The 144,179-nt window shown below is 41.6% G+C and overlaps 4 protein-coding genes across 4 annotated transcripts in view; all 4 read left to right on the top strand.

Moving 5' to 3' along the window:
* Positions 1-5,732, top strand: part of LOC119896429 — a 6,348-nt gene extending 616 nt beyond the window's left edge. Inside the window, exons 3-7 of the mRNA XM_038709862.1 lie at positions 89-394; positions 2,978-3,280; positions 4,334-4,546; positions 4,645-4,806; positions 4,905-5,732. Of these exons, the coding sequence (XP_038565790.1) occupies positions 89-394; positions 2,978-3,280; positions 4,334-4,546; positions 4,645-4,806; positions 4,905-5,209 (1,289 nt within the window). The 3' untranslated portion in view covers positions 5,210-5,732. The remainder of the gene's footprint in view (positions 1-88; positions 395-2,977; positions 3,281-4,333; positions 4,547-4,644; positions 4,807-4,904) is intronic.
* Positions 5,733-28,054: 22,322 nt separating this feature from the next.
* LOC119896420 (deleted in malignant brain tumors 1 protein-like) lies at positions 28,055-40,688 on the top strand. The gene is made up of 9 exons (XM_038709848.1): positions 28,055-28,660; positions 28,768-28,803; positions 30,056-30,370; positions 30,574-30,873; positions 33,212-33,508; positions 34,495-34,779; positions 35,641-35,964; positions 38,332-38,466; positions 38,572-40,688. The coding sequence occupies exons 1-9, from the start codon at positions 28,618-28,620 to the stop codon at positions 38,883-38,885; spliced, it is 2,049 nt and encodes a 682-aa protein (XP_038565776.1). The 5' UTR covers positions 28,055-28,617; the 3' UTR covers positions 38,886-40,688.
* A 17,721-nt stretch (positions 40,689-58,409) lies between these two features.
* On the top strand, positions 58,410-130,203 carry LOC119896419 (immunoglobulin superfamily member 1-like). Its single transcript, XM_038709847.1, has 10 exons — positions 58,410-58,501; positions 58,749-58,784; positions 74,702-74,995; positions 75,371-75,530; positions 75,953-76,086; positions 123,946-124,239; positions 124,601-124,894; positions 125,769-126,071; positions 129,140-129,271; positions 129,420-130,203. Exons 1-10 carry the CDS (start codon positions 58,450-58,452, stop codon positions 129,788-129,790), a joined length of 2,070 nt encoding a protein of 689 aa, XP_038565775.1. The 5' UTR covers positions 58,410-58,449; the 3' UTR covers positions 129,791-130,203.
* Positions 116,827-120,502, top strand: LOC119896443 (putative DMBT1-like protein). The gene is made up of 4 exons (XM_038709880.1): positions 116,827-116,926; positions 117,166-117,201; positions 117,286-117,597; positions 118,014-120,502. Exons 1-4 carry the CDS (start codon positions 116,875-116,877, stop codon positions 118,331-118,333), a joined length of 720 nt encoding a protein of 239 aa, XP_038565808.1. The 5' UTR covers positions 116,827-116,874; the 3' UTR covers positions 118,334-120,502.
* Positions 130,204-144,179: the final 13,976 nt, after the last annotated feature.

Raw genomic sequence — 144,179 nt, 5'->3', positions numbered from 1 at the left:
ACATGAACATTTTATTTCACAAACTAATGACAAACACTAAATCCACTCTTAATACAAAAATTGTATATTCTCTGTGTTATGTACCTAGTCATGCAGGTCAGATTATCTGGCTCTACCTTTTGCTCTGGAAGAGTTGAAATCTATTACAGCAACACCTGGGGAACAGTCTGTAATCGCACCTGGGACTTAAATGACACTAAGGTGGTGTGCAGCGAGCTGGGCTGTGGGACAGAAAATGCAAATCTAAGTTCAGCTTTTGGTGAAGGAGTGGGTCAAATCTGGCTTGTTGATATGAACTGTTCTGGAAGTGAAACATCTCTAACTGGGTGTCCGCACGGAGGATTTGGGACCAACAACTGTTCACACAGTGAGGATGTTGGTGTGGTCTGTCCAGGTGAGAAAAACGCTGGATAAATGCTCATTGTCAAGAGTGTATTCTAATGACCTTTTGTGTTTAATGACTGCAAAGCAAATTTCCTAGAAGAACTAGCAAGAGACAGCTAGATAGTAGAACGTATCAACTGAAAAAATCCCACTCTCATCTTTTAAGCTTCATTCCAAAGCCACTCCCCCAGAACACATTTTCATGTGCAATGAGTGCACTGGCAGGTGCATTTTAATGTCCATGTCTTCTAAGCATTATGAAGCTGCGACCACATTTAATGTGTACAGTTAACATGTTTCAGGTATTGTTTTCATGTATTGTGATAAAAGGCATTGTAATACTGCAAGCAGCTAAATTACCTTCTGAAGATGAGATGTTTTCAGGTGGCTGAGGATACAGTTTGATCACTTTCACGTTATCATTTCACTTTTATTTATTGACATTGTGATATATTTCATCACACATTCTGTTAACAAAGATATGAACTGGTCTCTTGTGAAGTACACTTTGCATAAAATGGGGCGGAGAGGAGATAATCACACTTGTGGACACGGGTTCACACTGTCTAGCTGGTGTGTTTTGTTTACCGGTTCTATGTCTCATGCTCTGTTTCTTTATCTGCTCTGCTATCTTTTTACTATTTTTGTTGGGGTAGTTCACATCTCTGAGGTGTGAAATTCTGCATGAGAGTACATTAATGCCTGTATTTACCGGCAGTTGACTTAAAATTAAATTTGAATGATGCCCTTTATTTGTTTCTGACACAAACACTGTAAAACTAGTGAGTAAGAGAGAGGGAATGAGAAAAGATATTTTAAACTTAAAACTTTAAACTTGGAAATGCAAGTTGCCTCTGTTTCAACTCACAAACTATAGTTCAGTATTCCAGTTGTCTCAACATAATTTTTTTAACTGATTGAAGTTTTTATAATTTGTTTCAACTTCATACTATGAGTTAAAACAAATAAACTTTGAAAAGAAGAACTTCTGCACTCTAGAAGTTGTGTTACAACAATAACAGTTTAGCTAGCATTAGCTATCAACCATCCATAAGATTAAACAAATGAATGAAAAATATTTATGAACTATGAGTGAGACAGGTAATTTCAGCTGCCACTATCGCAGATACAGAGGGTACTTCTACAGACCTCTCTGGCGCAGTTAAACTGTCTTCATCTACATGTCAAGCATCCCAGCCGTTTTCCCAGTCTTTCCCTGTGTTGGATTTCTGCCTGGTATTTGTTAGACTTATTTTTAATTATTTGGACTTTGATTATTGCCAATTCCCTATCTCGACTTGTGTTGGACCTCTCGCCTGTTTCTGACCCTTGCCTGCCCATAAGCTTGTTCACCTTTTTGCTTAATTATTGATAAACACCAACAAACTGAACTGGGGTGTTCTGCACTTGGGTTCTTGGGTTCCTTGATTTTCCTGCTCCCTGCTTGACTTGCTATGACATGGCTAGAATCGCTCTGATTTAAGTTTGTCTAGAATTATTCTTGAAAGCATTTCCACTTGGCTTTTTGGAGTTAGGACACCTGTTCAAGTATTCAAGGATTTGGATCCTTGATATGTGCCAATGTTGTTTGAGGCATTAACAACTAAGAGACTAGTCAAACAGCAGAACTTTTCATACGGCACATGTATGCACCTCTGAAGCTCACTTACCGTAAAACTTAGCCCGGGGTTTTATTTGCTGAAATCACTGAATTGACCCTGCCTTTATTTGGGACAGGCGTCCATATGGGACAGGCCATTAATTCTTTTTACACAAAACTGAAACTATTTATTTCAAACTGAATAATACATACACATCATTCATTTGATCTAGCTCCAACAGACGGCTTATGCGCTTTTATTTTGAAGGCAGCAACCTAACAAAAACAACAACACGGTGCAGAATGAGAGAAGTTAGCAGACAGAGAGCGATGGATTTCACATGACAGGATTCACAACTTGGATTAATTTTTGTGAAAAGTTGTTTTGATTCTTTTGATCGGTGGACGCTTACAGATTAAAAGGAATATAAATAATCAAGGAACGGACACATTCTGGCTTAACAAGCAGACTTAACAAGCGCTTCAAAGTGTATGTGTGTAATGTGTGACAGCACTTTTTTCCCCGTTTTCCTCTCTTGTAGCCATGCAGGTTACACCGGTAAAATCTAGAAGAATTAGACTTTGGGTCTTGTTGTTTCCGTTAAATGAACTTAACAGTGGTATTGTGGAGAATCTAACCGATCTAACAATGTTCAGCATGTCCATATTGACATTGATCATACGTTTAAACATTAATATTTGTAGCCTATTCACGATCTAAGCAGCTCGGGAAGCAGCTAAAGCGGGCGACTCCGCAGCATTTAAGAGGTTTTATACATCCAAAGAACTTCTATAAAAACCAGACCAGGCGTTTAATTGAAGCAGGCGTTTATTTGTCAAAATGTGTTCCCACACCAGGCCAGTAAAGGAGGTAGGCGGCTATTTGGGACTCGTCTATCAATTGAAGTTTTAGGGTAATTACATGTTGGCATCATCATCGGTGAGGGGGCTGCAAAAGACACTTAACATGTTATTATTGTGTTTGTTTTTCAGTGACTCCCCCACAGCCCAATATCTCCATGCATCCTGTTGGTGAGGTCACATGGGGTGAGGACGTTACCATCACTTGTTTGATCTCACCTAAGACTCAACAACTTTTGAAAGGAACATTCATTCTGGAACAGAACCCAGCTTCATTTACAAGCACTCAAACATCAAGTAACAACTCTGCTTACTTCAAAATCCTTAATGTGGACTTCGGTAACACAGGGTCCTACCGCTGTCAGTATCAGATATTGGTCGACAGTCAAAACTACAACTCGACCCAGAGTGACTCCGTCAGACTGTTGGTTACCGGTAAGAAAAATAAATAAATAAATAAAACAACACAAGAAACACACACCAGTACAGTAGAACCACAACATCAAGCCTGAATCTGCTGACAGACACACATATGCTAACATGATTATATTGAAATTGTTCATTTTAGTTTGCAGTGAAAAAATTTCACTTTTTAATGAGCTGACTTATAATCATTATATAATTACTTAAGTAAAGCATCAAGTCACAGGACGTTTCCAGCTTTGTTGGTTTGTCAGTGAGGGTGTGTGTCGCTGAGTGGGGAGAATCTGTGGGAAGATGCTGCCATTGTAAGAGAGAAATGACTTGTGGCTATATTTTGATACCTATGTGCCTGTGGAGATGAATATGCGTGACTGGGAGCAGTTTAGATAAAGTGTACAAAAAGCTGTAAAACCATCACTTTGTAAATAAATATGTTCTAAACATTTAAAACTAAAATATCTTCTAAACTAAACATTGTAGAAGCAGCAGGTGGTAGCTCCTTCAAACTTCAAATACAGTCATTGGAAAATGAAGATTTTTGGATTAAAGAGCAAAGGAACAAAAACCCAAAAAACTGGACAAGGCACCACGAGTGGTGCGGTGATCGCTCAGAGAGGAAAGAGAGCCAGAATAGGAGCCTAGTTGGCCCAGCTTGGACTTAATTCTGCTGCTAAAGGTCCAGTCTGGACATAATGGGACTCATGTTGACCAAGCAATGGATGTCAGAGACTGCTGTGTCCACATCGTTCCAGAGACCTGCCCCATCAACAACCCAGATCAGACACTCGGCAGGCGGTCCATGTTCCGAGCTGTCAGCGCAAGACTCGACGAGACAAGATGAGGCGAGGTGGACTGTGTTTTACATCGATGATGCTTGGTGCTCAAATGCGGTCAAGATGAACTCTGTTTCCCAAATGTCAGATTGTTTAGTGTGAAGATGCTAATAAGTCATGTATCGTAATGCTCACTCATCTGCTCCATGGCACTTCACTCTATACCACAGCCAAAGACTGATGACATGATGGGTTTTTTTGTGATAAACTATTAAATGTTTTTCTCTCCTAGTGCCTTTGTGGATGCTGGTCTCTTCAGCAGCAGGTGGAGGTCTGTTGTTGCTGTTACTGCTGGTCTTGGCCGTGGTCGTTCTGGTTGTCAGGAGAAGAAGACGAGCCAAGGAGCCAGGAATCATCATCCAGATGCGGACAGACCAAGTAGGAGCAGTGGAGGACGGGGACAGTGATGATCATGATTATGAGGAAGAGTTCGTCCAAACTCAATGTGTGTGCTCGCCAGGACACATAGTACATGTCATTATTAGACTAACTGTGCCTGGTTGAAGTACTTGTGACAAATTTGTTTTGATGCTTGTGTTTCAGTGAGGGTCAGGAACAGTTATGAAGATGAGGAGGAGGTGGATGAGGACTATGTTAACGTTGATCCAATGGATACCACGAGGACACGGACAGACCAAGTAGGAGCGGTGGAGGACGGGGACAGTGATGATCATGATTATGAGGAAGAGTTCGTCCAAACTCAATGTGTGTGCTCACCAGGACACATAGTACATGTCATTAGAAGACTAGCTGCTGCTGATTTGAGTTCTCAGGACAAATTTGTTCTGATGTTTGTGTTTCAGTGAGGGGCAGGAACAGTTATGAAGAGGAGGAGGAGGAGGAGGAGGAGGAGGACGAGGACGAGGAGGACGAGGACGCCGACGACTATGTGAACGTTGAGCCAGTGGACACCATGAGGAAACAGACAAAGCAAGTGGAGGATGAGGACATTGCTGATAATGATTATGTGGAAGAAGAGATTGCAGACATTTATGTAGTTCCTACGGAGGTTTTTGTTGATGTAGAGGACAACAGCGAGGAACAAGGAGATGAAGGAGAATCCAGTGCTGATGAAGATGACTATGTAAATGTAACCCAGACATACTGAACTGTAGAGTACATTATCTGATATTTAATATATTTAAGTTTCCACTGGTCAACAGTGTCACAGATCATCACGGATAAAGGACACAACCAACTATTTACTGCCAACATTTTTTTTTTTGTAAACTGTAATATTGTCAACTTTTCACTTTCAACAACATCCATGACTTTGAAGAATTTCAGCCTAAAGACAGAACTCAGAGGCTCCATCCTTATTCACAATTATTCCTTTAATGTACATACTGGTCAAATATTCTTCTATAACATGTAAATCAGGCAATATTACCAAGTAAATATATAGTTTTGTATGTATATGTTTAGTACATGTGAAAATCTTAAAGTAACATGTGTCAAACCAACACATCCTCATACCTAAATGACCAAATAGGTTTATTGTCAATGACCAGTCGAGGTACAAATGTACCAGACTAGACTTTTTGTAAGTCACGTGAAGGAAGTAAAGTCAATTGGTTGTAATAAGCTGCTGCACAATCAATTAAAAAAACAACAACTGGAAAACAACCTGACATATAACAAAAGTTGGATGGCAATTTGTGTGTGTGTGCGTGTGTGTTCAGGAGATATAACATAGGGGGTGGTGTGGGGGTAACTGATTCGGGAAATGGGGAAATGAGTAAATGCTTTGTATTAAGCACAAAATAAATAAATAAATGAACAAAAGATGATAGAGAGGGAGAAAAGAAAAACAACAGCAAGAAAATCAATAAATGAAGCAGTGCTAAAAATAGAAAAACATTCTTCCTTTCTCCTCCGTCCCCTCCAATTTTCCACCATATCATAGTGTTGACTCACTAATTCAATTGGCTCCCTTTTCCTTCAATCCTCGTCTCCCCACACTCACATACACCTTCACCTCTGCTCTAAGCACAGCGGCGTGTCCAGCCTCTTCCTGTCTCTCTCTCCCTCTATGTGTCTGCTCTGCTGACTTTCTCCATCAGTGTCTCAGCCCCTTATTGCTTAAGCAGACGAGGTAGAAGACGCACACATTCCTCAGTGGCTCTGGCTTTCTGCCCTGAAAACTTTATCATTTTCTCTGGCTTGTAATTACCTTTTATGGATTTACTGGCTTCCGATTGTGTCTTCATGGATAAGCTGATTTACTCTATGTTTTGGATTACTGGATTTTAATACTATTCACCTAATCTTTGTAGGTGACTTCCCTGTTTTCCATGCTAGCCCTGTAGCGGTAGGCTGTGAGGCTAAAAACAAAAATCAGCCGGGTGGACTAGATACTGGCTGCAACATCCACTTTCACATCCACTTTTCCACATCAGCCCGATGTCAGTTTCAAAGAAATCTGTCTTGGACCAAACCTACCAGAGCTGAATCAGCAACAGACCCAGCTCGGGCCCTTTGTGTTACACCGATGGCTCCGCTAACAGAGGTTTCTTGGCGGAGCGAGCTCCGGTCCATCGCACGGCTCATCGAGGAGCTTCTCCAGCGGCAGACAGTGCTATGTTCCCGGCTGTCGTGTCTCAAGCCTGTGGGTAGCCAGCAGCCTTTCTCTTCGGATCGAGTTCCACCTCGTTCCCCCGCCTGGTCGTCCGTGGGCAAGGGTCACAAAATTATTTACCTTCCCCTCAATCCCCACAATCAGTCTGCAGTTGGTAGTGGTGACATCCCTCTCAACAACTGATTCTCTCCTCTGGCCAAGTGTCCCCAGAGCTTCACCGCTCTTCACCGATTTGTCTTTTGAATAGTAAATCTGTGTTCATTGTAGGTCTGTCATGGAGACAGTGAAAGTCAGAGAGAGTTGCAAAGTCTGTCTGTGAGCAAGACACACATTTTACATCATTTACCATCATTTGCATTCAGTGACATGAGGCTAGGCATATGCTCTGGGCAGGTGTGTCTGTGCTTGGTGGTACTGTATGGACCCAGTGAGGCTCATCCTGCTTCGCCTCCAACCCACTAGTGATGGCATTAGAGGGCGAAACATACACGAAATTGAATGTTAGTTACGTACCATAACACCAGATCCTATGAGTATAGGCACAGCCCTCTAAGCTATGGGCCTCACGGGCTTTCAGTGGCTGAAGCAAAAGTTATCTGGGAACAGACTGTCCGGTCTCACAGCTATTTATTCACAAGTTGAGACCGTGATTGAGGCTTACACCACGGTGGGCGTAGACAAAGCTCTTCAGTGCTGTGCTTGTGCACAGGGGATATACCCAATAGCAAAGGCCTTAGAGGGCTGCGCCTATACTCATACTCGTACTTACATTACGTAACTATCGGCCTAAAGTCAACGCCGCAGCTTTTCATTGCTTTTTCTTGTTTTAGGGGCACAATATTCCGACAGCAGCGTAACTTCATTCATTATTAAAATCTCCCGACATGCTGACAGGATCAGCATCAGAGTCAGAGTCTAATGTTGATTCATGTTCTGTGTACACATCCAAAGCTCTCACGCACAGTCCAGGTTTGGAGTACTGCAGCAATCTCAATTATTTCAGAAGCTAAAAGTTGGATTCTGTTTCCACTAGGGAGTTTTCTCTGTCCTGTCATGTCAACAGGCATGTGATTGGCAAAGGACAAAAAAGCAGGAAAATATACTGAGACCAAAGGCAGTTGCCTGCTTAAGACCTGGTGGCCTAAATGTTAAAGAAACTTAGATCAAACAGCCAGATCAGGCTCTGTCTATTGATAAACTGTAAGAAAAAGACAAACAAGAAAAACATCCTTGTTGATACTTGGAAAGGGAAAAGTCTTTACACACATCAGCCTGTAGATGCCCTCAAATCCTATCCATTTCACACAGGCAGCTCCTGTCGACCCCCCCCCCCCCCCCCTTTTTTTTTCTTTACAGATCTGCATGATTCACGTGGGTCATATTTTCAGTTCGTTCAAATCTCGTTCATTAAAATGAACTAATCTTTTTTTGAGTCATTTCGTTCATTTGAACTAGGCTGGTTATTGCGGCGCTGCAGTCCTCTAGTGGGCGATTAAAAAACAGTGCCATTCTCAAACACGGAAGGCTGCCTGGCTTGCTTTATTTGAAGTATAATGCACAAATTTACCTCTTGATTACTGTATATCATCATTATATAAACCCCCCTGGGCCCACAAAAAAATTCAAACCATGTGAAAACCACAGAAATATGTAGTATGTTATAATATGTTGTCAATATGTAATCACCACTACTCCGGCTAAATCCTTCCATTTTCACAATCTTTCCCGAGTATACAACCAGACCAGCCATTTAAAGGCTTACGTATAGAATTACTCATTATCTCTAAAGTGCTCATTCATACAGCAGCCTAACGTCCCTATCCATGAGTAAAATATTAATATCAGATTTGCAGTAAATATATTGAAGTAATAAGCTTGATCCACTATATGAATAAACACACTAATTAAAATTCAACCAATTTAATAATAATCTGGATCAAGCCACCAAGTTCTTAAAGAACTCCAGCACAGAGAGAGGAACAGAGAAATAAACACAAACGCAGCAGTTTGGCAGGTCTGGACACAGAATGGGCCACATGAGGTCCGGATTCTGCAGACAGAGAAACACACATGAGCACATCGCTCTGAAACACTGCAGGTTGTTCACCAGTCAGGAGCTGTGAAACAACAGCACGGCTCTGTTGGTAAATAAAAAGGAAAAGTTACGTTGCGTTCTCTGGCGGACCTGGATCAACTGTTAGCCCTCTAACGCTAACGTTGCTATGTGGCTGTGTTTTAATGTTTTAATGTTTTAATGTCCGGGTCTTTTTGTTATGGAGAGGAGACGACCTCGGAGGTAATTCAGCTCCAGGTAGAACCCTGTCAGGGCTCTGAAGTGGATGGACCCAGAACAACTCTCATCAGCTGTTAGCTGTAATGTCAAACTCTAACATGACTAAAGATATTGTCCAGCTGTGTTAAAACTATAACTTAGCACAACATAACTGTGCTGTAATAACGTTATGCTTTATTAAATGTCCTAAAATAGATATTAGATATAATGTCAGTCCAGTGACTGTGACCTGACAGCCGACCTGCCTCTAATTCTCCGGCACTGGCAGTCACTCAGCCTGCAGAGTGAACGAAAGACTGAGGAGGACCCATGTGAGTGCTGAACGAGTAGTTATTTCCTGCTCCACAGTAGCTGTCACGTGACAAATGAACGACTCAGACCCAGAGACCCACAGTTGAGAGTCGTGAACTAATCAATTCTGTTTCCTGTGCTGACGGAGCCCGTGCAGCTGCCGTATGACGAGTGAACGTAAGAGTCCAAGATCCTTCTCGCATGCGTGAAAATGAATAAATCACTCACTGAGACAACCCGTTCCTCCCGAATCATACACATGATTAGATCTTATGAACGAAACGTTCTTTGAACGACACAACACTAAGCCAAACCCCTTTTTCTGTTGGTCGATCCGTTCTGCACATGCACATAATTCTTCCCGCCCAATTTGTACTGCGCATGTGTAAACCTTGCAGTTGACCGACGTCAACGATTCAAAACAGACCTTTATTAGCAACGCTAGGAGTCATAGCACTAGCATAAAGACTGAAATTAAGTCTCACTTGCTCAATTTGTTTTTGTTTTTTTACAAGCTACTTGTTCAACAATTCAAACATACTATTGGCATGAAGAAATATTGCAAATTTTAGCCATTAATACTCTAAATGTCACGAAAGTCTGTAAACACTTAAACTTCAACTCCTATCTTCATTAATATGAATTGGTATACATGTTTCCACAAGTAGGCTCAAATAAAACCAAAAATGACACAACCAGTATGATTGGTGCATTTGGTTATTGAGGATGTTGCCCCTCACAAAAATATAATGCAGCGTATGCAAAACTTTGTTTTTTACTAAATTTATCTGAGGGTTCTGCATACATCATCATCAGTTGATGACTACAGGTTAATTGTATGCAGATTTTGGATCAGACCATGTGAAGTACACTACAGTTTAGTGCATTTGGTTTATTAATCTGTCTAATCTAAAAATTAAAGCATACCAACAAAATGTAAGTGAATTTACAGTGCGTAAGAAATTGCACAAAATGTTGAGATGATTTGTGTATGTCAAATCTATTAGTGAGTTATTCTAAAACTGAGTTTGATATTTTGTAACTTTTATTGCTCCCTTTCATTAAAACTGGATCATATCACATCCTCTGCACAGGTTGGACTGTCTCTAATATGTATGAAAAGAAAATACATAAATCTTGATTTCAAAATTAATATTTTATAAGTGAGAATAGTGCAGTATAATAACTTTTTCCACTGTCAGAGGGACACAATACACATTGTATAGCACCTTAAAAATCATGTTAAAGTGCTTAACAAAAACTATGAAAACACATCTGCCATCAAAGAGCTCCATCATATAAAAGTACAGTGAATAAAAAAGAAAATACCCACAACACAATAAACAGTGAAATAAAGACTAAACTAAAACTTACTTCATGTTGCCAGTGGGTGGAGCTATCACAGCATTAATATTGACATGTAGAAGTCTTCAGAGCAGGGTAACCACTATAGGTATACAATATAGCATTATCAGTGTCTATAAGACTGAAGTGGATACCAAAAACAAAAATCAACTTGGTATGATACAGGCACTGCATCTGTCTAGTCCACCATTGCCCCCTAATCTTTCACAGCCACAGAGAGAAAAAAATGAGAGGAAAGGAAAGGAGAGAAAGAGAAGGAAACACAATTCTTTTGCCCCCGGTACCACTCATGTGGTACTGTAAACTCTTTTGATACCATATTATTTTTGTCAATACTAAAAATGTAATTTTGTGTGCATTTCAGGAGGAGAAAGACACATCCACAGAGACCCGGTCTGAATCCCTCCTCTTGGTTGCCCATGTAAACTTAATTTGTGCAAGCACCAACGCTGGCGTCTGGTTGGGCAGGCCTAAATAGATTGGGCTCACTGGCCAGGTGCTCCCAATCTCCTTAATTGCCTGCAGAGAGAAATACAGACACCACACAGGTCCAACACCAAGAGCTCTTGGGGCCATCACACCTTAGGCTCTGTGAAAGTACTTGTACTCTTTAGTCCACTCACTCCAATTATTTGACAGTTACTAGTTACCTGAAAAGAAGATTTGGACTCAAAATATATAAATTAACCAAACTTCTCTCAGTTTAGAACTGAGGACAAAATGTCAGAAACACAGTATAAGATAATAAAACAATAACATATATTAAAATTCAATAGCACTACAAATTACAGTCTCGTAATGACTTTACAACTGAATAAATACCAAAGTATAGTTAAAACATAAGTTATTTAAGATTACCATTAAATATAAAATTACATAAAACTATTAACATGAATAAAGTCTCCTGGGCCTATGCCTCTGGTAGTAGGGTAAATAATCAGTTTCATGGGAAATTGCCTCTACAGAGGGGCAGTAAACCACGCCCTTGTATTGGCTGTGTCCAGTCTCCGCCGTCCTGAAGTGTCCGCATTTTTTGCACATGTTGAGCAGCACCTTTCGGGTCAGTTTTCGGGGGACAAGAGCAGGAGGGACAAAGGAAAGGCTGAACCCAGACGGGAAGCTCTGATTGCAAAAACAAGTCCTGCTCCATTACAAATAATGGGAAAATGACCCTACTTCTCAGCTGAATAATTACCCTAGTAAACACTTTCCTGATGAGTTTATGGTCTCAGTCGCTAGTTCCAAGTCTTCTTCAACACAAAATGATGTTCATTTAGTAAATTATGATCCCTCTTATTTTAATTTTAATAGACCACAAAGCAGAGTATGTTTCATGGCGGGGTTATCTATGATTGACAAGTCGTTACCATAGCGACCTGTCAATCAGGCTAGAGTCGACTTGTACCCTCTGCACTGTGTAAATTTAACCAGCACCATTGAAAAAGCTTATTAGGAGTCGGCTGTTCGATTTCTCTGGTGAGTACATTTAGTTTTAAGACTGTTGTTCGCTAGACAAAGTTATCAGCCCTGCTAAAATGACAGTTAACGTGAGTTAGAGTTACACCTAGCTAAGCAAGCTAGCTAGCTCCACACACGGCCATTAGCTCCACCAGGCACTTCCTGGTTGCAAAAACTCGACTGAGCTCTATCGGCCAAACTCAGGGCTTCAAAACAGCAGTCCACAAACCAATGGGTGACGATGTCACGATGACCATGTATTTCTTATATAAGAAATGGACATGGTCATCGCGACATCGTCATATATATATTTATATATATATAATTTCTTATATATATATAATTTCTTATATGGTTGAACCCCAGGGCCTGTGGAGCAGCACCTGGGGTCAGTGGAGCCAGCATCAGGAACTGAGGGTTGGGTGGAGCACGGAAGAGCTGCCGCTGAGTATGCAGCTTAGGGTGGAGCAGGGAAGAGGTGCTGCTGGGGACGGAGCTTGACCGGTGATATTTTCCTCTTCGTCCTTGGCCTGGCACACAGTGCTGCTCGGCAGGTGGTACTGGTGAGCTGGGCCTGGCTGGTGGGGGGGCAGACAGGGGGGGCACATTAGGAGAGGGAAGAGGGTCAGCTGCCACAGACAAGCGGCTAGGCAAGTTCAGCCCCTGCATCACCACCATATTATCTTTCCTTTTCACCCTCTTATTGGCTCACATCCACCAGCTGCAAGGTGGTCTGCTGCAATATAGCCCCATTGCACAGAATGAGCTGTCTGATCTTCCGTTAGTCAGAAAGGATGAGATCGCATCTTGATACTGTGCCAGTCCCCTTCTTCTTGTCACAGAGCCTGACAAAGATAGTTTCAATCAGGCGGCAGCAGTCTGGCAACTGGGCAAGCGGAGCAGTGGTGGTGAGTGCGTGCCTCTTCACACTCTCCTCTTCCTCTCTTCTTCCCTCCTCTGTTTTGGAGACCTAAATCTCCCTGTGTCCAGCCTGCTCTGGTGTCTGGCAGCAAACACCACCCTCTGCCTAACGTGGTCCAGCAGGTTCTGCCACAGAGCAACAATGGTGCTCACCTAAGCAGAGAGAGAGCACAACAGCACGTGAGAAGACAAGTTAAATGTTAAGTATGAACATGTATGACAAGGTTGGAAAAGTAGCAAGATAATGAATGTTCCTGAGCTGCTGGTTGTTTAGGTACAGAGTGGTCTGGTTCCTCTGCCCCACCAGATACTCTGCCAAGCTGTCAACTCTTTCAAAGCCTGGCAAAACACACATAAAACAGATATGAGCAACAATATTTGAGGACAGTGAAGTGGGACAAAATGCAGATATGGTTTGTATTTATTTACATATAATTATGGCTTTACATACCCCGGACGCAGCAGCCATGGAAGGAGCAGCAGCCAGGAAGATCAGTGAAAAGGCAGCATCCAGAGAGGAGGCAGCTGGCTGGGAGGGCTGTCTTACTGCTGGGCGGTTGGTGTTGGGCTGCTCTGCTGTAGAGATCCCTATACATACAATATAAGTTTACTTTCAATTAAAAATTGTACATATTAACCAAGAATAAAACGTTTTAGAACAATCAAACAAGAAAAAAATACTTCTATTCTTGCTCTTACCCTTAGTTAAAATATATTCGTAAGCCCTCTGCATCTGTTACCTACTTATTTGATGCCCTTTTTTGTTTTTGGCCAATAAACAAAATAGGCTTGTAACCTACAGCCTCAAGTTTGTGCACCTGAAATGAAATAAGGAGTGCCACTGCATTACTGGACACATCAGTACTTTAGAAAATAATTTCATTTTAAGGGCAATTACTGGAGTACAATGTAAGAACCTGCTTCATTTTGATTATTATCTTTCAAGCAACATTACTTTATCTTGTACTGTATACAATCAATGGTCATTTTTATGTAAGGCCAAAGGTGCTCCTGCAGTTTCTGCCATTTTTGTGACTTCATAATTCTGACAAACTTAAAATCAAAGTTAAAATGTAGACAAAGTTTACACCAGTAGTAAATAACCCTGCTATCTGCTATGATTTTTTCATTGTCGATATAGTGTGGTCTGGCCCCATATGCGTCAGCAGACCGCAGCCACTGGCGTCTATTTCAGACGTTATGGGAGTTTTATAGAAGTCTATTGAATTACTCTGCATGTTGGAAAGTGACAAAAAAGGGGTGTCTGGCGCGTTTAACAAAAGGGTCTTGAGCAAGCGTCAATATGTGAGAGTGAGAACGTGTTGCCGAATGGCAGTGTGGTTCTATGGGCCCTCAGAGGGGATAATACAAAAATCTTAAAAATAAATATTGCAAAAAATGTCTGATGGGAGGTATCCTATGCGAAGAGTCAACCACATAGCTTAAACAAAACCAGAGACTATGAAGATGTTTACTTCATCAAGTAGTGAGATTTGGGTCAAAGAGAGGAACAGTCCCTGGACATTAGGCACAGAATGTCTCGTATGGTATCAAGTGTCTGGGCAAGTCTTCCATTCTTTGCGCTTCACAAACATGGGAGTTTTTTATTCAGCTGTTTTTTATGTGCTGTACAAGTTGAAGAAGCAGATTACCTTCAGGTGGGAATAGAACTTGAGATTGTTGCTCATCACAAGAGTCAGCCTCTCTGGGGAGGGTGTCAAATGTGTTGTTTTCAGTTGTCTTCTTTAATAGTTTGTGATGCATTTGCAACAAATGCCATTTTGCTATCGTCTTATGTAAACAGGATGTTGTTGCAACAAGCACAGTGCCAGGTGTTTAATTTTTTGTTCTAGTGGACCATCACTCTTCCCAACCGGGAGCTGAAGGAGATCTGTGGTTCAAAGACTGATATATAGACCTGTGATGGTTCTTCTCCTAAACAAACTCTTTACTTAAAGGGGACCCCGCTTTCTCTCTTTTTTCATGGTACCCTCACCAAACCATGTAGTTTTTACCGTGTCTCTTAGGACATCCTCACGTATGTCTGCAGTTGTACTTGGAGAGAATGCCAAGGACCTCAAATGGGAGCACTCAAAACCCATGATCCCACTCCTTAGAGAAAATTCAATTTTTTTTGCTACAGTGAAAACGCCCTTTGCATCAATACACATTGAAGGTAGACAGTTATGTTCATTGATATCAATGAACTAGCTACCTAGCCAGCCACCTAGCTGGCAGTATCAAAGTAACGGGGGTTACGTACTGTAACCCAGATTCTATGAGTATAGGCGCAGCCCTCTAAGGCTGTAATCTGCACTCTGCGCATGTGTTGGCGTCTGTAGCCGCCTGTCGGAAGCTCCGTCTTAAACCGAACTCTTATCCAGTTTTAATCCATTCTTTTTCGTTACATTTTTTCTATCCTTTTTATTTAACTTAAGTTTTTAACTTAAGTTTTACGTGGGTTAAGGATTTTAGTCATCCGACATGGATTTTAAGCTAGATGACCGTAAAAACGCGATCAACGCTACTGATCGCAACAAAACTCAGGTGACTATGATAGCCGAAATAACTCTGCCCCATGAGGACTGCACACTCCTTAAGAAAGCGAACAAGAAGATTGCTGACCTTATGGAAGACATCCGACGACTTTCAGAGGAACTCAAAGCGCAAGATTCCCTGCTGACTGGCTTTATGGATGCAGCTTCAGTACAAGCCAAACAGATTGTTTCTCTTAGCGCAACCGCTAACATCCAGGACACCGTGTTTTGGGACCCCTCTAGCCCTCCCAGGCTTTCATCCTGTTCGACTCCGAAGCATCAGTCAACCTGGGCTGAAGTGGTGGTCCGTGGCTGCAAGAGAGGCTCGGATGGGGCTGCCTCTCCTCCGCACATCGGCCTCTCCAACCGCTATGCAGCCTTGTCTAACGACACTCCGGTCCATCCAGCGGATGCACCTGCGGCTTCGAGTCTCCCTGATACGGATCTCTTTCGGCGCACAGTGCCTGCCGACACTGTTAAAACCAGAACGCTCAAACGGGAGCACTCTGAGTTGAACGCTACCACTCACTGCTTCCCCGGTGCCACCACAGCTGACATTTTAAAAAAACTCCAGGACCTGATGCCGTCGCTCCCGTCCTCCATCACGAGAGTGATAGTCCATGTCGGAACAAATGACACAGCTCTTCAGCAGTCTGAGCTGACAAAATCAGTTTTTAACCGTCTTCTTAACTTTTTAAAGCAGTGTGGAAAGTCTGTTTTTGTCTCTGGTCCCATTCCCACAGTTGGTCGCGGTGCTGGCCGCTTCAGTAGACTCCTTGGCCTCCACGACTGGCTCCAGTCCACCTGCAGGGCTCATCGGGTGTGTTATGTGGATAACTTTAATATTTTCTGGCAAAGAATGTCTCTTTTTAAGACAGACGGACTTCACCCAAACAAACGGGGCTCAGAAATGTTAGCTGCTCACATACAGCATGTGGTGCGGTCCACACATGACTTACGTGAATGACTAATCATTCATGCAGCACACCTGGACGCACCACCGCTCACTGAACAGATCTCTGGCTCACTGCCACAAACAACTGTCTCCACCTGCTGGCATGTAAAGCCGTCTGCTCCCAGCGCTGTTCCAAAGACTTCTATTGCTGTCATCATCACGCATAGACCAGTAAACCGAAATGTGCTCATCCCACACAGAAATATTAGTAATCTCTTAAGGATTAGGACAACTGCACCAACTCCAGCACCCAGAACAAACTCATTTAAAATGGCTCTCTTCAATGTGAGATCACTTTCAAGTAAGACTTTTATCTTAAATGATTTTATCTTGTCTGCAAATCTAGATTTTATGTTTTTAACTGAATCCTGGTTGCAAATGAATGACTATAGCCAGCTAGCTGAACTGTGTCCGCCTCAATATGATTGTTTTAGTCAACCGAGGGTCAGTGGTCGTGGTGGTGGGCTAGTGAGCGTGTATAAGAAAAATTTAAAATGTCATCAAGTACGCTGTGATGAATTTAACTCCTTTGAAGTTCTCACTCAGTTGGAGGGCTGCAACCTGTCATATTTGTTATAATTTATCGCCCCCCAAAACCGCCTGGAGGATTTTTATCAGAACTTCCTGAATTTTTATCTACTCTGGTTTTAAATTATGACAGAATTGTTCTTTGTGGCGATTTTAATATTCATGTTGATGACCCCAACAATGTTAATGCAACTAACTTTTTAAATATGGCCACTTCTTTTAACTTCAAACAACATGTCAAAGGGCAAACACATAACCGTGGTCATACACTGGACTTGGTTTTTACCCTGGGTGTCAGCATTTCCTCTGTGGAATTAGTGGACATGACCATATCTGACCACAGATGTATTGTTTTTAGCTGCGATTCGCCTGTTACTCATGCCGCCTCACCAAGCTCCGTGTGTTCTCGCATCTTTAATGAACAAAGTGTTTCAAAGTTTTGCGCATTCTATCAGAGCCAAAGCCAACACCTGTCTGATTCCAACACCAACAATCTGGTCGATCACTTCGACTGCTTGTCGTCACTAAATATTACTGCTCCTCTAAAGGTTAGGCCTAGGTCTAAAGCTAGTAAGCAACCCTGGATAAATGACAGCATTCGCAGCCTAAAAAGGGAATGCAGGAAAGCAGAGCGCAGATGGAAAAAATCCAGTCTCCAAGTCCATTACCTCAGTCTGAAGGATTTATTAATTAACTACAATAACATGGTTAAGGTTGCGAGCACACAGAACACACTATTTTTCTTAACTCATTACTACACATAAACACAATCCCAGGTTTCTGTTTAAGACAGTGGATCAGCTGGTAAACCCAACCCCTCCTTGTGCCTCAGCTGGAAGTAATGATGACTGTGAATTGTTTTTATCTTATTTTACCAATAAGGTGGTGTCAATCAGAGCCTCTATTACCCCCGCGGCCTCTTACTCAGAGGTCCCTCACCAGCAACAAGAGAGTTTTAACCAGTTTTATCCCATCGACTTGTCTGAGCTTTTAAAAACAGTACCACAAATGAGAGTGTCCTCCAGCCCACTTGATGTAATACCTACAAATTTTTTACTGAAAGTAATGGATTCTGTTGGGCCCCATTTGATCTCTGTTTTCAACAGCTCTTTTAAGGACACCGAGACCATTTTACACGCCTTCGTCTCATCACGCCTGGATTATTGCAACAGCCTTTTCACCTGTTTAACCCAAAAATCTATTGATCGACTCCAGACTGTCCAGAACTCAGCTGCCAGGCTTTTAACCAGAACAAAGAAATATGACCACATTACCCCTATTTTAGCTTCATTACACTGGCTCCCAGTATGTTTTAGAATTGACTTTAAAATTCTATTGATCACTTTTAAAGCTCTTCATGGCCTCTCGCCTTGTTATATTTCTGAACTTTTAGTCCCATACGCACCAGCACGTACCTTGAGATCCTCGGGCAGAGGTCTGTTGTCTGTTCCAGAGTCTCGACTGAAAACTAAAGGGGACAGAGCGTTTGCTGTCAGGGCCCCGAGGCTCTGGAACAGCCTGCCCGAGGAAATCAGGTCGGCTGAGTCAGTGAACTCTTTTAAGTCCCTTCTTAAAACATACTTTTATAGGAGAACCTTTCCCGATCTTATTTGACTTTATTTTATCCCTTTTATTTGATTGTATTTTACTCATTTTATATAAATTTTTCATGCTCTTATCTTGTTTTTTGTATTATTCTTTACACTTGTTAAAGCACTTTGTAACTTGTTTTTGAAAAGTGCTCTACAAATAAGGATTATTATTATTATTATTATTACCTGGGCTTCATGGTGAACTGGGAGAAGAGTGCTCCTCTTCCCTCCCAGAGACTTACCTACCTTACTGGACTCCTCTCTCCTGAGGGAGCGGCTCTCTCAGGAGAGGGTGGACGTCGTTCTGCTGACTAAACAGGAGCAGCAGTCTGGCCAGACCAAGTAGCTGCGCCGAGCGCACCCCGCCCTGGTGGTTTATGTAGGCAGCCGCAGAGGGGAGAAGTGTCAGATCACCTTCCACACCGTGAGAAGCTCCAGCGGGTTTATGTGGAGAGTTCTGCAGCTCCGCCACAGACCACCCACCACCCGAGAGAGGCAGGTCCCGCCCCAGCCCATCAGGGAGGCGTCCGTGAAGACCGAGATGTGGGACGTGAACCCCGACCGAGAGAGAGAGAGAGGGGGTCCCGCCAGTAGGCCAGATAGAGCCGACACTCACTCCACTGGGGCCCACCGCGCGCCGCCGTTTGGGGGGAGACCTTCACGCACAGACAGCGGCTCAGCCACTGTGCTGCCTGGCCGGCCAGTACGGGGCGCCGCCTGGCTTAACCCCGAAGAAGGTGGTGAAGGAAGGTTCCAGGGAGGCACTGGGGGAAACCCAAGATCCGACAACCCCTCCACCTTAGTGATGGGAACGTAGGTGGAGACCAGGGCTAGGAGAACCTTCGGGTCCAGCGCCCTCTTGGTACCGCTTAATCGGGGGGGAAGCGCAGCCAGACCGGATCTCGCTTAGCCGACTGGCTAAGGGCGAGAACACCGGCCATTTCTTCCGGTGGGGCGAACTCCTGGGCCGGGGGAACGAGCAGGTGGCATACTATTGGATTGGTGGATACTATTGAATGAAGTATCCTTACTTGCACTGATGAAGGCACCCGGCACTGGGAAAGGCACGGCGGGACAGCTCACTGCTGATCCAATGACCAATTTACATTTTTGCAGGTGTTGTCCCTCCTGACTAAACACCTCAAACAAAAGCAACAGTGGTGATGTCTACTTGTGGCACAACCTGTGTTGCATTTATACATGATGTAACCTGAAAAACAAATTGAAAATGTTTAGCTAGATCAAAATTTAAGAAAAATTAAAGAAGCATTTTTCAAAGTAAGTTTAATATATAAAACAATAAAAAGTATGTAAATATTCTTCACAATCTTCATCTTCACCACATGTTGCAATGTTTTGCATTGTGATTCTAAATACCAAAGTAACCATACCACAAACAGTGGTACAGCATTTATAACACACTTTTTCCAGGCCATTGGTTGCTTACAACCAAAACATTGTTTTTTGTGCCTTGTGGGTTTTGCATGCAACACATTCATATATTTTAAGAGCACACTTACCTGCATGTATAACCGTGTTCCTGTTGTGGCATTGTAGATGAGCAAGCAGGATGTGATGTGATGTGTCTGATACCAGCAAAAACGACAGTGGTACACAATTCTAGACAGTTTTACTAATTCTGGCTTCAAATCCTGCTGCAATACCGAGAGATGGGGCTGAGGAGAGGAAGGAGGACAACTATGTAACTTACCAAAATTTTGGTAGAAAATGCTTTACTTAAATTAAACGTTATCTAGCCATCCTAACACACGCACATAACTTATGCTAGCACATCATCATGATCACTTCTCATGATGGCAGCTCATCTAAACTAAGCTATTGTTAGCACAGCCTACCTTTGGTAGCGTTAGTAGTAATATTATCAATCCTACACAAAAAAGCTGCACTTTACTATTTGTGCTGTATAATAACATTACCTCTTTCTCTGTCTCACTCTCACACACACGCACACTATGCTGAAAGGCTTACTGTTGTCACTTGTTTAACGTTACGTCTAACCAAGCAAATGTGAAGCAGCTGCAATAAAAAAACTATTTTTCATTTAATTACTTATTTGTACAATAACATCATACGTTTAACTTTAAAGTTGGAGCAACTAACGTTACCATCACCAAACAAACAGTAATATAGACTGTAAAATCTGTCTGAAAAAAATTGGTTTAAATAAATAAACCTTATCCAGACACAATATTTTTGAGAGAGAGAGAGATAACAGTAATAACAGCTTTTTAGTTAAAAAAGGTGATGCAGTGTGGTAAATTTTTTTGGTCATGTTGACATTTTGTAAATAATTGTGATGGTTGCAATTAATTCAGTACATAGTAAACTTATTTCAAAAGTTGGAATGTACAGTAACAGCCATACACAATTACTGGCTAGTCCGTATCAGGGCCCAGGCTGGTCAGTGGCTGCTCCCTGCTGGGTCCCTGCCTTGCACTTGTCTGGTATGTGATCCCTGTTTAAAATGCTTTATCTATCCACCTGAAGGAGCAGTGAGAGCTGGACATTTTCAATAACCCAGTGCACTTGAAATTATTGGTTTCATCATATCAGTTATCAACTTTTATGCATATAAGGCAGGGTGCTTCCCACACAGAGAAACTTGGAGAGCAAGCAAGAGAGACAGCTGAAAGAGACACACCTCTCATTTCTTGGGGGAGGGAGAGAGAGTGCGCTTCCTCACGTAGAGAACCATTTAGATTTGGTTTAATTTAGTATCTTTAATCACATTTCCATTGAGCCCCATATGTTTGATCTTATACCACCCACAGACCTTCAGCCAGTTCCAGCGAAGTTTGTCTAAAGTGATGAACAAGAACATTTCCATTTGATGGAATGGTATGGTTATTAAAACATGGAGTATTGGTTTGAATATTTCATTAAGTTTTAACATCATATAGAGTGACTTCAATGAAGGGCAGGAAAAAGGTGATACGCAGTATAGGGTGGACCGTGGAATGGTCGTAACATTTTGGATATTTCTGTCTATATCTCGGAGCTCTTTTAAGCCAGCGCATTCAAGATCACAGAAGATTACAGGTCATACACCCAACCCAACCACCATGGCCCTGACCAACCAAGTTCTGTGACAGCAGGTAAATGCTCATTCAGATGTTAGCTAACAAGTTGAATTGCTTCAATGACGCTTGCTTGGTGTCATTCCAGGGACTCTGGTGCCGATGATGTGCAGTAGCTTCAAGGTAGAAGATGTGTTTGAGGTGGATATTTGCACGTGAAATCTACCAAACTGTGGTGTTTGCTCATCTTTTAATGTTCAGCCAGTGAAGTGCTCTGAAGAGAACAGGGGCCAATCATGTATCCCCACCCCCTGGATCCACCCATGTTTGTACTGATAACCATACCATCATCACTATACCCACTATTTCACTTTTCATCAAAATTCAGTTCTTGAGACTTTCTTACATTGGTGAGCTCATCATAGAAGTTGGTTGACGGGGTGTGCATGATGCAAATGTCATTTTATTAAGGTGAGAGGTTAAACCCATAGAGCTCTGTTAGAAAGAGAAGCCTGTGTGAAGTATGAAGAATATTATGTCAATTTTAATAATAATAATAAATTTATTTATAGAGCGCTTTCAATCAAAGTGCTTTACAAAAACAATACAATTAAAATACAAACAGTACTGTGACCCCAACAGTGTGGTTGGTCACCCAACAATGAATAGATTTTCAAAATCTGAACAGGAACTCCATTCCCTCCCGTCATTAGTGACCCAACTGTGACCCACATAGGAAGGAATTTCTTATTGTGGAATACAAACAGCAATTTTGTGGAGTGGAGACTGCTGGTCAAGGAATGAAAAAACACTTCAACTTCTCTGTAAATATAGCAACTAGTTGCCTTCTATGATAGACCCTCATGCTGTATAACCTAATGAGCATTTCCCAAAGTCACAAAAGTTCAGCACAAACTGACCAAAAGTCCAAGAGCCCTTTCTTTTTGATATGATGAATAATCCTCATGCATTTGGCCTTTAAACATACATTCCAATGCACATCTGTAAACCCATGTGGTTGCACAGAGATATGAACATCTGGCACCACAACCATCTTCTGTCTGTGGGTTGGGTGTTTACTTTTCTCTCCAATTATCTTCTCTGTTGTATATGTTTGTATAAACATGCATAGCAGATGTCCTTTGTGTCATTTTAAGAGAAAAATCCAAAGTAACCTATAAATTACTACAGACATGCACATGCCGTGCAGTTTTGAAGATAAACCAAATCCCTTCAAAGGCCTTTACTTTTTGTTAAATGATGGGGTTAAAATAAATGCATCAGGTCATTTTTAATGTTTGATCAGGAACCAGTTTTGGTTTCAGACATACTTTCCTTAAGTGTATAAAGTTAACCACGTCTGTCAGTGTCAAACACTCTGAGGTTTGAGGTGTGAATTGCATTCAACTTCCTCTTCCTTTGCTTCACATTACCTCCACAGTGTGTGCGCTTCTCTATATGCTGAATCTCCTGTGAGGGTTCATCTGCAGCACACCACTCTCAAGCATCCATCTTTCAACTGTCAGATTACATGCACCCTCTTCAGAATGATTAGTCAAAATCTTTCTTGATTTTGTCATAGCTGTGTTTACACATGCAAGCCTGAAGTTGCAAGCATTTTTAGTTGAGCACTCCCTGAGCTATGTGTTTTCACAACTGTTTTCAATTCCTGGTACCTCATTAAAACATTATCATATTGAATGGGCGAGCCGTTTATAAGCAAGTATGTGTACACATACAAGGAATTTGACTAAGTTGCTGTCAGTGTACTTTGGCCACCCCTGGACTAACACTGCTGCTATGCAGTGAAAACTGTGTTCTTTTATCAGCATCAGCACAGTGCACATGTGTGCAGACACAAACTCCATCAAAAGACTCTACAGGCTGCTGTCAGTTCATCCTGACCGATCCTGTCGGAGTGTCTGGAGATTCAAGTAATCAAAGACATTATGCTGCTGTACATCATGTGTAAATGCGCACAGTATCTTTCTAAATGGGGAGACGATTCATCCTATTTCACTCATCCCCCACCTATGCAGGACATCTCACTATCAGAACAATGCACCCATCATACACGTGCAGAGGGGGGTGTGATGGATTTTTGAGCACCTGCCCTTTTGCCCTTTGATGCCCAAAGGGCCCTTTTATCAATGAAAAATTTCATTAATTAATTTATTTGTAAATTTAAAAATAAGGCCCTTTTGTGAAGGCCTGCCCAATGGAACTATTAGTTAAATGAATGAATAATAATTTTGCAGTAAATAAAATGACACACATTATGACCTTTCACCTGATGACCTCATCCGTGACGAGCCCTCCCGTTCAGACACCGTTAGTAATTCAGCAGCTCTGATTACAGGACACCTGTGATTCCGCCCGTAAGTGGGGTTTGCCGCCATGTGCTTCTTCAAACCTCTCCCTTACTTACAGTACTGCGTCCTATTTAGATTATTTCCCACATTTTTTTGAACCTGGTATCTTATTTCCTCTACCTGCAGCTCTCTGTGAGCATCTCCCTCTCATTTTCTCATAGCAGTCAGCCTTGGCAGCGGCTGCAGCACTACAGCAGGTCAGTCATAGTGAGCCAGTCCCAACACTGTCAACAATGTTTACATCTTGTAATCAGCTAATATAGCTCCAATGTTTGTTATAATATCTCTAGTCACAGATCACAACTAGTAGTGTCAGCAGCAACATCCCCAGCAACCCCTCAACAGCAACTGTTCTGATATTTTGAGAACAGGCCGATTTAAATCCTTGTTCCATGTGCCCCTTTTATACTTTGAGCACCTGCCCTTCCAAAGGTCTCTGCACGGCCCATTAAACATAGCTGTGTTTACACATGCAAGCCTGAAGTTGCAAGCATTTTTAGTTGAGCACTCCCTGAGCTATGTGTTTTCACAACTGTTTTCAATTCCTGGTACCTCATTAAAACATTATCATATTGAATGGGCGAGCCGTTTATAAGCAAGTATGTGTACACATACAAGGAATTTGACTAAGTTGCTGTCAGTGTACTTTGGCCACCCCTGGACTAACACTGCTGCTATGCAGTGAAAACTGTGTTCTTTTATCAGCATCAGCACAGTGCACATTTGTGCAGACACAAACTCCATCAAAAGACTCTACAGGAAATTTTTGATGACCACCGATTTAAATCCTTGTTCCATGTGCCCCTTTTATACTTTGAGCACCTGCCCTTCCAAAGGTCTCTGCACGGCCCATTAAACAGCATGACAGTAACCCAAAAGTAATGCAAAAGTAGTGTAAAGCATTAAAATTCAGAGACAGCAATATTGTAATATAACTTATCAAATGACTAGTCATCGTGTTACATTTTGGAAGTAACTTGCCCAACACTGCTGCTAATGCAAACTGAACATTTCTGCTTGTAGCTTAACACTAAAAGCATTCAACTGGTGAAACACGAGTTGACATTTATAATGATGTTGTCACAGAAGTGCAATGTTTTTGTGAGCTTATCATTAATCAAAAATGCGTCTAAAAAAACAAGACAGGGTTCGTTTTCATTTTTGACAGCAGATCATTTTACAATGTTGCAGGAAGTAGCCTAATGGAAGTCAGGAGCAGCCACAGTGAGCTGTTGCATGAAGATCTGCAGGCAACAAGCTGCACACCTCCAACTCAGAGAGGCACCAACTGCTTTCACTTTTGGTGCTCGCACAGCGTAGGCCTAAAATCTTGATACAGACTTGATGCTGTTAACGACAATAATTTATTGACTATAAATTAAATATGTGATACATTGAGAGAGAATGTGAAAAGTCATTTGGTAGGGTATCTTAAGAAGGGGGTGGAGCTGCAGAGCATAGAACAACCCTCCGTGGAGTCCAGAGACTGGTGGTGGTAGGATGAAAGGGTGAAGAAAATGCTGGAGATGTGGATGAGAAGAGGGGAATCTTCTGCTGAGCTGAACTGGCATGGATCTGGAGAGCAGGAGGTGAATGGGGCGGAGGAGGGCTGCAGTGATTCGTACTGAATGACAGCTGTCAGCAGAAGAGAGAGTGTGACAGAGACTTCACAATTGGCTGAGCTGATTGTGGTGAAACTAGGTGAGAAAGCCCATAGACAGCTGTTAGGGGCAGGGAGAGAAGGAGTGTAAGAGCAAGAGATTCGTTAGAAGGTCTTCTTGGTTGATCTAACTCTGAGCTTCATTAAGCTGCGTTCTCTGCTGCAATTCTGCTGCTACTATTTATTCATTATTGCTGTTCACCATAACAGTTCCTTTAACTATATAAATATTGCACATATCTACACTCCTTTATATATTTCTTTTATATTTTTACTCTGATATTTATATACTTCTTTATTTACCATCTTTATATCTTATTTATGTTCCTTTTGTGCAATGTGTGAAACTGTGACAGAATTTCCCCTGGGGGATCTATAAAGTATTTCTGATTGTGATTCTGATAAGGACAGTGAGTGTGTGTGCGTGCATGTGCTTTGGTTCTGCCATCTGTGTGTCTTGCATGCACGAGCATGATGCATGTGGTCAAACAAATAAAGTATGTGTAAATTTTTGGGTTCAGTATCTCGCCCAGGATACTTTGACATGCAAACTAGGGGAGCCGAGGATTGAACCACCAACCTTCCACTCTACAAAGAAGAGCCAGTGAAAACAGCGATGTTGCATTGTGCTGCGTTTTTTATCTACAAGATGGCGTCAGAGGTCACAAGTCATTGATCATTCATAGCTACAAGCTGGGTCTCTGGGCTGAGCTCACACCTCAGTGTCCTCCTGGAGGACTGTGGACAGCTGATGTTCTACACACTGCCACCGGGGGAATATAGCAAAATTTCAAATACGGCCAGTGGGTTGGGGTTTTTTTTAACTGTAAAATACAGGAGTATCCAGGGAAAAAACGGTAGGGTTGACAGGTATGCCTTAACTACACTCTCCTCCTGCCTACTCTATTCCATGTTACACAGCTGCTCCTCACATGGACAGCCACCTCCTTCCACCTGTTGCTGCACCACAGATGTTTGGTTCTGAGTATGACACGAGATGCAGAGTGTTTCCGCTGGTGAAGTCTTTGACATAAAGCAAAATAATCACTAAAGAGTAAAAGTGCTCCTCTATGTGTGGCCCCCATTATTTTCCAGCACTGCCTTAACTCTCTTGGGCATGGAGTTCAGCAGAGCTTCACAGGTTGCCACTGGAGTCCTCTTCCACTCCTCCATGACGACATCACGGAGCTGGTGGATGTTAGAGACCTTGTGCTTCTCCACCTTCTGTTTGAGGAGCCCCACAGATTCTCAACAGGGTTTAGGTCTGGAGACATGCTCGGCCCCTCCATCACCTTTACCTTCAGCTTCTTTAGCGAGGCAGCGGTCGTCTTGGAGGTGTGTTTGGGGTCGTTATCATGCTGGAATACTGCCCTGCGGCCCGGTCTCTGAAGGGAGGGGATCATGCTTCAGTATGGTCACAGGACATGTTGGCATTCATGGTTCCCTCAAAGAACTGGAGCTCCCCAGTGGCGGCAGCACTCATGCAGCCCCAGACCAGGACACTCCAACCACCATGCTTGACTGTAGGAAAGACACACTTGTCTTTGAACTCCTCACCTGGTTGCCGCCACACACGTTTGACACCATCTGAACCAAATACGTTTATCTTGGTCTCATCAGACCACAGGACGTGGTTCCAGTGATCCATGTCCTTAGTCTGCCTGTCTTCAGCAAACTGTTTGCGGGCTTTCTTGTGCATCATCTTTAGAAGAGACTTCCTTCTGGGACGGCGGCCATGCAGACCAATTTGATGCAGTGCGCAGCGTATAGTCTGAGCACTGACAGGCTGACCCCCCAACCCTTCAACCTCTGCAGCAATGCTGGCAGCACTCATACGCGTATTTCCCAAAGAGAACCTCTGGATATGACGCTGAGCACGTCCCCTCAACTTCTTTGGTCGACCATAGCGAGGCCTGTTCTGAGTGGAACCTGTCCTGTTGAACCGCTGTATGGTCTTGGCCACCGTGCTGCAACTCAGTTTCAGGGTCTTGGCAATCTTCTTATAGCCTAGGCCATCTTCATGTAGAGCAACCATTCTTTTTTTCAGATCCTCAGAGAGTTCTTTGCCATGAGGTGCCATGTTGAACTTCCAGTGACCAGAATGAGGGAGTGTGAGAGCAATAACACCAAATTTAACACACCTGCTCCCCATCCACACCTGAGACTTTGTAACACTAACGAGTCACATGACACTGGGGAGGGAAAAGGGCTAATTGGGCCCAATTTGGCCATTTTCACATAGACTCACTTTTGTTGCCAGCAGTTTAGACATGGCTGTTTGATGTGTTATTATGTTAAAAGGAAGTTTTTCCTTGCCTCTGTCGCCTAGTGCTGCTCTTGGTGGGAACTGTTGGGCTTCTGTAAATAACATCACAGAGTACGGTCTAGACCTGCTCTTTTATGAGAAGCGCAGTGTGTATATAGCAGACATTTAAAAATGGTGTTACACATGGCAGTGTGTCGGAGCCATACTGAGTTCTTTAATTTAAATAAACCTGACTCCAGGTGGCTCCTCAGGAATGTTTGTCAGCCACTTCACAGTGTTTCCCATACATCCCTATCTATCTCTATCTAATGAGCAGTTGGCATTTTGCCTCTACGTCGCTACAACTTCTCGATCAGCACTGCTCATTACTAAAATGCTGTGTCGGCATGGAGATGAGAGTTGACAGAAGTCTCTGTTGATCTAAAACACTTATACCCTGTACCCTGAATGTGATGCAAGTGTTATTTAGCTGCTGCAGCTCATTTCCCTCTATAGTTTTAACGTACTGAGTATAATTTGAATAAACACTAAAAAGGAGGAAGTGTTTCATGGAAAAAACCCCCCCCCCAGCAGTATGAAGTGTAAATATATACGAAACCATTTGCCATTTGCCTCTGCTCTGCCTCTGCCGACTCATGCAGAGCTTCCTGTCTATCTAAGCCATGGAGAGCACACAACAGAGCCAACTGTTTCATTTGATCATAGGTGAGAAGCAGTTTCTGAAATTCAGCTATTCTTTCTTTCATTTACATCTTTTACCATGTTCTAGGTTATTGTATTTAATGAGCAATGCTATTTTTTTTCTCCTACAGTCTCCCTTCTTTTTACTTTATATGCATCTGCTTCAGGTAAGTCATATGTTCTGTTTGCTACAAAATATTTATAGCTTTACATTTTAATGATATGTGTAAATTAAATCGATTAATAAAATATATATAAAATGCATGCTTCGTTTAATCCATATAACTAAACAGAACACTGTTTTATACTATACAGAACACATTTATTACTGTCGCACATCGCGCTTACGCTGTGAATGCGTGATTATAATGGAGCCGTTTGCAAAGTGGAGGAAGAGATAGAAAATAGTGAGGGACAAAGAAGAAAGTGTCTAAAGTATGGTATTATTTCAAGCTAAAGAAAACAACTCTGTAATGTTACCGTCCGTCCACCATAAAACGAAACTTTTGTCGCCTCGGCAACAGCACGACGGCACCTTATTAGAAACCAGCCGGTGACCGGACAGACAAGGTAACAGTAACAGAAACTTTAGCATTTAACTGAAATCATGATTGATTGTTGAGTTGAAGCCAAAATAAGCCGCAGACCTCAGCTGAAAATGTGCACATGTGCGTTTGTTGTTCTCCTTTTTGGGCCTTGCAGTCAAGAGTTAACTGGGTGTCGGGGAGCTGCAACTTTTAACTCCCCTGCAGCTCTCTCTGTAGCCCAGACAATCCCTGCTACCTGCGTGTGCTAATCCATCCTTTCACCCAGATTCTTTGTCTTTACAATCGGCATCTTTACAATAACTAACAGCTGTTTCGTGTGCAGGATCGCTCATTTCCCATTTCACATTTCCCGTTCGTTTTCTAGACATAACCTGGTTTGGAGACCAGCGTCGGGTGACACAACCGCTGTCAGCTCGTGTGGAGTGTGACCCCCTGTCACCGATCAGTCACGTAGTGTAAACGCCAGAACGACTTCAAGACTCCCGTCCGTTACAAGACGGCAAGTTGTGTGAACTGAACGGCCATCAGCCGACGCTGAAAGTCGTGTAGTCTGCACGAGCCTTTAGTATAACTTGTATAGCACTCGGGTGATGTTTGTTTATGTTTGTAAAGCAGCTGTCTGGTTGTTGGTCTGATGTTTGCTGTATGACACACTATGAATTTCCGAAAGGACCATTAAATATCTATCACCTAGAAACGTGCACAGCTGATCCCGTTACGGGGGGTGGGGCAGGCAAAGTACTTCTTAAACGACGCATCGATGAATCGTTGAAATAATCTATAGAAGCTTCGAATACTAAAATCATCGTTAGCTGCAGCCGTAGTGTAAGTTATATTATGAAAATATTGTAACAGTTTTTTCTTTCTTTAGGCGGTCAGATCAGACTAGCTGGGTCCGGGTCTACTCAGTGCTCTGGAACAGTTGAATTCTATCACAACAACACCTGGGGAACAGTCTGTGATGATGACTGGGACTTATATGATGCTGAGGTGGTGTGCAGGGAGCTGGGCTGTGGAACGCCACTGGGAGCCCCCCAGTCGGCCCACTTTGGAAAAGGAACTGGACGAATCTGGCTTAATAAGGTGGTCTGTTCAGGAAGTGAAAGGTCTCTAACTGAGTGTCAGCACAAAGGATTTGGCCAACACAACTGTGACCATGATGAAGATGCTGGTGTCATTTGTTCAGGTGAGATACATTTTGGATCACAACAGAACGTGAATTGCTATGAATGGAATCTTTTCTCCCATTTGGTTTTACAGCAATATCATATATTGTCTGTTTACATGAAGTTAATTATATAAAGTCATGAAACATGTACCTAATGTGTAGAAATAGTTGCTGCCATGAACACATGCAAACAGAAAACACGCATGTTGTTCTGTGCCTAGGTTTGCCGATCAGATTATCTGGCTCTACTCGGTGCTCTGGAAGAGTTGAAATCTATCACAACAACACCTGGGGAACAGTCTGTGATGACAACTGGGACTTAAATGATATGAAGGTGGTGTGCAGGGAGCTGGGCTGTGGGAGTGCTTCTAAATCGGCGCCGTTTGGTGAAGGAGTGGGACAAATCTGGCTTGGTGATGTGGCCTGTTCAGGAAAGGAAACATCTCTAACTGAGTGTCAGCACAGGGGATTTGGCACTCACAGCTGTTCACACAGTAAGGATGCTGGTGTGGTCTGTTCAGGTGAGAAAAATGCTTGATCACTTACAGTTTCTCCAAATATTTGAACTTTTTTACTACATTTCTAACTTGTGATGGGTGTTGCATCTGCATGTGCTGTGGAGGTATTAATGTTCAGGTTTTTGAGACACAGTCACTGTGCGCTTTTAGGCCACAAGAGTGTAAGGCACTCTAGCAGGTTGATCTCAGGTTGAAGTAAAGCAAATTATATATGTAATTTTTTTATAAATGTGTATTAAAATGGTTCAGTGTATTCCTGTGGCTTGTGTGTTTAATGAATGAAAAGCAAATTTCCCTTGGAATAGTTGACTTTGAAACGTTTAAGTTGTAAGCCACATTTAACTAATGAAATATCTTTAAAATCATGTGTTTTATTTAAGCTCTTGTGACTGTTGATTTTACTTCTATTAATTTAGTAAAACACTAAGGACCCTATTTTAAACAATTATTGCACAAGTGCCAGTTGAACAGCACATAATCCGGGCACAAAGTAGGCACAAAAGGGTTGTACTTAGTGTACATGCAAGTGTGATGCAGACTCGCAGCAGAGAGAGAGCTCATGTAAACAAGAGAGAGTGTGAACAGGACAGGTAGTGCTGACTTGATGTAAAAACTTTCATTGAGCCTATGTTACTCTAAAATTCGTTGGTTTACCAGTAAATTGTATGAATTACACTGCAACCTGGAGTGTCTGTTACACTGTAAAAATTATCTACAGTAGGTGGTTCAACTTAAAAACTTAAGTTAATTGCTGCCTTAAAAATGTGAGTAACTCAACTTTAAGAAAAGCTTTGTTTCAACTCATGATGTTCCGTTATATAATTTGTTTAATTAATGATAATATGTTGTTTGTACTTAATACTGTGAGTTAAATCAACTATCTATATTACATTGTCCATTCAAGGAAACTTGCTTTCACTTGTCTAACAAACATAAAATTCTACACCCCTTCAACTCACATTTTTAAGTTCAGATAAATCACCTTGAAGATTGCCTTTGTTTCAACTCATAAATTTAAGTTCATAAAGTGGATATAACTACAGTGTTCTAGTTGTCCCAATGTTAGTTAAATGAACAAGTTTGAGTTAGTTACTCTAACTCATAGTTTCAAGTTAAAGCAACTTAACCAAATTAATACTACTTTCCATTTCAAGTTAAGGGATTTAAATTCCAAATTTGTTATAGTTTACATCTATAAAGGGCCTTGAAGACAGACCCCAACAACAGCGCCACTGTGCAATTATCTTCAATGACTTGGGCAGGGTAGCTTGCTGGTCAAAGTTCAAAATAGCAGCAGATGTCATTTCCTTTCTGAAAGGGCCTTAAGGCCGTTGTCTGGAACCCTTTCCACCGGTGGCACTAGTCTTGTTTACCACAGATTTTCTGTTGATATTCTATATAGTCTATATTTCGGTTGGAATTTGAATATATGACTTATCAGCAGTGTATAATTAGCAGGGGTGAGCAAGAGCACCAAATCTTCTGTATCTGTGCTCAGAATGGGCGGGGCGTAATCTATAAGTGGGTGGTATTAACTGGAAGTTATTTAAGCCTGAAATTTCTATCAGAACTTGCTATATTTATTAGAAAACCATTTACAGAACAGCCTCAGAATTGAGCTTCAGAGAATAGTAATTGATTTTTTTATATTCATATATTTATAGTTTATAACAAAACAGATACTGACACATTTTACTCTGATACTTATAGAAAGTATCTGTACCGGATTCTCGTTTTAACCGAGTACTTGCTAAACCCTAATAATTAGTTGATTATGTATGTGTTTTTGTCAAACTCAAAAGATGCAGCACCCTCGTAATCTCTCCTTTTTTTTTCAACTGATAACTTACATGTCATGATTCATACGGAAGTTCAATCAACACGACAAAAGTGTCAAATAGTCAACACAATGAATTAATGCAATGTTTAACTTTCTAAAATTCATACAGTTGAGTTCGAAATCCAAAACTTGTCAGAGCTATTTGAGTTAAAAAGAAGAAGTAAGTTGACATGATTAAATGGGTCTATGATTCTTTTCAGTGTAACAGTGACAGACAGGCAGAGCTGTGACCCGTTAAATACCTTGTCTCCTCTATGAAGCATCTGTATATATTATCGATTAAATAGTCAGTGCATCCTGACTGATCCGGGAGTGTTAAATAATCAATGAACGCACGTGTCAGTATTAATGGGGAGAATCTTACTATTTAAATAATGTATGCCCATATGGCGAAACAATTTATCAGTAACCACTCAGTAATTAGGCAAACCATAGTTTGCTACAGTGCTTGATTAAATATCTTTGTTTTAATGGCATACGTTCTTTTTATACTGTGCCCAGGTGTGCCGATCAGATTAGTTGGGCCTACTTTGTGCTCTGGAAGAGTTGAAATCTACTACAACAACAGCTGGGGAGCAGTCTGTGGTGACAGCTGGGACATAAATGATGCTAAGGTGGTTTGCAGAGAGTTGGACTGTGGGAGGGCACAGAGTGCCACTCAGTCATCCTACTCCAACCGAGTCTGGCTTAATGAGGTAAACTGTTCAGGAAGTGAAAGGTCTCTAACGGAGTGTCAGCACAGAGGATTTGGGAGTAGCAGCTGTTCAAACAGAAAGCACGCTGGTGTGGTCTGTAAAGGTGAGAAGACATTTTGATCACTTTTGTATTTTAATGTTTTTTATAATATATAAGGATAATAATAATAATTACAGGCAAATGACACAATTCTGAATGGAAAAGGAACTGGAATGAATCTGTATAGAGACACAAAGCTCCACAGCCTACAAAGTTTAAAATCTGGAATAGTATCACCAACAAGTCATTCTAAAGGTCTACATGGCTTTAGGCTGCCCTTGTTTGGGCCTGTCTAATTCGGCATGGGTGTGAGTGGTGTACTTCGGAAAGTTCACACACTTCCTCTCTAACTTAACTTATTTTTGTTCAAATTGTGCGGCTCACATTGGTTTCACCTACAGCAGTGGGCAGCAATTGGCAGCCCACGGGTCAAATTAATAAATACATAAATGAATACTTTGATAGCGACTGGTGCTGAAATAGATCTCAGTCATGTCAGCAACAGTACCTCTTAAGTGATTGTGCCAACAAAATAACACACAAGAAAGTTTTTTGCAGCAATTCTTTATTTCGAGTTGAATTGAGAGCTTTTACTTTGAAAGGTTCTGAAAGACATTCAGAAGAGTCTGTGGCTTGTGTAACACACCCCTTAAGTAGCCGTCACTAGCCGTACTACTGCGTTTTCAAATTAACTCATAAAAAAATAAATTCATATTGTAATGTTAGCTTTTGATTTTCATGGTAATTATATAATGAATAAAGTGCTTCCGTTGTATTAAACTGCATGTAGGTAGAGAGACAGTTTTTAAAGAACTAAAGAAGAAGTATAGAGAAATGTGATATGAATCCTAAAGAAGTTTTTAGCTGTGCGCCATATAAGGCTTGTCTCACCATTCAAACTGCCAGAGAACAACAGGAATGTCACTTGTATATAGATTTATTGTCATGATTCACTCAAAAAAAAGGGAGGGGGTGCTGGTATTATTGTGGTTGTACAAGTTAAATAAAATCACAACCTGTTTCACTGAATATTTTCTTATTTTTTCCAGCAATCCTCCCAAAGCCCAGCATCTACATAAATCCTGGTGGTGAGGTTGCCTGGGGTCAGAACACCGGCATCACTTGTTCAATATCAACTCAAACTCAACAGCTTTTACTTGGAACGTTCACTCTGAAGCAGACCTCAGGCTCATACAGTCAGAACCAAACAGTAAAAACCAACTCTGCCACCTTCACCCTTAAAGTGGACTTTGATAAAGAGGGATCATATCAGTGTCAGTATTATCAACACTCCAGCTCCCCCCTAAGTGATTCTGTCAATCTCTCTGTTGCTGGTAAGAAACGTAAATGAATAAAAAGACAGAACGCAACAGTAAAGGAACATCACTTGCATGCTTGAAAGGTTTTACATCTGTGGCCATGTGTTGACTTTAAGCAAGCTTAAAGCTAGCTTTAGTATAGCAGGTGTCCTTTGAATTATTACAATATTAAAGCATGTCCAAACTGCTCAAAACAACGTTTCAGTGTCAAAGCAGGAAGTGTAACATTTTTATTGCAAGGTGAGAAAATAACAGGAAGGTGGGGGGCGCAGTATAAGTGTCATACTTTCATATTGGAAACTGACCAATTGTGAATGTTTTTTCCCCTCATCTGCACTACTGGTAACTTTATGACTAAACTCAAATGTTTGTGCCGACTCCAGTGCATAATTATTCATGTAAGGTAAATTGAATAGGCATTTACATGAGGGAGACATCAGAAAACATATTGACAGAGTGGCTGGAATTGATCAACAGACCACTCGCTCAATAAGGGGATTGCTGTGAGTTCACGGTAATAGCTCAAGGTGACTTAGAAAAATCCACCTTAAACAAAAACATTTAGGGTAACAAAATAAACATTTGGAAAGTAAGGGGAACATCTGAGGCAGTTTGAATTTGTTTAAATGTTTTTTATATAATTATTATTTATAAAATATAAAATTAAATATTATACTTGTAAACCAGAATAAAGAAGAATTCATAGATAGTTTTAGATAGATAGATACTTTTAATAACCACTGAATAAGGTAAACAATGTTTTCATTGCTTAATGATAATTACCCATTGAAAAAGTCCACAGTTAATCTAACTTGTTAGGCACAGTTTTTCAGAACAGTATAGCTTCTTTATCTTCTTTACCCTTTTTTATCACAGTGCCTCTGCAGCAGCCCAGCATCTACCTGACATTTTCTAACAGAGAGCTGGTCTGGAGTCCTGAAGTTGCAGAGGTGACATGGGGTTACAGCTTTGCTTTCACCTGCTCCATTAACTCCAACAGTCCTGGAGGTGTTTTCTCTCTCATCTTCTCTGGCTCCAATATCACCAACACCAAGCCAGCAGTCAAGGGATCAGCATCCTTTAACTTCCCTGTAGCTCAGTATGAACACCAGGGAAACTACAGCTGTGTGTATGAACTCACACTCTCCTCAAGGAAATTCACCTCTACCGAAGCAACACCAATTAGTATTATCATTAAATGTAAGTAAACTGAACATTTAAAAGCATTGTTCTAATTTATGGACATTTAGGCCACTATGTCAACATGGTTAATGTCATATAAGCTACTGGCACAGTGAACTTTCACACTTCACCCAATGTTGGTGCAGATTTGTTTTCCAGACAAAATAAGAGGGGAATATTATGACTGCCTGACTGTTAACACTTATTACCTGCGGTCTGTGCAGGATCAACTAGTGGCCAGAATCTAAACCCGAATCAAAATGTAGTTCTATTTAGAATCTACTTTTTATACGATGGAGAGCCAAAGGGTTCATAATTTAATAGATGAATAGGAGATATTCATCCCAACTGGGCGCACTTTGATGTTCCCGCCTGTGTCTGCTTCTGCTGCGAGTTTGGCATATCGCAGCATCTTCTGCTCATGTGCCTTGTCATCAACATCCTCCCAAGTGACTGTTGATGAAGACCGTAGATCTGGGCTCGGTCTAGTGCAGGTGATTTGCTGGCAGATGTGTAGTTGAATCAGAACTAGATTCAGGTCTTCTATACAATTGAGGAGTATTAATTTTGCTGTATGAGATCCGGGCGGAAGAGGAACAGGACACAAGCCCGCGAGATGAGACAGCATGGCTGCTGGACAGTGTTGTGAGGTAGGTCTGTGGAAGGATGCCCACTCGCAAAAGGTCGGAACCACAAGGCTCTGCCAGGTGAGGCAACTGCAATACTACTTTGTCTTTAGATACTGTACGCTGCTCATAAAAAACTGTCAGAAACAGACTCCATCAGGGTGGCATGAGTACCGAAAGTCCTCTAGTGGGATCTGTGCTCACAGCCCAGCATCATGCAACTCAATTGGCATTTTCCAGAGAACACCAGTATTGGCAGGTCCGCCATTGGTGCTCCATTCTTTTCACAGATGAGAGTAGGTGCACGTCGTGGTGGACATAATGCTGCCTTGCAACATCATCCAGCATGACCGGTTTGGAGGTGGGTCAGTGTTCTTCTGGAGAGGCATATCTTGGAGGGCTGCACAGACCTCCACGTGCTAGCCAACGGTAACCTGACTGCTGTTAGGTACCAGGATAAAATCCTCACCATTGTTAGACCTTACAGTAGTGCAGTGGGGTCTGGGTTCTTCCTGGTACAGAACAATGCCTGGCCTCAGTGTGTAGGCAGTTCTTGGATGATGAAGGCATTGATGCCACTGACTGGCCCCCGTGTTCCCCAGACGTGAATCAAATTGAGAACCAATTGGATGTATTGTGCATCCAACACCAAGTGATACGACAGACTGTCCTGGAGTTTACTGATGTCCTGATCCAGATCTGGGAGGAGATCCTCCAGGACACCATCCGCCGTCTCATCAGGAGCATATCCAGGTGTGCATACTGGCATGTGGGGGCCAAACACACTGCTGAGTCACATCATGAGTTGCCTTCATGAAAGTTATACAAGTTGGATCAGCCTGTGAATACATTTTTTTTCCTTAAGTTGTGATTTTGAATCTACCCCTCAATCGGTTGTTGATTTTGATTTCCTTTGATCGTTGCTATGTCAGTTTGTTCTCAGTAAATTGTGAAAATGGACAGTAAAGATTTGGAACTTTCTATTTCATTCATCATTCATCATCTTCATTCATCGTCTTAAATCAGTGTTAGACGTGCGCAGTGTAGCTGAGCCAGTATGTTAGATCTAAAGAAGGCATTGGTTTCTGCTACCTATGGTGTTGTACTGTCCACACGTGTCCAACTATAAATGTTGTTAAAATGATGATGAAATCTGATGATGAACTTGTGATCAACAACCAAAGGTCTGCCTTGAGAACTGGCTCACTTAATCCCTGCTGTACAACATTGAGAGAGTCCCCAAGATCACATTTAAGCCCAAGTCTTGTTAAATGTCTTGGACCAGTCTGTCCTGAACTTAGTCATTAGCACCTGATTGACACACTGAGCATTATACCTAAATTATGGGATGTTGAATCATCCAATATGGACATAATAGATACTGGGCTGATTAAATTGTAATGCACAGCTACCATACACACTCTGTTGGAATCAGCGCAACTTGCTCTTTTCAATGATAGCAACACCAATCAAGTGGCCAGTCTGTATATAATTCATTACAGTTTTTAAAACTTAGCATCATCATCATATTTAGTGATCTGATAATAGTAGTAAAGAGTAGTAAGAAGTGTAAACAGGAAGTTCTAATAGGTCATGCAGCACGACTTTCCATTGTGCAGATTTACCAAAAATAGAAAGATGTGAAACACAAGGTTCAGTTGTTATTCATCTTCTATATCGCATTTCCTGTTTACACCGGCCAAAGCATTATGAAATTATGCATATTTTTAAGGATAAACATTTCAATGTTTTTCTCTAGTCCCTTTGTTGCTGCTGGTCTCCTCAGTAGCAGGTGGGGGTTTGCTGCTGCTCCTGCTGGTCTTGGTGGTGGTCTGTCTGGTCCTCAGGAGAAGACGACAAACAAGGCAGCCTGGAACCCTGGTCCAAACTAAATGTGTGTGCTCATCAGGACACAGTGCATACCATTATTAGACTAACTTTGCAGATTTTTAGAGATTTGAGTTCTTACGACAAATTTGTTCTGATGCTTGTGTTTCAGTGAGCGTCAGGAACACTCATCACGATGAGAAAGAGGGGGACTATGCGGAAGTTTATTCACTGGCCACCAAGAGGAAACAGAGAGAGCGAGATGAAGTGGAGGTTGAAGATGATTACAATTATGGGGAAGAGATTACAGACAATCAAATACATGCTGCAAAGGTTTTTGATATTACAGTGGACAACAGTGTGGGACAAGGAGACGAAGAAGAAACCTGGGATGATGAAGATTACTACGAAAATCTAACCCAGCCATTTACTGAACATGTTGCGGATATTTATGTAGAATGTGAGGGTATTTATCAAAACCTTTAAATTTTCACTGGTCAACCGAGGTTCTCCTCATTGGCACCAAATCCACTTTGACAAAATCTGTTTCCCCCTCCCCTCAGGTCAAGAGTCTGGGTGTGATCCTCGACAGCACACTTTCATTTCAAGCTCACATAAATAATGTAACTCGGTCTGCATACTTCCATTTACGTAACATTAATCGCCTCTGACCGTCTCTCTCACCCACCAGTACAGCTATTCTCATTCACACACTGGTCACATCCCGCACTGATTATCGTAATTCTCTTCTCGTTGGTCTTCCTCTCAAATCCATACATAAACTTCAACTGGTTCAGATCTCCGCTGCCCAGATCATCACCAGAACCCCTTCTATTAATCATATTACTCCTGTCCTTCAGCAGCTTTATTGGCTCCCAGTTAAATACCACATTGATATCAAGAATCTGCTCCTGACCTTCAAGGCCATTCACAACCTCCTTCATAACACACCCCCCCGTACTCTTACATCTTCTTCTTCTATTCAGCTCACTGTACCTCCTGCTCGTCTGACCACCATGGGATTCAGAGCCTTCAGCTGCTCTGCCCCTCGTCTCTGGAACTCTCTTCCACCAGACATACGTAACATTGACTCGCTTTCCATTTTTAAATCCCGCCTGAAAACATATCTTTTTAAACTGGCATATCCCACGTGATCATTCTTTCTCAATCTTTGTTTCCAGTTGTTACGTACCCTGATTTTATCAACACATTCTCATCTCAATGCGTCATAACTGACGCTTTCAGACAGCGTGACAAAGCGTAAGGATTTTACGCTAAAGGTACCCTTCAGCGTCCGTATGAAACGCCCGTTTCCTACGTTGCAGCGACACAAGGGAGGCTAACCCTACCTGTTAGCACATCGGCCATGAGGCCAAATACCTACGCTTTGTCACTCTTTCTCAAATCATTGGTAAATGACGCCCTGAGATGAGAACGGGCTCGATTTTATGCACGGTAATTATAGTTGTTAATTTTATTGATTTATTGTTGTACTGTTTTATTATATTTTGTGAGGTGACCTTGAGTGTTCAGGAAGGCGCCTATAAATAAAATGTATTATTATTATTATTATGGTTAATATTATTAAATGTGCCACACTGATTATCATGGACAAAGGACTCAACTAGTGACCAAGCTTGGAGACAGACCTTGGAGGTGCCATCCTTTCATATGAGTATCACTTTACTGTTCATGTGGTCAAATATTTTTGGGATACATTATAAGTTAGGTAAAGTAAATAAGTTGTGTAGTGTTTAGTGTAGTATAGTGTATTTTGTGAAACTGTTAAGTAACTGTCAAACAGCTGGGGCAGCGGTCTGTGTTTCAATGATGCTCAGGAAAAGGCAAAGAAATAGTACAAATGTAGCACATTTACACTTAAAATTTATACGCTTCACATTAACTTTACATTAAACTGCTTACAGCAACTAACAATTTGAGACGCATTGATGTATTGACCATTTTTAAGATCTATGTAATCCCTGGAGTCAGAGTGACTCAGAGGGCAATGTGGTATTTAGGATGTGGGAGCCAGCCAGCATTCACTTATCAAGCGCCTCTATTACAGAACCAGGTCCCAGTTCTGGAATCAGACATTACCACTTTTAAGGACTTAAGACTTTTCTGTTTGATAAAGTTCTAGTTATTTTATTTTGTTTATTTTATTCAGGCTGTATTTTATCCAATGTTTGTTGTGCTTTCTGTATTTTGTTTCTGTGTATTTTGTAAAGTGTATTGGGTCCATGTATTTTGGTGATTTTGCACTTTAAATAAAACTTGATTGATTGATGTGTGTGAGTTGCTGTGAGTCTATCATTAGATGCTGAATAAAGAAAATAACAAATTCAAAAACAGTTCAAATACGTTCTCATACGCTCACGTACACAAAACAGACCGATGCACTCCGGCACACACAGCTACTCACAAGTGGCAACCATTAAACATGAAAAAACTTAAATGTTTTAAGTTTGAGTTCTGTTTGGATTGTAGTCTGTTAGCTACAGATGAGCCAAAGCATTTTGTGAGACAGACTATTATTATAAGTTTGAAGTAGATTTACTGGGAGCCAGTGAAATTATGTGTCAGGACAACATCCGTCCTATAGTTTGTTTTTCGGTTAACCATCAAAGAGGGCCAGCATCCCCGCCCCTTGTGGGAGCCCCTCCCCCATGGTTCGTGTCTGGCCAGGCGGCTGCTCCTGTGGGCGCACACTCACCTGCTCTCTATCAAAGCAGAATACATCCCTGGCGTGCTGAACGGAGGGGCAGACATCATGTCGAGGGGGGGCCCTCGCCCAGACGAGTGGCTTTGGTTTTCACTGAGCCCACGGGACGTTCCCCCGCTGGGGGTGGACGCCTTCGCTCACCCCCTTTGGCCTCCCCGGCTGCTGTATGCTTGTCCGGCTTGTGCGGCTGATTCCGCGCCTGTTTCCAGCGGTTGCTGGCGGGGCAGCTGTGGAAACTCCTCTGGAGGGGGAATGCTCTCTCTCAGGCGGGGGGTGCTATCAGGTGTTACCCTCTCCTCGGCCAGCCTCTCTGGGTCTGGCCGCTGAGAGGCAATGTCTGTAGGGCTTAGGCCTCTCCCGTGAGGTGGTTCGCACCATCCAGGGGTCGAGAGCCCTCCTACTCCTCTAAGTGGTTGGCTTTCCAACACTGGTGTCTGGACCAGTGGATGGACCTGGTCGCCTGTCCACTGCCGGCGGTGCTTTTGTTCCTCCAGCTGGCGTTCAGTATGGTTAAAACCTACGCTGCCGCCATTAAGTCCTGTCACGAGGGCTTCGGGGACAGGACTGTGTTCTCCCACCCCCTGGTGAAGCATTTCCTTGGGGGGGTGCGGCGGTGCAGGTCAGTGACGCGACCTGTTGCCCCACAGTGAGCATTGGTACTGGTTTTACGCACCTCAACCCAAGCCCCGTTTGAGATTCATTTCAGCTAAGGTCGCCTTGCTCCTGGCTCTGACATCGGCCAAGAGGGTCAGCGATCTGGCTGCCCTCTCCATGGCTCCGTTGTGTGTCAAGATTCAGGGCGACGGCAGCTCGGCTGTTCTGTGCCCTAACCTGGCGTTCATGCCTAAAAGCATTACGAGCTCCTTTCGGTCGCGGGTCATCACCCTCTTGGGTTGTTTTCCTCCCCCCATGGGTCGGTGGAGGACGCCACGTCCCACCTCCTCTGCCCAGTGCGAGTGCTGTCCTGTTATGTGGCGCGCACTGTTACAGTAAGTGGTCTGGTGAGGCAGGGTTGAGCAGGTTGGAGGACCCAAACGCAGGACACAGAGCGGAGGAGGTATAGTTCAGTGCTTTAATTAAACAAACAAAAAGCGAGCACACTTACATACAGACAACAGGGGGTAACAGAGAGAACACTTAGACAAGCAGACATGGGTGAATAACCAAGAATGCACAAGTATGAGCTAAACAGAACCAGTAAATGAACAAGGGAATTTACAAGACTAAACAGGGAACACAAGACCAGGAGTAAACACAAAACATATTAACTAATGTACAGGACTAGGAACTAACTGAACAAGACTACACAGAGAAACACAAAACCAAAAACAGACTTAAACAGGAAAGACATGAACACAAAACCCACACTCTTAACACGCACGGCTGCCTGCCGCCGTTCAGTGCGAGGGACTTCCCCTGTTGGCACAGCGCCTGTCTCACTGGCTGTGCGATGCCATTTCCCAGGCGTACACGTCTGCCGGGGAGCACTCGAGCACGAGAGGCATCTCTTCCTCTGTGGCATTGCACGGTGGGATGACAGTGGATGTCATCTGCATGGCGGTCTCCTGGTCGTCCCCATGCTCTTTCGTCTGTTTCCACCTGCGGAATGTCTCCCAACTCTCTTTGACACACTCAGTACTGAGTGTTTTGGCTGAGTGATTCTCCTTGTGAGTGTGCGGTGCGCCCTCTCCCACGGTGGCCGCTGCTTACGTGGCCCTGCCTTGTGCACAGCTGATGCGGTTGCTGTCGTGACCCCAACTGCGTCAATACAGCTGCGAGGCCCCCTACCCAGTTTCCCGACTTGCGCATAGGTCGGCCCTCGGCCTCCCATGCCACGCCATCGGTGCTCGTGCGCACGCCAGCACTAATGCCGCGGTCGGCGGGCGACTGGGTGGCTCATTATAGCTCTGGGCAGGTGAGTTGTGCTTTGTGGTACCGTATGGGCCAGTGAGGCGTTGACCCATCCTCTAACCCAATAGCGATAGCCTTAGAGGGCGAAGCCTATACGAAATAGAACGGGGGTTACAGACCCGGATTCTATGAGTATAGGCGCAGCCCTCTAAGCTGAAGGCCTCACTGTACCGTTGTTCTCAGGCAATTGGGAGCCGAAGGCTGAGTCTCACCGTATATATACAAGGTGCGGACGTAGGAGAGGCCCACGCTGTGGATGGGCGTAGACTAAAATTCTCATTGCCGTGCAGTCGCGCGGAAGGGGTAAACCCAATAGCGATAGCCTTAGAGGGCTGCGCCTATACTCATAGAATCCGGTTTACATTACGTAACCCCTGTTCTTTAAGGAAGCCTGGAACCAACATGGACTCATGTCATCAGTCTCCATATGTCCTGTGGACACGATTTCGAGAGGCCGAAGATCCTGATGAGACTGAAGATGTCTGAGTGCTGACAGTCAAAATGGGTTAGGGAAGATGACATCAGTTTTACATTTTACAACGTGTGAAAAGATGGAGATGGACAGCGCCATCCTGTATTTTAGCGCCTGTGATTAAATACCATGCATCCACCGATATTAACCTTTTTATTACAAATAACAATCTAAATAATAATAAATATATTTTAGAAGAAGGGTGTTTAGGATACTTGTATAATCTATGCAAAGGAGCACTGAGGCTTTTTAACACAAATGCATTTTGGATTCCCTTCCAATTTTCCACTTACTGCATACGCGTGGAAATAATCTGTCGTGGTAAAAAAAAAAAGTCTGGCTATATTGGCTTCTTGTTATCAAGATGGAGGACAACTATGGCATTGACTGGGATGGACCACATGAGCAGGAAGCAACTGGACTTCCAGTTCCTGATATTTTACTGCCCCAAGTGCTCACCGCAGAGGAGACAAAGACTACAAAACCCAGATGTGTCCCTCATGGATTCAGTTGATGTTTACACGGCAACTGTTGAGCAAACGATGGACATGTTGGGAGAGAAAAAATAAAATGCAAAGGAAACTTTAACACTGTTCAGAGTTTATTGTTTTGAAGCCAAACTGTAATTTCCTGCCAACATTTTGTGTTACTCTAAAACATATATACATGTTTGCCATACAACTTCTCAAAAAAAACAAAAAACGGCCGGTGTCAAGTACAATTCCTAATGACTTTGACATGTTTTTAAAATGTATGTATTTTATGTGTAATGTAAAATCCACACGTGATATGCTGCAATAATCACATAGAACCTATGCTATCAACTCCAGATCCTTGCTTTGCTACATTAACATTGTCGAACATAATGCACACTCCCTCTAAAATTAGATCAAGCCAAACCCAAACTTGCCTTCAAAGTCTTCAAAGTCTGTACAAAAGCATTATATGTTGCATCAAGGGTATTTTCAGTGTTGAAAAGGGGGAGGCAGTAGGCATTGACAGGCATGGAGACACCACCACATAGAGATGCTCAGAGAGAACAATCCAACCTGTCCAAAACATTAGCAGTTCTTCTTTTAGGTCTTCAGTAGAACCTGTAACAATTCATTTGAAAGGGGAGATCAATCAAATTTAGTTTGTCATACAATTCTGTCAAAGTCAATGTAATTGAGGGTGACCAAACTGTAACAACATACTGTCATGGAAATTGTATGACTTTCAAGAATTTATTATTAAAAACAGTGATTTTATATACACGCACACTAAAAGTTCTTGTATATATTTTGTTTGAAAGGAGAATGCAAGCGGGAGGGTCACACTAGAGGAAAGGTCATGATGTCACCAACATTGACAGGTTCATTCTGAGTAATGTGAACATACTTTCAACATATCATTGAAATTGGACGAATATATTTGGAGCTATAACATTTGCTATCATGGACTGTTGATGGTGCTATAGGCAAGAGTTATGTAGTCATTGAAATCATAAATTAATATCTTTAGATAATTACATCAACCACGACATTTAACATTTTACTGGATGAAATTACGAGTACTGACATTTAAATTAATATAACTTTAGGCCTTAAAAATACCTCTGTAAAAGCAATAATCCTTCCAGATTTGACTTAACTGATGTAACCCAAATATCTGTACATATATGAATAAATTATAGAGAAAACACACAAGATCAAGAAGTATTTGTCATACCATTTTGAATGTAGTCCCATAGAAAGCCTGTGACTTGGCATGATTTTTCCAGGTTCATATCTGTATCCTCATCGTCAGGCTCTGGCCAAATAACCCTCTTCAAGATAATCTACAAGATAAATATCATATCATCCTCACTTTTCACCTTATTCTTTTTTAATTTTGACAAAGATTACCTTTCAGAAACAATGGGACAAGAATGTCTTCCATTAAATACGTGCTATATGCATGTTGCGGAAAATCTGCATATATTGGTTTATAATCAACCAAAATACTTATTATTTTACCAGGGTTATTTTGAATAAATATGATGAGTAATACCTCTGGTTCCATAACATGGGACTCAGATCTGGGAAACAAGACCTCTGTTAGTGCTGGGCATTCCTTCAACATGGGGAGAACACCGGTATCCTTCAAGCTGTTGCGCATTTGCTTTGCTTATTTTTCTCATCTGCCAATGACCTGTTAAAAAGTCACCATGATATTTATAACACACGTGACCTGCTGGGCCAGCCTGTGGTGCAGGAGGGAAGGTCATGTAGATGACTGAATCTTCTCGACAAGTAATTTTAAAAGTCTGGTCCTGATAAAGTAATGGTTCTCAAAATTGGGACTTATGTGGTAGGAAGGCTTCAGCATTTATCAATGCATTTTTTTCTTATTAAATTGTAAGAAAAATGTATACAGGGCAGCACGGTGGTGCAGTAGTTAGCGCTGTCGCTTCACAGCAAGAAGGTCGTGGGTTCAGACCCCAGTTGCCCCGGCCTTTCTGTGTGGAGTTTGCATGTTCTCCCCGTGTCTGCGTGGGTTCTCTCCGGGTGCTCCGGCTTCCTCCCACCGTCCAAAAACATGCAGGCTAGGTTGATTGGTTACCCTAAATTGTCCTTAGGTGTGTGAGTCCCTACGATGGACTGGCGACCTGTCCGGGGTGTACCCTGCTTTGCGCCCGATGTCAGCTGGGATTGGCTCCAGCCCCCCCGCGACCCTGTACGCAGGATAAGCGGTTGACGATGGATGGATGGAGAAATTTATACAGCATGCAAAGTAGACATATGATAGGTGTCATGAAAAATTATATTTTAGTAAATGAGTTCTTATAAATATTATCTTAAAAAACATTGTGTATTTCTATACATACTTTACTAACAATTGGGCCATAAAATGCCCTAAGGTTCATTTAAAGACTACACAACCAAACCTCCATCCTCCAACCAACCAATCCTCCTTATTCAAGACATGTTAATTACTCCACAAATTCGGATTATGAAGAATTGTGTACATTATCTCTGATAACTAAACATACCCCATGTTAGGGTTAGGCCACCTTCTGTTACTGTCACTGACAGGTGAGAGATCCCAACTGAAAGCCAAGGTATTAATGGCTTGTCTGTCCTGTGCTGCCAGCTCTGTTGCGGTGGCAGCCCAGCTGTTGGTGAGTGCCCTGTTTCTCCTTTCCTCATTCGCATCCTGGTTTCTCCTGTGTCTCCTCTCTCTCCCTCTGTCTGCTCTCTCCCTCTCCACTCCGGAGCCACACCTGCGCCTCATTAACCTCCATCCCCGACCGCCGCACCTGCCAGCTATCAGCCTCATCTCGACCAGTATTTCTACCCCGGCTCTCCACTCCATCCTCGCTCGATCGTCACAGCTCCAGACTTGGTGCCACAGCTTCGCTCTAGCATTAATGAACCTTTTTCTTGCTGAACCTTCTCGTTTCCTGCCATCCCGTGCTAACCCTGTCTATCTGTTTCCTCCCGCCAGGTCCACTCACCTCTGCCTCTCCGTTCGGCCAGCCGGGCTTGCCTACCTGCCTCCTCCTCTCGCCGCCTCCACGATGCCCCCCGGTTCTCCCCTCGCTCCCCACCGGACCACCAGCCACCGCATCCTTCCCTCCACGGCCGCCAGCTCACCCTGGTCCTTTCGCCTGAACGCCTCCCGCTCCTCGGTCCCCCGCGTCCACGTCTGCCAGTGCCCATCCTCCCCCCCTTTTTTCTCCAGCACCGCTTCATCCCCTTTCCCTTCAATAAACCTCTTTTGAAACCTAAAGCGTAACAGCCAGTTCGGGCTGGAACAATGAGGCCCTCTGGTGCATGTTCCTGGATGGCCTTAGCAACCGGATAAAAGACCTGCTGGCCTTTAGGGACACGCCAGGAGGTCTCGGCGCTCTGGTCGAGGTGGTCACCGATCTCGACAACCGTCTGCGGGGGAGAGAGAGAGGGAATGCGTTGCCCGTGCTTCCTCCTCCCCCCGCTCCGGCCTCACACCATCTCGGGCCTCTGCCTTGCCGTCCCCGTGCTCCGCTCGGTGGTTGTAGTTTGTTTAAGTAATTACAATTAACACTAACTACGGACACAATTTCCACAACATCTGTATCTGGGCAGTTATTCCAGACAACAACAGGAGAATGTTCACTATGGCCATTCTGCGGGCATTAATAAATGTCTAAAAAAAGGATTAATAAAGGACTAAAAAAAACCCTCATGGTATTTCATAGAAGTACCAGGTGCACAAACGACAAGTACATAGATTTTAGTAAAACAAATATGATAAAGATGTCCAATGGAACATATTTTCATATACAGACTCTCACTGATTTTTAAAGTCTATGTCAAAAAGCCACACAAGCCTAACAAGTAAGGGTTCTGGATAACCCACTTCATGAAGTAAACCTTGATACACTTTCGGGGCTTCAAAGTTAGTGCTAGGCATGCATGCATATGCCTTTCTTGTGCCCTGGAAACTAGGGCTGGGGTGATTCATCGACGTAATTGCTTACGTAAATACGTCAAATCGCATCCAGCCACATGACCGTCTAAAATTTGGGAGTATTTTAGACTCTCAACAACAACAACGGGCTGTTATTTATTTGGCATAAATTGGTATGTTAATCAAGTCAGCAGTGAGCTGATTGGCTTATTGTGAGGCCAGCTTTTATTTCAAAGGCTGGAACGCTGAAACGGAAATAGGGTACAGACAAGCGCCTGATCAGTTCTGTAATGTCTCAGTTAATATGTACCCATATATTTGCCATGATTTCAGTTGTAAAAAATTTAACATGTTTAATAATCTAAATGATAATGGCAGGATCGGCCATCAGGAGATGAGATTACAGCGAACCACTGTCCCCGTCCCTCATCATTAACTTAGCCACATACAGATATGACAGACCTGCCTGCAGTGAGCAACAATTGATTTAAGGTGAATTAGGGTTTTCGCTCACTCAATATGGCCCAGAATTACATTAAAAGAGAACCTTCATTTAACATTAAGCCCACAAAAACACACCACTAATGTCGGCCATCAACACATTAACATTAACTAACACTGTCTTAACCACGACCGTTTGCCACTTACAATACCAAGAAAACACTAACGTTAACTTCTTTGACATTTAAAAATTTCCTTTTACTTTGAACTTTTTGCTCATTGACAGACACATATAGAGGAGAACTCGACAAGATTCTTTCATTTGGAACACCCTGCAACATCTTCAAAGCACAGTTCCGCCGTGTGTTACCCTGGTAATGTAAACACCTGCTGCTACTGTGGACATTTACTGAAAATAAATATTGTGTATATATATTAAAACAAACTGATAAAATTACAAAACTTATATTTCTAACGTTTCTATAACTATAACTATTTATATTAAAATATATTTAACTTGTAAATTATTCATATAGATGATAAATCTAGTCATGCCCTCCCGATAACTGTTCAGTGAACACTTAAATATTTCAGGGAAGTCACAGACGTCGAGGATCAGTCTCTCATCCATCTTCTTTTTTGTGCTGCACGTCACGGAGGCTACAGAAAGTTCAAGTCAATGATAGCAAAGAGAAGAGACTGCACACACACACACACACACACACACACACACACACACACACACACACTCACTCTAACTTTCCTCTCAACCCTGATGTGGGTTTGATAAGGTGCCTTTCTTAAAAAAAAGGTGGAGTGACGTTATGGTTTTTTGGTTTGGGTTTTTTTCTTGTGGTTATGTTAGTAGGCTTGTGTTCTTTCCCTGCTCCTGTGTTCTCTCTCTGTTTCATTCTGTTTCCTTTTTTGCTTTATAAGTGTGCTTCCTTGTGTGTTTTGTGCTGCTTTTACTTTCTGTCATTAATTGTTGGCACCTGTCTCCTTCCCCCAATTATGTTCACCTGTGACTTACGGGTTGAATGGGATTCTGGCAAATACCCGGTGGGCCGACAAACCTTTGGGGCCAGTGTAACGTAAATTATTTATTTATATAAATAATAATTGGCCAACAAAGCACCGACAGCGGCCCATTGGGTAATTTTCCATACTGACAATGTATCAGTACCCAACTTAAGAGTTGCTACGTTATTATTCTACCGTTATGTCTCACAAGTTAGATGCATTTTTTCATTTCACATCACTATTGCCAATCAGGTTTATAGGAAATAATTAAATTCCTTCCAAAGAGACAGACCAAATTAATAAATCGAGTTTAATCACTCAGTTTGCTATCCCCATTATTTCACAAACTGTGGTGGTGCCCCATTTGAAAGAGTATTTTATTAAAGTAGTTTTTCTCCTACACTACTTGAGGTAAATCTTTGATATTGGGCTATATAAATAAACTTGACTTGACTGCTTACCTTTCCTTGACTGTAATGTTTGATATTTGCAGTGCAGAAGGACGTATGTGCAGTTTGTTTTCACATTCATCTCCTGAGGGGGGAGGCTTGTCCGTGCTCACCTTAAATCTCAGTTGAACACCTGGTTTCACCAGCAGATTTTTGTGACGTCACAGCTACTTCAATCATAGTCCAGTATGCAACTTACACAAGTCTGATGAGGAGATTTAAAGCTTCCGGTGAGTCAGAGTCTAAATAATCCACCGGGAAACCACGGAACAGGCTGGTACACTTGACATAGTGACAAAGTACAACTATGACAGCAAACAATAGGGAAACAGTCACTTAAATACAGAAGACAGATGGAGGTAACAGAATAATGGACAGGTGAAACTAATCAGAGGAGGAACAAACAAACAAGTGGGAACAGAAACGAGAGGGAAGTAAACAGGCTTTTCAATAACAAATTTGCCATCTCTGCTTTACATCTCGCATGTTGAAGCATAACATGTGAGAATAAAAGTTGATATGGCAGCTGTGCATGGTTGTCCTGGAACCCTCCTGTTAACAAAAAAGCCCATCCATCCAACTTGTGCATTTCAACATACACCCTTTATGCATACACTGTGGGAGCATTAATAAATATTCAGATGCTTCCACTTTCTGGCAAAAAAAAGCAACATACGACAAACTGTCTCCCATTCTATCCCTCATTTTGCTGTCTGTTTGTAATGTGGAATACCGAAGCGTAAGTTCTCCTTTTTTTTTTGGCTGAAAATGAAAGCGCCACACATTTTCAAGTGAAAACCCTTGTTCAAGCAACATGGTACAGTTAGGGGAAGATGAGGATGATGAGAAGAAGGATGAATGGACTCCTAATGCAGAACTTATGTTACACCTGAAATGAAGACATGGTGGTTTCAGGTGCCATAGGTTTATTTCACTGTAAATACAACACAAAGACAGTCTAGAATGAATAATGGCTTCATCTGCTGCTATGTTGACTGTCTTACATTTACAACTGGGCTAACTTCCTTGTAAAACAGGAACACAGCATCAGTCACTCAAATACCAAAGGCGCTACTGCCGCCTACTGGCAGGCGTAAGTATATCTCTACTGCTTCTTAAAGTGAGTCAGGCAAGTTTTCTCCAGTTTAACAGTGACACATGCAGCTGGGGTTCTCAGTCTGCCTGAGGGGAGGGTGGTGGAGAAGGGGTTTCCAGGGTGTGAGGAGTCCTGCTGGATGTTTATGGCCTGTTTACTAATGTATCCTGATAATTGCATCTTCATTTAGTTAGTTGGTGTACGGTAATGAAAGGCCTGCTTTGCATCATCTGAGCTAACAAACACGAGTGCTGGATGTGTTGACAGCCTGCTGTTTGATGCCATGGCAGCACAACGTTGTTAATGACATAAGGCACAGGTGTATGCATTTAACAAGTTACACCAGCTCATGGCATTATAAAGTAATGTTGTACAACAACCCTGAAATGCAATATTATTCTTTTTGTGCCCAACCGACGGAAACTTAATATAGGTTGAAAGTAACGTTAACTGTGAGGGCTGCTTGAGAATTTTTGCATGCCAAAATGTAATTAATGTTTAAATAAATACATTATTCTGTAAATAAATGGATGACATAATACATCCCAATACATTTACAGATGAATAGCTCAGTGCAGTGAAAAGTGACTTTTGTTCTCCCTTTGTACACAAAAGAGTTATTGAACTCTCTGTTGACCAACAACAATTATTAATGAATGATAGATGTGTTTGTAATTTGGATAGTGGTTTAGAGATGTTGAGTTTCAGTATTCGAAGAGGAAGGAAGTGCTGTAAGAAGTGTTTCTGTGAACCACAGTTTTTAGTTCAGTTTTATGGTCTGTGCTGTCACTGATAAATGATACATCAGCCGTCAGCCATGGGGAACAGAAACAAGGCCAACTTTTATTTCTGCTCTTTGTCATTCATAGTATTTTTTGTTTCCAGTTTACTTTGTGTTGAAAATATTGTTAGTTGCATCTTCTGTGTTTGTTAGATGGCGCAGTGGATAAAACGCATGTCTTTAGTGTGAAAGACCTGGGTTCAGTTCCCCACTGTGACACAGCTACTTATGTGTCCCTAAGCGAGACACTAGTTGCTCCAGAAGCGCACAACCTCTGACCCCTAAAATTCAATAACGTGGGGCAGGCTGCAGGCTGCATGCTCTGCTGCTGAGACGCTTCCAGTGGACTTTGACGTCAGGCTATGGACGCATCAGAACCGTGGCGCAGCTATAACGTGCTGTAGCCGGAGTCAGTGGATTCCTGGCGTGACATGTATAGCAAGTCGCTTTGGATAAACGCTTCAGCTGAATCAATCAAAAAGTAAATGTAGATGGTCAGATTAGGGGTCTGTAGATTAGATTAGGGGTCTACTCTATATTGAATATTAGATCATTATCATTTTAACAGCTCTGTTGTTACCTAGTCATTGTGGTGTGAGATGTTTGTAAGAGATATTCAGATTCTAACCACACTGCTGAATGCTTTTAGAGGCACAGTAGAACCATTTGTTTTTTATTCTACCCATCTGTTGTAGGTAAACACTGAAACACGGTGTTTTATATCTCTATAAATTAAGCATTTTCCTCCTGTGGTCATGTCTTTTAATCCAAATTGAGCGTCCTGCATACAGGATTACCTTAAGGCAAATTGTGAATTATTATAATGTATTTAAATTTTTCATGGATATGATTTTTTTTAAATTTCAAACCACATGTAAGCTTACAGATTCTTTGCAGGATTCCTCAAGTTCTACAAGTCATGCACATCAAAAACATTCTAAATGTTTGAAATGGCAAATTTAATATTTGTAAGCCCACTCATTCATTTTGAACCATCATGTCCAGACGTACAGAAAAGCCTCTTTGAGCAATGCCCGACACCCAGCAGGACGTCGGCCATTTTGGATTTAATGGTCATTTTTGACAATTTACAGGCTCTGTATTTTAATAAACTCCTAGAGAATAGGTCCGATCGACTTAAAATTTTCGCTATATAATCCCCATTGACGATTAAAAATTGTACAAATGGTGAGTTTTCATGCCTGTGGTGTGGCATTCAAAAATAATGATTGGCCATGAAACAGGAAGCTGTTGTAACTTCAGCGTACATGCTCACATCTGCACATCTTTGATTAGAGTCCTGCACTGAACACGTCTAAGAGCCAATATTCACTCGTAGTCATAGCGCCACCTGCTGGCAACAGGAAGACCATTTCTTGCAGGTTGGGTATATCTACTTAAATACTACCTCAGAAAACCAAGAGATCTCTGAGTGTAAACCTGAACTCTGGGTTGACGAACTCTGAGTTTTCCGTTTCAGAAAGGCCGGTCAGAATAAGTTCAGTAGTAGTAGAGTAGAGTATGTTGAGCCAGATGGAAGCGCGTGCGTGGGGATGAAAAAAAGCCAATTCACCATGGCAACGGGTAAATACAGGCAGAGCCTCCATTTTAATCGGTTTGAGCTAGAAATATGAACGCTGCCAACGTGGACCATGATTGGCTGTAAAATGTAGGAGTGGAGGATCGATATGTTAACAACATTACATTTTATACAGCATTACTCATTCATTATTTACCAGACTGGAATTCCCTAAATGATTGATAAAGTGCAGGAATTCTCCTCCAGCCTGTTATTCATTTGAAATAAATAAATAAATATTCATTTATTCAGCTGGAACCTTACGGGACTAAATGTCGGTGGCAATAACTGAAGATGAAAATATTAAACAAATTAGACACAGTTTAGGCTCCTCATGGACCTGTGATTGTAAAGTGACAGTCCGACTCAGTAGGTCTATTAATGATTTTTATATGTAAAATGTGAATTCACAGTCAGTTTGAACCTAATAAAGATTTTATTAATGGAACTAGACGTCTAAAACTTAAGTTTTAGACGTCTATGTCCATTAATAAAATCTTGCTCATTTTGTTTTATGAAATACATCATATCCAGCTGATAACTACGAGAGGAATGTTCAATCTGTGCGATTACAATATGAAAGGTTACTGTTCATTGATCAGTTTTTTACAGATTACTTTAAACTGCAGCACTGTAGCGCACAGTAATTTTTTTGCTTCAGTGTTAGCTGGATGCTTAAGGGCTCAGTGGACACTGAGCTGGAACTAAAGTTTTGTACTGCAGAAGAACCAGCCACCACAAAATGACCCAGATAACAGACCTGCATGATACCACAAAAAGCTAAGACAATTAAAAAACGCAAAAGAAAAAAAGACAAAACATTATTCCTATAACATAGGTCTCTAACAGAATGTCAGCACAGGATTTGGGACACACAACTGTGGACACAGTGAGGATGCTGGTGTGGTCTGTTTTGGTGAGAAAGTTTTAGGATAAAGTATTTTAAATAAATGTATAATTTTCTATATATTCTAACAGCTCTGTCACATAGTCATTGTGGTGTGTGCAAGAGATGTTCAGATGCAGAACTTGAAAAGAGCTGCTAACCACATCCTGCAGAATGCTTTAGAATTGAAGAACCTAATAATTGTGAAATGTCGCTGTAAATTAAACCGTATGGTAAGTGAAGAAGTTCAAGTGTTTGATCTACTGTGAAAAGTGTTAGGGCTGGCTCAAATATAATTTTTTGAGCTTTATTAACAGCGAATAATAAATGCTGCGACGTCGGCGGTGGGCTGAGGGGGGTTTGATGAGGGAGAGATATCAGCGGCCATGAGGTTGTATGTGCATGTGTGGGAAAGAGATAAAAAAGACAGTGCTCCCTTTCTATATTCTCATAGCGTAGGCTAACTAAAATGGCAAATTGTTATTACCAAAACTTTGTTCTTAACTTTGTTATGGCTAGCGGACCCTGAGGTGGCCTGTTCAGGAAGTGAAAGGACAAGGATTTGGGCAACACACCTGTGGACTGAATACACTATAAATTAAACTGTGATGTAAGTGAAGAAGTGTCTGATCTACTGTAAAAAGTGTTATATCATTCTCACAGCAATCCAGCAATGGTTTGTGTCTTTCTCTTATATGTAGCAATTAAAGCAGTAATAATGACACTATTAGTGCTACTACTAATAATAACAACAACAACAATAACAACAGCCTAATTGGCAGTAAAAACTAGCCTCCTTTGTAAGCTATTTTAAGAGCTTATACTTTTACTGCCTCCTTTAGGTATGGGGTGTCAGATGAACAGCGAGGGGCAGGGTGTCATGATAGGTTGTTGGGGTCCTGAGACAATTGGGATCCGGGGAAGTTATGGTCCAAAATTTCATACACCGCATGTTTAAGTGGTTTGGGGTCAAAAGGAATAACCCCATAAGAACAACACACAAGAGGAAATGCACTCCAAATCCAAAAATGCAGTGATTGTCACAAAACATACAAAAGTGAATTGAGGTGACCCTCCAAATCCTAAACATCCTAAGAGTCTACAGCCATGTGTTCTGTGCGGCTGAAATGCTCATAGTTAAGAAAAACAGGCCTGAGAATCTACAGGCTTTGACAAATAGGAATTTTGGTCTGACGACAGCACCAGATGTAAAGTTCACAGCAACGACACCAAACTGCATGGTAATCCATCCAGTCGTTGTCGAGACATCTCAGTCTGAAGGTGTGGAATCGTGCAATAGAGACAAAATTCCTTTGGAGACTGTACTGATTAAAATGAAATGCACTGACATCATGACATCATATACACTCTGCTAGATCAGCAAAAAGAATAAATATCCATCAGTCTGTATATAAATCAGTGTTTTAAAACTTCACATCTTGCTACGTAATCATCATCTTTAGTGATCTGATGACAGTAGTCTGCATAGTGTAGGAAGTGCTAATAGCTCATGCAGCATGACTTGGTGTAAAGGTGTAAAATACAGGGCTCAGTTATAGCTTACTCATCTGCTCATTGCACCAGCCAAAGCATGAAGAAATGATGCATATTTTTAAGGAAAAACTGTTTTGTTTTTCTCTCCTAGTGCCTTCATTGCCTCTGGTCTCCTCAGTAGCAGGGGAGGTCTGCTGCTGCTCCTGCTGGTCTTGGTAGTGGTCTGCCTGGTCTTCAGGCAAAGAAGACGAGTCAAGCAGCCAGGAACCATTGTCCAAACTCAGTGTGTGCTCACCAGGACACATAGTACATGACATTATTAGACTCTTTTAGAAGACTGTTGCCGAATGATTTTAGTTCACATGTATGACTTGTTTTGATGCTTGTGTTGCAGTGAGTGTCAGGAACAGTCATGAGGATGCCTATGAGAAGGAGAGGGACTATGTGAACATTGAGCCAGTGGACACCATGAGCCAACAGACAGAGCAAGTAGGAGCTTTCAGACAATTATATAGATGCTGCAGAGGTTTTTGTTAATATAAATGAACAGAACAAAGTGGAACAAGGAGATGAAGAAGAAACCGGTGATGATGAAAATGACTATAACCCAGCCAACTGGTCAACAGCATCACATTGATTGAGTGATCATGCTTGCAAGTTGGTGTACTTTAATTAACCCTAGATGGAAAATAATAATAGTAATAATAAAAATAATAAGTCCTTGTGGGCAAGTCATGTCACTTGGCAGCCATCTTGGCAACGCCTCCGGGCAGCTGTTTCGGACTAACAAGACCAGGCTCCTATCTGAATGAATGGGGAGAGAGCCTTTCACTGGTCACCGGGAACCGTCAAAACTACAGGAACAGAATCACCAGTAAAATCTGATAAAAATCGCTGAAAAAGTTTGACAACTTTGCCCCAAAATAAGGTTTAAAAGTGGATGTGATTAAGTGGGGTGTCTCCTCTATAAAACGTCTCTGATGATAATAATAATAATAATGTCCCCCCTCAATCAAAAAAACTGGGAGAAAAAATTTGTTATGAAGCAAAACGTGGCTCTAAAATCGAGGTCTGAACTGAACCGTGGGTTTAGTGAATCGTTACACCCTAATCCTAACTCACTTGACCTGCGGAAATGCTCCGATTTCTGTCGTCCAACAATACTAAGACTGAAATTCTGCCACTGTCTGTGTTTATATTGATGTCACTGAAGACCTTAACAACAGCCGTCTCAGTGCTGTGTTGTAGTTGAAATCTTGACTGGAAGATATTAAAACTGTTGGAAATGGTGCTTGCTAAAGAAAGTCTGGGCAACAAACCAGTCAAATCAACACAAACCAGTGACGACCTGGTCTGTATAAGAAAACATCAGGAAAGAATCAAAACATGCATAACATGAATCACACGACACAAATTCCTCAGATGCTGGTGAGAATTTCTTAATTGTGTGCATGGAACACTTTAATAATTCAAAGCCAAGAAGGTCAGGTTCGGTGTATGACCTGTAATCTGTGGGCCCATGAAGCCTGTCACTATTGTGCTACACCATTTAATAACTAGATTGTGTCTCATTTTGCACCCACTGGCTTCAAAAAGTTCCAAGACAGAGACAGTAATGTCAAAAATGTTCTAACCATAAGCAATCCTTGGTCACCCCTAAAAGTCTGTGATAATCCTTCAGCACATATTCCTCTGATCTTAACTGTAGTCAACAAATCATTCATTTCTTTTTTAACTTAAAAGTGAGGTATAATTTAATGTAAATGAAATTAAACGATTAAATGAATGTTTTGTCGTTGGCTGAATGTGCCCCATAAATTTGATGGTGGATATATTAATTTGAGGATTTTTGCTTCCTATTTGGCAAAAGAGTTGCAGACATTACTCAGAAAGTCCACTGACTCCGGCTGTGCCACGGTTTTCTACCGTCCTTTCAGCAGCTGAGCGTGCAGCCTGTACCAGGTCAGATTTGGGCTTCTACTAACGTCTTCACAGCTCTCAGTGAACATGTTTTGTTCTGTTGTCTGCAGGCTGCATATCCCACAATAAGGATTTCAGAATCCAAGCATTTTGCTGACATGTTTAGATTTTTGTTGATTCTGTAATCAGTGCTTGCTTTTTGTGCTTCTGCTATGATGAAGTATTAATTGATTAAGTTTCTCTATGCCTTTCTGTTTCTGACTTTCTGCCCATTTTGATCTGCTCTGCAGAGCGGAGAACTGTTTCTGGGACGCGCTGAGGCCTCGTCTGGTAGACTCACAAGCATTAACTATGGCCGCGAATAGCTCTGGCAACCGCTGCACAGCCGTAATCCTGTCAGATTCAGTGGCATTTGGCTGCCCACATCCAACTTTTCAGTGAGGTACCAACTCCTTTCACTTCTTGCAGACTCGTGTGTCTCATAAAATCAGATCACAGTTGGAAAAATACCAGTGACTACTTTATTATTTTTTAAAGAATTAGATGCTACATAAAAACAGATAGCTATTACCTCTAAATGTATTCACTTAGTGCTGTGCATGGGTTTATACCACCGCTTATGGAAACATATCTGGTGGAGATAAAGATCTTTGTGTTGCTCAACAACAATTTCGATATCCAGAAGTGATAGAAGTGATGCTTCAGTGCTGCAGCTTTTGGTTGGTGGTTTAGAGTTACTGACTTTTAGTACTAAAAAAACACCAGAAACAGGAAGTATTTCAGGAAGGACAAGCTGTGTGTAATGTTTTTGTGCACCAGGGTTCATCTGTGTTGGTACTGATAATTGACACAGAGCAGCCGTCATGTCAGCTATGGGGAGCATACAGCAGAGAAACCTTCGCTATTTGGCCCTTAGTAAGACCGACTTTCTAAAATTTTATCCACAAAATTTCCAAAATCTTTGAAAAGCAGTTTTTTTTTGTTAAGCAGAGTTATTGTATTGTACAGAACAGAATCCTCTCAAGGCCAATTTTTCGTTTAAAGATCCTTCTCTTCATTGAAATTAACAAGGGAATCTAAAACAGAAACAAGGAAAACTTTCATTTCTGCACTTTTCAGTTTACTGAATGTAATGAGCCATGTCATTTCTTCTGTTCCACAGTCTTTTTCCTCCTGACCGCTTCTTCACCTGCTGCAGGTCAGTTCATTCTCCTGTGTCATTCATAAAGTATTTTTAGTTTTCAGTTTACTTGTGTTTAAAAAATTCTTACATGCCTGATAGGTGTCATCAGACTAGCTGGGTCCGGGTCTACTCGGTGCTCCGGAAGAGTTGAAATTTATTACAACAACGCCTGGGGAACAGTCTGTGACGACAACTGGGATTTAAATGATGCTGAGGTGTACCAGTGTTTTATTTACAACTGCTAACATCTTTTTCCAACACCTTTGTCCAATCTGTAGTCACATTTTCAAAGCTCTAAACACAGGTAGCTCCACATCGGTTTGTTCATACCATACCATTAACACAATTCATGTTGTTTTCACACAATATGCAGTCAATTAACCCATTTATACAATGCTAAGTTATTCTTAGCATGAGTGCGCGCTCACGTGGGTGCATTGATATTGACTACCAGCTATATACAGCGTGCTAGCCTCGAAAATCCAGCTGTATTATAACATTAACTTAGCTCTCCTTATTAGCTAGGCTCCTTACATGCTTGCTAATAACTTTTTTTAAGCGGGGTCTCCGACATTAACAGCGTTATGTTGGACAGATTTGTGCAGCTGTGTTCCATGAGGGAGAGAGAGAGAGAGGTACGGGTGAGTGAGAGAGTGAGAGGGACCAGCGAGAGGAAGTGCTGCGCGAATGCGCTACGGCGCCCTGCAATCAAATACGATAAAAAAAAAAAAAGAAAGAAAGAATCTAAAATCAATGTGGGGCGGTCAGTGTTGATATTGTGGCGGGCCACCACAAATAAATGAACGTATGGGAAACACTGTAATGGATCTACTGATGGCGTTTGTTGGAACATAAAAGTATTTGACAGTATTTTTACACATTTTGAACTAAAAGCCACATAGGTTGGATTAATTGTTGATCACTGGCTGGCACTTCTGTAGTTCTGTCACTTACATATTTTTCCTATTCTACATTCTATAAAGTAAAGCTGACACTTTTACATAGTTTATTGCCAAAAAGGCAGACAATCGACCCTCAAGTCAAAAATGTAGGGTGGTTTACAGTAAAAGGAAACTGAATTTAAAAAAACAATGGACTTCATCGTCTACTGTATGCAGGTAGAGCTGAAACATGAAAAGTAATGCAGTTTTTGTAATTTAAAAAGAAACTTTGTTATTGTTAGAAATAGTACTTTGAACAAAAGTACAACAAAAATATTAAAGATTTTATAAATAAGGGTCAAATTTATAAAACTACAGAAAACATTTTAAAATATCTGATTGATTATAAATTACAGAGTACTACTACTAATGAAAATTAAAGCCCCCCTGCAGCCAGTTTTAACTGCCGTTTTTTGTTAACGTTCTTTCTCAAACAGAGAATGGGGGGTGTGGTTAATAATCGGACGTAATACATTACCATGACAACCAAAAACTGACCGGCTGGAGTGTTCACAAATGAAATGCTGTGTTAACATCACTACACTGTAAAGTTTAGTACATTGTACTGTCTGGCATCAGCTGTTATTAATCATACAGTCGATGGTCCTGTCACGCACTGTACATGAGAATTCACACTACGTTTATGGTGCGCTTACTTTACCGCGGGGGTGTGGGGGGTCCCTCCGACGATGCATCGGTAAAACGGCCGTCAGTAAAATGCATGTTGCAGACTGTATTATAAGACGGTGGCAGGTGAAAGTGCGACGCATTTTCTGTCATCTGTCCTCCAACACCGCACGCATAAATGCCATAATGAAAATGAACAGCACACTAAACCAAGAGGAGGAAACTAAAAAATAAAATGAAGACCCTCTGTTAGCTAAATTTCTGCAATAACTACACTAGCTAACTACACCTGGCTAACTACAACCAAGTTACCTTAGCTAACTAAACTAGAAAGACAAACCAACAATCAAACACATGGCGTTCACTTCTCTAATTTCTCTAAAGAATACACCGTGAACGCCTTGTTATGTAACACATTTATATATAATGTTGGACTTGCCCTGAAAGCAACTTCGTCCAGCGTCCAAGACCTGATGCGACACCAGCAAGTGCCGTTAAGTGGACCCACTTAATGATGTAATGTGACACGAAGAGTATTTATATAAAAATGTAATGTCAAAAACTGAGGCGCAGCCTTGCTCTGTTTGGGACTGTGAGCTGCACTTTATCAGATGAGCTGAAGTTAACGTGTGTGGATTTGTGTGCCTGATCACAGGTTAGTTTCGTTTTGGTGAAAAGGTGCAACACTCACATTTAAAGAATATACTTCCCCAAACAAAAGACACAAACGAGGAGGGAAGACTAAATCACGTGTGTTGACTCAGCAGGGATGATATTAAATTACTTGACTACAGGTAAAACATATTTAAACACAATAAAGAATGCCCGAGAGTCTCACTGCATTATATTCTATCATATTTATATATTTTGAATTGTTACCTAGTTCCTAAATTTTAATTGTAAAATTATTAAAATCCATAGGGTCAAGATTGAGTTTTTTAATAAGAGGCTGAACCACAGCATGTTTAAAAGTGGATGGAAAAATTCCATTTATAAGAGAGCTATTTATTATAGACAAAAGGCTAGGAGCAACAACATCTAAAATCTCTTTTAAAAGACGCGAGGGGACAGTGTCTGTAGGAGCAAAAGTAGGCTTCATGAGTGAGGCTATATCGATCAGTTCAGAAAAGGCCACAAGCTGAAAATAATTTAAAGAGACAGGGCATGGGACTATGATCTAATGATGTCAACCTTATCAATAATAAACCTCAAGAACTTCTCTGTAATTTCAGAGGTAGCATCAGGGAGTGCAGTAGCATAGTTTAGTGTAGTGTTATTACACTGAACAAGGTCTTAGGGCTGTGTGCATTTCTAGCAATGATATGAGAGAAATACTTTGCTTTTGAGACTTTGACCAGGCATTGGTAAGATGTTATGCAGTTTCTCAATACTTCGTAGGACACTTGCAGTTTATTCTTTTTCAGTTCCTCTCTGCCTTCCTGCATTCCTGTCTAAGGGCACGGGTCTCACTATTAAGCCAAGGCTGAGCTTTGACTTTGGATCTCTTAAGCTTGAGTGGGGCAATGGTGTCAAGGATGTCTGTGACAGTGGTATTAAACAGAGTGACTAGTGCCTCTTTGCCCATGTCTCTGTAAGTTTAGCAAAAGGCGAAGTCATAAAGGCATCAGAGAATAGCCTAGCTGTGGAGTAATTAAGTGCCGGAACATAGCGATCTGGCATTTTAGGTTTTGGTAAAGGACATGAGAGTGAGGCGGGAAAGATGACAGGTTTATGATCAGATAAGATAGTATCATCCAGCTCAACAAAATCTAATGATAAAACCAGATGATGTGTATGTCCATTGTGGTAGACCTAAATTTATTAGTTATGCATTTTAATAAATTTATGAGAATTGATACCCAATTATGAATTTTAAGATTCATAAAATCATTTTTCCTCGTTAAGGGCACCACCGGAGTTGTTATAATCCTAGAGTCTCCGGACCTCTAGGTAGTTTTGAATAATTATACAATTATCACTAGTGATCAGTTAGTTAATAATCACTCAATTATCTTAAATCAGTCAGTCAGTCTCATATCTAAAGGGTCAATTCTCTTGGCAGGAACTAGAAATAGGCAACACACACAGCTCTTGATTATATTACAGTGAATTTATTCTCTAACTAAGGTGATAAAAAGATGGTTGGATACAGGGAACATAAACATTTGCTGAACAATGAGCCTGGAGGTTCGATTGTGGGAAGCATTTGACTAATACGGCATAGAAGAGCTAATGAAAGTAAACTACTGCTATGATTTTAGGAGTTAAAATGGACATCTGATCACAGAACGTGTGTTAAGTCTTACTGCTTGTCGACAGTCTGCTTTTGGCCTGTTGCTGGTCCCACGCTAGCTGCCCGATCCTGGCTTTTTGCTAGGGATTCTCCGGGGTTCTCCGTGTCTGATTGAAAACGCCTCCTCCGTCTGGCAATTCGGCTGTTTTCAGGTTTCCTTCGTTGTAGCTGGCGAGACCACGTGGCTTGGTCTGACCTCGGTGAAGTTGGCTCGACGAAAAAGGCTTAAAATGGAACTTGGTCGTTCCTGAATTAGTCCAGTGTAACTTAACGGACTCATAACTTTAACAAACAAAAGAAATAAAGAAAATAAAACAAACTGAAGGCAGATCGACGTCGCGGCACTTCAGGTGTGTAGCTTCAGGCGAACAAAGGGCCTGTTTGTTTCGCTGGTCGACTGAGGGCGTTGCCTGGCGCAGCACGCGCCGCGTCCAGAGAGCAGAACAGAGTGGAAGAGCCAACAGCGAAGCGAAGAGAGAGAGTGAGCGAGGTCGCGTGTCGCTCTTTTGTTGCCTGGGGCGTGGTTCCCCAGGGGGCGTCTCAGGTTTCCCAAGGGACTGCCTTTCTAAACTTAATGTTTAAAGAAAAGAAATCTTTTTGCACGTATTATAATCAAATATTTTCCACAATCGAACCTCAATGGTTGAACGGTTGTACTGTTCTAGGCATTTGGTAACAGGAAACAATTGTCACATTATTGGTCAGGATATTTATACATTTAACGGCATTTCCAATGAGGGCATGTAATACTTATTTCGTCCACTTGGGGGAGCTCAGGTTACATGAGGAAAGCTTGGATTAAATCAAAGATCGTCTCTCCTTAGGAACCGGGGAATATTGTTGATTCATCCTTAAATTCAAGCTGGCGATTAAGAGTATAGTAAAACATTTCTTTGTCATCATTTCTAAAGGAATTTTGTAAGAAAGTATTATGAACAAGCATTGATTACATTAGATGAAGGAGTGTCTTGCTGAAAATAAAAACATTGCACAAGTAACTTCTTTCAGCACTAATATCAACAACAGACAGCAACAACAGTTAACATAACTACTCAAATAGAGGCAAACGTATTCAGGCAACTAAAGATTTAATTAACTTAATTAAATGCTTTGAGTATTTGGAGACTGCAGTCCGTTTTACATTGAAAGTTCAGTGTCTGGACCATGTCACACCTAGGTGAGACAAGGAGTATCCCTTTGATGTGGTACTAAAACAAAGAATAAGGTCAGTTGCCACGGAAACGTGTGTGGGGGGCCAGTTTTGATAGGCTGTTCAGGGAGATGCCAATGGCTGGCTCGTGTCCCTTTGTCAGTTTAACAGTCAGGCCCTGCGTTATCAGCTTCGGAATCAAAAAGGTGCCAGTTTTATGGTCGGGATAGCACTTAGAGAAAGCAACTTTGACCCCTCCCCATCTTCTCTGGGGAGGAGAAAGGAGTTTAGGGTAGCTCCAAATTTATTCAATGTAAAATGCACAAATCCACACCGTTGTTCACTACAGTCCCCCCTTCGGCCAAAATGTTCCCTCCGATAGGTAACGTTTTGGACGCAATGAGAAACAACATGTGTGGTTTGTCAGGTGCAGGTCGACTTTGTCAGGTACTGATGATGCTGGCGAGCTGCTGGTCAGGTACTGATGATGCTGGTGAGGTGGAAGGAGTCAAGCAGAGCAGAGCAGGTGGCAAAAACACAACATCTGTGATCAGGTTGATGTCCTTCTAAGGCTACTAATTCTGCTAGTCACTTAGGGTAACCCCAATTAGCTAGTCTGAAAGTAGCAGGTGCCTGCTGTGTTACTTAATCACCTGAAACAAAGTAAAACGGAAAATTAATTTGGGAAGCAAAACAAATATCTTAACAAAATGACAAGTCGTGTGTGAGCATGACCAACATTATTTTTCTCAGAAATTCTTCAATATTCAGAACCATAACCTGCAGTGAACTTGAGGGTTGTTTAGCTGGTTTAGGCTAATAGTCTAGTCTGAGGGTCTTAGCCCTTTCAAAACAAAATTTTATAAAAGAAGCGGCTTTTAGTCCTCAGAGGAACTGTCCTGAGTGGTATTCTATTTCTGCAGTTGCTGCAAAAAGATGTCTGCTCTGGAGCAGGTATTCTTAATTGGTATAAGGAACAATAAATTTAGACAGTAACCCCCACTTGTGACTAAGTGGTCAGGAGAGAGCGGCTCCACCTGGTGGGTGATAAAAGTTTTGGAAATTCTAATTTAATTGGTTAAAGACCTCCACTGGTAATTTAGTGGTAGGTTTAAATTGCAACAGGGAGACACAGAATAGTGGCTAGAGCTGTGGGTGGCGGACCGAAGTAAAAAGATACCTGGCTTCCAATTTCTGTTTTACAAGGCACGCACATGAACTCTAATGACCTTTTAACCACTAGCAGCTATCGTCCCTAATTGAGGATTTCTGTTAATCCTTTATTTATTATTAGGACGTTATCGTTCCCGACAAGTCCCATGGGATTTTTGTGAAGCTTAGTTCGGTCCAGAACAGGTGAATGTTTGTCTGTGACCACAGAAGGATCGGTCCAGTGGGGAGAGAACTTGTGTGCAAGTCTTCCTGTTCTCTGGCCGTCTTGTTTCCTTAGTGGAGCAGAGATGTGATGACAAACTCTGTCCCCCCTTCGGAGCTTGTTGTGAGACGCATTTTGGTCGTTATAGACTTTGCATCTTTGTGTGCTGTCTAAATTATTTTGGCCTGTGAGGAAATGTTTATTTCCTCTGGCTGGTTCAGTTTGGGGTTCTCTCCTGTCAAATTGTGTCTTTGACAAGGGAAAAGAAATGTCTCTCCGTTGTAAGGAGGCTCTGTGTGATGGTTTTGCTGGTTGAGACTGGCAGCAAACCTTACAGCTTTTGATGTAGTCTGCTACATCTTTTTGCATGTTTGACCAATATGCTACTTGTTTTAGTGCATTGTGTGTTGCACTGAACCCTTTGTGGCTTTTGTAAGGTGAGTCATGGGCGTGCATGAGCATCACCCCCCTGTGGCTCTGAGGCACCACGAACGCAGGTGAAGTGCGGGCGTCTGAGACATACGAGAGAATGCCCGTGACGACACGCAAAGAAGAGCGCACCAGGTAAAGGTGTTTCAAGCCAGGGATGGAATCAAGCTCAGTGTTTGAGACAGGCTCTGCGTCAGAAAGGCAGAGGAGCATTTTGCTAATGGCGGGATCAAGAGTTTGAAGCCGAATAAAGTCAGAGTCACCAAGAGAGTCAGGGACTGAGATTTGTGGCGAAGGGGAGGCTGTCAGAGACAAGCCTGCTGCCTGGGCTCTGGTGGCGTCGCAAGTCATAAGGGCGGGATGGGTGGGGAGCAAATCCGCTTGGGAGTGCTGGGGTGTGTCTTTAACAGCACCCTGTTTGCCTAGTGCTGTAAACTTGGTGTCAAGTTCAGCTGTAGGATGACTATATGTGGTGTCTGACCCCCCTCTCATGCCGTTATGTAAAGTCATGGAGGATGGCTCTGGTGAAGTGTTGACAGGGAAGGCGGTGACAGTTTGTGCACCCATCTGTCTGTTATTGGTCATGTTGCCTGTGGGAACCGAGTCGCTGGTACGCGGCAAAGAAGAAAGGCTGACAGTAGCCTTTGAAGGCTCAGTGTGAATCACTTCGTTAATAGAGAGGTCAGGAGGCAAGGAAGAAGGCGTGTGCCCCATCTGTGGAGTCTTGAGCTCACAGTCATGAGTGTCAATGCTGATCGGCCAATCCAGTGGAGTGGTTTTGGGGATCAGTGCGTCATTTGAAGTGGTAACTAAAGCACAGAGGCGGGTTTCTCGTTCTGTGCTGTATTCAGACAGTGAGATAGACAGAGGTCGTTTCACCTGTGCCCAGATCGTCAAGTTCTGAAAGTCAAGCAGTGGCTCAAAGCGGTTAAGGAAGTCTTTGCCAATGAGTAGAGGAATGGCGTCAAATGGTGAGACATACACCGGGTGGATGAGGTCCATGGGACCGATAGACATGTGGACTAATGTCATGGCTGTCAGATTGAGGTTTTCAGGGCCGAGTGGCTGGACCTCAATGTCACAAGTCTGTAGTTTCAGGTCTGTGTGGGAGCAGGTCATAGCCTGTAGCTGCCTGAAGAGGGCTGATGACATTACAGTGATGTCTGCAGCTGAATCAAGAAGTGCTTCCTGCACCAGAGTGTTTTCAAGTGTTACAGGCAGGTAGAATTTCCGTGAAACTCCCCTTTCAGTAAGGTGACACAAGAACTGTTGGGAGGGCGGACTGCCCTGAGTGGCTTTGGACTCTGTGAGGATTCTCTCTTGAGTCGGACTGTACCACCAGGAGTGTGCTGGAGGGAGTGGTTCTCTCAGTCCATCTGTGTGAGCGTGTCAGTCGTTTTGACAAAGTGTCAGGAGAAGGGGACTTTGGCTTTGCAGCAGCTGCGGCCAAGTGCTCTGCCTTCTTGTCTTCCTGTTTGGACAGGGTTTGGAGCAGGCGCTTAAGCGCTGTGATTTCCTCCTTACTAAAAGTGGGTGTGTCAGACTCACTTTCAGTGTTATCGCTATTTGTGTCTCTATAGTGGGATCTCTGGAGTGTAGCTCTCTGAGATCGCCTGTCCCAATTGTTTTGGGATTTGTGCTGCTTGTGTCCCCCCTTCCGTGAAAAGAGGTGGGTTTCACAGCGGTTGGGCGTGTACCTGGGCCGATGGGTTTCAGGCCTCAGATTTTGGCTCTTGTCAGACCAAGATGGCTCTGAGTTATGTCGACCATGCTCATTTTGCTGAGGCGGGCTGCACCTCTGCTTCTGGCTTGGTCTATAATTCTGGGAGGTGATGCAGGTTGATGCAGGTGTTTCAAGACCAGGAGCTCGTTTTGGCTCCACCTGTAGGGAATTGATGCTGAGAGTGAGGACACCATGGGGCTCAGAATGCCTCGTCATGGTGAGTCCCTGCTTTTCAAATCCTTTTGTAGCTAACTCGCGTAGCTGTCGACTGGTTTGGGTGCGTGGGCAGGCTGCCACACCCAGATGATGACTGGTAGTGGGGTGGAGGTTTTGGATAAAAAGATATTTGAAGTTTAACTCTTCCTCCATATCTGGCTCATTTTTGGTACCAAAGTACGCTTGTCTGAGTCGGTTGTAGTACTGCTGAGGAGGTTCTGGCCTCCCTTGCTTAACAGCAAGTGCAGCTGTTAGACCTGATTGTGCTGTCAAGTCCGAATATTCCTCCACCAGTGCCTGGCAGAGCGAGTCAGAATCTTGTCTGACATACCTTTGCTGGCGTTCAATAAAGCTGCTGACCTCTCGACTAGATGTCACCTTGATCAGGTAAATCTTGTCGTCAGTGGTGGCAGCAGGGAATTTCCGCAAGTAGTATTCAATATCTCTTGATAGATACTGGTCTCATTTGAGCCTGTAGCCTCAGGCTCGAAGCGTGTTATGTGGCGAGCGATTTTGTCTAAGTCCCTGTCAGAGGGGCTTACGTCATGGTCAGCAGTTGGCGGCGGATGCAGCCGAGGGGAGTAAGCCGTCTTCACCTGAGTAGATGGAGGGCTATTTCTCTGGCGCTCTGTCATATGATCCTGTGGGATCAGTTGTGGGAGTGGTCGTGGAGACCATCCTCCTGAGGCTGGCAAAGGGGAGCAAGCCTTGTCTCTCTCTGGTGGGAGTGTTTTGTAGGAGGGAGTATGTTTGGCTGTCTCACATGAGAGCTGGAACTCTCTTCTGGTATCAGCCAACTCCTCCTTGTTTTCCTGCTGTAGTGGGGATTGGGTTACTCTGTCCCTGTCCTCTAGCTGTCTTCGCATTTCTTGCATGCGTTTTTGGTCAGGTTCTCTAAGTTTGCTATAAACTTTGACTCGTAATTTTAGCTCTTTAATTTCCCCCACTGCTTGTCTAAGGAGGGTTTCTGATTGGTCAAGGGATTCAGTTGTGTCTTTAAGTTTACTTTTGGTCCACTCTAACTGAAAGAGTGAGTGTTCAAGTTGATTGGTCTTTTCCTGCAGCTCAATTTTCTCCTCATCGACTCCACCCTCCTGTGGGAGGTGGCAAGGAGCTTGTAGGTCAGTGATGCGTTCTTCCGCTTCACTTAGTGACTGCCTGGTGTTTTCCAGCTGCTGTTTAAGCTGGTGCGTGTGCTTAGACTGGGCAGACATTACAATAGCTAGTTTTCCTAGCATCTGGGACAAGGCTTTGTCCTTTGAGGAAGTGGCTAGAGCAGTTGTTACCAGCTCTGCAAAAATTGTTTCAAGGTTCACCGCATCGGTGCCTTGTATTTGGCTTGAGTAGCCAGGTACCATGGTCTCTGTCATGTGGGCCAAGATGGAGTCAAGATGGAGTCTATAGCTTCCTGGAGCTGTTGACTGTGTTCCGTTAAGTTACTTTGGAAGGTTGGAATCTGAAGAAAAGAAAATCAAATCTATGGACTCAGTTATACAATTTGGTTTCATAAAATCAGAAGTGGACTACAGGTGTTAGCTGGTACAGCAGACCTGAGCCAGTCAGTTAAACAGAGTTTCAGCTAGTGTGTTAACTAGTTGAGAAAAAGGGAATGTCAGGTTGGGGAAAGCTGACTTTCAAGTCAGACTTAAATGACCAAACTGAAAATTCAAATTTAGGGTGAAGGCAAAAATAGGAAAATGAAATTAAATCACACTTGGGATTAAAGTTAAATGCTATAGATCGAATCAAAGTTCATGTTACAACTAGCTTGACAATCAAAGCTCAAAGTCCTTAATGATCAAAGTCAAAGTTGAAAAAAAAAATTGTTTGAGAAAATTAAAATTTTAGAATCAAAGTTCAAAATTGGAAAATTAAAATTTTGAGATTAAAATTAAGTTCAAAGGCAATGAGAATAAGCTCAAAGTTCAAAGTTACATTAACAAAAATCCCAGGCTGATTAAAGTGGATTAAATAAAAAAATAAAAATCAAAGCTGATTAAACTGAAGGTTTTAATTACCCTTTGGTAATTATCAAGTTATCAAAATTCCAATTGCTATAAAAGTCAGAGTCCAAATTACATTTATAATGAACAAGGATTAAAGAAAGCCTAGTTGGAAAGCTATCAATTCAACTTATCAAGCTTAATGTGGGTTTCAGAATTCCAATCAGTCCAAACAACAAAAGGTTAACCAAAAATTCAAATCAAGATGTTATTCTGTATTTATCTTATTTCCTGCAAGGATCAAAATAGCACTACAGAAAAGGCTTCAAAATGACAAAGTCAAAATCAGGGATATTGCAGCAGTAATGAGAATAAAGCTTTTTATTCAAATACAGCTGGATCAAAATTAGAAAAGCTAATCTTTGAATAAAATATTGCATCAAAATTAATAGAACTACTCAGTGTAATCCTAGGTTAGGGTACGGAATTGGCTCAGTACCTTGTTACAAGCAAACACCCAATAGATCTTTAAAGGTTAGCAGTTATTCAAGGAAAAAGGAGAGCCTGTGCTCTATCCTACACTTAAGGAGTAACACTCCTTATTAATTTAATCTGAGAGTCGACACAATTATGTGTCTCAAGTTAACAAGATCGATCACCAAAGTCTGGTTTAATTCACTCGATTCAAACGCTCATCTCTGTCACTGATGACGCTGAAGTCGATTTAATGCAGAGCATGCAATTTATTCCGCCAGCCAGTAGGGGAGCTGTGGCTCCGCCTCGGGCGGCCTATTTCTCAATGTAGAAGAAGAAGCGGCTTCCTCTCTGGTCCTCGGACCCAACAGCTGTTAGCTTCAGGCTAACGCAGTTAGCAAACCGTCGTTGCAGCAACGGCAGTAAATCAGAACACTGACGGACACCAGTCCCGCTCAAAATGGGGGAAGGACTCGCTCCTTTGTTTCAATGACTCAGCTTGCTTTCAAGCTTCGATTTAGCGTTAACTTAGCTCGGTAGGTACAACGCTACAGGCTAAACTCGGCGTCTTCACGCCTGTGACTCCACTGCCGGGCAGCTGTATTTGTTGAGGTAGCTAATTTCAACAGGATACCGGAGTTTTGCATATAACATAACAACCCACGGCTCAGCGCGTCAGACTGTTATTTATAGCCGCAAACAAATCACATTGGCACAGCGCAACTGTAATCTGTCTGCCTCTTATTAGGCCTTAAAATTATCAATATCGGTTAAGTTTCTCTCAACCAAAAGGGCATTTCATCCACTCGTCAGCGGAGATTGTGTGTAGCTTTAGCTCAGATTTCTCATATGGTAACGTTACAGGAATGCATTCAGTTTAACATTAGCTCGGTCCTCATAGCTCAGCTCACTACAGCTCTGTACTGAACAACAAAGAACAATGGCCCGGCAGCCAAACAAGTTGCACAAAGCATTTCATTTCACAACAAAGAACATGGTCAAAACTCACACACACTTTCATCACTAACGTTAAGTTAAAAGGGAAGACAGGAGAGTTTCTATGGAGCAACTTACTGGGCGATAATTATTTCAGTGGCAAAATTTTGGAGGGAAAAATTTTCTGGGACTCAATAATAACTTCTCTGCATCAGGGCTGTGTGTATAGTCTATTATAGTATGTCACAAGGCCTCACACGGCAGGCTCCATTATGTAGTAGACCTAAATTTATTAGTTATGCATTTTAATAAATTTATGAGAATTGATACCCAATTATGAATTTTAAGATTCATAAAATCATTTTTCCTCGTTAAGGGCACCACCGGAGTTGTTATAATCCTAGAGTCTCCGGACCTCTAGGTAGTTTTGAATAATTATACAATTATTACTAGTGATCAGTTAGTTAATAATCGCTCAATTATCTTAAATCAGTCAGTCAGTCTCATATCTAAAGGGTCAATTCTCTTGGCAGGAACTAGAAATAGGCAACACACACAGCTCTTGATTATATTACAGTGAATTTATTCTCTAACTAAGGTGATAAAAAGATGGTTGGATACAGGGAACATAAACATTTGCTGAACAATGAGCCTGGAGGTTCGATTGTGGGAAGCATTTGACTAATACGGCATAGAAGAGCTAATGAAAGTAAACTACTGCTATGATTTTAGGAGTTAAAATGGACATCTGATCACAGAACGTGTGTTAAGTCTTACTGCTTGTCGACAGTCTGCTTTTGGCCTGTTGCTGGTCCCACGCTAGCTGCCCGATCCTGGCTTTTTGCTAGGGATTCTCCAGGGTTCTTCGTGTCTGATTGAAAACGCCTCCTCCGTCTGGCAATTCGGCTGTTTTCAGGTTTCCTTCGTTGTAGCTGGCGAGACCACGTGGCTTGGTCTGACCTCGGTGAAGTTGGCTCGACGAAAAAGGCTTAAAATGGAACTTGGTCGTTCCTGAATTAGTCCAGTGTAACTTAACGGACTCATAACTTTAACAAACAAAAGAAATAAAGAAAATAAAACAAACTGAAGGCAGATCGACGTCGCGGCACTTCAGGTGTGTAGCTTCAGGCGAACAAAGGGCCTGTTTGTTTCGCTGGTCGACTGAGGGCGTTGCCTGGCGCAGCACGCGCCGCGTCCAGAGAGCAGAACAGAGTGGAAGAGCCAACAGCGAAGCGAAGAGAGAGAGTGAGCGAGGTCGCGTGTCGCTCTTTTGTTGCCTGGGGCGTGGTTCCCCAGGGGGCGTCTCAGGTTTCCCAAGGGACTGCCTCTCTAAACTTAATGTTTAAAGAAAAGAAATCTTTTTGCACGTATTATAATCAAATATTTTCCACAATCGAACCTCAATGGTTGAACGGTTGTACTGTTCTAGGCATTTGGTAACAGGAAACAATTGTCACATTATTGGTCAGGATATTTATACATTTAACGGCATTTCCAATGAGGGCATGTAATACTTATTTCGTCCACTTGGGGGAGCTCAGGTTACATGAGGAAAGCTTGGATTAAATCAAAGATCGTCTCTCCTTAGGAACCGGGGAATATCGTTGATTCATCCTTAAATTCAAGCTGGCGATTAAGAGTATAGTAAAACATTTCTTTGTCATCATTTAAAAAGGGATTTTGTAAGAAAGTATTATGAACAAGCATTGATTACATTAGATGAAGGAGTGTCTTGCTGAAAATAAAAACATTGCACAAGTAACTTCTTTCAGCACTAATATCAACAACAGATAGCAACAACAGTTAACATAACTACTCAAATAGAGGCAAACGTATTCAGGCAACTAAAGATTTAATTAACTTAATTAAATGCTTTGAGTATTTGGAGACTGCAGTCCGTTTTACATTAAAAGATCAGTGTCTGGACCATGTCACACCTAGGTGAGACAAGGAGTATCCCTTTGATGTGGTACTAAAACAAAGAATAAGGTCAGTTGCCACGGAAACGTGTGTGGGGGGCCAGTTTTGATAGGCTGTTCAGGGAGATGCCAATGGCTGGCTCGTGTCCCTTTGTCAGTTTAAGAGTCAGGCCCCGCGTTATCAGCTTCGGAATCAAAAAGGTGCCAGTTTTATGGTCGGGAAAGCACTTAGAGAAAGCAACTTTGACCCCTCCCCATCTTCTCTGGGGAGGAGAAAGGAATTTAGGGTAGCTCCAAATATATTCAATGTAAAATGCACAAATCCACACCGTTGTTCACTACACCATGTTCATGTGTAGGACCAGTAACCCACTGAGAGAGTCCACGAGTTGCAGAAACTGGCTAACCAGTGACTTTGAAGGGCAACAGACATGAATGTTAAAATAACCAAGGATGAAAATGTTGTCAAAGTTGGGCACAAACAATAATAAAAAGCTAGAAAATTTGTGAAGAAATTCCTTATTGTTCTCCTCCTCCTCCACCTCCTTATCGTCCTCCTATTCCATTTCCTCTTTCAACTCCTACTGTTCCTCTTCCTTTAGCTCTTCCTTCTCTCCATATTGCTCTTCTTACTCCTCCTCCTCCTCCTCCTCTCTAGTGTCCTCTCTGTCTTTCTTCAGATTTCTCTAGATCCATTGTTCCTAAACTGAATGAACTGACTCTGGCCCTTTTATCTTTCTATTGAAGCTTCTGATTGGCGTGTTATTGTGTTTGTGTTTCCACCTGGGTAGCTGTGTGCTAATTGAGCTCAACCTGTGCTGATTGAGTGAACAATATTGAATGTTAGTATTTTCTCAACGACCACATGGTGCAGGCAATGAGAAATGAAAGGATTTGTTTGTAGAGTTTAGAGAAATGGGTGTGCTTTTTGAATAATGGAGTTATGGTTTTGAAGTTTTAGTTCAATAGACTGGTTATAGTGTTCAAGCAATTGAGAATAAATATGTTTTTTTTGCAAATGACTTGAAGGAAAATGTATGTGGAGATATGTATGAAAAATATATTGAATATAAAAAGATGTACATCTTTTATCTGGTATAAAAATGGGTTTATGGTATTTTCAAGCCTAGTGGGCGGGGCTACGGGCTTTAAAAGTGCCAGCCTTGTGCTCTTTGAAGTGAGTCTTGGCTTGGTTACAGAGGAAGTAACAGCTAGTGGACTGCCAGATAGGGTAGCACATTGTTTTTGAGTGAGACTTCCAAAGCCCAGCATCTCCATGAATCCTGCTGGTGAGGTTACCTGGGGTCAGGACGTCAGCATCACTTGTTCCAGCTCAACTCAGCATTTAGACGGAACATTCCTCCTGCAGCAGACCTCAGGCTCATTCAGAAAGAACCAAACATCAAGTACCAACTCTGCTACCTTCATTATACCTAAAGTGAACTTTGATAACGAAGGATCGTACCAGTGTCAGTATCAGACAAGTGTTTCAAGTGAAAAAGTCAGCTCCCCTTTAAGTGACTCTGTCAGACTCTCTGTTACTGGTAAGGAAATGAATCTGTTTCATTCACTTGTTTAAAGAAATAGTTCAACATGTTGGGAAATAAACAATTTTGTTCTTATATTGAGAGTTAGATAAGACTGATCCTCATCTCATAGCTGTCCTTTAAATATGAAGCCACAGCCAGCAGCTAGTCAGTGTAGCTTAGCATAAAGACTGGAAACAAGGAAACAGCAGTAACTTACTGAAGGCAACCAGAGGGGACCGAAAAACTTAAAAGGCTTATTTCCCTTAATGGTGAACTATTCCTTTGGCATAAAGGAAATTTAGCAAACTAAAAAAGCAGAAAAACGTGTAACTCAAAGTCAGTCCATTTACTGCTCTAAAATTGTGTAATTTTTTCAGAGAGCCTCTCAAAGCCCAGCATCTCCATGAATCCTGCTGGTGAGGTTACCTGGGGTCAGGACGTCAGCATCACTTGTTCCATCTCAACTCAGCATTTAGGTGGAACATTCCTCCTGCAGCAGACCTCAGGCTCATTCAGAAAGACCCAAACATCAAGTACCAACTCTGCTACCTTCATTATACCTAAAGTGAACTTTGATAACGAAGGATCGTACCAGTGTCAGTATCAGACAAGTGTTTCCAGTCGAGACTTCAGCTCCCCTTTAAGTGACTCTGTCAGACTCTCTGTTACTGGTAAGGAAATAAATCCATTCCCTGAATCTGATGTTTCATTGTTGTTTAAAGAAATAGTTTAACATGTTGGGAAATAAACAATTTTGTTTTTATATTGGGAGTTAGATAAGACTGATCCTCATGTCATAGCTGTCCTTTAAATATGAAGCCACAGCCAGCAGCTAGTCAGTGTAGCTTAGCATAAAGACTGGAAACAAGGAAACAGCAGTAACTTACTGAAGGCAACCAGAGGGGACCGAAAAACTTAAAAGGCTTATTTCCCTTAATGGTGAACTATTCCTTTGGCATAAAGGAAATTTAGCAAACTAAAAAAGCAGAAAAACGTGTAACTCAAAGTCAGTCCATTTACTGCTCTAATATTGTTTTGTTTTTCAGTGAGACTTCCAAAGCCCAACATCTCCATGAATCCTGCTGGTGAGGTTACCTGGGGTCAGGACGTCAGCATCACTTGTTCCATCTCAACTCAGCATTTAGACGGAACATTCCTCCTGCAGCAGACCTCAGGCTCATTCAGAAAGACCCAAACATCAAGTACCAACTCTGCTACCTTCATTATACCTAAAGTGAACTTTGATAACGAAGGATCGTACCAGTGTCAGTATCAGACAAGTGTTTCCAGTCGAGACTTCAGCTCCCCTTTAAGTGACTCTGTCAGACTCTCTGTTACTGGTAAGGAAATGAATCCGTTTCATTAACTTGTTTAAATAAATAGTTCAACATGTTGGGAAATAAACAATTTTGTTTTTATATTGAGAGTTAGATAAGACTGATCCTCATCTCATAGCTGTCCTTTAAATATGAAGCCACAGCCAGCAGCTAGTCAGTGTAGCTTAGCACAAAGACTGGAAACAAGGAAACAGCAGTAACTTACTGAAGGCAACCAGAGGGGACCGAAAAACTTAAAAGGCTTATTTCCCTTAATGGTGAACTATTCCTTTGGCATAAAGGAAATTTTACCAACTCTGCTACCTTCATTATACCTAAAGTGAACTTTGATAACGAAGGATCGTACCAGTGTCAGTATCAGACAAGTGTTTCAAGACGAGACTTCAGCTCCCCTTTAAGTGACTCTGTCAGACTCTCTGTTACTGGTAAGACAAATAAATACATAAATTAAATACAGCAATTAACCCAGAAAAGTGTACAGTAACAGGGTTGGGAGGATTACTTTAAAAATGTAATCCGGTACAATTACTAATTATTTACTTATAACATAATCCAAGTACCACAAAATAAAAGTAATTTAATCTGATTACTTTTAGTTACTTTTAGATTACTTCATATGCAAATGAAGACAAGTGAAGATGCGTTGTCTGCTTAGTGTGACATAGAATAACAAAATCTTCCGTTCCCAAAATCCACGTTTAAATGTTTTTCTATGATATGCTTTGCACTATGTCTGGCCCATCAATGACAAAAACGTTGTTTTAGAGGTATTCTTGATGATATTTAAGAATTTGTCATTTGGACAACCATTTTAAAATGTTGATGACTCACTCTGCACTTGTTGTATTAATTTAGCGTCCAGTGAAAAGATTTCTCAATATAAAGCTGCTGAAGCATCGTGTTTCACGGACCGGGCGCCATTGAATGCTGTACAAAATAACTTTTTCACTGATTTTGGTGAAACTCGATCATATTTGATGGAGAAATATTTAAAAAATTTAGAAAATATATTCTAATTTTCTCTCTGGTGTCCCCCGGCTGCTCTGCCTCAACTCTGTGATTCACAGAGTTTCCTGATGGACAGAGAGCTTTAACTTGTTGCTGAAGTTAGTTTCTTGATTTCTTAAACAAATTATGCTTCTTTTTCTAGAAACTCTAAACCTCAGACATGACACACAAGCCCTCAGAAACACACACACTGCGACACGGTCTGACACACTGGTGAGAGAGATTCAAAGCAATACTACAAAAACTGGTTATTAGTAATAATGGTTCTCCCCCTCAGAAACCTTTTCACATGATGAACACAAAAGAAATAACAAATGTAAACATTTGCTCATGTTTTATTCCTTAGTGTGCTGAACAGTTCAACACACCCAACAACTACTTATTCAGCCCCAGCGTCCTGTCTTTGGTCTATGACAGGCCAGAGACTCTTGTTCTCCACCTACTCCTCCCTCCCTACTCCTACTCCTGCCGGAGTAAAAAGTGTTATGCAGTGAAAAATTAGCTGCCTGCTCTCATTGGCTGGATATGGATGTTGAGTCGGCCGACTCCGGCAGATATTTGGCATGCTGGATTTCTGGCAGACGTCGGCGATGTGTCAGAAATGTGTCGGGGAGTCGTTTTGATGCGTCGTTGAGTAGTTCACACGTAACAAATCGGGCTATAAATCGTGTAGTGTGACCTAGGCTTTACTCCTCTCCATACTGTGTCTCCTCCTCCTCTCTGGTGTCCTCTCTGTCTTCCTTCAGATTTCTCTGGATCCATTGTTCCTAAACTAAATGAACTGGCATTGGGCCTTTTATCTTTCTATTGAATCTTCTGATTGGTGTGTTATCACTTTTGACTGTTTGTGGTTCACCTGTGTGCTAATCGAGCTCAGCCTGTGCTGATTGAGTGAACAATATTGAATGCCAGTGTTTTCTCAATGACCACATGGTGCAGGCAATGAGAAATGAAGGGATTTGTGAGTAGAGTTTAGAGAAATGGGTGTGCTTAGCTCAGTTAGCTGTGCAGCCACTGGTCAGATTAGCTCTGCCCATACTGGGAGCTCGGAGCACCAGGGGAGTGTTTGTGTTTACCACAGACTGTATGAAGGTGTTTACACCTTTACTCAAGCACTGGAGGTTTTCAGGCCAGGGGCGGGGGGGCCTGGCATGGAATGATGGCGGGGTGCAGCGCCGGCAATTCGCTCAGCAGTGAACACGGCATGAAAAGGACCAAACACAGCCTCAAAGACCAACAGGGAATCCAGTACTGATATGATTTACTAGAGCTTCTTGATGGATATAGTTAGCTTTACTTTTTTTCTTAAATTTAACTGGAAAAGCTCATACGTACTGAGATCATGTCCTCTGTATTGTTACCAGGATATTTAATCAACTCTTTCCATTCTACAATCACATTATACAAGATTTTTTAGGCTGATTCTGATAATAATTACAGCCAGTAGGTCCTATTTTTGTGGAGGTGTAACAACCAGCTCCAGCAGCGCTAACCTTTAACTTCACTTTCCCTATCCATGTGGTCGGATTAAATACGCGATGTCCACTGTAAGGGCTCCAAACAGGACAAACTCAAACTCAGGGTCTGACAAGGGTTTGCCAGCCAGAGTCAGGGAGGCAGAAACAAAGGCTGAAAAGCAGAGCAAAGCAGGGAATGATGAGCGATGGGGCGGTATATGCACTGCAAGGCTGATTAGAAATAAGATGGGAAGCAAGAAGGGGTTACTGCAGGGCAGCATGGAGGGGCAGGATCTGTAATGTCAGGGAGAGTTAGTAAATGGCAGAATGAACTGGCTGAAGTCGTGACAGCGACTGTGTTTATCTTAAACTAAATCACATGAAAATGACACCTGTGTGCTACAAAATAAGCACACCATCTCTACACACACCAGACTGGTCCATTAAGCTCCATAATAACTGAACTTACTCTAGGAAATGGATGCTAAGATCTGTGTGGCGCTACGTTGACTACATGGCACAGGTCGCCTGCTGTGATACAAATGGCACCAAGTTCCAAGGGCAAATGTGTATATAGCGCCCCCTAGTGGTAGAAGTGTGCGGATTTTTGCGCCTGAGGTACTTGCAGTGGTTTGGACCTACCCTATGAGTTTAGTGTCTGTAGCACTTACTGTCTAGGCTGCAGTATGAGTTTTAGCTGCGGAATAATAAAACGATTCCAATAGGGTTCCCAGCTCCACTGGTACTGGGAACCACGATGCCTTGCATTCACGGGTTCCCTGCCCACTCGGGCTTGGACCCCTAATAAGAATTATTATTATTATTATTATTATTATTATTAAAGTGCATTTTTAACCCTGTTACACATGGAGATGCCCACACACTCTGTGCACAGTTTGTTTTGAACATTACACCAATCAATCAAATTCAGAAATTTAATATGCTACAGCAAATACATTTCTGGTACTGTAGATTCTTTAAAAAGAGCATTTACACCATCATGGTGGGAAATGAAAAAAATAATCCAGTTAAATTTGGACAATAAATATATTTAAAGATTGTTGTTGTGTGGTCAAACATTTCTGTGGTGTGTTTTTTTACCCAGTGAGACTGCAGCCGCCCAGCATCTCCCTGACGTCTCCTAACAGAGGTTCAGAGGTCACCAGGGGTGACAGCTTTGTCTTCACCTGCTCCACTTCCTCCCACTATCCCACTGGTGTTTTCTTCCTCATCTTCTCTGGCTCCAACATCACTGACCCCAAGCCAGCAGTCAACCACTCAGCCTCCTTTAACTTCCCTGCTGCTGAGTACGAACACCAGGGCAACTACAGCTGTGTGTATGAAGTCACATGGTCTACACGGAAATACACTTCTCCCATGGCTGCACCAGTTAGTGTCCTCATCAAAAGTAAGTAGAATGGAGAATTTAAACTAACTGTTGCTATATTTTATGAACAATTCCACCAGACAAAACAAGTGCTGTGGTGCTACATCCATCCATCGTCTATAACAGCTTACCTGTGCAGGGTTGCGGGGGTGCCTATTCCAGCTGATACCGGGTGTGAGGCGGGATACAACCTGGAAAAGTAGCCAGTTTATCACATACAGACACACACACATTCACACCTCTAGGGGCAATTTAGAGTCACCCAGCCGGAGCACCCAGAGAGAACCCACACAGACACGGGGGAGAACATGCCCACACAGAAAGGTCTGGGACAGGCTAGGCACTGTACCACCGGGACACCTTGCTGTGATGATACAGTGTAAGATAAAAAAAAGAAAAAAAGACAAGCAAACCACCCACACATACCACAGTGTAGTGTGTCCGTTACATTTGTATCACATTTGACAACAAAAACAATGAATGTGACTAAATATTACAAAACTCAATGATGATCCAACTATTCATTTTGCATCAACTAGTATAAACAAATTAAGAAATACACTTCAATCGGAATCACAACTAGTAGTGAATGGATTTGTGAAAATAGACTTAAATGTAGCAAAAAGTATCTTGTTCAGGTCTAGACATGCGACTAATGGCGATAATCAGCTCTGCCTGTCACTTAAAGCCTCAAACATTGAACAGGTTCAAGAGGTAAATTTGCTTGGCGTTACACTAGATGGACAGTTGACAAGATGGGAGAAACATATTGACAACATTGTTAAGAAAATGGGTAATGGAATATCAAGTATTAGAAGATATTCCCCTTTTCTTACCCCTGCCACTATAGTGCTGGTGACACAAGCATTAGTTTTAAACCACCTTGATTACTGTCCTCTAACAATAAATCTTTTATGTATGTTCTATTACTATTATTACTATTACTAGTGTTATTACTAATATTGTTATGACATAGATATATAGGTATTGTGTTTTTATCCTTAATGATTCCTCTCCTATTCTCCTTTTGTTAGTCTGTCCACATTTACTAGGGTTTAGGTCAGAGCTGTGAGATTGTTTTGGTGTTTTCCTCTCTTGTTGTTCTTCTCCTCTCCTGGAATGTTCATTCAAGGTTGAGAGAGGATCTCTGTTCCCCAAAACATAGAAACCTAGACTGTGTAAATGATTATGCATCCCTTTGCTCAGGGTCAGATGCCCGAAGCCGCCCTAGGTGGCAGGTCTCTGGACCAGCTGTCAATGTTTTAGTACATGTTTACTTTTTGTACTGTTTATTCTCTTTTTGTTGGTTGGTTGTTACTGAATGATCTGCTCAACCCCTCACCAGAAATATAATTTCCACGACATTCACCTGTCTGGTCAGGTGCAGCCAAAAAGGTTAAGCTACAAATGCTCAAAATAAAACTGCAAGACCCACACTGGCCCGTCCATCGGATGTGAGGCTGAGTACGGACAGTGTGCATGCCAGTCTCTCGTGGCTTAAGCTGATGATACAATGTTGCCGTCAATGGTAATGAGTAAAGATAATTACCATAATCCCCTTCCCCCATCACTCCGCCACCCTCCCCGCACCACCACTAGCCCACCAGCAACATTGTCCAGCAACATTGCTCAAAAAGTTGCCCCGTGTATCATCAGCTTTAGAGAGGAAGAGGGGTTGGCATGCAACCTTATGAATTTCTGAGAAACCAACATACTTATAGTACTCGGCAGGCTACAAAGGGTTGTCTAGTTTTGAAAAAACCAGGACTGATGCAGATCTGTATGTATAGAGCCATCAAAATATGGAATAACTTACCAATTTTCATTGCTGAAGCACCCAGTAAGGCTGGTTTTAAAAGGCTATTAAAAAACCATTTGAATAATAAATCCAACATTGATGAGCTTAGGTGAATGGTTTGTTGTATAATAGTGTGTATGTGTGCTGATGCTTTTTCCTTTGTCAGTAGCTTTACTTTTGTATAAGCATTGTAGGTATCGTTTTTAGATTCAGGTAGAACTTAATGTTTGTTGTATGTGAACCCCAGGAAGAGTAGCTGCCACATTAGTAGCAGCTAATGGAGATCCGAATAAACGAACAAATAAATAAGTAGACTGATTAGGCATGAGCCATGCAAATACTGAGGAGTCCTCACATGCTACAATCAGAACTCAATCAAAAATTCAAAAATCAAAAAATAAACTTATAATGCTGTACAAGTCCCTAAACTGCACTCTGCAGGTGCTGGAAAAATAGTTGATGTTATGTGATGATGATGACATAAGCAACATCATTCTTGGTCTAGGAAACAATATTTGTCTAAACAATCTCTTAGCAAGGTCTATTTAATAATGGTTTTAGAGCTGTTTGTATGAAACATGAGTTGTTGCATAAGCTTTGCCAATTAATGTTAAATTCTGCTTTGTTTCAGCCAGCTGTCCATTTGTCCGTTGGAAGAGACAGTGTATTGTGTCTGTAAGAGTTTATATATTTGCATTGAGACTGTTTTTGGCTTTAATTAGGTCAGTTTTTTGTAGTGGAGGAGTGTGACTATCAAACATGCCAGTATCTATTGTATTTTTTATGCTTTTTTTTTCAGGTTTAGGTTTTCAGGTTGTTGTTGATTTTTTGAAGAAAGTAGAACATCATAAACAAGCCATCACAGTATTTGGCCTTGACCGGCTACACTGGAGTATAGCATGGCGTAGTGTTGTAGTACTCGAGACCGGTCTTAAGACCACTTTTTGATGGTCTTGGTCTTGTCTCGGACTCCACTGCATTTGTACTCAGTCTTGTCTCGGTCTCGGACATTGAGGACTCGGGATTTTATTTCAAGACCAGTCAAGACCATAACTTTGGGAATATAAATAAATTACATTGTCTGATTTATTTGTTAACATCCTAACTTTGATTGGACGTAAAGTGTATTGTTTCAAATCTTAGTGTTTGTATGTGGATCTTTCAGATCAATCTGAGAAGTACCTATGATCTCGTTCCACATTTTAATGTGTGTCATTTAATGTGGGGAACTGGTCTTGATCTTGACTCTGTCTCGCCCTCCCCCGGTCGTGGCCTCTTTTAAAAACATACACTGCTCAAAAAAATAAAGGGAACACTAAAATAACACATCCTAGATCTGAATGAATGAAATAATCTCATTAAATACTCCATTCTTTACATAATTGAATGTGCTGACAACAAAATCACACAAAAATTATCAATGGAAATCAATGTATCAACCCATGGAGGTCTGGATTTGGAGTCACACTCAAAATCAAAGTGGAAAACCACACTACAGGCCAATCCAACTTTGATGTAATGTCCTTAAAACAAGTCAAAATGAGGCTCAGTAGTGTGTGTGGCCTCCACGTGCCTGTATGACCTCCCTACAACGCCTGGGCTCCTGATGAGGTGGCAGATGGTCTGCTGAGGGATCTCCTCCCAGACCTGGACTAAAGCATCCGCCGACTCCTGGACAGTCTGTGGTGCAACGTGGCGTTGGTGGATGGAGCGAGACATGATGTCCCAGATGTGCTCAATTGGATTTAGGTCTGGGGAACGGGCGGGCCGGTCCATAGCATCAATGCCTTCCTCTTGCAGGAACTGCTGACACATTCCAGCCACATGAGGTCTGGCATTGTCTTGCATTAGGAGGAACCCAGGGCCAACCGCACCAGCATATGGTCTCACAAGGGATCTGAGGATCTCATCTCGGTACCTAATGGCAGTCAGGCTACCTCTGGCGAGCACATGGAGGGCTGTGCGGCCCCCCAAAGAAATGCCACCCCACACCATTACTGACCCACCGCCAAACCGGTCATGCTGGAGGATGTTGCAGGCAGCAGAACGTTCTCCACGGCGTCTCCAGACTCTGTCACGTCTGTCACATGTGCTCAGTGTGAACCTGCTTTCATCTGTGAAGAGCACAGGGCGCCAGTGGCAAATTTGCCAATCTTGGTGTTCTCTGGCAAATGCCAAACGTCCCCCACCTGTGGACGTCGGGCCCTCATACCACCCTCATGGAGTCTGTTTCTGACCATTTGAGCAGACACATGCACACTTGTGGCCTACTTGAGGTTATTTTGCAGGGCTCTGGCAGTGCTCCTCCTGCTCCTCCTTGCACAAAGGTGGAGGTAGCGGTCCTGCTGCTGGGTTGTTGCCCTCCTACGGCCTCCTCCACATCTCCTGATGTACTGGCCTGTCTCCTGGTAGCGCCTCTATGCTCTGGACACTACGCTGACAGACACAGCAAACCTTCTTGCCACAGCTCGCATTGATGTGCCATCCTGGATGAGCTGCACTACCTGAGCCACATGTGTGGGTTGTAGACTCCGTCTCATGCTACCACTAGAGTGAAAGCACCGCCAGCATTCAAAAGTGACCAAAACATCAGCCAGGAAGCATAGGAGCTGAGAAGTGGTCTGTGGTCACCACCTGCAGAACCACTCCTTTATTGGGTGTGTCTTTCTAATTGCCTATAATTTCCACCTGTTGTCTATTCCATTTGCACAACAGCATGTGAAATTGATTGTCAATCAGTGTTGCTTCCTAAGTGGACAGTTTGATTTCACAGTAGTGTGATTGACTTGGAGTTACATTGTGTTGTATGAGTGTTCCCTTTATTTTTTTGATTGTATTTGGTTTGTGGTTAGATTTGACAGTGGTGAGGATCAGGAGAGTAGAGCTCTGAATAGAAATATTTAAAAAATGTATTGTGATGCTGTATAATGTTAACAGAGGAAACTGCTCGATGTGATCATCATCTTTCAGTTAGTTTGCTATTTTATTGCCAGTTTTGTTTGAGTTCAAAATGTGGCTGATGGAGTTTCGAAAGGTAGTGTTCTGTTTTGTTGTTGTTGGTGGTGTTAATGGGATAGTAAGAGATTCTAAATACAGATTTGAACTCAACCACCAAGCAAACACACCCCTCCCTTTATTGCTCTCTCAGAAGCTCCGCCCCCAAATTCACAACCAAGCAGGTCTCCTGGGTGAAGCGAATAGGGAACTAACAAAAACTGCAATTAACGAGTGGCCACTTGAGGCTGGCTCTAAAAGGGAGTCAGTCTCCATTGACCCCTATCTTAAAATGCCCAACTTTACAACAGAATAAAATATATTTACAGCCTGCGATGGTTTTGATGTATATAGCTAATTTTTACCTTCATGACAACTGTGAGGGGGATAATTAAGTGTTGCATTATTAGGCCGTGTCCGCTTTGAGTGACAGCTGGCGCTGTAACTGCTAGCACTCTGCCTGCCATCTGTTAGCTCAACTAATACAGTCACAGAGCTCTGAAGCTCTGCCTGTTTGAACCTTTTGGAGACTTCTTTAATGCAAATACCGGACGAATAATGGCAGGCTGTGCTGTTGTGCTGTAACACTCCACACATGACAGATTTATTTTTCAGTAAAGAACAAGGCACCACAACAAGGGGGAAATATAGTGATCTCCATAGGTTTAACTGAAACACATCACTTACCAGCAATGTCAGCTTCTTGTGTAATGTAATGTAGAGGGGGCTGATGGGCCTGCAGTGAAATAAAGAAATTACAGTTTTTGTTGGTTGCTTAAACACTATAACCAGGCTTTTAATCTAAAATTATAATACCACATCTCCGTTTTTCAAAAAGAACACCCTTTTTCCTTTGGTCATTTAGAAAGCACTGACATTCAATATTGTTCACTCAAGTCAGCTAAGGTTAAATGGTCAATTAGCACACAGCTACCCAGGTGGAAACACAAAGAGTCATAATTGATAACACACCAATCAGAACCTCCAATAGAAAGATAAAAAGGCCAGAGTCAGTTCATCCGATTTTGGAACAATGGATCCAGAGAAATCTGAAGTAAGACATAGAGGACACCAGAGAGGAGGAAGAGGAGGGAGAAGACGAAGAGGAGGAGCAGTATGGAGAGGAAGGAAGAGGAACAGTAGGAGTTGGAGGAGGAGAATCTCTCGTCCATCTTGTCGCAGACCAAAGACAGGATGCTTGTGCAGAATAATTTGTTGTTCGGTGTGTTGTACTGTACAGTACACTAAGGGCTAAAAAATGTGCAAATGTACAAATTATTATGTCTGAAGGCAAAGGGTTGAGTTGAGACGTTCATTTTGACCTGAAAAGAGGAAGTTAGGAGAATTGGGTGAGAAGTTGTGGATTTGTGTTTAGAGTTTCAAGAAATATGTTTAAGCAATCGAGAAAAAATGTCATACCATTGGGGCTAAGGCTAATTCAAGACACCCCTAAAATGGCCCATACCATTTCCTAACATTGATGTTAGTTTAACGTCTTGTCCGTATGCATCACTCGCTGCGGCAGCTGCTCAAGTCCAGTGCATCCAATGGAGATGCTGTAGGTTAATGTCAGTAGTTAACTATCTAGCTGCTTTAATACACTTAACTTTCCTACTTTCAGAGTTTTGTAATTGCCATTTCTTTTACTAAAAATGAGCTATCTGATGTTAGCTAGCTGAGAGCCTTTCATTTCATTATAACTATGTTCTTTCATATTTTATGTTATTGTCAGCTAACACTGGTGCATAGGCATGAGCAGTGAAATTGGGGATTCAATATAGAGTTTATTATTTCATTTGAAGTCTTTTGTGACTACTGCTTTATTGGATGCAGATTACATCATTCACAGTCAACATGAGCAAGAAGAAAGGAGACATTTGCTAAGAGTATTTGAAACTTGACACTTGATGAGAATGATTAAAATTAGGAATTAGAGATGATAATGCAGACTGTATTTTATGATAGTGTCTTTAGTTCTGTATCAACACTGTGTGGGTTTGTTTTGAGAGGTCATGATGGTCTGCTGTTGTGTGTCTGACTTGCTGGCAGTTTTGCTCTAGAATACTTACATTCATGTGGTACGTATATTAGAAATCTACATAGTTGATTTCTCGCCTCAAAACTTCTCAGAAGTGGATGTAGTGATGAAATAGCATACATTGTAAAATAGAAAACACTGGCCCCGGCAAAATGGTCTCAGGTTCTGAAGGAGACTCCTCGCTGGTGAATTTAAGACAAAGTGTTGGGCTTTGTGTTCTTAGAGCCGGGCCTGTAGGTGAGGGTAAACTGGAACCAATCAAAAAACAGGGCCCAGCGAGCCTGCCTGGAATTGAGCCTCTTGGCGGACTGGATATAGGCCAGGTTCTAGTGATCGGTCCAAATGATAAACGGCTGTTTGGACCCCTCCAGGTAATGTCTCCACTCTTCCAGGGCCAATTTCACTGCAAGGAGTTCTCTGTTGCCCACGTCATAGTTACGTTCCGCAGGGGTTAGACGGCGAGAGAAGAAAGTGCAAGGATGGAGTTTTTGATCTGTATTGGAGCGCTGGGAGAGGACTGCACCCACCCCCGTGTCCGAGGCATCCACTTCGACGACGAACTGGCGGGAGGAGTCGGGCTGCACTAATATGGGCGCTGTGGTGAACTGCCACTTAAGTGGAGTAAATGCCAGCTTCAGGGGTCCAGTTGAAGGGGGTGGACGTGGAAGTAAGGTGAGAGAGAGGAGCTGCCACACCGCTGAAGTTCCTGATAAAGCGACGATAGAAGTTGGCAAACCCCAGGAACTGTTGTACCTGTTTCCTGTTGACCGGGGAGATGGATAAATGTTGGGGGTTCCTGTTCATCAATCTTCGCCGGATCCGCCTTCACCTGCCCACCATGGATGACATATCCCAGGAAACTCAATGTGCTGGCGTGAAACTCACACTTTTCTGCTTTCACATAGACCTTGTTCTCCGGGAGTCTCTGTAGCACCTGTCATTGGAATAGATCAGAATGTCATCCAAGTACACAAATACAAAACTGTTAATAAAATCACGGAGGACGTCATTAACTAGGGCTTGGAAAACTGCTGGAACATTTTTGAGTCCAAAGGCATTACCCGGTATTCGAAATGGCCCAAAGGTGTGTTGAAGGCTGTCTTCCACTCCTCTCCTGACCTAATCCGCACCAGATGGTAGGCGTTCCGGAGGTCCAGTATGTTGAAGACCGTAGCGCCCTGGAGAAGCTGAAAAGCAGAGGAGATGAGAGGTAAGGGGTACTTCCTGACAGTGATTGCGTTGAGGCCCCGGTAGTCAATTCAAAGGGAGAAGACTTTTATCCTTCTTTGCCACAGAGAAGAAGCCAGCTCCCAAAGGGGAAGGAGAATGAGACCTGAGGCTAATGAGCTCTTATTGTAAGCTTCCATGGACTCCATCTCAGGCTTGGACAGACTTTACAGGTGGCTAGAGGAGAGTGTAGCACCCGGAAGGAGTTCGAGCACAGTCATATGGACGATGGGGTGGTAAGGACCAAATCTTTACTAAAGACTGCGCTAAGGTTGTGATATTCTGGAGGAACTGAAGAAATAAATCAGTTGGTCAGGGATCGGTTGGGGAACAGTGTCCTCCGCCGGTGGCAGAGCCAACTGCAGACAGACAGAATGACAGTGAATACTCCAGCCAATTATTCTGCCCGCAGACCAGTCTAGGTGGGGATTGTGTAGCTTAAGCCAGGTGTAACCTGTAAGGGGGAATCTGGAGTGGAGATGATGTTAAGCCAAACTTGCTCATTGATATTGCCTGACAGGATTAAGTTGACCAGGACTGTATGATGAGTGACTCGAGCCAGCAGCCGGCCGTCTAAGGCGTTAGCCGTAAGGGGGTTACTCAGAGGCTCTAAAGGAATGCCCACTCTTAAAGCGAATTCTCTGTCAAGGAAACAGTCGTCAGCCCCAGAATCTATTAGTAAGAGGAAAATTATGTTGTTGCTGGAATCTGCATACGAATGGGAGATGGGGAAATAACTGTGCTGTGACTCACCAATACCCCCACTCTTACTGGCGAGTCTGCTATTTTGGCCGAACAGGACAGAGGGCGATGCGGTGCCCAGGTCTGCCACAGTACAGGCACTCTCCAGCTCTCATCCAACGGTCGCGTTCAAAAGGAATCACTGCATGGGTCTGTCGACTGCAGCTCTGGGAGGTGATGGAGGCCTTAGCTCGGGAGACGTGGAAGCAGTGGGTCGGGGAAAAAAAGTTGGCTGGTGACGGACAGGTGTCCCTTCTCCCGGCGGCGTTCGCTTAGGCAGTTATCCAACCTGATTGCAAGGGAAACAAGAGCATCAAAATCAGCTGGTTCATCACGAGCAGCAAGCTCATCTTTCAACTGTTCACTCAGAGAATCCACAAAAACTCCTCAGAGAGCCGCATCATTGCCGCAGGCGTAACAAGCGCTTAGCGCTTTACCGGAGTGGTCCGGGTGGTTGAACACCTCCTCTAGACGGGAACAGAACTTGCGGAGAGAGAGAGTTGACACAAAATTATAGGAATAAGTCGCTTCTACCCAGGACAAAGCACGGCCTCTAAAGAGTCCCATAATGTAATGTACCTTGGAAGAGTCTGTGGCGAAGATCACTGGTCGCTGGTCAAACATGCGAAAACATTAGAACAGGAACCCCCGACATTTATCCAACTCCCCGTAGAAAGGTTCTGGATCCAGCACATACGAAATGGAACTCAGAGCGGGGGTGTCAAGAGCAGATATGCTGTTGGTGCTGATGAAATATCAAATTCATTACACCAGGAGGACTGACTGGACAGGGCCTTGTGGACAGAGGTGTTATCGGCATCAGAGTCAGCTGGGTCCATGTTGCCCAGATCGTACTGTTATGTGTGTGTACAAGAGAGCTGGACCCAAAAGCACGACAGAGCTGGATAACAGTTCACTAGTCAAAAGAGGGTGAGGGAGCGATCCAGGTCCAGATAGGGAAAACCAAGCGAGGTGGTTGAGCTGAAGCTGTGAAGATGAAGCAGGTGAGCAGGCAGGCGACTGGCAGGCAGGTTAGAGTGGTTCTGTGAGAGCGAGGGAGAACAAACAAAGCGGGACGGAAGACACGCAGACGATCTGGTGAATGCTGGTGTGCTGGACTTGGGGTTATACCCGGGTCACTCACACACCGTACCTGTGATTGAAGTGAAATATTTATTTACTAACTAAGGTGAAGACAAGTGAAAAGTAAATAACGATATATGTATACCGTAAAACTCTGAATAATAGCCCAGGCTTTTATTTGCTAAAATCACTGAATTGACCCTGCCTTTATTTGGGACAGGTGTCCATATGGGACAGGCCTTTAATTCTTTTTGCACAAAACTGAAACTACTGTCAAACAGTTTATTTATTTCAAACAGAATAATATCAAATACACATCATTTATTTGATCTAGCTCTGACAGATGGTTATGCGCTTTTATTTTGAAGGCAGCAAACTATCGAAAACAACAACACGGTGCAGGATGAGAGAAGTTAGCAGACAGAGAGCGATGGACTTCACATGACAGGATTCACAACTTGGATTAATTTTTATGAAAAGCTCTTTTGATTCTTTTGATTGGTGGACCCTTACAGATTAAAGGAATATAAATAATCAAGGAACGGACACATTGTATTTAACGAGCGGATTTAACAAGCGCTTCAAAGTTAACGTGAGTCAGCACTATAATTATAATATATAATATATAATATATACAGTATAATTTTCAAATCATAAGGGAACGAATGGATGCAGGTTGCATTACTGTAAATTATTTATTTCTATTGTAAAATGATGGTATGGAAAATTAAATTAAGTTAAAATGTTTCTCTCTCCTATAGTGCCTTTGTTGCCGCTGGTCTCCTCAGTAGCACGTGGGGGTCTGCTGCTGCTCCTGCTGGTCTTGGTGGTTTGTTTGGATGTCAGGAGAAGACGACGAGCCAAGCAGCCAGAAACCCTCGTCCAAACTCAATGTGTGTGCTCACCAGGAAAAATAGTACATGACATAAAAAAAGACTGGTTCTGTTTTGTTTTTCATTTCTCAAAATACACTTCCACCCAATGTTTGTGCTTGAATGCTTGTAAAGATTTGATTCTGACATTCATGAAACATTTTGTCCTGATGCTTGTGTTTCAGTGTCTGTCAGAAGCAGCAACCATTGTGAAGATGATGAGAAGGAGGAGGACTGTGAATGTTGATTCAGTATGCACCAAGGGGAAACTCAAAGAGGAAGCAGGGAGAGGGGAAGAAGAGGAGAGTGATGATGACCATGATTATGAGGATGCTGGCCCCGATGCAAATTCTATAAAGGCCACAGTGGTCTGTTTCAGTGTAAACGACAACAGAGAAGAAGAACAAGCAGAAGAAAAAGAAGAAGAAAGCAGTGATGATGAACTATGTAAATGTAACCCAGCCATTTGTTGAAGAAAATATGGACATTTATGGAGAAAATGAAGATTTAGATATATATTAACTACCATCCACTGCTGTAGATCAAATTTGTTTAAAATATTTTAATAAATCAGACGAGTCAAAAACAACTATACACTTGGTTTTTTATAAGCCAATCTGTAGCTTCCTTTACCAAGTTATTGTAGGCGTGGCCTGTTAGACATAAACTCTGTGCAAAACATGTGCATATCATCTTTCATTGTCGTCCAGGTGCTGAGACCAAAAACTGATTCTGTCCTCCGAGGGCTCGCAGCCCAGTTCTGGACTTGGATTTTGCCAGTTTCTACTACCTGAGAGTTTTGTTCATGCCTGGTGTTTTGGATTAAAATCCCCTGAACTGTATGTCTGCTCTCCAGTGTCGTGCATTTGGGTTCTCTCCTGCTTTGCGCTCACCTCAAACCGTGACGTAAATCCATGACATGAGTTGCTCTTCAGGATCCTACTCTGGCATTCATCCAGAGAATTTGAGCAGGAAGTCTGCATTTTGCATTAAATAATATAAATTTAATAGGGTTGTTTTGTTTCAAATCAATACGACAATGGAATTATAAAAAACATAATGATGTTTGAGGTGGTAATGCAACTTTGTGACCTTCAAATAGGCCTACATGTAATTCATTCGCGTTTACATTATAGTATATAAAAGTTTATATTCTCTTAAGCCTATATCATTTTATATAGGGATCAACTACCAAGCGAATGATCAAATGGAAGTTAATGCCTTTTGCCTTAACATGACCCCTTGTTATTTTGCAGGCAATGCAAAGGCAGAGTACATTCATTTTCAAATTAGGGTCAAAGGTCATGTTTGAGATCAAGATTTTTATGTAGAAAAATGACTTTATTATAAAACAATGATATGCCGCATGTCCAATATTCTACCTACAATTCATTTGACTGTACAACAAAACAACGTTAAAGTTTTCTCAGTTCTACACTCATTCTACATTCTATTTTGCCTTTGTAGGGCAGGACAAATAATCAATGTATGATGTAATCTGACTAGCTGGTGAGCATAATGGTGCATTTAGCAGCTAAAGAACCAGATGGATAAATGCTGATATTGCTCCATATGAGCTGGATATGTAAACATGCTCTTCACTAACACATTTGTCATATCATCTTTATATCTCACACGTTGAAACAAAACATGTGAGATATAAAGTTGATATGGCATCAACTTGTTCTGCAGCCAACAAATCCATTAATAGAGTTTTAATCACATGAAGAGGTCGTAAACTGTGCACTGTTGTCCTGGAACCCTCCTGTCTAACACTTATGATGAAAAATCCATCCAACTCATGCTTTTCAACACACACCCCTCATGCATACACTGTGGGTGCATAATTCAATATTTAGATGCTAGGATCCACTTTTCTGACAAAAAAAAGCAACATACGACAAACTGTGTCCTTTTATTTCTCTCACTTTTGCTGTCTTGTTCTTAGTTCTTTTGGGCCAGAAATGAAAGGGCCAAACACATTTTCAAATGCATTAAATTGTTGAAAAGGGGCATTTTGAAGAAGTGATACTCCTCATGACCCAGTCTTTAAAGAGGGGAGGTTTGTGTTAATGATGAGTTCGTATTATTTGAACAGGAACCAGTCAATCATCTATTTTCCATTTACTGGTTGGGCTGTGAAATGCTAATCTTCTTTCTTGTATGTAGCATGTAAAATAAAATATTTAAATAGTATATTTTAATATATCAGGGATGTAACTTTAAAGCCAAAAATAAAAAATTAAAAATACTTTGATAGCGGTGGTGAAATAGATCTCAGTCATGACAGCACCGGTTACTCACATAATCACTTCCTCTTTGTAGATTTGCCAGCAAAATAAAAGCACGAGAAGCTTGTTTGCTGTAATGTTTTACATGGAGTTGAATTGAGAGCTTTTACTTATTTACTTTTTTACTAAACGTGATTCCCCTAAATGTCCTCTGCCTGGAGATACTGGGGAAATGTTGGTACCCGCCAATGCCTTTCCATGACGTGATACAGAATCCATACAGATAAATTTGTAATGATAAGATGCACTGAGATTTAAGGCTGATCCAATACAACCCAGATGTGATTTGATAATTGTTCAGTTCATAATCAGTATGATTTTTTAATAATTAGTTATTCATGAGTGAAATTCTATTTGTTTTGAGTTACTAAATTAAATGCTATAGAAAATTAGGTCTACTGCCACACCAACAATAGTAAACATGGGCATTGAGTACTTTTTTCAACCCTCTAAAGCATTTCTCAAAAAAGTTGGTTATTAGCTTGGCTTACAGGTAATTTTCAAAATGTCTGTTAATGACAGCTCATGAACCAATTGACTTTCTCTCTTAACAGAGGCTGTACGGACATGGAGGTGGCTGCAAAGAACGTGCCATGGCCAGAGAGGCATTAACCATGGTAAATCTGTATTTACCCTCTTTTTGAAACGCTCCATTTTAGCACCTGTCTCGTTAAAGCCCCCATCCTGAAAAAGCCCAGTCTGCTCTGATTGGCTTGCGAGAAAAATATGCCACTGCTTTGCAAAGATGGTACTTAACCTTGAGTGGGGATACTCAGAAGGCGGTGGTTTAATAAAGTTGTATCTTATTTTATCTTATATTCTAATAAGCCTGCATGTGACATAGGAAGGAGAACCAAATCTGAATGGCTTGTTGAAGCACATGTTTTGTGATCTAGGCAACCCACAAAAATCTGTCTGGGTTGTCTTATTTCACAGTTTGATACCCAAATGGGGAGAGAAAAGGGGAGTTTTTCATGATGTCTCCCCTCTAGGGCTGGACGTCTAATTGAAGTAATTGAAACCCAAATTCCGAGCTCTAACGGCTGTAATTTTACCATTTCAGTTATTTAGTTGTTTTATTTCCTGTTAAAATGTCCCCCAGTGTGTGTTTATGTACTTTCCTTAAAAAACTGTGTGTGTAGTCAGTGACTCCGCCCTGTCCTGCTCAGCTCCCAGAGTCTGGAGCACAGGGAGATGTTAGCTAGTGCTAACTGCCTTCATTTTCCAGCAGCATTTATTTATGAACACACTTTGACCCACACTGATCATTTACTGCCACACTTACAGCAACCTCGCTCACTTTCACCGTCACTTTCAGCTGCTCACTCTCTCACATTTGGTCACACGCACACAACACTGTTACACGAGATTAATGCACATTGATATTAATTGATCATGTGAAATATTAGTAGCGGCACTCATTCAGTGAGCAGTGGCGATATGCCAAATTTAGGGGGAGTACGTCTGTAGTGTGCACTTCAACATTATCTTATCAGTTAACATTTACTTAATCGTTTTTTGACATTTGTGAGTCTAAAAAACCACCCCACCTACAATAGTTGAGCATGTTTGCGGTACAAGCCTGGTCAGTGAACTAGGAGGGCAAAAAAAACCGAAATAATCATTCATTCATCATCCATAGTCTAGTCCAGCCACCTTTAAAATGACTAATCTCTGTGGATTTTATGTAATTTGTGATTGCCATTATCAGTTGAGTAATCACCCATTCTTTTATCCTTCGCAGAAATGAACACATCGGCCATCCCCCACTCTTCCACTACTGATGATTTGTTGGGTGTCATGTGAGGGTTATGGCATTCCCACTTCTCCACTTGCCTCATCAATGTTTCCCGTAAAGCCACCAAACAATGTGTATGAACATTTTACATTTTTTTCAGGGTTTCACATGACTAGTTGCAGTTGGATATTGTATTTTGGCTATAAAATCTTTGTTATTTATACCAGGGTCATGGAAAATGGTTAAAATCTAAATGGCTGGCAGTAATCATCTATCAAGACAAACTTATTGCTTGTCGCTAATTAAAACGTTATCTTGTGTCTCCTGGCTTTAGCTTTATATGTTTCTCAGGGAGAAAGAAATCTTACTTTCTTACCATCATCATTACTAATGGTACACTACACTATGCAAGACTGATAGCAAGTCAATGTATTGAGCTTTTTAACTAAGCCACACTGTTGCTATTATTAGAGTTTAATACTTCTGCATTCATTTAAAAATAACACCTGTGTCATAGGGGTGTGGTTACTGTACGGTTACTAGAAACTAATTGTCACCTGCAAGTCAACTGGAGTGAAGTTTCTTGTTCCTACAGTTGTTAAAGACAGAAATGAGCTGTAAAATGTTTATTAGATTGATTGTTAGTTTGGCAATTATCTACTTTGTTTTAAGTTTCTGTCCTCTCTTTTTATCTCAAACATTTCAAATAAAATTTAAAATGTGTATTTTAAATAAAATTTAAAATGTGTCACTCATCTGTTCTATCACTTTCTTTGTTGAAATTCTGTGTAGGACAAATAGAAACAGTCTTTGTAACAGAGTGTAACAGTAGTTTTGACTGTCCATGCTTTTTAAATTCAAAAGAAAAAAGTAATCGAGTTTAAAATGCAAGGAAAAAGAAAACGAAAGTAAAACAAGAAATCTTAGTGTACCTTAGTGATAAACAAGTCACTATTTGTTATACATTATATAGACCAGCTCCTGCCATAACAAAAAATCCACATTTTTGTATATGTTTTGTGGGTATAGATCAAGGTTATGAAAGAGGCCAGAACTAATAAATGGAGCTGGAACAGTGCCAGTCCAGATGTGAAAACCGGATCCTCAACAGTATCTTAGAGACTCTGGGCCAGATCCAGTATGGAACTGGTCCAGATCTGGCCCACATTTGGGCCAAATGACTACATAATAATTGTCATCCATTCTGGAGCTGGAACAATGCCGGCCCAGATGTGAAAACCGGATCCGCGCCGGCATTGGCCCGTTGTGCTAAAGGACACCGGCCCGGGTCCGTTTTACAGATCTGGCCCAGAACTTATGAAGGATCTGGGCCAGATCTGGGCCGCATGATTTTTGCTATCTGGGATTATGCTTCAAAATCTTATTTAGGGGTTGTACCAGAACAGGTTTACAGAAGAGCTTCGATTCAGCTACAACGGTCTGGGTATCTCTGGATAATCCGTAATTCGTCTGTAATACTAAAACGAAAATACCGTTTATCTGTTTTTTGTTTCAAAACGAAAAACCAAATAACCATTTTTGGTGTCAGAATCAAAAAACGAAAAACAAATTAAAATCGGCCCGTTTTTTTGTTTTTGGCGATTCATTTTATAGTTATTTCTTTTTGAACAAAGAATAAAGAGAGTCTGTGAACTTCAGTCAATTCGTTTCTCGTTATAAACAAAAAACGGAAGTCATAGTGGTCTATTCCTTTTATGGAAGGGACAGTAACCGCTAAAACCTTCAAAATAAAAGTAGCCCCTGTACCATGTAGTTAGAAAGGTGATTATAGACTAAAACTAAATTAAAATAACGTTTTTAGTAGGTTATAAAACTAAATCTGGGTGTGAGAAAAAAACACTTTAGTTAACTGAAATAAAAACAATAACTAATAAAATAATAACTGTCAGGCTGTTAGGGAGAATTAAACATTTGTAAGGCCATTGGTGACCTGTAACTTCTGATTAAGACAAGTGAACTAATGTTATATGTAGGTAAGGATAGCAGTTAGCCTATTTATTTAAGTTTATATAATTTAATTCATATTTTAGTTTCCTAACATATTTATAGGCCGCCTTGCTATGTGGTAGCTCAACCAGCAGAGGTCACTCTGCCCCCTTCTGTGTAAGAGTCCTTCTGTGGCGCCAACAGGCAATAAGGGTTTGACCTTTTGACTTATGTTTATATCAAAGAGAAGGCTGCACTGCGACCAGAGGAAGCTAATCACTGAGACTGAAGGGTGTGCAGAACTTCACCTGCCTTCCAGCTTCTCTTACTATGGCACTATAGCTGCTAAAAACTACTCTACTGTTATGTGTCAAAACTCTTCCAAAACAAATCTGTGGAGTTGTAAACGTTTTATTTTCCTTTGCAGTTTTTGCCAGTGTAAAATACTTTTGTTTGTTAAGCAGAGTAAATATTTTGAATGCTGCCTGTAGCTCTCATTAGTGTGGCGGCCTACTTATGTGTGAAACCTGGTGAGCATTACTGAGAGTCAGAAAGCATCTCCTCTGGCTCTCTGGGCTTTCAAATCTTTTACTGCCTTTCTTGGGTTTAATTCTGTTTGATGAGCCACCAGGGAAAGCTGCACAGTTTGAACCCGTGTAAAGTAAAATAAAAGTGTTGAGTCATTTAGTTTTTCTCCCTGGTACTCATCTCAGGACCTCCCAGATTTTCCCCAATACCTGGAGGATGTGAGCCTGTGCAGGGTTTGAGGATAGTGATAGTATCAAGGCTGGTCCCGGTCACCTACCATCACTCTCTGTTTAAATTAATGCTGGACTGGCAGGACAAAGCAGAACACCCCTCCTTCCTCCAGCACAAAAAGGGCCCTGTTGTCACTTTCAGATATTTATATCATGCTTTATGGTAAGCCACAAAATTAATGGTTCATTTGCTTTTCTCAACAGCCCAATAAACAATACTACTATTATGTTTATGTTTAAAATTTTCACACAAACAAATTTAGGTTATTTATAGTTGTCACGGGTAGAACTATTCTTTATGCTTTCATTAAGTTATTTCTTTAAATGTATTGTTATTATTCTAGTTCTCATGGCTGTGCTGTGTTGTTTATTTAATTTGCTTGACTCTTTCTTCTTTTCATTCTCCCTCAGTTGTTTTCTTATGTCAGCTGTTTATTGCTGTTGTTGGCTAGTTGTCTCTTGGTTTTGTTTTTGTTTGTTTGTCTTTTGTCTGCCTCAAGCCCCCATCCCCGTTCTCTGCAGGTGTTGTTCTTTCTCTGTGTTGTGTTCATGGCCCACATCCCCATTTCTGCGCCCCGTCCGGACAAATCAATTCATAATTAAATAAATAATAATAAAAAGGAGTATATTAATTCTGCGATGGACTGGTGACCTGTCCAGGGTGTACCCCCCCCCCCTTCGCCACGACCCTGTACGCAAGATAAGCGGTTGACGATGGATGGATGGAGGCGTATATTAATACTCTCTTCTTAAATGTAACATGTCTGGCAAAACTTGGTTTGCAGCTCCTCAGGCTGTGGTGCAGCATAACCATTTGGCTGATGGACAGAAGTTCATTTTGTACCATGGTAGTGACTCGTAAGGGTTTAAGTTCAAGACTAGTGACATCAAATGTTCAATTATTTAAGGTTATGTCCAAATTGGTAGAGGAAACAGAGGTCAGATATCAAGGAAATGGAGTAAATGCTGAAAGGGCTTGCTGCATAGCAGGTGAACTAAGCAACCTTCATGGCAAGTGGTCCCCTGCCATGAGTAAAGCAATTCATCAGTTTCCAATATGATGGTTCAAATTTCACTGACTGTAAAAATGTAAAAATGTTCTACTGTAGTGGAGGTTACTAAATTCTCTTTCACCTTGTTTAAATCTATACTTTCACTGCGCCTGCAAAGTTTTATATACATTTTCTCCATAGCACTTGGTTAATTGGTTTTATTTACTTACAATTTATTCACCTACCTTTGTCTATTTTGTACAGGTCATGGATAAAGATGCCATCAACGCAGCCATTGGATACACTATTTATTTTGTTCATGAGTTCAAGAACTGCTTCAAATGAGGAGCCACAGGACATTGGAATTGTCCTTGAAGACATCAAGGCATTACAAGATGTGGATAATGTACCATTAGCTGTTGCTATGCTGTTTCGACTGATGTGACTTTCTAGCAAAGCACTCACCCTAAAAACAGGCTCTACCATTCCAAGAGTCAGAGACTGCGCTGCCAGCTATAGACCACAAGACATTTGGATTGTTCTCAAATGCATCTTTGGTATTTTTTATACAATTTGGACTGTTATTTAACTTCTGTTGATGACAGTATGAAGAGGGGTTGTTAATATTTGTGTTTTCTGCTCTGAAATATGTATATATTCCTGTTGATATTCTGTAAAATCTGTTAAAGCAAGGTGACAAATAGCTGGAAGCTCTAGTCCTCACTTTTGTGTGGTTTGAATAATGTTCACCTCTGTTGATGCAACAGCAGTGTCTAGTTTTTGCAATTTTAATCCTGTGAAATCAGTTAAGGCACCTGCACTCCAATCCTGTTTTGGGTCAAATAGAACAAAGGTTTAATACACAACTCTGATTCTGCCATTATTGACATTGCAAATCTCTTGTATTTGTAATTGCACACAGTTTAACATGGAACTGATGTCCGCAGTACATTTGAATACAATTCCTTTGAGTAACATTACCATTAATAAATCAAATTGCAGTTACAGTTGAAAACCAGGTACCCTGGACATCTTGCAATTAAATTTATATTACAAATTAAATTGGCATTACGCTAACTGACAAAATAATCAACAGGATTCTTTCAAACAGTCTAATGTGAATAAAATATTCTCTAAATATATAGACATGGATATATAAGATTACTAAATCATACACTCAGGATCCAAACATGGTAATATAATTGTCACTTATAGGTGTGGAATGTCTTGTCAAAATACCATCATAGAATTCGAGACCTCTATAGTTTTCAATATTCAAGATTTTTGGTGTCTGGACAACCGCTCTACAATCATGTCCACATTGCCTAGGCCTATAAATAAAACACAATTCTTAAGGGGATGCTTCAATTAATGGGCGATTCTCATATGGTTTTACTCATGTTTCGTTAACATAACAAAGTAAATATCATTTGAAATAATACAATCGTCCAAAAATGTTGGATGAAGACGTTATATTTAGCAAAACAAAATCTACAAGAGCTAACCCCTCTGTTGATTGTGTTTCATTTATACAGTAGCAACAACAAAACAGGTAGTCCATGTTTGGGTGGTGTGAGAGGATAGCACAGCAGCCATTCTCCGAAAGCCCTCTGTGATGCCTGGGTGATGTGAGAGTGTAGTGGGAAAGGGTGGCACAGTAGTGTCGAATCCTCATTGGCACAATCATTCAGTTATACTGTAAGAGATTTCCAGAGAGCAAAGAGTTAAAGACATAAGACTATATTGGATACAACTAAAAACGAAAAAATCTGTGTCAGACAGTTGAAAGATTTGCAGTTGAATTTCATGCCCCATTTTTCTGGGTTTCAAAATCAACAGTGTAGCTACAGGAATACCAGAGACTTGTCAAATAGACACCGAATATCTTTCGGCTTCCCTGCAAATAATCCTAATAATACTTTTTTCATTAATACATTTTTTTTATCCAAAACTATTTATTCCTACAATCACATGAAATATGGACAGATATTTATTATGACACTGTACTACACCAACATATTAATGTAAGTGGGAAGAAAGACAACTATATAGTTCAATATAGGCTGGATCATGAAGAAAGAGATATAACATACTGTCACACAAATTGAAGTAAGTAAATCATGATCTAACCCTGACAAAAATCAAATTGTAGTCAGTCACTTTGTTTTTGCCATACTTGGTAACCATTTTATAAAAGCAGAAGCTCAGTTCAAGCAGGGTTATGTGTCTATTATATCACGGTTAAGGAGGTTGTCAGCCCAACATGAACAATGCCCCTTAACTATGTAACAATTCGCCTTACACCAAAACAGCAAGGGTTACGATAAGGTTACGGGCGGATCTGATAACTGCCTAGGAGATTACAATCAGCAGCCTGCTTACCTTCGTTAAACAAGCCCTACCTAAACCAGATAATCAATTAACTTGCACCTGTATGCACTTAAAAAAATATACATTAACAAAAAAAGTCCATAGGATGGGACACACACACTCTCACACACACACACGTACACATAAACACATACTTGGGATGAAAGATGAACCAAGTGCATTAATGCATCTTGGAAGGGCCCAAATTTGTGGTTCACTGTCTCGTCAAGCAGGACTGTGATGTCTGGATGGGCCTCAGCGAAGCGCCTCTCAGCCTGAAGACGTTCCGTGGCATCCACAAAGGGGTTCTCTACCAAAGACTGATGTTCTTGTTAGGCTGGCGTGATTTTCTTGGTCATACAAGTCAGCAGCCTGACTTGCAGTTGGAAGCTGATCCGCAGTGAGCTTCACCCTGCAGCCACCTTCTGCCAAGACATTTGGAATGCCTCTACCTGGGGAAAAGATGATTGTTTTGAGTAGGGACAACACAAGAGGACCATTAGCTCATTACGCTCAAACACACTAACCCCCCGAAGAAATGTGTTTGTGTGCTGTGGAAAAAAATTGGATAAATCCTCAAATACCTGAAACTGTATGGCTATTCCATGCGTCAACAAAACGCTGAAGTCCAGTATTGGCAATCTGACATGACAGGTTTGACAAGCAGAAACGCACAGTGTTGTCCTCCATGTTTAGCCTCTCCTGATTCACTAGATTGATGATTGCTGACTTTAGAGGATAAGTCACACGGTTGTTGACCTCAGGCCACACACGTTCAATTCTGTGGTTCTGAAATAAATAATGAAGAAAGACAAAAAATTGTTAAATAATATACACTCTGAATACTACTGAGGTTGATAATGACTACCAGCTATATACAGCATGTTAGCCTCGAAAACCCAGCTGTATTCTAACATCGACTTAGCTCTCCTCATTAGCTAGTGTGGTGATTGATGTGTAGAGAAGAAACTCCGCTTGACACTTGATCATAATAGTTTATTAATCAAAGAGTTCAGCATCAATTACAAGCTCTGCAGCAGCTTGGAGAGTGACCCAGCCCGAAGGCCACTCCGTTTCTCTGTACATCCAACATGGCTTATATAGTGTGTGTGTCTTTAGGTCTCTGGTATCAGAGAAGGGTCTGAGTCTGCAAAATAAAATCCACAGAAGGGTACATGCGATCTTTAGGTAGCAAAACAAGGGTTAGAGGTCAAATTCTATTCTATGAATTCTATGTTCAGTCCCTACATAACCACCACTCAATACTCTTCCCAAAGGTCCCTGACCATCTGTCTTGCTGCTACAGTGCTACTTTGAACTGTTATAAGTCAAATGCATATATTTTGGATACTACACTAGGCTCCTTACATGCTTGCTAATTATTTTTTTTGAGTTGGGTTTACGACATTGACAGCGTTGTGTTGGACAGATGTGTGCAGCTGTGTTCGTGATGGAGTGTAAGAGAGAGCGAGAGAGAGAGGTACAAGCGAGAGGATGTGCTGGACGAATGCGCCACGCTGCTCTGCAGTCAAATACGATTTTAAATAGGCCTGGGGAAAAAAGAGAAAATCAATATGTGGTGGTCAGCGTTGGTATCGTGGCGGGCCACCACAAATAAATGAACGTATGGGAAACACTGACATGCATTTTGATCTATTTTGTGATTTCCATTATTTGTCCATAGCCGCTTATCAGACTGTGGAGCTTGAAAGTTGAAATGGGCAGATTTGTCCAACTTGACCAAAACTATTTAAAACTTTATTGATGATGACACCAGCCATTGTTACATTGTAACATCTGGAACCCGTCCAGCAAGCATTCCTTAGGATATTTCTACTGTCCAATGATTTGAACATATCTGAGTATGATTATTATTTATTATTATTAATCTATTTTGAATATGCATATGAGATGTCAAAATAAAATGAGGGCAAGAAATACAGTTTGATGTATAGAAAGAAAAACACCTTTGTTGACTGTTTCTGTAAATATGGTGGCATTTCTTGGTCCAGTCTGTGCCCAGACAGCTTGTCTTGTACAAAGAGAGACAAGAGAAATTCTCGACCATGGTCGACTCTGACTTGATCCCATAGTCCATAGCTGAGAACTGCAGTCCTATTTAAATATTGAAATAAATTATAATAAATATATATATATATATATATATATATATATATATGTTTTGCAAATTCCACAATCTAGTAAAGTATCATTTGCCTGTTTCAACATTCATGGATTATGTCAGGCTGGTAACATTGGTAGGTCATTCTAATAACCCTTTACACAGTTCATTAAAATGCATAAACAGGAGAAGGGGTAAAAATGCTAACATTATATCTTACAGTTATAGACGTAGGTTAATGCTGAAATACACATTAATGGTGGAGTGGCCAACCAGTTTACCACTGTACCACTGTGTTTGGTGTGACTGTACCATGTCACACCAAACATGACCATCTTCTCGTTCTGGTCAATGTGCATTTTTTGACCCATGTATGCCGCATGGTAGGGCACGGGATTCAGGTTTCTTAATCCCTAAAACGGATTAAATAGATGGATGGAACACTGATAAGACATGTATGGTTGTGTGAACAGCAGTTCACACAAAACACAATTCAGCTTATTTTTTACTTACATGAGATGTTAACTAGCCATCAAAATACTTTCTGCAGGGTCTGATGAGGTTGCTAAATATTTCTGCTCACTCTGATACAATTATTTACAATGGGATCCTTAAAAGTCATATAAACAAAACATGAGTGCAAACCTGATTCCAAATATATTTGGACCCATTTTATAAATATATTTTCACCTAATATCTATTTTGATGTGATTTTCAGAAGCCAATATATATTATATTATTTTAGGCTAAATAACATTCTGGGTAACCTAAAAAAGAGCCTGTCTTTTGTGCCCCTTAAAATAGAAATTAATTAAATTGATATTTAGCATACAACCTACAAATGATATAATGGACATTGTGTTGAAGAAGTCCTGGATTCCTAACACATTTCTGCTTTACTGTCTAGCACAAACATACACAGAAATTATGTGAGTGACAGAGAAAGAAATGTCATCAAGGAAAAAATTTTAAATAAACCACAGGATTTCACAATTAAGAGGTGGAAGGCATGAGGAATTTCTGTGAAAACATACTTGAGTGCGTGCCCAGTGGTATGGCGGCTGGACAACACGTAGTGCAGCTGCAACACGTAAATGTAGGTCAATTTTGAGTGTTATATATACCCTTTATCTTAACTCACCTCTTGAACAGCTTGCACTACTGCAGCTTCTAACTGAGTGTTGGACACTACTTCTTTCTGCTTTAGATTATATCTGAGACAGAATTTTTTTATATTATGTATGGAACCACCCTTTTCCAAGCCCATGGAGACGAGGGTAGAAGAAATTTCCTCATACGTGCTTCCTTGCAGCCTCATCTCTTTTATTGTCTCCAAATAACTTTCAAGTGCCATCTTGTGAGCAGCAGATGTCCTTGTTTTGTACCCTGAAATAAGGAAAAGTAAAAATAAATAACTTAGGATGAGTGGTGTTGATGCTACATACTCTACTATTTACAAAAACATTTATTCATTTTCATTCAATGGTAAGAAGTCTATCCTCACAGTCCTCTTTAACATGTACAGTTCAATTTCCTCAAACTGAGAAGAATAATTTAAAATATTTTGCAGATAAGGGTCAACAGGCAACGTGCACAGCAAAAAAAGATGTGTTCCATCAGCTCTGTTTCTATCTATTATGCCACTTTATCTCACTTGTTGGGGCAGGTCTAACAAGCCAAGCAAGTTCACGTCTTGGGATGTGAAGAACCACAGACGACACTAACAGAATCACAGGTGCACTGTCATGATGGCTTTTGCATCATGAGTCAATGATAAACTCTTGAGTACCCACTTTTGTTCTGGAAATCTCAGAACGTGGGATAGAGAAAGAAAGAGGGGCGACAGGAAACTCACACAAAGCAAGGATGAGTCTGTGCCATAGACTGTATATAAAAAGGTCTGTGCATTAAAAAGCTGAAGACCCTTCGGTAAGTCACGCCCCCTTAGTTACAGTTGCTAAGGCCGACAAACTATCCAATGTGTGGGAGTTTTATCATGGCTTGCCACAATCTATTAAGTTACTGCAGTCCCTGGATAAATATTGGCTAATGTTTGGAAAAAGCCTCACATAAAAAAGCAGACAGTTTTGCAGTTGCAAATCAACCACAGAGTAAAAGTGAACCACCTCGTTAATGTTACCTGACTAACGTTATTGAGAAAGAGGACAACGATATTAAGAATCACTGTTCCTGGGTAGGTCTCCATTCAATATTACAATCATTAAAACAGTCGGGTTATATAATGTCACATTCAGTAGTAAGTTAGCTAGCGTTAGCTAACTAACCTTACATTACAAACAATCCACAGCTTTTTCTGGATTTGTTTTAGGTTTTGGAAAAAGAATAAATCGTACTTCTCCTTTCAACCTCTGTGGGTAGCGACTGTGCCCCAGGAACAGCGTTTGACCATATCTTGGAAAAATACAAGAAAAAGCTAGAAAACAACTCATTTTGCATTAGGGTCAATGGAGAACGTCTCGGGTTACGTACGTAACCCTTGTTCCCCGAGAAGGAGAACAAGACACTGCGTCGGTGACGACACTATGGGAACACCTCTGGGCGTGGCAGGGCTGAAATCATGAATGAAACTACTCCAATCCTATTGGCGTTGCTAGAACTGTAGCGTGTGACGGCGTAACTGGAGGCGTATATAAGCGCACCGGACACATTAGCTTTTTTCTATTCAACAGGCACTCTGGCATGTTCAGCAACAGCATGGCACAGTTCTAGCAACGCCAATAGGATTGGAGTAGTTTCATTCATGATTTCAGCCCTGCCACGCCCAGAGGCGTTCCCATAGTGTTGTCACCGACGCAGTTCGAGTTCCCTTCTCGGGGAACCCGGTACCGACCCCATGCTGCCGCAGCGTTAATGGATGCCGAAGTTGCATTCAACAATGGCTAGTTAATGAGTCCAGCTGCCCGAAATGTAGGGACAGCAGTTTTGCTGATGTTCATTTTGAAATGACAGGGATGGTGGATGTCATTAACATTTTAAAGGGACACAATTCAGGATTAAGTTTTGAAATTACTTTTTTTTATGTTTGTTCATATTTATTTAGAAACTGGTAACCTCTTTTAAGTAATGTTCAGCTATTTGTATTTGTACCAGTTTTGGAGTGGGGAATGATTTGATTAAAAATTGTTCGTGATAATACATGTTGGGACGAAAGGTACTGGATTAAGTTTATGTTCATGTTTATTTGGTTTGTTATATATCCGTTCTTTGTTAAAATGTGACTTTGATGGCCACATGAAATAACCAAAAGAAAGTTTGTTCAGTTTGATAACAAGGCTGTTTTTAATAGATGATCAGATGTCACTGACCAACCTCCCGTTTGTAGGCCGACTCATCACCGTCCCGGATGAGGCCGATGACCGTTGTGTCGTCAGCGAACTTCAGGAGTCTGACGATGGGTCTCCTGAGGTGCAGTCGTTGGTGTAGAGGGAGAAGAGCAGTGGGGAGAGCACACACCCAGTGGTGATAGTCCGGGTGCTGGATGTGATGTTTCCCAGCCTCACCTGCTGACTCCTGTCAGTCAAGAAGTCTGTGATCCACTGACCGGTGGAGGCTGGCACAGTGAGCTGGGTGAGTTTGGTGCTGAGGATGTCCGGGATGATGGTGTTGAACTCCCCGAACAGGATCCTTGCATATGTCCCTGGATGGCCGAATTGTTGCAGGATCTGACCCAAATTGACTGCATCATCCACTGATCTGTTGGCAAACTGCAGGGGCTCAACAAATTTTAAAGCTTTAACATACTGATTTTGCCACATGCACACACACAACACCACATGTAAAAAAGATTGGTGAACATTATTTATTATCCATAACTTCAGTAAAACAGTAGAAGGGGAATGTGTTGCTCTAAATCTACCACTGCTCTAATCACAACCTGGAGGAGGAACTAGTATAAATGACTATTGGTATAATATAACCTTAACATTTACAGTAGGTTTTAGTCTTCACTCACCCACAATGCTTGTAAATCAAGGGCATATATGCAAGTGAAAGACTTGCAATGCAGAGCCCTGCTTCACTGTACTGTTGTACATTATGATATAAATATGTATTAAAAGACATAAGTTGACATCATCCAAATTGACAAAAACAGTGCCACAATTACAAGCCGTGCTTTACCATAAAAATCACAATTTAAATATCTGAAAGTGACAACTGGGCCATTTTCTGGTGCTGGAGGCAGGAGTGGTGTTCTCTTTTGTCTTGACAGTCCAGCATTTATTTGAAGAGTGTGACGGTAGGTGACTGGAACCATCCTTGCTACCATCATCAGTCCTTAAATGAACTTTACTTTTATTTTACACGAGTATAAGCAGTACAGAGCACAGCCTTTCCCTGGTGGTTAAACAAACAAAATTAACCCCCCCCCCCCCCCCCCCCCAAAAAAAAACATTAAAAGATTTGAAGTCCCAGAGCTAGAGATCATTTCTGACATAAGTAGATTCAATATATTTAATCTATAGTTCTCATTAACATAAATATATATAATACTGGTAAAAATTACAAAGTAAGAAAAATTATACAACTACACAGATTTGTTTTGGAAGAGTTTTGTTTTGACAACAGTAGATGGTGGAAGCTGAGAGTTTTTAGTAGTTATAGCGTCAAAGAGAAGCTGGAGGCAGGTGAAGTTCTGCACACCCTTCAATCTCAGTGAAGAGCTTCCTTTCATAGCAGTGCAGCCTTCTCTTTGATATAAACACAAGTCAAAAGCTTGTTGCCTATTGGCGCCACAGAAGGCGGTGGAATGACCTCTGCTGGTTGAGCTGCCACATAGCAAATTGTTACCAAAGCAAACTAGAGAAAATGCCACTCAGATGTCCTGACTCCAACACCCACAGTGGTGCGACACCACCTAAAGACAGCAAAACACACACACACACACACACACACACACACACACACACACACACTCACTCTAACTTTCCTTTCAACCCTGATGTGGGTTTGATAAGGTGCCTGTCTTAAAAAAAAGGTGGAGTGACGTTATGGTTTTTTGGTTTGGGGTTTTTTCTTGTGGTTATGTTAGTAGGCTTGTGTTCTTTCCCTGCTCCTGTGTTCTCTCTCTGTTTCATTCTGTTTCCTGTTTTGCTTTATAAGTGTGCTTCCTTGTGTGTTTTGTGCTGCTTTTACTTTCTGTCATTAATTGTTGGCACCTGTCTCCTTCCCCCAATTATGTTCACCTGTGACTTACGGGTTGAATGGGATTCTGGCAAATACCCGGTGGGCCGACAAACCTTTGGGGCCAGTGTAACGTAAATTATTTATTTATATAAATAATAATTGGCCAACAAAGCACCGACAGCGGCCCATTGGGTAATTTTCCATACTGACAATGTATCAGTACCCAACTTAAGAGTTGCTACGTTATTATTCTACCGTTATGTCTCACAAGTTAGATGCATTTTTTCATTTCACATCACTATTGCCAATCAGGTTTATAGGAAATAATTAAATTCCTTCCAAAGAGACAGACCAAATTAATAAATCGAGTTTAATCACTCAGTTTGCTATCCCCATTATTTCACAAACTGTGGTGGTGCCCCATTTGAAAGAGTATTTTATTAAAGTAGTTTTTCTCCTACACTACTTGAGGTAAATCTTTGATATTGGGCTATATAAATAAACTTGACTTGACTGCTTACCTTTCCTTGACTGTAATGTTTGATATTTGCAGTGCAGAAGGACGTATGTGCAGTTTGTTTTCACATTCATCTCCTGAGGGGGGAGGCTTGTCCGTGCTCACCTTAAATCTCAGTTGAACACCTGGTTTCACCAGCAGATTTTTGTGACGTCACAGCTACTTCAATCATAGTCCAGTATGCAACTTACACAAGTCTGATGAGGAGATTTAAAGCTTCCGGTGAGTCAGAGTCTAAATAATCCACCGGGAAACCACGGAACAGGCTGGTACACTTGACATAGTGACAAAGTACAACTATGACAGCAAACAATAGGGAAACAGTCACTTAAATACAGAAGACAGATGGAGGTAACAGAATAATGGACAGGTGAAACTAATCAGAGGAGGAACAAACAAACAAGTGGGAACAGAAAGGGAAAAGAACAGAAACGAGAGGGAAGGAAAATAACACATAATGTTAGTGACTAGCTGGTGAACATGATGAGCATTTAGCAGCTAAAGAGCCAGCTATATGTTTGCTAACGTTGCTCCAGTATGAGCTGGATATGTAAACAGGCTTTTCAATAACAAATTTGCCATCTCTGCTTTACATCTCGCATGTTGAAGCATAACATGTGAGATTAAAAGTTGATATGGCAGCTGTGCATGGTTGTCCTGGAACCCTCCTGTTAACAAAAAATCCCATCCATCCAACTTGTGCATTTCAACATACACCCTTTATGCATACACTGTGGGAGCATTAATAAATATTCAGATGCTTCCACTTTCTGGCAAAAAAAAGCAACATACGACAAACTGTCTCCCATTCTATGCCTCATTTTGCCCATTTTGTCTGTTTGTAATGTGGAATACCGAAGCGTAAGTTCTCCTTTTTTTTTGGGCCGAAAATGAAAGCGCCACACATTTTCAAGTGAAAACCCTTGTTCAAGCAACATGGTACAGTTAGGGGAAGATGAGGATGATGAGAAGAAGGATGAATGGACTCCTAATGCAGCACTTATGTTACACCTGAAATGAAGACATGGTGGTTTCAGGTGCCATAGGTTTATCTCACTGTAAATACAACACAAAGACAGTCTAGAATGAATAATGGCTTCATCTGCTGCTATGTTGACTGTCTTACATATCCAACTGGGCTAACTTCCTTGTAAAACAGGAACACAGCATCAGTCACTCAAATACCAAAGGCGCTACTGCCGCCTACTGGCAGGCGTAAGTATATCTCTACTGCTTCTTAAAGTGAGTCAGGCAAGTTTTCTCCAGTTTAACAGTGACACATGCTGCTGGGGTTCTCAGTCTGCCTGAGGGGAGGGTGGTGGAGAAGGGGTTTCCAGGGTGTGAGGAGTCCTGCTGGATGTTTATGGCCTGTTTACTAATGTATCCTGATAATTGCATCCTCATTTAGTTAGTTGGTGTACGGTAATGAAAGGCCTGCTTTGCATCATCTGAGCTAACAAACACGAGTGCTGGATGTGTTGACAGCCTGCTGTTTGATGCCATGGCAGCACAACGTTGTTAATGACATAAGGCACAGGTGTATGCATTTAACAAGTTACACCAGCTCATGGCATTATAAAGTAATGTTGTACAACAACCCTGAAATGCAATATTATTCTTTTTGTGCCCAACCGACGGAAACTTAATATAGGTTGAAAGTAACGTTAACTGTGAGGGCTGCTTGAGAATTTTTGCATGCCAAAATGTAATTAATGTTTAAATAAATACATTATTCTGTAAATAAATGGATGACATAATACATCCCAATACATTTACAGATGAATAGCTCAGTGCAGTGAAAAGTGACTTTTGTTCTCCCTTTGTACACAAAAGAGTTATTGAACTCTCTGTTGACCAACAACAATTATTAATGAATGATAGATGTGTTTGTAATTTGGATAGTGGTTTAGAGATGTTGAGTTTCAGTATTCGAAGAGGAAGGAAGTGCTGTAAGAAGTGTTTCTGTGAACCACAGTTTTTAGTTCAGTTTTATGGTCTGTGCTGTCACTGATAAATGATACATCAGCCGTCAGCCATGGGGAACAGAAACAAGGCCAACTTTTATTTCTGCTCTTTGTCATTCATAGTATTTTTTGTTTCCAGTTTACTTTGTGTTGAAAATATTGTTAGTTGCATCTTCTGTGTTTGTTAGATGGCGCAGTGGATAAAACGCATGTCTTTAGTGTGAAAGACCTGGGTTCAGTTCCCCACTGTGACACAGCTACTTATGTGTCCCTAAGCGAGACACTAGTTGCTCCAGAAGCGCACAACCTCTGACCCCTAAAATTCAATAACGTGGGGCAGGCTGCAGGCTGCATGCTCTGCTGCTGAGACGCTTCCAGTGGACTTTGACGTCAGGCTATGGACGCATCAGAACCGTGGCGCAGCCATAACGTGCTGTAGCCGGAGTCAGTGGATTCCTGGCGTGACATGTATAGCAAGTCGCTTTGGATAAACGCTTCAGCTGAATCAATCAAAAAGTAAATGTAGATGGTCAGATTAGGGGTCTGTAGATTAGATTAGGGGTCTACTCTATATTGAATATTAGATCATTATCATTTTAACAGCTCTGTTGTTACCTAGTCATTGTGGTGTGAGATGTTTGTAAGAGATATTCAGATTCTAACCACACTGCTGAATGCTTTTAGAGGCACAGTAGAACCATTTGTTTTTTATTCTACCCATCTGTTGTAGGTAAACACTGAAACACGGTGTTTTATATCTCTATAAATTAAGCATTTTCCTCCTGTGGTCATGTCTTTTAATCCAAATTGAGCGTCCTGCATACAGGATTACCTTATGGCAAATTGTGAATTATTATAATGTATTTAAATTTTTCATGGATATGAATTTTTTTTAAATTTCAAACCACATGTAAGCTTACAGATTCTTTGCAGGATTCCTCAAGTTCTACAAGTCATGCACATCAAAAACATTCTAAATGTTTGAAATGGCAAATTTAATATTTGTAAGCCCACTCATTCATTTTGAACCATCATGTCCAGACGTACAGAAAAGCCTCTTTGAGCAACGCCCGACACCCAGCAGGACGTCGGCCATTTTGGATTTAATGGTCATTTTTGACAATTTACAGGCTCTGTATTTTAATAAACTCCTAGAGAATAGGTCCGATCGACTTAAAATTTTCGCTATATAATCCCCATTGACGATTAAAAATTGTACAAATGGTGAGTTTTCATGCCTGTGGTGTGGCATTCAAAAATAATGATTGGCCATGAAACAGGAAGCTGTTGTAACTTCAGCGTACATGCTCACATCTGCACATCTTTGATTAGAGTCCTGCACTGAACACGTCTAAGAGCCAATATTCACTCGTAGTCATAGCGCCACCTGCTGGCAACAGGAAGACCATTTCTTGCAGGTTGGGTATATCTACTTAAATACTACCTCAGAAAACCAAGAGATCTCTGAGTGTAAACCTGAACTCTGGGTTGACGAACTCTGAGTTTTCCGTTTCAGAAAGGCCGGTCAGAATAAGTTCAGTAGTAGTAGAGTAGAGTATGTTGAGCCAGATGGAAGCGCGTGCGTGGGGATGAAAAAAAGCCAATTCACCATGGCAACGGGTAAATACAGGCAGAGCCTCCATTTTAATCGGTTTGAGCTAGAAATATGAACGCTGCCAACGTGGACCATGATTGGCTGTAAAATGTAGGAGTGGAGGATCGATATGTTAACAACATTACATTTTATACAGCATTACTCATTCATTATTTACCAGACTGGAATTCCCTAAATGATTGATAAAGTGCAGGAATTCTCCTCCAGCCTGTTATTCATTTGAAATAAATAAATAAATATTCATTTATTCAGCTGGAACCTGACGGGACTAAATGTCGGTGGCAATAACTGAAGATGAAAATATTAAACAAATTAGACACAGTTTAGGCTCCTCATGGACCTGTGATTGTAAAGTGACAGTCCGACTCAGTAGGTCTATTAATGATTTTTATATGTAAAATGTGTCTAGGTTCAAACTGACTGTGAAGTTTTAGACGTCTATGTCCCATTAATAAAATCTTGCTCATTTTGTGTTTTATGAAATACATCATATCATCACATCATATCCAGCTGATAACTACAAGAGGAATGTTCAATCTGTGCGATTACAATATGAAAGGTTACTGTTCATTGATCAGTTTTTTTACAGATTACTTTAAACTGCAGCACTGTAGCGCACAGTAATTTTTTTGCTTCAGTGTTAGCTGGATGCTTAAGGGCTCAGTGGACACTGAGCTGGAACTAAAGTTTTGTACTGCAGAAGAACCAGCCACCACAAAATGACCCAGATAAAAAGCTAAGACAATTAAAAAAACGCAAAAAAAAAAAAAGACAAAACATTATTCCTATAACATAGGTCTCTAACAGAATGTCAGCACAGGATTTGGGACACACAACTGTGGACACAGTGAGGATGCTGGTGTGGTCTGTTTTGGTGAGAAATTTTTAGGATAAAGTATTTTAAATAAATGTATAATTTTCTATATATTCTAACAGCTCTGTCACATAGTCATTGTGGTGTGTGTAAGAGATGTTCAGATGCAGAACTTGAAAAGAGCTGCTAACCACATCCTGCAGAATGCTTTTAGAATTGAAGAACCTAATAATTGTGAAATGTCGCTGTAAATTAAACCGTATGGTAAGTGAAGAAGTTCAAGTGTTTGATCTACTGTGAAAAGTGTTAGGGCTGGCTCAAATATAATTTTTTGAGCTTTATTAACAGCGAATAATAAATGCTGCGACGTCGGCGGTGGGCTGAGGGGGGTTTGATGAGGGAGAGATATCAGCGGCCATGAGGTTGTATGTGCATGTGTGGGAAAGAGATAAAAAAGACAGTGCTCCCTTTCTATATTCTCATAGCGTAGGCTAACTAAAATGGCAAATTGTTATTACCAAAACTTTGTTCTTAACTTTGTTATGGCTAGCGGACCCTGAGGTGGCCTGTTCAGGAAGTGAAAGGACAAGGATTTGGGCAACACACCTGTGGACTGAATACACTATAAATTAAACTGTGATGTAAGTGAAGAAGTGTCTGATCTACTGTAAAAAGTGTTATATCATTCTCACAGCAATCCAGCAATGGTTTGTGTCTTTCTCTTATATGTAGCAATTAAAGCAGTAATAATGACACTATTAGTGCTACTACTAATAATAACAACAACAACAATAACAACAGCCTAATTGGCAGTAAAAACTAGCCTCCTTTGTAAGCTATTTTAAGAGCTTATACTTTTACTGCCTCCTTTAGGTATGGGGTGTCAGATGAACAGCGAGGGGCAGGGTGTCATGATAGGTTGTTGGGGTCCTGAGACAATTGGGATCCGGGGAAGTTATGGTCCAAAATTTCATACACCACATGTTTAAGTGGTTTGGGGTCAAAAGGAATAACCCCATAAGAACAACACACAAGAGGAAATGCACTCCAAATCCAAAAATGCAGTGATTGTCACAAAACATACAAAAGTGAATTGAGGTGACCCTCCAAATCCTAAACATCCTAAGAGTCTACAGCCATGTGGTTCTGTGCGGCTGAAATGCTCATAGTTAAGAAAAACAGGCCTGAGAATCTACAGGCTTTGACAAATAGGAATTTTGGTCTGACGACAGCACCAGCTGTAAAGTTCACAGCAACGACACCAAACTGCATGGTAATCCATCCAGTCGTTGTCGAGACATCTCAGTCTGAAGGTGTGGAATCGTGCAATAGAGACAAAATTCCTTTGGAGACTGTACTGATTAAAATGAAATGCACTGACATCATGACATCATATACACTCTGCTAGATCAGCAAAAAGAATAAATATCCATCAGTCTGTATATAAATCAGTGTTTTAAAACTTCACATCTTGCTAAGTAATCATCATCTTTAGTGATCTGATGACAGTAGTCTGCATAGTGTAGGAAGTGCTAATAGCTCATGCAGCATGACTTGGTGTAAAGGTGTAAAATACAGGGCTCAGTTATAGCTTACTCATCTGCTCATTGCACCAGCCAAAGCATGAAGAAATGATGCATATTTTTAAGGAAAAACTGTTTTGTTTTTCTCTCCTAGTGCCTTCATTGCCTCTGGTCTCCTCAGTAGCAGGGGAGGTCTGCTGCTGCTCCTGCTGGTCTTGGTAGTGGTCTGCCTGGTCTTCAGGCAAAGAAGACGAGTCAAGCAGCCAGGAACCATTGTCCAAACTCAGTGTGTGCTCACCAGGACACATAGTACATGACATTATTAGACTCTTTTAGAAGACTGTTGCCGAATGATTTTAGTTCACATGTATGACTTGTTTTGATGCTTGTGTTGCAGTGAGTGTCAGGAACAGTCATGAGGATGCCTATGAGAAGGAGAGGGACTATGTGAACATTGAGCCAGTGGACACCATGAGCCAACAGACAGAGCAAGTAGGAGCTTTCAGACAATTATATAGATGCTGCAGAGGTTTTTGTTAATATAAATGAACAGAACAAAGTGGAACAAGGAGATGAAGAAGAAACCGGTGATGATGAAAATGACTATAACCCAGCCAACTGGTCAACAGCATCACATTGATTGAGTGATCATGCTTGCAAGTTGGTGTACTTTAATTAACCCTAGATGGAAAATAATAATAGTAATAATAAAAATAATAAGTCCTTGTGGGCAAGTCATGTCACTTGGCAGCCATCTTGGCAACGCCTCCGGGCAGCTATTTCGGACTAACAAGACCAGGCTCCTATCTGAATGAATGGGGAGAGAGCCTTTCACTGGTCACCGGGACATAAAAACTACAGGAACAGAATCACCAGTAAAATCTGATAAAAATCGCTGAAAAAGTTTGACAACTTTGCCCCAAAATAAGGTTTAAAAGTGGATGTGATTAAGTGGGGTGTCTCCTCTATAAAACGTCTCTGATGATAATAATAATAATAATGTCCCCCCTCAATCAAAAAAACTGGGAGAAAAAATTTGTTATGAAGCAAAACGTGGCTCTAAAATCTAGGTCTGAACTGAACCGTGGGTTTAGTGAATCGTTACACCCTTAATCCTAACTCACTTGACCTGCGGAAATGCTCCGATTTCTGTCGTCCAACAATACTAAGACTGAAATTCTGCCACTGTCTGTGTTTATATTGATGTCACTGAAGACCTTAACAACAGCCGTCTCAGTGCTGTGTTGTAGTTGAAATCTTGACTGGAAGATATTAAAAACTGTTGGAAATGGTGCTTGCTAAAGAAAGTCTGGGCAACAAACCAGTCAAATCAACACAAACCAGTGACGACCTGGTCTGTATAAGAAAACATCAGGAAAGAATCAAAACATGCATAACATGAATCCACGGGACACAAATTCCTCAGATGCTGGTGAGAATTTCTTAATTGTGTGCATGGAACACTTTAATAATTCAAAGCCAAGAAGGTCAGGTTCGGTGTATGACCTGTAATCTGTGGGCCCATGAAGCCTGTCACTATTGTGCTACACCATTTAATAACTAGATTGTGTCTCATTTTGCACCCACTGGCTTCAAAAAGTTCCAAGACAGAGACAGTAATGTCAAAAATGTTCTAACCATAAGCAATCCTTGGTCACCCCTAAAAGTCTGTGATAATCCTTCAGCACATATTCCTCTGATCTTAACTGTAGTCAACAAATCATTCATTTCTTTTTTAACTTAAAAGTGAGGTATAATTTAATGTAAATGAAATTAAACGATTAAATGAATGTTTTGTCGTTGGCTGAATGTGCCCCATAAATTTGATGGTGGATATATTAATTTGAGGATTTTTGCTTCCTATTTGGCAAAAGAGTTGCAGACATTACTCAGAAAGTCCACTGACTCCGGCTGTGCCACGGTTTTCTACCGTCCTTTCAGCAGCTGAGCGTGCAGCCTGTACCAGGTCAGATTTGGGCTTCTACTAACGTCTTCACAGCTCTCAGTGAACATGTTTTGTTCTGTTGTCTGCAGGCTGCATATCCCACAATAAGGATTTCAGAATCCAAGCATTTTGCTGACATGTTTAGATTTTTGTTGATTCTGTAATCAGTGCTTGCTTTTTGTGCTTCTGCTATGATTAAGTATTAATTAATTAAGTTTATCTATGCCTTTCTGTTTCTGACTTTCTGCCCATTTTGATCTGCTCTGCAGAGCGGAGAACTGTTTCTGGGACGCGCTGAGGCCTCGTCTGGTAGACTCACAAGCATTAACTATGGCCGCAAATAGCTCTGGCAACCGCTGCGCAGCCGTAATCCTGTCAGATTCAGTGGCATTTGGCTGCCCACATCCAACTTTTCAGTGAGGTACCAACTCCTTTCACTTCTTGCAGACTCGTGTGTCTCATAAAATCAGATCACAGTTGGAAAAATACCAGTGACTACTTTATTATTTTTTTAAAGAATTAGATGCTACATAAAAACAGATAGCTATTACCTCTAAATGTATTCACTTAGTGCTGTGCATGGGTTTATACTCAGAATGGAAACATATCTGGTGGAGATAAAGATCTTTGTGTTGCTCAACAACAATTTCGATATCCAGAAGTGATAGAAGTGATGCTTCAGAGCTGCAGCTTTTGGTTGGTGGTTTAGAGCTTCTCACTTTTAGTAGGCTACTCTTTAGTTTTGTTGAAAAAAATCACCAGAAAGAAGAAGTGTTTCAGGAAGGGCAAGCTGTTTTAAATGTTTCTGTGCACTGCATTTTTTAGTTCATCTGTGCTGGTACTGATAATTGACACAGAGCAGCCGTCATGTCAGCTATGGGGAGCATACAGCAGAGAAACCTTCACTATTTGGCCCTTAGTAAGACCGACTTTCTAAAATTTTATCCACAAAATTTCCAAAATCTTTGAAAAGCAGTTTTTTTTTTGTTAAGCAGAGTTATTGTATTGTATAGAACAGAATCCTCTCAAGGCCAATTTTTCATTTAAATTTTCATTGAAATTAACAAGGGAATCTAAAACAGAAGCAAGGCAAACTTTAATTCTGCACTTTTCAGTTTACTGAATGTAATGAGCCATGTCATTTCTTCTGTTCCACAGTCTTTTTCCTCCTGACCGCTTCTTCACCTGCTGCAGGTCAGTTCATTCTCCTGTGTCATGCATAAAGTATTTTTAGTTTTCAGTTTACTTGTGTTTAAAAAATTCTTACATGCCTGATAGGTGTCATCAAACTAGCTGGGTCCGGGTCTACTCGGTGCTCTGGGAGAGTTGAAATCTATCACAACAACGCCTGGGGAACAGTCTGTGATGACCGCTGGGACTTAAATGATGCTGAGGTGGTGTGCAGGGAGCTGGGCTGTGGTGCAGCACTGAATGCCACTCAGTCGGCTCATTTTGGTCAAGGAACCGGTCAAATCTGGCTTGATGAGGTGGCCTGTTCAGGAAGTGAAAGGTCTCTAACTGAGTGTCGGCACGGAGGATTTGGGTCACACGACTGTAACCACGGTGAGGATGCTGGTGTGGTCTGTTCAGGTGAGAAAACATTTCAGATAAAGTATTTTGAATAAATGTATCCTTTTCTGTGTATTTTAGCAGCTCTGTCACCGAGTCATTGTGGTGTGAAATGTAACACTGTTCAGATGCAGCACTATATGAGCTTCTAACCACACCCTGCAGAATGCTTTTAGAATTGAAGAGCAGAATAACAAGTGGGAAATGTTGCTCAATACAGTAAATGAAACTATAATGTAGGTGATGAAGTTCATCGAGTGTTTGATCTACTGTGAAAAGTGTTTTATATTTCTCACAGTCTGTATGGGTGATGCAAAGTATAATGAATCATAACCTTTGCCAAATTTGTCTTACAGTAAAGATTTCTGTCATGACTAAATGACAAACAAACACATGTTCTATCCAGCACTGATTTGTCTTCTGTGTTCTGAGACTAGGTATCAGACTAGCTGGGTCTGGGTCTACTCAGTGCTCTGGAAGAGTTGAAATTTATTACAACAACACCTGGGGAACAGTCTGTGATGACAGCTGGGACTTAAATGATGTTGAGGTGGTGTGCAGGGAGCTGGTCTGTGGTGCAGCACTGAATGCCACTCAGTCGGCTCATTTTGGTCAAGGAACTGGTCAAATCCGGCTTGATGATGTGGGCTGTTCAGGAAGTAAAAGGTCTCTGAGTGTCGGCACGGAGGATTCACACATTCCTCAAATCATCAACCATCCACATAAGCAGAATGCACTACAAAAGAGACAAAAATAGAGTCTACATCCATGCTAGTGACTCTGTGAGGCTGTAATGATCATTATAAAGAAAAACAAACTGTCTGATGATTATAAATTCACAAATACCATGAATGGCTATGTCAAATTGCATGGTAATCCATCCAACGGTTGTCATGACATCTCAGTCTGAACCACAAATGTCCACCTGCTGATCATATTAGAAGGAAAGTCAAGGTGCTATGTTATTTCCTCTGGGAAACATGAATGTCTGGACTAAACTCTTGCCTGTCCTTCTCGTAGATGTGGAGATATTTCAATTAATAAATTACATTTCTGACCTGGCTGAAAAGTAAGTTATAGTCCACATATTAACCACATTTCAGGGTAATCTAGTTGTTGTAGAGAATATGAACCAAAGTGGTGGACTGACAGACTGACATAGCCAGCCACAGAGCCAAGCTGCGAGCATGGCTAAAAATACACCACATAGAGTGAAAGTGCAAACATAAGAAGAAACACTCCAAATTAATTAATAGAAAATACCAAAACACATCCGAATCAAAAGTAAACCGAGAGACATAGAGTAACATACAGTATATTGGTCCAAACTGAAGTCACATTGTCTTAACTCTTCACACAGTCCGCAAAACAGAAGTGTAAGTGGACCAAACTGTGAACCATTTTTCATTGCTTTAACACAAGATGCATTCTATGACCACTTTCTCCAAATCCCATTAAGTCTTTTCTCATTACTACTCCACCACCTGCAAAACACTATATCTGCAGCACATTTTTCAATAGCTAACACACTGTGTCCAAAACTGTTAAAATACAGTCAAGACAGAAAGATGGCAAATGTCTCCATTTCTGCATCAACCAGACTGAAATATATGGAAAGACAGTTTACATAAATCTACTAGAACTGTGTGAAGTGTTTTGAAAAAAGTGTGGTTTAGCAGGAAATGTGCATGCATTTTAGCAGGATTGTTTCAGGGTGTTGGTACATGAATTACAGGGTGCTGTCATTGTGTCTCAAGTACCAGTGTTTTTTTTACAACTGCTAACATCTTTTTCCAACACCTTTGTCCAATCTGTAGTCACATTTTCAAAGCTCTAAACACAGGTAGCTCCACATCGGTTTGTTCATACCATACCATTAACACAATTCATGTTGTTTTCACACAATATGCAGTCAATTAACCCATTTATAAAATGCTAAGTTATTCTTAGCATGAGTGCGCGCTCACGTGGGTGCATTGATATTGACTACCAGCTATATACAGCGTGCTAGCCTCGAAAATCCAGCTGTATTATAACATTAACTTAGCTCTCCTTATTAGCTAGGCTCTTTACATGCTTGCTAATAACTTTTTTTAAGCGGGGTCTCCGACATTGACAGTGTTATGTTGGACAGATTTGTGCAGCTGTGTTCCATGAGGGAGAGAGAGAGAGAGGTACGGGTGAGTGAGAGAGTGAGAGGGACGAGCGAGAGGAAGTGCTGCGTGAATGCGCTACGGCGCCCTGCAATCAAATACGATAAAAAAAAAAAAAAAGAAGAAAGAATCTAAAATCAATGTGGGGCGGTCAGCGTTGATATTGTGGCGGGCCACCACAAATAAATGAACGTATGGGAAACACTGTAATGGATCTACTGACGGCGTTTGTTGGAGGAGCGAAGTTGCCAAGAAGGAACATAAAAGTATTTGACAGTATTTTTACACATTTTGAACTAAAAGCCACATAGGTTGGATTAATTGTTGATCACTGGCTGCAATTTCATGTTGCTAATAAAGCTTTTACTTCTGTAGTTCTGTCACTTACATATTTTTCCTACTCTACATTCTATAAAGTAAAGCTGACACTTTTACATAGTTTATTGCCAAAAAGGCAGACAATCGACCCTCAAGTCAAAAATGTAGGGTGGTTTACAGTAAAAGGAAACTGAATTAAAAAAAACAATGGATTTCATCGTCTACTGTATGCAGGTAGAGCTGAAACATGAAAAGTAATGCAGTTTTTGTAATTTAAAAAGAAACTTTGTTATTGTTAGAAATAGTACTTTGAACAAAAGTACAACAAAAATATTAAAGATTTTATAAATAAGGGTCAAATTTATAAAACTACAGAAAACATTTTAAAATATCTGATTGATTATAAATTACAGAGTACTACTACTAATGAAAATTAAAGCCCCCCTGCAGCCAGTTTTAACTGCCGTTTTTTGTTAACGTTCTTTCTCAAACAGAGAATGGGGGGTGTGGTTAATAATCGGACGTAATACATTACCATGACAACCAAAAACTGACCGGCTGGAGTGTTCACAAATGAAATGCTGTGTTAACATCACTACACTGTAAAGTTTAGTACATTGTACTGTCTGGCATCAGCTGTTATTAATCATACAGGCGATGGTCCGCACTGTACATGAGAACTCACACTACGTTTATGGTGCGCTTACTTTACCGCGGGGGTGTGGGGGGTCCCTCCGACGATGCATCGGTAAAACGGCCCTCAGTAAAATGCATGTTGCAGACTGTATTATAAGACGGTGGCAGGTGAAAGTGCGACGCATTTTCTGTCATCTGTTCTCCAACACCGCACGCATAAATGCCATAATGAAAATGAACAGCACACTAAACCAAGAGGAGAAACTAAAAAATAAAATGAAGACCCTCTGTTAGCTAAATTTCTGCAATAACTACACTAGCTAACTACACCTGGCTAACTACAACCAAGTTACCTTAGCTAACTAAACTAGAAAGACAAACCAACAATCAACACATGGCGTTCACTTCTCTAATTTCTCTAAAGAATACACCGTGAACGCCTTGTTATGTAACACATTTATATATAATGTTGGACTTGCCCTGAAAGCAACTTCGTCCAGCGTCCAAGACCTGATGCGACACCAGCAAGTGCCGTTAAGTGGACCCACTTAATGATGTAATGTGACTCGAAGAGTATTTATATAAAAATGTAATGTCAAAAACTGAGGCGCAGCCTTGCTCTGTTTGGGACTGTGAGCTGCACTTTATCAGATGAGCTGAAGTTAACGTGTGTGGATTTGTGTGCCTGATCACAGGTTAGTTTCGTTTTGGTGAAAAGGTGCAACACTCACATTTAAAGAATATACTTACAAAAGACACAAACGAGGAGGGAAGACTAAATCATGTGTGTTGACTCAGCAGGGATGATATTAAATTACTTGACTACAGGTAAAACATATTTAAGCACAATAAAGAATGCCCGAGAGTCTCACTGCATTATATTCTATCATATTTATATATTTTGAATTGTTACCTAGTTCCTAAATTTTTTCCTAAAATTATTAAAATCCATAGGGTCAAGATTGAGTTTTTTAATAAGAGGCTGAACCACAGCATGTTTAAAAGTGGATGGAAAAATTCCATTTATAAGAGAGCTATTTATTATAGACAAAAGGCTAGGAGCAACAACATCTAAAATCTCTTTTAAAAGACGCGAGGGGACAGTGTCTGTAGGAGCAAAAGTAGGCTTCATGAGTGAGGCTATATCGATCAGTTCAGAAAAGGCCACAAGCTGAAAATAATTTAAAGAGACAGGGCATGGGACTATGATCTAATGATGTCAACCTTATCAATAATAAACCTCAAGAACTTCTCTGTAATTTCAGAGGTAGCATCAGGGAGTGCAGTAGCATAGTTTAGTGTAGTGTTATTACACTGAACAAGGTCTTAGGGCTGTGTGCATTTCTAGCAATGATATGAGAGAAATACTTTGCTTTTGAGACTTTGACCAGGCATTGGTAAGATGTTATGCGGTTTCTCAATATTTCGTAGGACACTTGCAGTTTATTCTTTTTCAGTTCCTCTCTGCCTTCCTGCATTCCTGCCTAAGGGCACGGGTCTCACTATTAAGCCAAGGCTGAGCTTTGACTTTGGATCTCTTAAGCTTGAGTGGGGCAATGGTGTCAAGGATGTCTGTGACAGTGGTATTAAACAGAGTGACTAGTGCCTCTTTGCCCATGTCTCTGTAAGTTTAGCAAAAGGCGAAGTCATAAAGGCATCAGAGAATAGCCTAGCTGTGGAGTAATTAAGTGCCGGAACATAGCGATCTGGCATTTTAGGTTTTGGTAAAGGACATGAGAGTGAGGCAGGAAAGATGACAGGTTTATGATCAGATAAGATAGTATCATCCAGCTCAACAAAACCTAATGATAAAACCAGATGATGTGTATGTCCACGAGTTGCAGAAACTGGCTAACCAACTTTAACCGACTTTGAAGGGCAACAGACATGAATGTTAAAATAACCAAGGATGAAAATGTTGTCAAAGTTGGGCACAAACAATAATAAAAAGCTAGAAAATTTGTGAAGAAATTCCTTATTGTTCTCCTCCTCCTCCACCTCCTTATCGTCCTCCTATTCCATTTCCTCTTTCAACTCCTACTGTTCCTCTTCCTTTAGCTCTTCCTTCTCTCCATATTGCTCTTCTTACTCCTCCTCCTCCTCCTCCTCTCTGGTGTCCTCTCTCTGTCTTCCTTCAGATTTCTCTAGATCCATTGTTCCTAAACTGAATGAACTGACTCTGGCCCTTTTATCTTTCTATTGAAGCTTCTGATTGGCGTGTTATCGTGTTTGTGTTTCCACCTGGGTAGCTGTGTGCTAATCGAGCTCAACCTGTGCTGATTGAGTGAACAATATTGAATGTTAGTATTTTCTCAACGATAGGCAATGAGAAATGAAAGGATTTGTTTGTAGAGTTTAGAGAAATGGGCGTGCTTTTTGAATAATGGAGTTAAGTTTTAGTTCAATAGACTGGTTATAGTGTTCAAGCAATTGAGAAAAAATAAGGTTTTTTGGCAAATGACTTGAAGGAAAATTTATGTGGAGATATGTATGAAAAATATATTGAATATAAAAAGATGTACATCTTTTATCTGGTATAAAAATGGGTTTATGGTATTTTCAAGCCTAGTGGGCGGGGCTACGGGCTTTAAAAGTGCCGGCCTTGGGCCCTTTGAAGTGAGTCTTGGCTTGGTTACAGAGGAAGTAACAGCTAGTGGACTGCCAGATTGGGTAGCACATTGTTTTTGTGTCCAAACATGTGTTGAGTTATTGAAGAACTCCCCTTTCCAAATTATTTTGTCAACATATAGAGTATTCTATTTGTTTATTTGTTGTCAGTTGTCTTTTCTTTTTGCACTATATCTTCACTGTTTGCACCTTGGCAGACCGGCGTAATAAATAACACCACTATATTTCACAGTGTTTTCCCAAATTTTTTGAAGACTTTGTTTGAGTCCCAGCAACACTCTGCTTGTCACTTTTAGTAGTTTGCATTAATACGCTCCATTGAATTAAATTGAATTACATTACATGAATACATTTCTGTTCCCCTTCTCTCTCTCTCTCTCTCTCTCTCTCTCTCTCTCTCTCTCTCTGTAACATTAATTTAATTTCCATCTGTAACAGAGATGCTTGGTCACCAAAGCCAGGCAGTGTCTGACCTGCGCCCAACCCAGGTGTCTATGTGCATCAGTTTGCACCTGCCTGCAACAGTGTTTCTGTGCGGTGTGAAGTGACGTGTCTACTACATGCTTATTGAAAAAAGACAGGCAAAGTCAAATATCTAAACAAATTCATTAATATTATAGTGTTGTTTTTTCAGTAAGTCTTCCAAAGCCCAGCATCTCCATGAATCCTGCTGGTGAGGTTACCTGGGGTCAGGACGTCAGCATCACTTGTTCCATCTCAACTCAGCATTTAGGTGGAACATTCCTCCTGCAGCAGACCTCAGGCTCATTCAGAAAGACCCAAACATCAAGTACCAACTCTGCTACCTTCATTATACCTAAAGTGAACTTTGATAACGAAGGATCGTACCAGTGTCAGTATCAGACAAGTGTTTCAAGTGAAAAAGTCAGCTCCCCTTTAAGTGACTCTGTCAGACTCTCTGTTACTGGTAAGGAAATGAATCTGTTTCATTCACTTGTTTAAATAAATAGTTCAACATGTTGGGAAATAAACAATTTTGTTCTTATATTGAGAGTTAGATAAGACTGATCCTCATCTCATAGCTGTCCTTTAAATATGAAGCCACAGCCAGCAGCTAGTCAGTGTAGCTTAGCATAAAGACTGGAAACCAGGAAACAGCAGTAACTTACTGAAGGCAACCAGAGGGGAACGAAAAACTTAAAAGGCTTATTTCCCTTAATGGTGAACTATTCCTTGGGCATAAATAAAATTTAGCGAACTATAAAAGCAGAAAAACGTGTAACTCAAAGTCAGTCCATTTACTGCTCTAATATTGTGTTGTTTTTCAGTGAGACTTCCAAAGCCCAACATCTCCATGAATCCTGCTGGTGAGGTTACCTGGGGTCAGGACGTCAGCATCACTTGTTTGATCTCAACTCAGCATTTAGGTGGAACATTCCTCCTGCAGCAGACCTCAGGCTCATTCAGAACGACCAAAACATCAAGTACCAACTCTGCTACCTTCATTATACCTAAAGTGAACTTTGATAACGAAGGATCGTACCAGTGTCAGTATCAGACAAGTGTTTCAAGACGAAACTTCAGCTCCCCTTTAAGTGACTCTGTCAGACTCTCTGTTACTGGTAAGACAAATAAATATAATGTAAACACAACAAATAAGTAGAGAGTAGCATTGCATTAATTTAAAAAAAGAAAAAAGTACAGTAATATGGTGAGACCATTAAATCTTTGCCACAATTTTGCGGTGGTGTAACAACTAGCACCTGCTTTGAACTAACCTTTAACTTCACTTTTCACTATATCAGAAATAAGATGTGAATGAGTGAAAAGGTCAGGTGAAGGGAAATGCAGGGCAGCAGGGAGTGAAAGGGTCTGTAATGTCAGGGAGAGTGAACCTGCTGAAGTCGTGACAGCCACTGTGTTTATCTTGACTAAATCACGAGCAAATTACATCCTGATGCTACAAAATAAGCACACACACCCCCACAAACATCAGACTGGTCCATTAAGGTCCATAATAACTGAGATCTTTGTAGCGCTGCATTGGCTACATGACATTTTAGAAATATAATAATAATAGAAATGGCGCCCAATGAGCTAGGTGAAAACAACCTCAAAATGGTCACAACAACAGCTAGGTGACCTAGTCTTAATTTTATTTACAACACAGTTAAATTTCAAACAAAACAACACAACAGCACAGGGGTGGTTTTCCGAACAATTTATTCTCAGCGATGCACTGTGAAATAATAATAAAATATAGCCCAGTATCTTGAAATATAACGTTCAATCAATCAAATTCAGAGATTTCAGACATTTCTGGTACTGTAGATTCCTTAATAAGAGTATTTACAACATCATGGTGGGAGATAAAAAAATACAGTTAAATTTAAACATTAAATATATTGTGGGAAAGAAATTGGTTTTCTGGTCAAACATTTCTGTGGTGTGTTTTTGCTGGAAACATTTGGACTCTCTTTGTCCTTTTTTACCCAGTGAGTCTGCAGCCGCCCAGCATCTCCCTGACGTCTCCTAACAGAGGTTCAGAGGTCACCAGGGGGGACAGCTTTGTCTTCACCTGCTCCACTTCCTCCCACTATCCCACTGGTGTTTTCTTCCTCATCTTCTCTGGCTCCAACATCACTGACCCCAAGCCAGCAGTCAACCACTCAGCCTCCTTTAACTTCCCTGCTGCTGAGTACGAACACCAGGGCAACTACAGCTGTGTGTATGAAGTCACATGGTCTACACGGAAATACACTTCTCCCACGGCTGCACCAATTATTGTTGTCATCAAAAGTAAGTAGAATGGAGAATTTAAACTAACTGTTGCTATATTTTATAAATTCTGTTTGCACATTAGCACATCATTCTTGACCTTGGAAACAAAATTTGTCTAAACAATCTCTTGGCAAGGTCTATTTAGTAACTGTTTGGAAGCTGATTATATGAAACAAATGTGTTATTTAATATGCTTTGCCAATTAATGTTAGATGTTTAAATCAGCTGTCCATTTGTCTGTTAAAAGAGACAGCACTGTGTCTATAAGAGTTTATATATTTGTGATGGCTTCAGTTAGGTCAGTTTTCATATTGTGGAGGAGTTTGACTATCAAAGGTACCAGTATCTATTGTCTTATCTATTGATGCTTTCTTTCAGTTGAATGTATTGGTAATAACAAGGTATGGTTGTAATGAACAAGCCATCACAGTGGTGGCCCTTGACTGGCTACACTGGAGTATAGCATGGGGTCTTTCACAATGTTAGGACTGCTGGAACTGTAGATAAGATGAGAAGTAATTTTAAAAAGATAATTGGGTTGTGGCTAGTTTTGGTAGGGAGACGTTCCTGAGAAAATCTTCTGGTGTAGAGTGATGATAAGGAGTGTGGAGATCTGAATACAAAGTTTTAAATAAATGTTTATTGAATTTTGATCAATGCATTATGTTACCAGAGGAAAATGCTTGATGTGATTATTCTCTTTCAGTCGGTTTTCTAGTTTATTGTCAGTTTTGTTTCTGAGCTCAAAATGTTGCTGATGGAGTTTTAAAAGGTAGTGTTAAGTTTTGTTGCTGTATATGAGATAGTAAGCGATTGTACAGAGAGATTGTTGATATTGGAACTCAACCGCCTAACAATTACTCCCCTTAGTTATTTGAAATAGCTTTTACAAAAATACAGTGACTGACCAGAGGACTGTTCAGACCTTTTCCTCTTTGGCTGTTTCTCAGCCCTCTCTCCTTCTGGACAGTGCCTAGAATCCACTCCCACTGCATGAGCGCTACTGCCACCTGTTGCTCATTGTAATAATGGCTTAAACTGAAGAAGACCCTTGTCCCATTAAAATTATTAACTTTATCATTGACTTTAATAATAAAACATAATAATATACTATGTTATACGACTAATACTATACCAATTTTATGCAGTTTACAAAAGTTGTGATGCTAATTGCATTAAGCGCTTTAACATGTTAGCAGGTGTAGCATATTTCATACCAGTGTGGCTAAAGCTACTGTAAGACATTCAGTACGGATTATTTAGGCATTGGAAAATGCAGCCTATGGGCTGACATACCGTTATCTTCTAGCCTCCACTCTACATCGAGCCTCTTCTAAAGTATTTTTTTCATGTCCAGACAAATATATTCTTCTCGTCAGACATTGTAAGAGTCTCAGACCCAGCGTAACATGTGACGTCTCAGGGTCAGTCAGCGTCATAATAAACAAATACATGTATAGTAATTATAAGTAATACTTGGTTAGCTTTAGGCAACAAAAATACTTAGCTCGTTTTAGAAAAAGATAATGGTTTGCAAAATAAGTATGTAATTGCGTAATGTAGCTATGTAGCATATATGTGATGTATATGACATAAGTTAACTTATGTCATATACGTCACATGTATGTTACATAGCTACATTACTGTGTGTTTGTGTGTGAATTATGGAAGAATCTGATTCATAGAATTGGATTAGAGGTGAGGCAGTATGTGCTTGCATGATGTGATTTACAGTAAGCAGGGAAATGTATTGAGATTGTGGTCCAGGAAAGCATTGTTGCAATCATGTGGTGTAAATCCTGTATGAAGGTGGATGTATAACGTTACAGGTGTTGATCATATGGGTTTCTGGGGGCAGATGCCGATAGGCTATTAAAGTGAAAAAGAAATGCTTTTTAAATGCTATAATTTAACCGCTCATTGATGCTCATCCACTAATAAACATTGCATTAACTAGGTTTTTGGCTAATTTGATTTAGCAATGGGCAGCGTTAGCTGTTGTAAGCGATATTAGAGAATATTTAAGTAAATCAGTAAGTCAGTGATGAACTAGAGAGAAATGATGGGACTTTGCTAGAACTGCCGCACTGTTTCAGAAATAAATCCACAACCACGTTTGTCAGCAGTGTAGCCTCCACCACCCAACTACCGTAACATTAAACACACTGCTGTGACCCGGGAGGAAACCGGGAGAGGTCAATGAAAAACGGACGGGTCGGTGTGGTCATGAGTGTTGTCAGGCTTATTTGGGCTAATAGTAGAAGTGACGAGTGCTATTTTTATTATTTAAGTAATGTATTTCACGTGACAAATTACTGACTCATCGTGAACTCTGTTGTTGGGTCTGAATACTGACCGAGACTCTGGTCAGCTGATTGTTTTGTTTTGTGGTGGATTTGTGGGGCTGCAATCAACAGGGGAGTTGCAGAGCGCCTTCTGGTGAAACTATGCAACACTCATGACATAATAGAAAGATTTGTCTTGGCTGTTATAAACGCAGATACCAATTTACATGCAATTAGCTCATATTGTCTGATAAATCGATCCTGAATAAACTAGATGTGTTTCCAACAAATAATACCCTATAATCCATAACCTTAATTGTGCGCATGTGTGGGTCTTAGGGTGAGGGCTGCTCTGTCACATTTCTTCAGTCCCCTTAGTTCCAGTGAAAGGAACTGTTAATGTCATGCTCCCAGCTTTGTGGAAACAGTTTGGCCACTTCCTGTTCCAACATGACTGCCACCAGTGCACAAAGCAAGGTCCATAAAGACATGGATGAGCGAGTTTGACGTGGAGAACTTGACTGGCCTGCACAGAGTCCTGACCCCAACACGACAGAACACCTTTGGGATGAATTAGAGCAGAGACTGCGAGCCAGGCCTTCTTGTCCAACATCTGTGCCTGACCTCACAAATGCACTTCTAGAAGAATTGTCAAAAACACATTCCTAAACTTTGTGGACAGCATTATAGCTGCAAAGGGTGGGCCATCTCTATGTTAAACCTTACGGATTAAGAAGAGGATGTCATTAACCTTCATGTGCATGTAAAGGCAGGCGACCCAAAACGTGTTTTCTCTCCTAGTGCCTTTGTTGCCGCTGATCTCCTCAGTAGCAGGTGGGGGTCTGCTGCTGCTCCTGCTGGTCTTGGTGGTTTGTCTGGTTGTCAAGAGAAGACGGCGAGCCAAGCAGCCTGGAACCATCTTCCAAACTCAATGTGTGTGCTCACCAGGACACATAGTACATGACATTAGAAAGTTTCTGTTTTGTTTTTCATTTTCTCAAAATACACTTCCATCCAATATGTGTGTTTTAATTTGATTCTGATAATCATGAAACATTTTGTCCTGATGCTTGTGTTTCAGTGTCTGTCAGAGGCAGTAACGATTATGAAGATGATGAGGAGGAGGAGGATGAGCAGGACTATGTGAATGTTGATTCAGTATACACCAAGGGGAAACTCAAAGAGGAAGCAACAAGCGGGGAAGAAGAGGAGAGTGATGAAGATCATGATTATGAGGAAGCGGGCCCCAGTGCAAATTCTATAAAGGCCACAGTGGTCTGTTTCGGTGTAAATGACAACAGAGAAGGAGAAAGCAGTGATGATGAAGATGACTATGTAAATGTAAACCAAAGCAGTGATGATGATGAAGATGACTATGTAAATGTAACCCAGCCATTTGTTGAACAAACAGTGGACATTTATGGGGAAAATGAGGATTTAAATATGGCATAATGTAAATGTAGGAATAGAACACCTAAAGGATCAGTCAGTTGGTTTCTAGATTCTTAGGTTTGGCATTTACCTACATGAACTACCATCCACTGCTATAGATCTAATTTGTTTATAATATTTTAATAAATTAGATAAGTCAAAAAACAAATCTGTCCGATATGCCTGTAACTTCCTAGTGTTGCCAAGTTATTGTAGGTGTGGCCTGTTAGATATAAACTCTGTGCAAAACACATGCATATCATCTTTCTTTGACGTCCAGGGGCTGAGACCAAAAACTGATTCTGACCTCTGAGGGCTCGCAGCACTGTTAAACACTCTAAAATGTTTTGCAACGCTAGCAGCCTGCTAAACTAATAGGTAGGTAGGTACATTTATTGTCACAATATATCAGGTTATATAATATAATATAAGGGCTCAGGAGGTAGAGCGGGTTGGCCGTTAATCGAAAGGTCGGCGGTTCAATCCCTGGCTCCCCCTGGTTGCGTGTCGAAGTGTCCTTGGGCAAGATACTGAACCCCGAATTGCCCCTGGCGGCTATTCCGCCGTGTATGAGTGAGTGTGAATGTTAGTTTCCGTTTGAGCACTTAGGCTCTGTGTATGAATGTGTGTGACTGGTGAATGCAGATGTAGTGTAAAAGCGCTTTGAGTGGTCGAAAAAGACTAGAAAGGCGCTATACAAGTACGGAGCATTTACATTTATAATGAAATTGAGCTTTGTAACTCCCTTCTGCTATGTAGCAAACAACATACATTAACACAGAAGCAGTTGTAAAAATGGTAAACAGAAATAAACAATATTCAATGATCAAAGGAGCAGTGCTGAGGATGAATTAGAGTTTAAGAGTCTGATAGCTTTGGGGGGAAGAGCTGCTCTGCAGTCTGGTGGTGCGACAGCAGAAACTTCTAGATCTCTTCCAACAGGCTGTGGCTGGGTGGGTACTGTCCTTTAGTATCCTTTGGGCTCTGCGTAGGCACCTCAGCTCACCGATATCACTGATTCTCGGGAGATGGGTACCATTGATCATCTGAGCAGTTTTAATCACCCGCGCATAGAGCCCTCCGGTCCTGGCATTGAACCTATAATGACATTCCCATCAACAACAGCTGTACTAAGCTAATTAGTGCATGTTAACAAAGTAACATTATACCAGCTAAACATCAGCATGTTAGTGTGCTGTGGTTAGCATTTAGCTCACAGCAGCCTCACAGAGCCAGCAGTGTTGCTCCCAAATTCTTAGTCTGGTTATTTTTGGGAAAAGTATGTTTGTATTTTGTCATCTGACAAAGAGCCAGTTTTGTCTCTTATGACTCCTGGACATTTTTTATATAAAAGCATTGTGCAATTTTTCCTCTGTCTGTGGACAACAATTTTGATATAATGTTATTCTGGTTTATGTAAAACAGTTGTACGTGCAGTATTTTTGTACAGTCAAGGCTGGATTGCTATATTGCAAGTTGCAGCCTCATTATATGTGGTCAATATGAGCCCAACAGCAAATATGACTCGAGGATTATCAAGCTTAATGTGTGCAAAGTGTGCAAAAGTAATTCATGTAGATGTTTAATTCTCCACATAATATATTAAGATCTTAAATATTTACTGCGCTTGATCTTTATATTAAATTAATTTACTGGCTACAACCAAACTTAGCTTCTTTTGTTATTATGAACTACTGACAGTTGTGGATTAGCTCCACACAAAGTCTGGAAATGGGAAAAAATGAATTAATTATTGGAGCCAGGCTAGCTGTCAAACATAATTATTAAATGTACTGATGTATAATGTTTTATTTTAAGCGTTTGAAAGAATAAAACACAATAAAAAAGTATCAGGAACATTATTAAAAATATTAAAAATTATAGACTTGTGTGGTTTTAGGGTTTTAGGTTTAGGTAAATGTTATATAGTATATTGTATTTATGTTGGGGGATATCTTTGTTTTTTTTAAAAACACATTCAGAATTTAAATGTACTGAAAATGTTGTTCTAAATGGAAAATGTTAAATTTATGTGTTTTATGTTGAAAATATAGCTTATTTAACTACTATTTTTTTCGGAGGAGGAACAAACTGGAAAGCCAGAGACAGGAAGTGAAGAGAACATAAACAAGAGGGAAGGAAACTAACACAGTTAAACAGGAAATGAAGAATAAATAACACAATAACAAAAACACAGAGACAGGGATAAATTAAATATAGATACTTAAACAGAAGAGGATGTACAACTCAACAAAACCCAAAACCACAACATCCAGATGACATAATACATACATGAGAATGTATGGAGTAATTTGCTGCAACATGAGCCTGAAGTAAACAGTGTTTTTATATTTCAAATACAGAATGTGTGGACAATGTGAAAATGGTTGCTAGTAACAACAAACCCACAGAGAATGATCAAAAACTCAGATTCAATGATTAGCTCAGTGATTAGTTAGGGGAAGATGAGGATGATGATAGTGATGAGAAATGCGAGGCTTTCTGACATTTGTACTACAAAGCAGGGTTTGGGGTTACACTGCTCCAGAGCAGGTAGTGTTTGAGGTGTACTATCAAGATGGCGCCGCAGACGGCAGCCTCTGGATTACGCTCCGTAGTGCCTTTCGTGTTTTTGTTTATCAACTCTGTTTTCTGCAGTCCCTCTCTGGTTACATTTACCAGAGAAGAGATCTTAAATATTGGACTTTCAACTGCTCTTACTATTCCACCGCTCCTTAACGAACCTGGAACTTTCCCGGAGTTATTAGTTGGAGGAGCGGCAGCTCTGTTTGGGATCCTTCGGAAAACGGTGTAGGGGAAAACGAGCAGGCATGCTGGTTAAACTGAGACAGCGGGGTTTTCCCACTGCGCTCCCTTCAATTCACGATATTCACGAATATCCGCTCTCAAAATGGATGAACTGCTTCTCCTTAACAGAACTAACTCGGACTTTCGCAGATCTGCTGCCCTCTGTTTCACCAAATCCTGGACAGCGCACTTCACCTACCGGGATTTAGAGACATTATTTATGATCTGTAAACCGTTTTATTCACCACAGGACTTTTCCTCGTTTGTTCTGGTTGCTGTTTATATTCCACCTCAGGCCTGTGTTAGTGAGGCCACCTGGCCGACCAGATAACTAAAGTGGAGAAAAAACATCCAGACTCCCTGCTCATTGTTCTTGGTGACTTTAACAAAGCAAACCTCAGTCATGAAACAAAGTACAGACAGCATATTAAGTGTCCCACCAGGGACACTAACACACTGGACCACTGCTACACAACATTAAAGGATGCATATCACTCTGTCCCCCGCGCAGCCTTGGGACTAACTGATCACTGTCTGGTTCATCTTATTCCAACATACAAGCAGCGACTGAAATCTGCTAAACCTGTTGTAAAGAGTGTGAAAAGATGGACCAACGAGTCAAAGCTGGAGTTACAGGCCTGTTCTCTGATCCCTCACCTGCACTCAAGATCTGTGAAGAGGACGTGAGCCACCTCTTCCAAAGGCAGAAGATCTGGAAGGCTGGTGGCCCAGACGGTGTGTCTCCATCCTGCCTGAAAATCTGTGTAGACCAGCTGACCCCCATCTTCACACAGATCTTCAACAGATCACTGGAGCTGTGTGAAGTTCCCTCCTGCTTCAAACGCTCCACAATCATCCCGGTCCCCAAAAAATCCTCCATCTCTGGACTAAATGGCTACAGGCCTGTCGCCCTGACATCTGTGGTCATGAAGTCCTTTGAAAGACTGGTGTTGGCCCACCTGAAGGACATTACAGGCCCCTTGCTGGACCCCCTGCAGGGATATGCTAGGATCCTGTTCGTGGACTTCGGCTCGGTGTTCAACACCATCATCCCGGACATCCTCAGCACCAAACTCACCCAGCTCACTGTGCCAGCCTCCACCTGTCAGTGGATCACAGACTTCCTGACTGACAGGAGTCAGCAGGTGAGGCTGGGAAACATCACATCCAGCACCCGGACTATCAGCACTGGCGCCCCCCAGGGGTGTGTGCTCTCCCCACTGCTCTTCTCCGTCTACACCAACGACTGCACCTCAGGGGACCCATCTGTCAAACTCCTGAAGTTTGATGATGACACAACGGTCATCGGCCTCATCCGGGACGGTGATGAGTCGGCCTACAGACGGGAGGTTGATCAGCTGGCTCTCTGGTGCGGTCAGAACAACCTGCAGCTTAACACACTCAAAACTGTGGAGATGATCGTGGACTTCAGGAGGTGTGTTGTCTCAATCTGGCTGCACTGTGGACACCAAGAACCAGCATGCAGCTAGGTTGAACCAACAGGCACACAGCTCACTCACCTTCTTAGCAGAGGTGAGAGCAAGGCGCAGGGCTGTACAAGAGATAGCAGGACTGCTCCAGGGGCTCATAAGGTGCAGATATTAGAGCCACCAACATGAGCAGCAAGTCCTACTGAGGCGACGAGAGACACGATACCAGTCGCTGTCTTCTCACACCCTGCAGAAAGCGCATCACGAGGGAGTGGGTGAAGACTGTTCTGTCATCAAACCCCCTGTGACAGGAGAGATAGCTGCAGCGCGACAGCCCCTTCTCCATCAGACCTTGCAGGAAAGAGAAACGGGACGCAAACAGCAGCCCTTCTGGCAATTGCACATGTGTAACGTGTCCATCCCAAGGGTGGGTGGTCCTGTGGCTGAATTGAGAACCACAGCAGGCAGTGGGTGTTGGCAAAAAGATCTACTACCGCTCTCCCGAAGCGAGCTCAGATCTGCTGAACCACATTGTTGTGCAGTCTCCACCCGCTCGGTTGGAGGCCAGCCCTCAACATGAGGTCAGCCACAGTCGTTCTCCAAGCCTGGGACATGAAGGGCTTTAAGAGACAGCAGGTGTTCTGATGCACACGTCTACAGGTTCCCTGCCAGCGCCAACAGAGCCATGGATTGGACTTCGCCCTGTCTGTTGATGTATGCGCTGGAGGAAATGCACCACCAAACTAGAAACACAGCGGAGTGGACCGTGGATGTGTGGTGTGTGGCCACAACATCACAACACTCACTGCACTCTCCTGGCAGGTCCCTCCCCATCCATTGAGAGACTCATCTATGAAGACTGATACGGATGAAGACACCGTGCCAAGCAGCACCCACGCTGCCAAACAGTGAGAGACCCCCAGAATCGCAGGTCCTCCTGCACTAGAGTTGAAAGGAAGGGGGGGGGGGGGGGTCACCATGCATCACCTTTGCCTCTTGAGGTCCAGTGTGTGGAGCAATCCCAACAGCAGCATCACTGACAGCGCTGCCGCAGCTGTCCCCTGCTGCAGCCTGTGGACCACCAAGCGCACAGATACACTCTAGGAGTGTTGTAGTTGAGCACAATCCCCAGATACTCAGTTCGCTGTAGCGGCTGGGGGGAACTCTCTTCCCAATTGATCGCAACCCCAGGCTGTTGAGGTGCAAAATCAACTGGGCTGTGTGGAGATCACTCAAGGCTTCAATCTCTCCATGACCATGAGGTCATGAATGGAAAGGAACCCTCATGCCCTTCTCGCACAACGATTGCAGTGTGATGCATCTGCTGAGTGTGTGGGGGGCTAGCGAGTAGTTGACGGGGAGCCTAATGTATTTGTAGGCTACCCCCTGAGAGGAGAAGCCTAGAAATTCCCTGTTACTGCATCACCTCAACATGAAATAGGCGTCTTTCAGGTCAATGGCGGTGAACCAGTTGCCAGGCTGCACTGGCTCCAGCATTTTCCTGATCATCAGCATGTGGAAACGCCGAGTGAAGCCGAGTCAGGACAGGAAATCCTCCCCTCCACTGCAGCGAGCTGCTGCTGGGAGAATGAGCCACTGTTCACTGTGATAAAGTTCCACAGGCCGCACCGCTGGAAGAGACATGTTGTCTGGTTGCGTCTCTACGGCTATATCTGACCTAGATTGGCGTTAGCTTGACTCGTACCATCGCAGCTAGTCAGCTGAACGCTGTGCTGGTTCGGTTGAGCATATGTCGACAATGTGGCTGTGTGTTTTAGGAACACACACACACTGTCAGTGAGCTAGCAGTGTTCCCGTTGATACTGTTGTGAGTGCACGGGGAACGCAGAGTTTCCTCGCATTGCTGCATTGTGTCACCGCCATGGCAGCAGCCCTTCATTCGGCTGCCAGGCGATGTAGGCAACCTGTTGTGCGGGCCAGACATCCGGCTAGTAATGAGGAAGCCCAGGTCCTACTACCGTCTCGCTCGGATGCCACCAGGAGAGTGAAGTGGGACATCGGCTTCTTTCCCAGTGGTTTGAATAGCGCAGCAAAGGCCCTCCCACTGTCTTTCTCAGAGAGCAGTGTGGCCCGTAGGTCGGATCATTAGCTTAGCATCGGTGAACGTGCAGTTTTGTGGAGACTGAAGCGTGTTACGCACCGAGCTGAAGATGGAGGAGGTTCGGTGGGGAGGAGAATGCTCTTTAGGAATGTACTGTATTTAATCAGTTGAACATTCACAGCATTTTCATTGTGTACACAGCAGCACATGAAACAAATAAATGCATGCTGGACACATAATGGAGGGAGGAGGTCTGGTGGTGTGCATCAGCCTCTGTCCCTCTGTCACAGCAACGGACGTCCTGCACTCAGTCACCAGCAGGCTCCAGACACAGCACCCACAGGCCCTCTTCCTGATCTCTGGAGATTTTAACCATGCTTCTCCCTCATCTGTGCTGCCCACATACACCCAGTATGTCACCTGCGCCACCAGAGACAATAAAACATTGGACTTGTTTTTTGCCAACATCAAGGAGGCATACACTGTGATGGCATCAGCTCCAGGCTCCTGAAGTCCTGCGCAGACCAGCTGTGTGGAGTTATGGAGAGGATCTTCATACTGAGCCTGAAGCTGGAAGTGGTACCACAGCTGTGGAAGACCTCCTGTGTGGTACCGGTGCCAAAACCATCGCACCCTAAAGACCCCAACAGCTACAGGCCGGTGGCTCTTACATCACACCTGATGAAGACGCCGGAGAGACTGGTCCTGCAACACCTCTGCTCCACAGTGGGCCCCTCCATGGACCCGCTGCAGTTTGCCTACAGGCCCAACATCGGAGTAGAGGACACTGTCATCATCCTGCAGCATCGTGCCCTCGCCCTGGCCCCCTTCCTCTTCACCCTCTACACGGCAGACTTCAGACACAACACGGACAGCTGTGTTCTGCAGAAGTTCTCTGACGACTCATCATCGTTGATGATGACGACGCAGAGTACAGAGGACTGACACAGAACTTTGTGGACCGGTGTCAGCGAAATCACCTCCTGATCAACGCGGGGAAGACCAAGGAGATGGCGGTCGATTTTCGCGGACGGTGGTCTGCCCTCCCCCCTCCGGTGAACATCCAGGGAATGGTCATTGAGAGAGTGAACACTTATAAGTACCTGGGTGTTCACCTGAACAACAAACTGGCCTGGACTCACAACACAGATGCTCTGTACAAGGGGTCAGAGCAGGCTGTACTTCCTGAGGAGACTGAGGTCCTTTGGAGTGACCGGGCCCCTGCTAAAGACTTTTTATGACTCTGTGGTCGCGTCAGCCATCCTCTACGCTGTGGTCTGCTGGAGCAGCAGCATCACTGAGAGGGACAGAAAAAAGCTGGACAAGGTAATCAGGAAATCTAGCTCTGTCCTGGACTGTCCTCTGGACTCAGTGAGGGAGGTGGGAGACAGAAGGGTCCTGACTAAACTGACAGCTATGCTGGACCATGAGTCACACCCCCTGCACAACACCCTGTCAGCCGAGAGCAGTTTCAGTGACAGGCTGCTCCATCCCCCCTGTGTGAAGGAGAGATACTGCTAATCTTTCCTTCCAGCGGCAATCAGACTGTACTATGAACACCGTTGATTCTGTGCAATATATCCCATGTGCCATTATTACATCTGTGCATAATTTTCATTTGTGCAATTTTACTAATTCATGTGCAATTATTGTATAATACAGTTTGCTATATCTGACTTATGTGCATTGCCCTTCTGCAACACTTTTATATTACCAGTATTTATTCATGCTGCAGGAGACTGTACTGTATAAGGCATAGTCTGTTTAGTCTTATTTAACGTACAGTAACTTTGTTTTTATTTACTGTAAGAATGGTACTTCTTTTTTATGCTACGACACTTGTTAATGCTACTTGTACACTCTGCTCTTGTCTTTGCTGTTGCAAACCGCAAATTCCCAACAGTGGGAAAAATAAAGGTTTTCTTATCTTATCATGTTATTCTGGTGTTTTTCTACACCAATTAATTTTGGAAATTATTTATGTAAAGGGACACACAAAATTCAGGTGTTGCTGAATTGTGGTGAGTATTTAAGAACATTTTGATATTTTATGACCATGTAACTGATTATTTATTTCCATCTTAAATGTGCAGTTGTTGTACTGCCTGCCTTGGCCAGGACACTCTTGGAAAAAGAGTTTTTCTGATTTAATAAAGTTATAATAAAAGCAGCTTTCAGGCATTCTGGGTTGCTTTCGGATATGTTTCTCCTGTAGATCAACTTTTAATATCATCACTGCTGAATCATCACACATGCAGGCATGAGGTAACCTCTTTACATGTGCATGTGGCACCTTTTTACCTCATCAATAATAAATTTAATCATTTTAATTCAGTTATAAACTCCTGGACTTTAATAGCTCCTGTGTTTCAGCAGGTTTTCTGCTCATGTTCAAAGTTCTGCACATTCAGAATCTAACTGGGTTCTCTGACATTTCCAGAATAAAGGATATTTTGAGGTCAAACAGAAACTTTGCAATCAATCCGCGGTCCACCTGCCTGCCGTGGGCGGGATGCATACCACGGATTATGCAACCCGTTGCACCACTACTATCCATGGTAGTGTGGGGATTTCATTCTTGCATGTTTTGTTGTGCAGGATCACAGACCCTATGTGTTCACATGAGGAACACCATCGACCAAATACACCCTTCTTTTAACTGCATTGATGTACTGTCACAAAAGTAAAAACAACTGTAATTCAAACTATTTATGAACTAAGGAAAAAATAAGATATGAAATACTTAAAGGCAGGGTAGGTAAGTTTTAGAAACTAGCAAGAAGCTGCTGGATACTGAAAGTTTCCAACAGAGAAACTCCCACCTCCTCCCTTCTGTGCTCCTTCCAAAGCCACGCCCCCAAAATATGTGAACGCAGGTTACCGACCCCGCTGGAGGATGAGCACAGTGTGACGAGCGGGGGTAAGAAAACATCTAACTTTATCGTTATGAAAATAAACAACTATCCCAGCTGTTAGTACTCACTATCTAGTTAGTATGTTAATATTGGGTAGGTTTAAAAAGACTTTGATTCAATAACGAACTAAAGTTAGCTAACTTAGCAACAGGTAGCTGTGAAAACAGTTCCAAACCAAAACAAAACCAGTCACATGAACCAGATGGCCATTGATCTTAGAAAAGTGGAGAGAGGTCCTCAGAAATGTGTTTCAAGCGGGCAAGTTGCTGCTAGCCATGTCTCTGCGCGTAATGGGAATATCCGGTGTTATGCCGAGAATTGCACACACCTTCAAATAATGCTTTTAAACACTGTAATATCCTTTGTGGGGTTCATCGATGGTGATAAATGATTCTAAGTATATATTTTATGAATGTTTTAGAGTCGTTAATATTTTATTACACTCAGTAGAAGTAGAATTCATTGAGATTCAGAAAAAATATGACAAATATGAAAAATATGAAAAATATGAAAAAATATGATTCCGTTTGATCAGTGTGCAGAGTAAAGTATCTGAAAAGGACTTTTAAGAGGTGAATGCATAATTCGGCAGAACAGATGATGAAGGCTACCTGCTGATATTTGCATCCACCTCTTTTCTCAGCACAAATGAGCGTTACCAACCTTGAGGTGCATGGAATTCTTGGCAGGCATGCTGCTGTCGGCAGAAACAGCTGATCAGTCGTGAGTTACATGTTCACTACCTCGGAACTTATTCGGAAAAAGTGTTTCCATCCTCCAATGAACGCATTTACTCTTTTTTGACAAAGGCAAAAACCACCTCAATTGAGCGTAAAAAATTTTTGTGCAAAATTAAGGATTAGTTTTCTGATTTTTGCCGTTTCAATTCTAATGCAACGTTAAAAACGTTGATGGAAACACGCCTATTGTCTCTGATAAGGACTGCACTCCAGAGCCAAGCACAGACCGGGACAGGACCGGTGTTGAGGCGAAGCAGAGGAGGGAGGGCAGCCAGGGTCCGAGGAAGAAGAGGCAGGACGGGGAGGACGAGGTGCAAGCCAAGCAGCACATATTCTAGAACCTGTGTCGAAGTAGTTCTTATCTCTCACATTAAGCAAATTTCAAGGACCGCCTTTTTTCACCTACGTAATATTATAAAATCAGGAACATCCTGTCTAAAAATGATGCAGAAAAACTAGTTCATGCATTTGTTACTTCTAGGCTGGATTACTGCAATTCCTTATTATCAGGCTGCTCGAAAAAGTCCATTAAGACTCTTCGGCTGATCCAGGATGCTGCAGCACGTGTTCTGACAGGAACCAGGAAAAGAGATCACATTTCTCCTGTTTTAGCTTCTCTGCATTGGCTTCCAGTAAAATCCAGAATAGAATTTAAAATCATTCTTCTTACCTACAAAGCTCTTAATGGTCAGGCACCATCTTATCTTAAAGAGCTCATAGTACCTTACTACCCCACCAGAGCACTGCGCTCCCAGAATGCAGGGTTACTTGTGGTTCCTAGAATCTCCAAAAGTAGACTAGGAGCCAGAGCGTTCAGCCATCAAGCTCCTCTCCTGTGGAACCAGGTTCCAGTTTGGGTTCAGGAGGCAGACACCATCTCCACATTTAAGAGTAGGCTTAAGACTTTCCTCTTTGATAAAGCTTATAGTTAGGGCTGGCTCAGGTGAGTCCTGAACCATCCCTTAGTTATGCTGCTATAGGCCTAGACTGCCGGGGGATTTCCCATGATGCACTGAGCTCCTCTCTCCTCTACTTTCTCTCCCTCTGTATGCAACCTCATCCCATTATTGCATGTTACTAACACAACTTCTCCCCTTTCTGGTAGTCTTTCTCGTCCCTCTCCTCTCTCCTCCTATCACTTCCTGCAGGTGTTTCTGGCTCTGGAGCTGTGGAGTCTGGATCTGTGGCTGCGGGTCACCTGCTGCCCCCGTGTTCCTGCTCGACACCCTCTGCTGCAACAACTATTGTTACTATTGTTATTATAATCATTAACATTACGATTGTCATCATTAACGCCACTATACATATCTATACCATTTTTCATTTAGTCTATAGCAACATCACCTTTACTGTGTGTGTATATTGTGTAGGCTGCCTCCCTCCCCTCTTTCTCCTTCGATCCCCCCCCCCCCCCCCCCCCCCCCCCTCTCACCCCCACCAACCGGTCAAGGTGCCATACCAAGTTCAACAACAAGAAAATATTTTTGAGAAAAATGAATTGACACATTAACCTGTGTTTTCAATTGACTGATTCTTTTATACATTGTGCTGAAATTTTGGTAAGTTGGCCCTGAGCCATGTCGTCCAATGTCCCCTTAAAACATGTAAAAACTGATAAATTAATAAAAACATTAAAAAACACAAACAGCTTACGGTTTCCTTTGTGTCACTATATAGTGTCTTATTCAAAGTTTAAGCATCTATAATTTTGTAATATCCATTATTATTAAATTGTTTTAAACTATTATATAATTCATTTTCATACCTAACGTCATACCAGACCAGAGAGCAGCATGTGGAAAGAAGTACTGCCAGCGCAGGGATGAACATAGCAGAGAAATATGGATTTGGATCTCCATTCATCTCAAGAAAAACACTGCTGATGATCTGCTAAAAGTGCTTCTGGAATGGTGTTCTTCCAACATCATTCTGAAATGGATCCATTAAGAGTTATGCCAGCAAATGCCAGGGTCAGTGAGGACAGATCAAGTGGCCTGGAAGTGTGCGCAGCTTGGCTTAATTGGCTGAAGGGAATTTGACATAATGTGTAATTCAGCCTGTTCTCATGCTCAGGTGTCACATATACACGCTTTGGAAAAGCCGTGTCTATTGTGCGCAAAATGGCAATTTTGCAGGTATGGTAGAAGCCCCCAGGTACTTGTGTATGAGACGCATCCAGGCCGCGTGTGTATGTGACGACCCGGGTTGACCGGATGCGCTACGCTAGCTAGCGATGTTTTTGTTTAAGGAGTTGACACCCCCCTGAGGCAACTTCCCTAATCTCAACCATGGCATTAGTTAGTGACCTAAGTCAGAAAATATATGCATGTCAACTGGCTAGCCCTACCTGCTAGCACATCGGCCGTGAGGCAAAGCTGTCCTTTGTGTTGAAATGCTATTGCAAACTGCAGCGTATTATATACACACAAAATTGCAGTTTTGCGTACAATAGACACGGCTTTTCCAAAGCATACATATGTAACGCATGAGATGAGATCGGGTTGTGTAATTACTTCTGAGTGCTTCACGTGATACACATTACAAGAGACATCTGTAAATAAGCAACAATGTTTTAATGGGCATTTGTTAGGCAAGTGTGACGGCCCTGCCTAGTTGGGTGTTTAACTGTGTGGTTTTGGGCAGTTTACTATTTTCCTTTTGTCCCTGAAGGTATCAGCGCCCATAAGCCAGATTGGGAGCACCTGGGCCAGACGCTGTGGGAGGATAAAAATTCCGGCCCTTTTACTCTCGAGCTTTCTCTGATCTGGTCCCACTCCTGCCAGCAGCAGCAGCATCCCTTTGTTTTGTTACATTATGTTTGTTACCACTCCTCAACACCCAAGCTCCATACTTCTCACTCATCCACATCTACACCACTGATTTCACTGATTAACACACTCTACATTGTTGATTATTAGTTTAGTTATTTAAGTTGTTACAATAAATATGTGTATTGTTGGCAATCCTCCGTGTCCTCACCGCATTTGTCATGGCCTTTGAGCCGGGTTATGACACAAGGTACAAGTAAACGCTAGAGCACATGCTCCAAATTATACAATATCATACAATAGTATAGTGTTTTTATAAGTAATGCATTACACATTGCACACACATTTATATTATATTTAGCACTACCTTGTAGTCTTCCTCAGTGACTTGTTCTTTGTCCATGTCAATAGTCCCCTTTTTCAACATCAGTTGTTGGAGTTTGTGGAAATGTTTGTTCAGATTTTTGCCAATGCAAGGGCTTGAAAACAGCACTGTGGCTCTTAGAACGATTTCGTCCATCTCAGTCCGTGAGCCACAACAGGCAAGAAGCCCAAAAACATGCAAATTTGTAGTGCTTTGGGACACTATAAGGAGAACAGACAATTTCTTACATTTTCATAAAATGACCAGATACAAAATATTTAAAAAAGCAAGCTTTTAGCTCACTTCTTCTTACACAGATCTTTGGCATTCTTCATTATGTGGCTGAGACATCTATGAAGAATGGGGAGGTCAACTTTTTCTGTGCTGAAACGCTACAGAGGATCTTCTAGATTTACCCTGCAGAATGTCCAAGAAATGGCCTGAAGCGGCACAATGGATCCATCGCAAATAATCATAAGAGGTCTTTTTGATGATGTATTCCCATACATTTTGGTAAGGTCTGTCTCAAATGCCTGTAAGAAATGCAGGACTGATGCTGTTGTGTGGTCACAAGTTAGATTTGTTGCCAGAGGTAGAGGGGATGCACCCTTAGATGGATTTCCAACAACCAACTCATACACATAGAACGGGGCTGAACTTGCACTGGGTCTCTGAACTATACTTCCGGTAGCATGCAGATAAACTATATCACGTTTGCACCGTTGGTGGAAAACAGACAGTGTCTTCTTCGACCAAAGCATTACACCTTTTGCGTGCATCAGCACCTTCTGCAGCACTTCAGTCTTTCCCAGTCTTCGTATCCACTACGGTCTGTAGGCTGAGAAGTTCATTTTGATGACATCTCTTTACCTTTCGTTCAGAATATGATTTGTTCTTCAGGACTTTTCATCCCTGCATCCTGAATCTAATACTTGTTCTGGTATCTTTTGCAGTTTCTCCAAATAAAGGGTCCTAGGGAGCTTTGTTTCAAGTGTCTGTCCAATTGGTGTTCGTGCATCAGCGTGGCATAACTAATCAATGACTTTCACTTCTACACCCACTAAATAGTCCTCAAAACAGCAGTATCCACTGCATTGGAAAATTGGTCCCTTCCTTGTTGAACCTTTTATTTTCACCTTGTGGTGCTTGAACCCAAAGCTACAGTATGGGTGTATAGATCTGATGCTCTTTGAGATAACATTGGTCCATTGTTACGATGTAAAGGCATGTTCTTCTTCAGTGTGTCTGAGTTGTTGCCATTCCTTCTGTGGCACACTTCTTTGGAAGAATGTGACTTCTTCATCAGCACTGGTAGAGGTACGT

This window comes from Micropterus salmoides, unplaced genomic scaffold (assembly GCF_014851395.1).
Source record: "Micropterus salmoides isolate LMB-PRFRI ecotype aquatic unplaced genomic scaffold, ASM1485139v1 Ms_hic_scaffold_10, whole genome shotgun sequence".
Classification (NCBI taxonomy): domain Eukaryota; kingdom Metazoa; phylum Chordata; class Actinopteri; order Centrarchiformes; family Centrarchidae; genus Micropterus; species Micropterus salmoides.
This window is presented reverse-complemented; position numbering and strand designations above follow the sequence as displayed.

What these genes read in the sequence shown, in the direction of transcription:
- LOC119896420 (XM_038709848.1), top strand. Translation starts at nt 28,618, where the DNA reads ATGGAGAGCACACAACAGAGCCAACTGTTTCATTTGATCATAG. An exon ending in ACTGTTTCATTTGATCATAG is followed by an intron (nt 28,661 to 28,767) that starts GTGAGAAGCAGT and finishes TTTCTCCTACAG; the next exon opens with TCTCCCTTCTTTTTACTTTA. An exon ending in TGCTGGTGTGGTCTGTTCAG is followed by an intron (nt 30,874 to 33,211) that starts GTGAGAAAAATG and finishes TACTGTGCCCAG; the next exon opens with GTGTGCCGATCAGATTAGTT.
- LOC119896419 (XM_038709847.1), top strand. Translation starts at nt 58,450, where the DNA reads ATGTCAGCTATGGGGAGCATACAGCAGAGAAACCTTCGCTATTTGGCC. An exon ending in AAGACCCAAACATCAAGTAC is followed by an intron (nt 75,531 to 75,952) that starts CAACTCTGCTAC and finishes AGGAAATTTTAC; the next exon opens with CAACTCTGCTACCTTCATTA. An exon ending in TGTCAGACTCTCTGTTACTG is followed by an intron (nt 76,087 to 123,945) that starts GTAAGACAAATA and finishes TTGTTTTTTCAG; the next exon opens with TAAGTCTTCCAAAGCCCAGC.
- LOC119896443 (XM_038709880.1), top strand. Translation starts at nt 116,875, where the DNA reads ATGTCAGCTATGGGGAGCATACAGCAGAGAAACCTTCACTATTTGGCC. An exon ending in CGCTTCTTCACCTGCTGCAG is followed by an intron (nt 117,202 to 117,285) that starts GTCAGTTCATTC and finishes CATGCCTGATAG; the next exon opens with GTGTCATCAAACTAGCTGGG. An exon ending in TGCTGGTGTGGTCTGTTCAG is followed by an intron (nt 117,598 to 118,013) that starts GTGAGAAAACAT and finishes TTCTGAGACTAG; the next exon opens with GTATCAGACTAGCTGGGTCT.